General features: G+C 40.6%; 3 protein-coding genes across 3 annotated transcripts; all 3 read left to right on the top strand.

Annotated features, from left to right (window-relative positions):
• The first annotated feature begins 17,363 nt into the window (after nucleotides 1-17,363).
• pemt (phosphatidylethanolamine N-methyltransferase) lies at nucleotides 17,364-82,672 on the top strand. The gene is made up of 7 exons (XM_054599152.1): nucleotides 17,364-17,603; nucleotides 22,069-22,176; nucleotides 48,941-49,056; nucleotides 57,532-57,677; nucleotides 65,438-65,549; nucleotides 77,563-77,637; nucleotides 81,238-82,672. The coding sequence occupies exons 1-7, from the start codon at nucleotides 17,502-17,504 to the stop codon at nucleotides 81,290-81,292; spliced, it is 714 nt and encodes a 237-aa protein (XP_054455127.1). The 5' UTR covers nucleotides 17,364-17,501; the 3' UTR covers nucleotides 81,293-82,672.
• A 6,298-nt stretch (nucleotides 82,673-88,970) lies between these two features.
• LOC129091642 (dexamethasone-induced Ras-related protein 1-like) lies at nucleotides 88,971-90,152 on the top strand. The gene is made up of 2 exons (XM_054599331.1): nucleotides 88,971-89,341; nucleotides 89,582-90,152. Exons 1-2 carry the CDS (start codon nucleotides 89,071-89,073, stop codon nucleotides 90,109-90,111), a joined length of 801 nt encoding a protein of 266 aa, XP_054455306.1. The 5' UTR covers nucleotides 88,971-89,070; the 3' UTR covers nucleotides 90,112-90,152.
• Nucleotides 90,153-95,678: 5,526 nt separating this feature from the next.
• Nucleotides 95,679-97,197, top strand: LOC129091617 (dexamethasone-induced Ras-related protein 1-like). Its single transcript, XM_054599306.1, has 2 exons — nucleotides 95,679-96,049; nucleotides 96,281-97,197. Exons 1-2 carry the CDS (start codon nucleotides 95,779-95,781, stop codon nucleotides 96,808-96,810), a joined length of 801 nt encoding a protein of 266 aa, XP_054455281.1. The 5' UTR covers nucleotides 95,679-95,778; the 3' UTR covers nucleotides 96,811-97,197.
• Nucleotides 97,198-134,876: the final 37,679 nt, after the last annotated feature.

Raw genomic sequence — 134,876 nt, 5'->3', positions numbered from 1 at the left:
TCGTTTCCCATCAATCTGCTGCTACTATCACGAGGCAGTAATCAGCTGGATCGATCCACCGTGACCGGTCAACTCTCTGTTTACATACAGAGCTCAATGGCTTCTCGCCTCATTTGCCACTAATAGCGGGGGGACAGACGGGGTGAGGATGGAGGAGAGGGGACAGCTTATGGAGGGTAAGATGGAAAGAGGTTATGAGGGTGGGCCGGGGGGTAAGCAGGGAGTGAGAGAAGCGAAATTGTGTGATGAAATAGAAAAGGGCTTTAGAAATGAGAGGTAAGGTAGAGAAAAGAGATGATGAAGAAGGGTGTCAGTATGCTTCAAATGAATGGGTTCTTAAACAGGCCCTATTATGCTATTTTCCAGGTGCATATTTTTATCTCAAGTTATAGTAACAACATGTTTACATGCGTTAATGCTCATAATCCGCCTTGTTTTTCTCATCCTGACTGTCCTGCAGCACTTCATCTCACCGTCTCTGAAATGCTCCATTGTAGCGCTTGCTCCTCCCTCCAGAAAGCAAAGTCTGCTCTGATTGGTCAGCTTGCCCGCTCTGTTGTGATTGGTCAGCTAGCCTGCTCTGTTGTGATTGGTCAGCTAGCCCGTTCTGTTGTGACTGGTCACGTTGAAATATGGAATCCGGGTTGGGAGTGAGTCACTGCCCCAAGCGAGGGAGTTCAAGTATCTCGGGATCTTATTCACGAGTGAGGGTAAAATGGAGCGGGAGATGGACAGGCGGTTCAGTGCAGCGTCAGCAGTGATGCGGGCGTTGTACCGGACCGTTTTGGTGAAGAAGGAGCTGAGCCGTAAGGCAAAGCTCTCGATTTACCAGTCCATCTACGTTCCAACCCTCACCTATGGTCATGAGCTTTGGGTAGTGACCGAAAGAATGAGATTGCAAATACAAGCGGCCGAAATGAGCTTCCTTCGTAGGGTGGCTGGGCTCAGCCTTAGAGATAGGGTGAGGAGCTCAGACATCCGGAGGGAGCTCGGAGTAGAGCCGCTGCTCCTTCGCGTCGAAAGGGGCCAGCTGAGGTGGCTCGGGCATCTGATCAGGATGCCTCCTGGACGCCTCCCTTTAGAGGTTTTCCAGGCACGTCCAACTGGTAAGAGGCCCCGGGGTAGACCCAGAACACGCTGGAGAGATTATATATCTCGTCTGGCCTGGGAACGCCTCGGGGTTCCCCAGGAGGAGCTGGAAAGTGTTGCTGGGGAGAAAGACGTCTGGAGGACCCTCCTTAGCTTGCTGCCCCCGCGACCCGGCCCCGGATAAGCGGAAGGAAATGGATGGATGGATGGACGTTGAAATATGGTCTAAACGTGAACGTCTAATAGACGTCTACAAATAGACGTTGAATAAACTTTGACTTTTGCACCACTTTTAGACATAAATGTCTATTAAACGTCTTTTACTTGTTTAAGTTATTTAATATTATTATTATTATTATTTTTAATTATTTTTTTTTTCCGAACATAAGAACGTCTTGAACCTCAAAATGCTCACAGTAAAATATGTACCAATTAAATACGTAGTCATAATAACACATTAACAGTTAACATTGACAGGACAAATAAGACCATTTGACACGGGTAACAATTAATTTGTTTTTATTCATACAACTACAATGAAATTGAAAATACAAACAACAAAATCTCCCCATTTAAACTGTGTACAGCCCCACTAGCTTTCTGTCATGTATTTAGATGTGAAATGGTCTAAAACTCACATTATATCAATGAACTACAGCGACAGCCCATAGAGACAGTCGCCAACATTAACTTACACACATATTAATGTTTACTGTGGGTCCATGTAGCAGTACGCTACAAGCTAACATGCTAACGCTACAAGCTAGCAGCCTCGCCTGCATCGTGAGCAGCTTAAAATTATATCAATGATGCTAATTTGGCTTTGAATAACTGGAATCCAGTAGTTCAGTACTTACACAGTATGTGCAGCGTGAAGCCTCAGGTTTATCAGCCCGTTCCTGTCGTTGTGGCTCCGTGAGTCTCGACTCTGTGAGTCTCGACCGTTCCTCTTGTGCAGTGCAGTCGAAGTTCCAAACTCTATAGTCTAAGTACTTGTGCATGCGCGTTACAGCTGTAAGCAAACTTTCTTATTTAAGAGTAATGTATAAAAATGACCGGATCACGATGTCCTAGAAGCTTATTTTAGCAGCAAACAGTCGATAAAGTCCGATATTTCCGACTTTTTATATGAAACATTAAGTGCGTTGAAATCACGTCTACGTGTAGACCACATTTCAACGACCAGTTGAATACTTTACATAAATACGATAATATATATAATATGTTTATATCGTCTCTCTTACAGCCTTCCGTTACAACAGAACACATTATCAACCAAATGGTGTTTTGTGACATGTTGAAATTGTAACCGGGTTTTAGCTGGTTGAAAAGACGTCTATAGACGTTTAGACCCGATTTCAACCAGATTTAGACGTCTAAATCCCGTCTAGTGCTCACTGGGCGTGTTAAAACCAAAAGCGAAGCGAATTTTTCGCACGTTTAGTTTACATGACAAGTCAATGCATAGACGCAAGCTCGAGCCTGGCGGCGCGAATGAGGCCAAATTTGCCTATTTCAATGCGCGCGAAAAATTTGCGAGACACTGTGTTGCGAAAGCCAATCAGCGTTGAGATTCTCCTACTGTCATTCTGTCATGTAAGCAAAGTCTAGCACCAATCGATCCGAAATCATAAATGAGGATGTGTAAAGACCACATAAGGCGGACGGGAAGGGTCGTGGATGGGACCAAAAACATTATTCTTTCAGCCAGGGGACCTCTGTGGATTCACCATGTGAAACGAGAAGTAAACTTTTATCATTCGTAATGAAATTTGCATACTTCAATAACAGCACTTCCGTAGATATTTTTTAACCCAAGCAACGATCTTTTCCTGAGTTGTTTCCCGTGAATTTGGGCAGTTTTTTTTTTTAAAAGACCTATACATGTTACGTGTTACCTGCTTTTGTAGGAAAACGTACGACAAATGAGGAGCAACTTTTCATGAGATGTCATACAAACCTTTGTATGATAAGTTGAAAATTTATTTTCAATACTAAAACAAACAATGACCACTTAGACTAATTTATAATCATATTGTAATGCACTAAAACTGTGATTATAATGTATTACAAAAAATAAAAGTAAGTGCCTGACCATTATGAGTATTTATGAGTATTTCTAACTTTATTTAAACAATGGTATAACTTAAAAGCAGGTGATAACGCATTATAAGTATGTGATAAGTAATTATTGTCAGTAAGTTTGAAATGCATTATAAACATAAATGTCACAGACACACATTAAAAGTCATTTTTAGATTACTTTTAATATTTATATTAAAATTAATATTTATTTTTATATATAACTCTTCTAACTCACATACTTGGATATAACTTAATGCTGTTTAAATTTCTTAAGATGCAAATTAAAAAAGGCACTAGAGGAATGTACTACTGTTTGTGTTTTATTTTGTTTGCCATGTGTTTGTTGTGTTACGAATGGACTACAACTGCACTGTGTTGTGCATCCCTGTGTTATATAGTGACAATAAATGATCCTTGAATCTCTGATGAGGACAGTGTCACTGAATAATTAAAAAAAACATCTGCAATGCTGAAACAAACGTATTTCAGGAAAACCTATCGTGCCGTGTTCACACCAAAAGCGAAGCAAATTTTCCGTGCGCTCAGTTTACATGTAAAGTCAATGCACAGACGCGAATATGCGCGAGTAGACGCGAACTCGAGCCTTGCGTTGCGAATAAGGCGAAATTTGCCTCATTCACCGGAGTTGACGCAATTCAAAATTCGTGTGACGCTGTGTTGCGAAAGCCAATCAGCGTTGAGATTCTCCTCCTGTCATTCTGTCATCGATCCGACCTCCATTCACAAAACAAGCTTTTTAAAAGTGATTTCCTTGTCGTCTTGCAGAGAGAACTGAATGAACATGAATTCTGACTTTTTACAAACAACTATCATTGTGTTGTTATTTCGGCGTCCCTTTTTGTACATTTATTATAATTAAATCACAGTAAAATAGTTTATTTTCGGTCCATACAGCTGTAGTAAACCAGCCGACGGGTGGTTTACTACAGCTGTAGTAAACCACCTACAGCTGAGACGGCGTTTAGTTTCCCGGGATATCTGGGACTGCCACAACGAGTATAAATCAGATATAGTAGTTATTTCTTGCATGGTTGATGGCGGAAATAAATGGATGAGTTGACAACGGTTTCCATGGAGATAAGCCCCTCCCCCTCCCCAGCGCGAATGAAGCGAATAAACACAAATGAACCTGCGAGTAAACTGACGCGTTGCGAATATTCGCTTCGCTTTTGGTGTGAACACGGCATAAGAACAGGTCAGTCATTTCAAAATAAATGTAAGCATGTAAAGAACAGCAGTTGCCGTGGAGATCTGGACACAAGTCAGGAAGCTGTTTGGAGTTTTGAGTGCTTTGATGACTCTATGACATCATAGAATGTTATGACATCATAAAGACTTCAGCAGGTCATGTCAATATATACGAGGGAACTTTGAGTCTCCATTCAGTCCCAACCAACCTTTCGATTGAGACACACCTTTGTGACAGAGAAGGAATCTTCAACTGAAACAAACCATTTTGAGAGAAAATACATTTTTTAATTGAGATAAACCACCGATAGAGACAGAACTGTTCATCAGTGACGGACTGCATCGACACAAGTCAGAACTGATCATCAGTGACAGACTGAATCTACAGACCCTTGTCTACATAAGAATCTACCAGCTAAGAAAATGGAGCGAGGTAGGAACAACAGGAGGCCCCGGGGCCCCTGGAACACGCAAGACCAAGCCAGACAGCTGAAGTACACCATAGTTGCATGCCAAAATCTTCCTCAAGAGCATGCCCAAAACTGCCCAGAGACTAATCCAATGCAGGAGCTCCTCAGAGAACTGGAGGAGACCAGGCAGCAGGTGGCCCGTCAGAAGAGCCTGAAAGAAGGTTTCATCAACAAAGAGAAGGCCACGCGTGATGAACTGGAGAGGTTGAAGAGGGCTAGTGACCCAGACACGATGATCACCATGAGGATTGCCACTGAGGTTCGAAGCACCATCAAAACAAAAAAGAAGAAGGTGCTTCAAAATGACTACGAGGACCTTAAAGTGTCTCAAATAATCAGCCAGCAGAAGTTCTCAGCAGAGCTCCAGATTGAAAGAGATCAAAATGCAGCTTTCCAGCAAGAACTTCAGCAGCTGAAAGTTAAACATCAGACCGACCTGAGCAATCAAGATGAGCTCAAGGTTGAAAACAGAAAGTTGTCAGAGGACCTGGTGCAGCTGATGGCTGAGAAGGAAGCTCTGGTTCACCAGATGAAGGAGGAGATCCAGACCCAACAGAAAAACGCCTCTGATAAAGAGCAGACGTTTTTCAAAGACTTGGAGGACCTGAAAAATAAACAGGTCTCAAACAACCAAGAGCTGGTCACTAAGCTCCAGGCTGAGGAAGAAACCAGTCAGGGCCTCCGAACAGAACTCACCCAGCTAAAAGAACAGCACCAGGACAAGATCAGGGAGCAGGAGAAGGAGAAGGAGGCTCTTGAAAAGGAGGTGACGGAGCTGAAGGCTAAGCTCCAAAGTGCTGAAACCCTCAGCGGCTGCCAGGAGGAGAAGGTGAAGCAGCTTATCACCGAACTAGAGAGACAGATGGTCACAACAGACTCTCTCCAGGAACAAGTGGAGACAAATAAGCTCCTAGAGGAGAAAAACAGCACCCTGCTAGAAGAAGTGAGGGAGCTCAAAGTGGCTCACACAATCAGTCAAGAAACGTTCTCAGCAGAAATCCAGGCTGAGAAAGATAAAAGTGAAGCTCTCCAACAAGAACTTGAAGAGCTGAAACTTTCAAATATGATCAACCTGAGGTTTGAAACTGAGCTCCAGGCTGAAAGAGAGAAGAGCGACGGCCTTCAGAAACAGCTTGAGAAAGAGACACAGTCCAAGGCTGAAAAGGCCAAAGAGGACCTGGAGGCCATTAAGCAGCTGATGGCTGAGAAGAAAAGTCTGGATGAGGAGATCAGGACCCTGAAGGACAACGCTTCTGAGAAAGAGAAGACGTATTTCAAAGACTTGGAGGACCTGAAAGAAAAACAGGCCTCAACCAACCAGGAGCTGGTCGCTAAGCCCCAGGCCGAGGAGGAGGTCAGTCAGGACCTCCGAACTGAACATGACAAGTTCAAAGAGGAGATCCAAGACGAGACCAGGGAGCAGGAGAACGACATCCTCCCCGATCCACCAAATGTTGAGCAGCTGACAGACTCAGAGGGGAAGAATAAAAAGAAACTCTCAGTCTGGAAGAAATTCAAACATTGCATGTGTTTAAGTAAGAAAAAATAATCCTGTAATGTAATGTAATGTAATAAATTGTAATGTAATGTAATATAATGTAATGTAATATAATGTAATGTAATATAATATAATGTAATATAATGTAATGTAAAGTAATGTAATATAATGTAATGTAATACAATGTCATATAATGTAATCTATATTTGATATAATATACTATAAATTAATATTTGAAATAAGAAAATGAATAAAAATAAATAAAAAGTCAATAACCAAAATAAATCAAATGTTTGCCTATTTTGTTGTATTTCTTTCGTACAGTTGAGTTGGTGATAAAGCATTCCACTTGTGTTTGGTCTATACTGGACTTGTTTTTAAAGAATCTGCTATTTTATGTATTAATTCATTCTTATCAGCTAACAAGTTCCTCTACTTTTAAACAACAAAATGTTGATTAAAGATTGTTTATCACTGGTTTCAAAAATGAACTAAACATTACTCTTATACTCTGCCAGCTCATTTGGTTTTAGTTTCTTAGCTAAAGTTTGCAAAATATTTAGGTCATGGTACAAGAAAAAAGACAGGATCGATAAGCACACACAGCTGTGCACATAACTTATGCTACACGCCTAACCTGTTCTGTCTCAAATTTAGTGTTGGATCCACACTAAAAGTGAACTTCCGCACAAAAGACAAAAATGGCCTTAAAAACAAAATAACTTCTAGAACCATGTAAACATCTCCTAGTACTTTTATAAATCCCCAAACAACTTGGACACATGCGCATGTGGACCTCACATCCCATCCTCTACACTTCCACGTTCAACCACAAATGGTCGATGCAAAGCACCTCATCAATGTTTATGCATAAAGAAAATTCTAATGAGAAATGGTTCTTAACAGTGATATACAAAAAACTTCAAGAGGGACCCAGAAAAGGATTCTATCGGACAAGACTTAATTATCACACATCATCTGTCTGTTGCATCAAATAATGAGTTAAACAGTCGTTACAGCAACATGTTTCTCATCCTGGCTGGAGCAGTGTTTCTGAGGGGTAGGGTAACTTTTAGGTGGGACTTCAGGTTTTACACTCTACGGACCTTTTACATGTAAAAATAAATAAATATATAACACACTAAAGGAGAGGGAAAAAGTGGAAAACATAATAATAATAATAATAATAATAATAGGGCCACTAAGGGAAAAACGTTCTGCTGTTTAAGGCCATGTCCACACTACTTTGTTTCCATTTTAAAACGCATATCATTTTGCTACCGTTAAATTGAGCATCCAAACTATACTGGAATTTCAGGGCACTGAAAACGGAGAAGTTTGAAAACTCTACCGAGCACTGATAAGGTCGAAAATGCTGGGTTTACATCCTAGTATGGGCAGGCGGAAATGGATACGTTTGGAAATGATGACGTAGGCACCTGCCTTTGCTCCTTGATTGGATCTTAGGAGTCACTGCTTGCCCTTCCCTGTTTGTCACGCCTCTATCACGTGGCCCTTTTCCGAAAGAAAACAACAGCCTTCATTTCCGATCAACTACCAGGTTAAATCAACAGGGATAACCGATTAAGTGCGTTGTTTTGCAACTGTTGTGCAGATAAATTCTGCATTTTTTAATTCTACTACAGCTGACATGCGGAGGGAGCTGATATTGGAGTAATTAGCGAGTGGCACGTCCAGTGGCATTATCAGTCAAACGGTGTCATCAGCCCTCCAGAACGGACGTTTGAAGTCACAGTTAGCAGCTTTTAGGAAGCCGAGCAACACAAAAACGAAGGACTTTCCGTTTTTAATTAATGCTTATTTCGTGCTGCACATCTATTGTGAAGTCCTCAACAAAGGCATAAATGCTCTCCAGAGCGACTGGGACTTCAGCCACCGGCAGAGTTACGATTTTGAAAACATCAAACGAAACCGAGAGGAAACGGGTGAGAGAAGTTGACCAAATGTTATTGACTTATAATCTAGTAAACTTTGATTTGTAAGTGTTCATTTCGAAGTAAATTTGATCTGTAATTGAGATAGAGATAGAGCAATGCCTGCAGCGTTGTATTGTTACTTTTGTTAAAGTTTTAAAAATAAAACTTTAACAAAATTTATCTGTTTGAGTTTATAGAGGAAGATCTTAAGTATCAAGCACTACCTTTTATTATTATGGGGAGTATTATAATACTCTGTTGTATTTTCTGTAACTAAGCAACCAATCTGCATGCCCAGTGTACGTGAACAGTCATGTGATATGCGTTTTCAAAGGTTAACATGTGGACGGACATTATTTTTCGAAAACGGTGCTAAAAATCGTTTTTGTTTTTAACACTGTTTTAAAATGAAAAAGGTAGTAGTGTGGACATGTCCTTAGAGAGGGAAAAGATGTGAAGAATGGTACAAATGGGGATAATGACATAAACTTTCGGACAGTGTCTTCTTTATTGAGTTTTACTTGAATGGATGCACTTTGTGTGAAGATTTAAAGAGAGTGGTTGAAGGAGAAATTTAAACCTGGGCTATTTGCAGCGTCGAGTGGGTGTGATTCTTGGATGATTTTATAATTATCAATACTGCAATCTTCATTGGCCATGTAATAATTTGTGCTTAACTAGGGCTTGTTATGTGCCACAAAAGGATCTTTTAAAACTTGTTATAACTGTCACTTTGGGGAAGCAAAATAAACATATACATATAGTATTTTCACCTTGATTGATTTTGAAATGTATTTTTTCTTGCTGTTGTTATCATCATTTTAATAGTCCATTCATGTATTTGTTTATGCAAATGACTGTTTTGTTCTCTCGTTGATGTGTTTGCTTTCTGTTTACAGTTTTATGCGAAGAGGTACCATTCAAAATAGATAAAGAAATGCATTTAGCTGTCATTAAATTACTGTTTGTTTGCTTGCCAACAGGAAATAGGATGAGTTTGGAGCACATTCACCCCCTGTACTAAAACAACAACATCCGTTGCCACACAGAATACGCTTGAGATGTGTAACCCTGACGCCATGGATTACAATAAACTCCTGAATACGTACACACTATCAGTTCATCTTGTTTGTAAATATTACGTTAGCAAATATTACTGTAAGTTACAGTGACTAGTACGTAGGGATCAATGTGTCCTTTGCGTACGTTAATTGGCGTTAATGAGCTCTTTGTGTAAATTACAGCTGGAGGGAAGGACAACACAACGTAGCAAATCAGAGGACGGGTTGTACAGTACTAAATATAGATGACTTTTAGGATCGTCATCCGTGCTAATTCAGTTGACTTGACGACAGCGATACCAGTTTATAGTGACATAAACAAGAGGATGATCACCATGTTTCCTTTGATAACTTTGCTGTGCTTACCAATTTCCTGTCCTGCGTTATTTGACTCATCACCATTGAGATGTATTGCAGTGGTCTGACGCTGTACAATGAACTGCCCAACAGGGTCCAGCTCAACAATCCAAAGCTCATAATGGCACAGGGAAAAGAGACTAAAAATAGGATGCAGCTCACATCCATTTTTGTAAATGGTTGCAGATGGAAGGATGGATGGATGATTGGATGGGTTGATGAATGGATGGCTGAATGGATTATTGGGAACAGGGTAAATGGAGGGAGGGATGGATGGATAGGGAGCTGGAAAATTGATTTATGATGCTAAATTTAGCTCATGAATGGAAGGGCTGATTGCCTTTTTACAGCACAGAGGGGAAGCCTTGTCACATACATTTTTTGGGTAGGTCAAGCTGGTCCATGTCAAACCTCAGGCAGATCGAATCACCGCTAGTTTTATTTATTGGTATATAAGACTGAAGCCTCTGGAAACCAAAATCTGTGTTGTAAGAGATAGGAGGGACTATTACACCTATTAGGACTTTTGAACAGATGAGTTTATTTCAATCCACTGATGCGGTATAATGATGAAAGTCAAGTTGTTCTGGCATTGATGTGGTTGGTTTTTAAAGCAGTGTTAATTGACCTTTTTGACAGTTTGAAGGAAGTTCAACAAGCTGTGAACACAACATCGACATGTTATCACAGTTGTTGCACATCAAGCAGATATGGTCTACCTGTTCACCTGAGCAATGTCAGTCCAATATTTACTCTCCTTTTTAGCTCCACTTTGGTCTACACCAACTCCTCAGGGAAACATCTGTCTTTTGAGCTGCTAAATGATCTGCAGTGTTCACCAGCTAATCCCTTACTTTTTCTGTCTGCCATTTTGTGCTGAGCAGGTAGCATAAAGTTTGATTTTAAGAGTTGTTTTGCAACTGCCTTCAACTTAGTTGAATTAAAGGGGTGAGAGCAAATAAAAACGGTAAAGCCATCGAACCAAGACAATGAGCTTAAAGACACATTTTCACTTCGAAGTCTTGGAATACCGACACTTGGTAAGTAGTCCCACGCCTAAAACTATGACGCTCTAACTAGTCTAGTTGTTAGGATTACTTAGATAACAAAACAGCTTGGCTAGGTTTAGGATGCGATTGTGGTTTGGGTTAAAATAAGTATGTTCTTTACTCAAAATAACTATGCTTTTTACGTTACCCGTGCTAAGTACGTGTGATAGGTTACAAAACTATGGTAAAATAATTCAATGTTGACAATGTGGGACATGAACAATGTGCCCCAATTGTATTCATGTGTGATAATGTTAGTTCTCATAGTAACCATTTTATGCTTGGGAGTAATCTGGTATTTTTAAGGGATTTCTGTTAAAATGGTTCCATTTTCTACCAAATCTAGTCTCCTTGGGGACAGTTTCGTGTATCAACTTTAAACGTTTAAATAGGCTCCTAAACACAAAACAAGGTTTTATAACTTTTTATGATTTATGATTCAAAAAACTAACACAGTTATGATCTGCAAACCCAAATAAAAGGAATGAGTATGAATGTTTGTCTGCATGTGCACTGTATGACTGTTGTGAGTGTTACCATTCCCCTCTTTGTCTCTCACATGGGCGTTCACGAGAGCTCATGTGTGTTCCTTTAATAACAACAGGCCTATTTTTCATCTGTCTCTGATGATTCAATGCTTTCACAGGGACAGGGGGATTGTGGGAAAGCAAACGGTTGTTTTTTTCCCCCCTCTTACTGTAAACAGAAGAGGTAGCTGGAGGAAATGATGCCGCCGAGCTGCTCTTTTGATAGACAGTGTTTACCTGTGCTGAACACCATGTGCATGTGTGTGTGTGTGTGTGTGTGTGTATTGAGTGTGTCTATGCCACATGTGTTTATGTGTAATGTGGGCCTGTGTTTTCATTTTTTTTGCCTAATAAGAGTTTGGTCCCAAGTGAATCTAGGAGCTACTCAGTCATGAATTGACCTTTTTCCATCATGTCATGTCAAACACCATTTTTGATAACTGGCAGTCAGCGCTAGCCTCTGTGACAAACACATTATATTTCCTGTGAATGCTTCACAATAAAAGCCACAACCTGTTTTGCCAGTTGAATACGCTTAATGTGAAGCAGCTGCAGATGTTCAATTTTCATAACTGTAGCAGTAACTTCATAAAGCACAGATGTAAGAAAGTGAAATTTGAACACAAAGGCTGACATCAATGTAACCATTCTACCATTATATTTCCAACATACCTTTTTTATACTTGGTGGGAGACTAAAGATTTTCATTGCCAACGACTGCTTTTATGTAATGGTTTTGCATAAGATAAATATAGAACTTGAACACTGGATTACATGCATCCTTTCTTAGGAACTTCTACTCCATACGGAGGCAGTTTGAATCTCCCGTGGCGAAGGAACACTAAAAATGAAAACTTCCACATGAATAGATATTTACTGAATGTAATTATATTGAATGGTTATTGCAGTGGACAAAAAAATTGGCGGTTGTTTAAAAAGTTAAAAGTAACTTTTAAGGTGGTACATTTTGAGTAAGACCTTGCAGACTTCCAGGCGTTTAGAGCTCCTGCAACCGCTGTGCTTTGTTGTGTTTAATGTTTGGGTTAAGTGTTTCCTCCTCTTTCCTCTGCACATGTCCAAGACGAATCAGTTTGATGATAAACCTGCTGAAGTGGTGACAGGATTCGTGAACTTATGTACAACTTACCAGGCGGGTCCTACTGCTAACTCCACCTGCAATGCAGAATAAAGCTGAAATGAGTAACAGTCTGTTTACTCATGAAAGCACGTTGACAATGGCTTCAATGTGTTTCTAGTGCAGAGGAAGATTGTACATGAGAGATCAACAGTCTTTTATTTCCCCTCTGCATGTTTGGTCCTCCTTTTTTTCCCTTTTACAATAATATTCTGTACCAATAGCCTGTGCAATTACATTCTGTGAAAGTCCACAGCGTTTGTGTGTCTGTGTGCTTTGTGTGTATGAAAACACAACCCACACGGCTTCCTGTCTATTTCACGGAAAAGTAAACACAGTCAGCTGTGTGAATGTTTAACTGTACCCTGTGTGGAAACGGGTGCGTTTGTGTGTCCTGCAAACTGAGCAGACGCTGTATGGAACTGACAGGTCTTGCAAAACATTTGATTATACCGTATGTCTCTGTGTGTGTGTGTGTGTGTGTGTGTGTGTGTGTGTGTGTGTGTGTGTGTGTGTGTGTGTGTGTGTGTGTGTGTGTGTGTGCGCGCGCGTGTCTTTGTGCAGGCAACTAACAAATATAACATTAACCATTATTGCTTTAGGTCCTGCATGGACAAATATCCACATGGACACATAAAGGAGCGATACATCGCACACTATGGGATTGTATGGATCATCTGAGGTCGAATTTCTTCCTCTTAGGAACGTTGTTTTCCATCATGCCCACATAAATCAGCAATGAGGGAGCCTCTCTACAAGTCATACATGCAGCATGAAAAATTCAGTTGCAGGTGGTGAGAGGGAGGCTTGCCGTTACTGCTGCTGCGTGATCAACAATGACTTGCTTTGTTAACTGTCAGGCAACATACAGACTTATGCTGGCCTTTCTTTTATGTGTCTCTTTTCAACGTAACTCTCCTTGTTCTGCATATTCCATTCATGGCATCTAAATGCAGTCCAGGAAGGATTTCTGTCCAATTGGGATGTCACTGAAGGAGGATGTGAAATTACCCAAAACAGATACTTCAATGAAATCCATCCATGCAAGCACCATGGCATTTTTACACTAAGGTGTTTGTACAAATGAATCTTTATGCTAAGCTAACCAAGGCAGCTGCTGGCTGTTGCTACATATTTAACGTATATGAGAGCAATATTAGACAACGAGGAGGCGCACTACAGAGAGGAGGTAAAACATCTGGTTGAGTGGTGTACTGACAATAACCTGGTCCTTAACTGGCTGAGGGCTACCAAACGGAATTTCGTTGTATCACTACAATGACAATAAAAACCTCTTTATCTTTATCTTTATTTATTTTCACATCTATCGCCTGGAAAGAAAGCGATTACCTGTATTTCGGACTATTCCTATCTGAATATGAAATAATAGATGCCTATTTTGAATTTTCTATTGGCAATTGGTCAGTTGGAAACGAGTATTATACCAGAGGATGCCCCCCCCCCCTCACCCACTAGCCCTCTTCAGACCAACATCTCCACAGATGTGGACCAGGACAGCCCATCACTCCCCCCATCCCCCCCTACAACTGTTCACCCACGGCCAGGAGCTCACAGCTCCCTTCAAACCCCCTCACCACCCAGCCCCACCTTCACCACCATCCAGGTACAGCATCAGCTCTCCAGGCTTCAGATAAGCAAAGCCAGTGGACCTGATGACATCAGCCCTAGGTTGCTGAAAGTGTGTGCTGGACAGCTGGCAGCTCCTCTCAGGCACCTCTTCAATCTCTCCCTGAGGTTGAAGAAGGTGCCCACAATCTGGAAGACGTCCTGCATTGTCCCGGTGCCGAAGAAGAGTCGTCCCAGTGGTCTTAATGACTACAGACCTGTGGCCCTGACATCACATGTCATGAAGACCCTGGAGAGACTGGTTCTGCGGCACCTGAGGACCCAGCTTACAGCTTTCCTGGACCCACTACAGTTCGCCTATCTGCCACACATCGGGGTGGAGGACTCCATCATCTACCTGACACACAAGGCCCTCTCTCACCTGGAGAAGCTGGGAAGCACTGTGAGAGTCATGTTCTTTGACTTCTCCAGTGCTTTCAACACCATCCAGCCCTCCCTACTGAGAGAGAAGCTGCTGGAGATGAACCTGCACCCCGACACCACTTCCTGGATCACAGACTACCTCACAGGCCGGCCACAGTACGTCAGGGTGGATGGCTGTGTCTCTGAGTCTGTGATCAGCAACACCGGTGCACCCCAAGGAACTTTACTGGCACCGTTCCTCTTCACTCTCTACACCTCGGACTTCCACTTCAACTCTGGTTCCTGCCACCTCCAAAAGTTTTCCGATGACTCCTCCATTGTTGGATGTATCACCAGGGACAACGAGGAGGAGTACAGAGGACTGATTGAGAGCTTCATCACATGGTGCAGCAACAACCATCTGAAGCTCAACATCAGCAAGACCAAGGAGCTTGTGGTGGACTACCAGAGGAACAGAAGCCCCCCTGTCCCTGTTTTCATTCAGGGAGGGGAAGTGGAGAGGGTTGAGTCCTACAAGTACCTTGGGGTGCAGATAAACAATAAACTGGACTGGACACACAACACTGATGCCCTCTAAAGGAAAGGACAGAGCAGGCTGTTCTTCCTGAGGAGGCTGAGGTCCTTCAATGTGTGCAATAAACTGCTCAAGGCATTCTACCAGTCTGTGGTAGCCAGCGCCCTCTTCTTCGCTGTAGCGTGCTGGGGTGGTGGCATCAGGACTGGAGATGCCAACAAACTTAATAAGCTGGTGAGGAAAGCCAGCTCTGTGGTGGGTCTGGAGCTGGACAGTCTGGAGTCAGTGGGTGAGAGGAGGATGAAGGCCAAACTCGGAGCCATCCTGGACAATCCCTCTCACCCTCTCCATGAGGAACTGTGGCAGCTGGGCAGCTCTTTCAGCCATCGGCTGATTCTACCAAAGAGCAGGACGGAGCGCTTCAGACGCTCATTTGTGCCCACTGCCATCAGACTGTACAACAACAGCGGAGACCACAGTCTGTCATCATGCTGACCAGCCCCCCCCCATGTGGATATACTGTACATTTTTATTCCTGTTCTATCTTTATTTTGTTGTATAGTATGTGTATTTATTGTCTGTGTCTGTGTAGTTGTATAGTATGTGTATTTATTGTCTGTGTCTGTGTAGTTGTATAGTATGTGTATTTATTGTCTGTGTAGTTGTATAGTATGTGTATTTATTGTCTGTGTCTGTGTAGTTGTATAGTATGTGTATTTATTGTCTGTGTAGTTGTATAATATGTGTATTTATTGTCTGTGTCTGTGTAGTTGAGCTGCTGCAACACTTGAATTTCCCCCATGGGGATCAATAAAGGAATATAATAATAATAATGGAGGTCCTTCAGTGACATGATGTTGAGTTTTGCACAATGCAATTGCTTATAATGAATATTTTCCATTTTACCTTCTTGTATTCACCCAGAATGTGCCTAAACCAAATTTATACGAACATAATTTCAAGGACATATGAATTATACATGTGAATGAAAACAGTCAAAAGAGCCTGGGAGAAAATCCTCAGTGAATGCAAAGAACTTGAACATAATAATAGTTTTAGAAATACAAAACAGTCCTCTAAGCTCTCTACAAAATAATATACAGATTCTGAGTGGTTAGAAACGAACGGCGTAATACAAAGGATAAAAGTTGCCCTTCAGTTATCCCATTTGCATTAAATAGTTTTTTTCTTTTTCGATGTAAATTCCTTATGTTGTTTGTATCTGGGGAGGCAGGAGCTAAAGCAACAGGAGGAAGTGAGGAAGAAGAGCGGATGAAGGGGCAAGAAGAAAAGGAAGACGAGAGGAGAGGGTCTTAATTATCTTCTGTCGCTGGCTGGAACATTTCATTTAACATGATGGAGTTCTTGCCGCCGACAGCTCACAGGCTGATTAAAGGACAGTTTACTCAGTCAGGGAGCTGCAGGGCTTTAAGCGCTCCCTCTATGTCTCCCACCACATGGGGCATGGTTTACTTAACTGATCGACTCCAAACAAATTAAAATATAGGGAAGAGGAGAGGAAAAAAGCTGACAAGGTAAAGGAGAGATAGAGAAGAAGGGATAAAACTTGACCAGAAATATGGGAAGAGGACATGTAAACAGCAGGGGAAAAGAACAGGGGAGTAGCAAGTAGCAATAAAAAGAGAGCGTAATAATAACGGTAGAGCGTAAAAATTATGGTAGGCTGATGAGATGGTGGAAGGAAATAAATAGACATTGACTCAACACCAAGGAGAAATGACGCAGAATGAAGGAAAAACAGAGGAAATAAATGAAAAGAGGGAAGAAGGAAAAGGGAGATAAAAAAGAGATCAGAGAAAATAAGGGATGAGAATAAAAGAGAAAAGGAAAGAAGAAAAGAAAAGTGAAGAGAAAAGGAGGAAGTAGATAAGAAGAGAAAATAAAAGTGCAGGAGAGGAAGAGAGGAGGAAAGGAGGGAGAGAGAAGGTTAACTATGAGAGTAGATGCAAAGGCATGGAGAGGATATCTGTATATATATACATATATGTTATGTATTGTTATGTTTGATTCATATTTATTACCACTACATAACAGATGGAGTCTTAGTCTTTTATGCCAATAAAATGTGGTGATGTCTCATGAATATAATGCTGGAAGGGGGGTCTTCTCTTCACTCATCCTAGCTTTAAACAGCCTTAATATAGTCAGCCAGCAGATGTCTCTGTAAAGCAGCAGACTATTAATTCACTACAAAAGAAGAAAACGGATGCAGGATAAAACGAACCCTGCAGGTTTAGACGTGTAACAGCAGGTCCAAAGTTTAGGATTCAAGTTCATTTTTGGGCGAAAATATGGGCTAAAATGGGTGTAAGATACCAATAAATTGCTTTTTATCGAGAACAAGTGAAGTACGAACTTCATCTCCCAGGATGCATTGGGCGGGGTTAGAGGTTATCAGGGCTTGTGCGGTTCCCCCCCATTGAACTGCTCCCTTCTTTCTCCGAAAAATAAGGCCCTTGCACTCAAAGTTGTGCAATATTCGTTATCTTCCCCACACATAGATAAGGGCTGGGGGTCCGCCATTGTTCACCGTGTGTGTATGAGCGACACGGCCGCTGCTCGGGACGATAATCCAGCCGGAGAGAAACACTCTGAGCTGCTGGACTGCTGCGGAGGACTCAACAACGTCGATTATTCAAAGGTAAAACTAAAAACTGTTGAATGTGAAGCTCGTCTGCAGGTCTAACTTTCAAAATGATTCAGCGTAGCCGCTCAGACAAGCAGAGAAGGTCCCAGTTTGACAGACTGAACCAGTCTGCTTCATTGCTGAGCTAGTGACAGCCGGAAACAGGCGGTACAGTTGTTGTTTTTCAAAATAAAAGCATGTTGTTCTGCAAACCCAGAGTAAGATAATGGTTATTCCAAACAGAATATAAAAGCTATTGTTCTTGCAACAAATAATAACGTGTATTTTTATAACACGAATTATATTTTAACTCTTATTTTGATTGAAGTATAATTGGTTTGGTTAGGTTACCTGCATACAGATAAGTTGGGAAGAAAACAAGGTACCATCTGTGCTCTCCATTTTTTTAAACCATCTTGTGCATCTGTTATCATTTATTTTCATCAATTTTAACAATAAGTCTGGTAATGTCACGTTGACATTAACAAACCAGGCCTGCAGCATTTCACAATGAAATTAAGTGCATTCAAGGTCAGAGCAACCATTAAAGGCCACAGGTTAACCCTGACCTGTTGCCTGTTACCATTGAAAAAAAGATAAGACAAACTAATCTGTTTGTCAGTATCATATTGCTGATATATAAACCTAATTACCTGTAGGGTCTTTACTGCTTTTTTAACTGCTTTTAATTCTCATCTTCATTTAGAGGACTTGGTATCCCTTTTTAATCACACCTGCCAGAATGTCCTGGACTCTGTTGCCCCCATGAAAACCAAAAGGTCGAATACAGCACCCCAGCCATGGCTAAACGAGGTCACCAAAGACTTAAAAAGAAACTGCAGGAGTAAGGAACGAAAATGGAAAAAAACAGGCTTACATGTTTTTTATGAAATTTGGAAAGATGCGATGAAGTACTATCAAGTGGCAGTTAAAGAAGCAAGAACTTCCTTCTTCTCTAATTTAATTACAGCAAACCACTCAAATCCAAGACTTTTATTCAAAATAATTGACTCAATGGTCACCCCCTCCCCCTGTCATTTCACTGATGCCTCACAAGAGCTGTGTGAGCAGTTTTTAAGTTTCTTTGCAAACAGAGTACAGGACATTAGGCAACAAATTTGTCCCCCAGACCGTGTTTTACATGTTAGTCGGGATATTCTAAGTTATTTTAGCAGTTTTAATCCTGTATCGCTTTCCTCTTTAGCAGAAACCATATCCCATATGAAATCAACCACGTGCAGCCTTGATTTTATACCAACTAAATTTCTCAAAGAGGTTATTGACACAGTCGGGCCCAGTATTTTATTGATTATTAATAGCTCGTTAGCAACAGGAACTATTCCATCCAGTCTTAAACATGATGAGGTCCAACCACTTTTAAAGAAACCGAATCTTGATCCCTCGGTTCTTAACAATTTCAGGCCTATTTCTAAACTTCCGTTTTTATCAAAGGTTTTAGAGAAAGTTGTTTCAACCCAACTTCTGGCTTTTATGTGTCTTAATGATGTGTTTGAGAAGTTTCAGTCAGGTTTTAGAGCTTTACACAGTACAGAAACGGCCCTCCTCAAGGTGTCCAATGACCTCCTTTTAGCAGCTGACAGGGGGGAGAGCTCGATTTGAATCCTTTTGGACCTAAGTGCAGCCTTTGACACGGTAGACCATCCCATTTTAATCAACCGTCTTAAGAACTGGGTTGGCATCAAGGACTCTGCACTTAGTTGGTTTTATTCTTATCTCGCTGACAGAACCCACTCGGTCACCATAGGTAATTACTCATCTTCTACTTTTAACATTACCTGTGGTGTACTGCAAGGTTCTATTTTAGGTCCAATTTTATTTTCCATATACATGCTCCCCCTAGGTCAAATCATCAAACGTCATAATGTCTCTCTTCATTGCTACGCAGACGACACACAGATATACCTTCCACTGAAACCCGACGACCCAAGAAGCCTAGCTGCTATTATAGACTGTCTTAAGGATATCAACTGTTGGATGCCTCAAAACTTTCTTCAACTAAATAATTTGAAATCTGAGATCATTTTATTTAGTCCCCCAAACCCCATCACTCCTATTGTAAATGCACTTGGTCCTCTGTCTTTAAATATAAAATCCACGGCAAGGAACTTAGGAGTTCTATTTGATTCCGACTTCACTTTCAGACCCCACATCAGAAAAGTAGACCAGTCCTGTTTCCTCCAAATCAGAACCATCGCCAAAATAAAACCTATCCTCACTCCCCCAGACCTGGAAAAAATCATACATGCATTTGTCTTTTCAAGACTGGACTACTGTAACTCCCTCCTCTCTGGCATTAACCACAAGTCACTCTCTCGCCTCCAACTGGTTCAGAACTCCGCAGCCAGGCTTCTTACTGGTTGTAACAGACGACATCACATCACCCCAATCCTGGCTTCTCTTCACTGGCTCCCTGTTCGTTTGAGAATTGATTTTAAGATTTTGCTGATCACTTTTAAAGCACATCTGGGTCTGGCCCCGACATACATAGGAGAAATGTTGAACACGTATGAGCCAGCTCGCAGCCTTAGATCCTCAGGTGGGGCCCTTCTGGCTGTTCCAAAGTCAAGACTGAAAACCAAAGGCGACCGTGCTTTTGCCATAAGGGCCCCTCGGCTTTGGAATGACCTGCCGGAGGAGATAAGGCTTGCAGAATCAGTAATCTCTTTTAAATCACTTCTTAAAACACATTTTTACAGATTGGCTTTTATGTGATGTCGTCGTTTTATCGTTTCATTTTCATTTGGTCTTGGTATTTCATCTTATATTTGTTTACTATATTTTACCAATATCACTTGATTTTATTTATTTCATTATTTTATTTATTTTATTTTATTTTATTTATTTTATTTATTTTATTTATTTTTTTATTTTATTTATTTTATTTATTTTATTTTATTTTATTTTTTCACTTGTTATTTCATTTTGTTTCTTATGCACTGTTTTGCTGGCTTGTCTGTCGAAGCACTTTGTAAACCTTGTTTTTAAAAGGTGCTATATAAATAAAGTTATTATTATTATTTACAAGACCCCTAGAAATTTACAATACATATATTTTTCAAGTTGTTTTCAAAATGTTTTTTTTTTCTCATAATCTTCGCTTACGTAACAAAAACATTGTGAAAATGATTTTTTAAACGTTTTTTGACGATATTTTTTGATTCATGGATTGATTCAAAGGGATATCCTATGTTATTGAAATTGAAAAAAGTTTCAAGGCAACATCTATTAGATGTTAAAATGCTTACCCTACTAATCTACTGTAGTGTCTCCCCTAAAGTGAGCGAGCCAGCTAGTTGTTGCAGAGGCCCAGCAGAAGTATCTGATAATACTGTAAATCCATCTGTAGTGCTGACCTCCATAGTTCATTATATTATGAAAGTCTAAGTAAAGTGCCGGTGTTGTTTCAAGACCTACCCTCAGTACTACCCTCAGGACGAATGAACAGGCAACATTGTTAGCATGTTGTAAAAATACCTACCATGGCTTATTATGAAATAAGTTTTATATAGGGAGACAGGGCCAGTTTAAATGTGAAATTACATGAACTAATTGCAGCTGTATTGCCCTTGTGGCACTAACACTGTGATATGAAACACATAAAACACCTACTTTGTTGCTTTTTCATCACTTGCGTCAGCTGGCATCAACTGGAAAGCCACACAGAGCACTCCAGTGTGCGACAGAGAAGGAATATCAGTCTATGCTGCCCCGCTTCGTATCCGTCATTAGAATACATTTTTACGCCAATGTGCCATGCTTTATTTTTAAATAAAGCCCTGGGTTACCCGTCATCTGTTTTGCCAACCTTCATTAACAGTGACAATATTATATGAAAGGCTGCTGTGTGTGATTTTACTGTGATATTGGGGCCAAGAGCTAAAGAGACATTAATCGACAAAACTGAACCCAGCCATAACCTGTTCAAAGAGATACAGAAGTATCAGCTGCCGAACCAGCAGACTTCAGAACAGCTTCATTCATCTGGCTGTGAGACTCCTTAACTCATCCTCCAGCCTCCATATATGATAGTTTTTTTCCTGTTTGCTTTCCTATGTAGCAAATTGGGACTACAATCTAAATGTCGTTGTGCAACCCTGTCGTACAATGACAAATAAAAAACCTTGTTATCTTGAAAACTTGTAAACCTTATACAGCAGTACAGGAGCAGTTGTATTATGCAGTAATGGTCAGTGAAGACATTTAGGCAAGAACACACAAATTAGCACACAAATTAGAACAAATGTTATTTTAGTGCAAAACTGACTGACAGTGTATAGCACATGTCTTTTCAAAAATAACATAATAATAAAAAAAAAGCCTATTACAGGTCAACAAAAATGTATCTGCCCTAACTTTCTTTATATCCAACACCTTTTTACAACTAGCAATCTTTTGTCTCTCAATAAGAATATGTTTTATTTATGTGTTCATGTATGTTTCACATGTCTGTCCCTTTCAGATGGATTTGACTCTTATGGAAGGTCTCCTAAAACACACCAACTTTCATGACTCCAGCTTTTGTGTAGCTGTGGTCGCCATCATTTTCAACCCTTTCTTCTGGAATGTGGTAAGAGGCCTGGAAATCATGCTATTGTTTGCCGCTTGATTGGTTTCTGGAGAATGTTACAGCCAAACTCCTGATTGGATTTTGGTTCGACATAAACAAATTCCCTGATGGATAGTATGTCTTTACACTTTTTCTACCAAATTTTGGTGGTGGAAATAAAATTTTGATTAAAAAAATAGATTTTGGGCTGAGAAATCAGTAGGCTTAAGCATAACTGATCATTGATTCACAAAATATTTGCATTAACTCAAGAAATGTAACGAATCCCCGGCAGTGGTGCTTTTGGCCTAGCCAGATTCATTGGTGGGAATCTGTTGAGGGATATTGTCCTTTTTGCTGCAAAACTAACTCCTACACTTTCCCCTACACCTTACTGTATCGGTAAGATATAGGGGAAAGTGTGTACTTCAGCTTGAGTTATGTCCTCCTCCTGACATCCTACTCTATTTTGTGCATATATGGCACAAAAAAGTTCCATACATTTTTAAAAGATTATCATTCTTTTGCATTTTCTTATTAACAGACCTTTTGACTTAAATATATGATTATGTATGCAGGCGTGCGAATGGAAGTACAGCAGTGTGCATTAGCTTGTCAAGCTACGCAAGGGCATTACCCTACAAAGAGCATGAATGCAACTCAAACAAATTGACATTCCAGATGCTATTAGTGAGTAGGTGGATTACATAAGGATATACATGTTCACATTTGGTGGGGAATCCTAATGTAACATTACACCAGGAAGAATTTACGAGCATACAACGTTATCTGTGGTCATTTAAACAATGTCAACTACCATAACATAGCCTCAGAGGTTTTAGTTTATTAAGAGTTAAACATAAAACATAAACATTTCTCAGTGCTAGTCAACACATTTAATAGCTTTCAGCCAATGATACAGCTGGTCATGCTCCTGTAGAACTTGAGTCTGCTTTTGGAACATTGATTCTGATACACTTTGATGCTGGTAACAGTTTTAATTCAATGTTGAAAGCTTTCTAACTAGTCTGTATGACTGGGGCAGACAACACTTCCTTTGCCAACGTGCACATGCCTATTATTGATGACATCCGTAGTAAAAAGGGCCTTTTTGACAGAGAATAGTGTAGAAAAGGGGGCACAGAGTGAGGGTAAGACATGAAACAAAGGTCGTTGCTTGGACTAAGGCACTCCAACGCTGCTCATTTTGTACCTCCAGACAAAATCTTCCAGTAACTCGTTTAACGTTATGGAAGAAAGCAACTGGGAACTTTATTGTTACAATCTATAGCATTGAAATCTGTGTATCTGTCCTCAGATAGGCTGTCATTGACTCTTTGTCAGTCTCTGTCAAATCAAGACAAACTGTCCCGTCATTGTCCCTGAGCCTGATAAACCTGCCCCTTCTATCTGCCAGAGAGGGTGACTCTTCACAGACATATCAGATATTTTATTGTAAATGTTTAGGATCAGGATTAGGCAATCAAGACTGATTATAGTCATTATCTAATTGACCATGCATTACAAAATATTGTACCACAGTTATCAGGCCATAAATTATGTCGGTGTTGATAGCTTGAAGACTCTCCACAGAGAGCCTTTCCACAAAGACGTAAAGTTAAAAAGGATCTTGTTTATCATATCAGATATGCTTAGCATATCAAGTGCTTTGCAGACTTGAGTCATAACATTCAAGTCCCATCTTCGTCAGCCATGGGGGTTTACTAGTCATCCTAATACTTCAGTTATGCTTTGAGCTTTTACATAAAAACTGCAATTAACTTAAAGAAGTCATATTAGAAGAAAAATCCTCTCTACCTGTATTCCTAACCTCACATTCTTTACGTGGCACTTTCCTGTCATGCATGGTCAAAGTGCACCATTTATCATATTGCAGCTGCTCATGATTAAGATTGTATGATTTGAAAATGTTTAAGCACTAAGGCAACAAAGAAAGAAATAGTGAATAAAACAACAATTTTTGTATATTAGGTTAAATATGGGTTCAATAACAAATCCACAAATCCACAATCAGTCTTCTGTTACTTAGTTAAGATGTTGTTACAATGTTCTGTTGTGGTCCAGATCTGATCAAATTGCTAGTCCATAGGATAATTGACTAACATTGGAATAATGTACCTGCTGCTTTTGAAATTGGTTCTGCTGCTTCCAACAGGTGCACGTGTTTCATATCAGATTTGTCATTTCACTTACCGTTACTGGCGACCCATTTGACCATTGGCTCATCACACCTTTGCGGCCCGGCAGCCCATATGCTCGTCATACAGTAGCTCTCACTGTTACAAAAGAGAAACCAATTATTTCCATTGCGGCAAATGTCACTGAGGTATTCTTGGCCCCGCCACATGATCCCATATCACCCTTTCTTTCTGCATTACGCTAAAAGGCCTGTCTGTAAGTGCCTGTAATGGGGCCTTATTCAGGCAAACAGCATTAGGGCTGATGGAACTTGCAGGTGATAAAAATATATTTTCATCTCATATGTTCGAGCTACAATGTTAGGGATGGGGTTTCATTTCATTTTGTTGGACTACCATCTCCTAAAGGGCAAAGAAAGAAAAGATGTATTTTTGGCTAAAACTAACTATTGATCACGTTTCTGTTGCCCGTGATGGCTCAGACAAATATATTTAATAACGGAGCACACTTGTATCTTTGTCCCTGCACACCTGGTCCGAGGAATATTTTCATTTATGGCGATGTTATTTTCATGAACGAGGTGAAGCACTTTTCTCACCATCATTTGTTGCAGGTCTCACGGTCGCCTTGTTTCATCGCACAGTGTGCTGCAGGTGCTGTTCTGAAATATTACAACTTGAATAAAAAGATCACGTTGCCCCTGGCTGCTTTTTTTCATAATTTCTTCTGGTTTCATGGCAAATGTAAATCCCTGATTTACTCTCCTTTTAGCTCTGTTTGGTGTTCTGAAATCTTTGCCTCTTTCTGCTTGAAACTGGCATTAGCTACATTTTTGGTAATTTATTTAATATTTTACGTGATCTTTTACTCTCCTTTTAGCTCTGTTTGGTGTTCTGAAATCTTTGCCTCTTTCTGCTTGAAACTGGCATTACAAAATGTTATGTTGTCTTAGATCCTCATGTTTTACATTTTAATTTAATCGTTTTATTACCAACTAATGCTTCACTGTAATCTATATGACAATAAAGTAACTTTAAATTGGAATTTTGGTCACTTTAGGTATTTCAGAAACAAGCTGCTATTTAATAGTTACTTTTCCAAATCCACATGAACCACTCTTCACATCATCATGAATTAGGTCCACCTCACAGCATTTAAAAAAATAAATAAATAAATCACTTCCAATACGCCGGTTCCCATGTTACTACCGTTATTTCCTTCCACCAGGAGTGTGTTAACTACATGCCAAAATAATCAGAGCCCACAATCCCAGGAAACATATGACGGGCTGATGGCGGGCTATGTAGCATTTTAAAGGCTATTTAATATTAATAATATTAAGTTTAAGTGTGTATGTAAGTAAATGGAGTCTGGCAGGCTGTTGCATCTTTATATCTCACCTCTGTGAATGTGGTTGGTTTATTTTTAACATTGTAGACCAAACTATTGACCACTCAATCTAAAAAAAGTTGTAAGCTGCAGCCTAGTGCCTTTATTTTTCATCACTATTTAATGTATTTGAATAGGAATGACAATGTACCCTAGAAACTTCATGATGCTTGCTATTGAGTTGTGTCTCATGAGGATTGTGCTTTGATTTGACATTTTATAACTGCACACATTCAGACGTCTTCAAGGCAGCCTATATGGCTCTTATATGTCTACATCATTGGTTTGTGTCTGCCGCTTTATTTCCACCTACACTCCTTTCTCCCTCCCTGATCTACCCAGAACTCTGTGAGTGAGGAAGCTTGCTATTTTTACCTTCAACAGTAGCAGTGTGAGGTGTACACTGCCCCGGTAGTCGTGTATTTGAAATAAGAGAGGGTTGATATGACCGGGGGGACGCTGCGATCATCGTGACCACAAACTGGAGATGCTCTGCAGAACGAAACAACCCAGCAGTCTTACTCAGTGATTAACTTGTGGTATAACATGCACTCATCAGAGGAAGTATTTAATGTTAGGTAACATTGAGCAGTTCATTGTGTTCCAGGATGGTTTTAGTACACTCATCAGAAAAATCAAAATTTTGCTGGTGCCCAACTAGTGGGGATTAAGAAACTTACTTAAAGGCCTTTACACACTGGTGCAAGACCAATTAACAACAACGAAAATGCGAAACACTCGCCATATGTCTAGGTCTTTTATTGTGAAATATAAGAACAGAAGGGGTATATCTGGTTGTGCTGCCTTTAACAAGATTGAGAGGTGTAATAAAGTTTTCTGTCCAAGTTATTTTGTCATTTTTATGAATATCGGCGCAATTGAACCCGTTACGCACAACCCGAAAGATTTATGCCTGATTTACGTTGCGAACGCTCAAAAAAATCAACCTTGTTTGCTTTTTTGCAACTTATTATGCATTTTGCATATGCACCATAAGCATTGATTGAATTAATCACTGTTTTTATTTCAATTTTTCCCTGTTGTTATTATATTGCTTTTTTAGTGATGCTACTCATGGAAGCCCAACATTAGTGTCCTGGTTAGAAATCTCTACCACCTTAGTATCACTTGAGTGCTTTAAACGCATAGATCCTTGCAAAAGTATCCAACAACATTGGCCTTTATTCTTTTTTTTTCCATTACAACCTGGAATTAAATAGATTTTTATTTAGATTTTATATAATGGATCTACACAAAATACTCAAGATTGTTGAGGCGAACTAGGTCCTCTCTTGAAAGGATTGTTGTGGTGCTATATATTTTGTAGTAATGGAGCTCCGTTTGATCATGTGACACTTAGATTGCACACAGATAGGCTTCTGAAGATCGGTTGCACCAGATCTTATTTAGGGGCTACATATTAAAGGAGGTGAAAGCATATTACACTTAGCAGTTTTTTATTTTTAAGAACTTCTTCACTTTACCAATTTTGACTATTTTGTGTTGGTTACATAAAATCTACATAAAAATCCACCTTAATTCCACTGCCCCGGTAGTCGTGTATTTGAAATAAGAGAGGGTTGATATGAGGTTTTTCCTACAAAAAAATAGAAAAAACGCCAAGGCGGGTGAATATTTCCGCAAGGGACTGTATTCTGTCATATAACAGCGGAAGGGACACCACGGCTGCTCTATAACAACGGAGATATACTTTGCATCTGCAAAGTGTTCCTACTAGCACAACACAGACATAGCAAGGTCTGTGTCTATGTTTGTGTGTGTTTGTGTGTGTGTGTGTGTGTGTGTGTTTGTGTGTGTTTGTGTGTGTGTGTGTGTGTGTGTGTGTGTGTGTGTTGTGTGTGTGTTTGTGTAGGGGGTAAAGATCAGGACGTACCAGCCCCCAACTACCACTACCTAACCTTCTATCTTTTCACTAAAGACACTCACACATCGACGGACATGAGGCATGCTGGTTTGAACTATGCCGAAAATCCCAAAATGCTGCAATTTACCCGGAGACCTATAGAAATAAACGTCTTTATTATCACATGACTGATCATCTGATCAGTCATGTGATATTCTCTCTTCTTTAATGATTTGGCTTTGAGACTAGGGCCTTGCATTGACAAAAATCTGGCAATAAGATACATATTACAATAGAGGAGTTAAGATTAAATATATACAGTGGGTACGGAAAGTATTCAGACCCCTTTAAATTTTTCACTCTTTGTTTCATTGCAGCCATTTGCTAAAATCGAAAAAGTTCATTTTTTTTCGCATTAATGTACACTCAGCAACCCATCTTGACAGAAAAAAACAGAAATGTAGAAATTTTTGCAAATTTATTAAAAAAGAAAAACTGAAATATCACATGGTCATAAGTATTCATAAGAATATTTTACCCGCTGTATGTGTGGCCTATATGGTAACAAGTGTGATTCTTTTTAATAAGTCTTAGTCTTAACCCTTTGTTAAACGTCCTTTTTAGTTTTTATTATTATTTAGTCAACCTCTTTTTTTTCAGTTGGGCATTTTAGTCTTATCTTAGTCAAAGAAACCCGTAAATATTCTAGTATAGCTTTGGTCTATGAATACGGTGCAGATGCCCTTTTCCACAGGGAGAGCCTACCTGTCCGCCCTCAGCACAGCGCTCTCATTAGACTGACGCTAATTACATCTGTGCAGTGCGGCGATGCAGCGGGGGTCATCAGGTGTTGATAGTCTAACTTTCTCACATTAAGTGCGGCAGTGAACGCTGTCGTGAAGAGTGTCGTGTAGCAAGCTGATCTTTTGTCTTCTATGTGTCATATCTCTGACTGTCCAACTACTGTGTCTCAAACCTCTCTACACTCGACATTAAATATTCATATTAACATTGGAATCGTATTCCCTATACCCAGGGAAGGATAAGGAGGAATAAAATAAATAGGGGCCTTAGCCACTCAAAATCAGCCAGCACGAACCAGGCGGCAACCTCAGGTTCTGAAAAGTGAAGCCAATGGGGAAGTGTCTTAAACTTGATTTCTCTCTACTGACCAGCAGGGGGCGACTCCTCTGGTTGCAAAAATAAATCGGATTGTATTGAAGTCTATGAGAAAATGACCCTACTACCACCGTGATTTATTAACTCAGTAAACATTGTTAACATGAGTTTATGGTCTGAATCTCTAGTTTTAAGTCTTCTTCAATACAGCATGATGTTCATTTTGTAAATGATGGACCATTTAGAGTAGGTACACAACAAAGGGGTATGCTTTAAGGCATTTTCTACATCTCTACATCACTCCTCCGCAGTCCAAATATGGTCACTTCCGTTCACTGGTTGCAAAAAAAAACAAGATGCCAACAGCCAAAATTCATGGCGACTGTTAATATGCATAAATTGAGGCTTCAAAACCGCAGTCCAAAAAGCAATGGTTCATGTCACGACAACTACGTCCACTTCTATTAAACTATGGTGCAAACCCTAGCGCTGGTGTACTGATCCACCCATTGACTTAAAGAAAGGAAAATCCAGAGTAGTGTAGAATTGAACCCATGCCTACCACCATCCAAACTAGTGCGCACATGGCCTAATTCTCTTGTCTTGATGCATAAACCGCACCACTTCCTGTGTGCCAAAGAGATTCCCCACCACTGGCTCGTGCACAGCCACATGTGCTGGAGTGGGACGGTAGAGGCAGTCACATGTAGCGCTCCCTCTTCAGCTCGAACACATTGTCCAGGTTGAGAATACATACGAATGCTTCGTAGTGTGTTGGTGACAGTAGTCCTCAGTAATATTCCCGGTGCACCCCTGCAGTTCTCTCCTTTCACTGTGCCCTGCTGCTCTCACCAACAATGGTTTTGTCACAGTGAGGGTTAGTGAATCACATTGTAGTCATTTCTCTTTTTTTCCTGTATGCCCCCTTTTGCCACTCCCCAATGATCCTCAGGTCTTTCATCGCCTACGTATCTGGTATCCTTAGCGTCTTTCCCTCTTTCTGTTCCTGGTGAATGGGCTGTTCCTCAGCTTTTATCGTACTTGGGCACGTTACAAATCATTTGTACCAAATAAAGCCCTCAGAGTTACAATCTTTACATGTATAGTATGACTTTTTGTCTTTTTAAATCTTCATAGGAGGTATATATATATATATAGGAATAGATAGGTGCAGTCATATATGATTGCAATATCCTGATCTTGTGTGAAGCGTTATGCTAAACACGTTGCCTGAATGGATGCAATAAGTTTCAGATCCGTTAGAGATTTTAATGTTAATATGGTGTCATAATTAACTTTGTTGTCGACATGGCACACTGATTAACAAGAAAATTTAAAACGTCTTACAGGTGTAACAAAAATTACAGGACGGTCAGGGAGACCTTTTGAGCAGACCTTAACTCTTCACTTTTGAAAAGAGTCACCAGTATCATCAGTGAATGTGCTCTTGTGTGTCTGTGGCTCTTCAGACTGCACGTGTTCAGTGAGCGAAGGAGAGCAGCAGCACGTTCAGTCGACCAATAGTCAGACAGACAGAAACGTGAATGTGCATACTTTTTATTCACAGTTATTCAAATTGACTATTTAAGTTTTTTTTTTAAAAAATGAACAGAATGTACAAGAGTGAGAGTATAATCAGTTGTCTGGATCCTCTCTAATGCATTTCCAAAGTTCTACTTATTTTGTAAAAAAAAAAAAAAAAAACTGAAGAGAAAAAATAATTTTATGTTCCTAAAAGGGAGTTATCGAAAAAGTATTATTTTGGTGTCAGTGCTGTATTCCGATATCACACTGGCAGTAGTAAGAACACTTTACTTATCACCTTAAGTTGCAAGAAGCTGCTAGAGGAAGTTTTATGCTTTTTTTCCTTTTGACTTTCTTATGCTGACTTAGAAACCATTAACTTTCATACAATTGGCAGAACATATGTAGGTATTAATACAAGTACACAAAGTCCCCCTTCTAGTAACATCACTCTCTCACCAAGAATTGATTCAATCAATATTGTGAGTGTTGTTTTTAGCTGAGGGCATTTCCACTGTTGTTTGGGATGATTCCCCATTCTGATTACATTTTCTCTACTCCCTAGACAGCGACAGGTTTCCCCTCTCCGAGCCTCTGCAGATACCTTTAACTATTGCAAAGTCAAATCTGCTCGCAAATAAATGAGATTAAATCTGGTCTGGGGCTGCATGAGATAGATGTCACGCTGACACGGAGCTGCTGGGAGGGAGAGTGGTCAGTCTGTTCTTTTGAGTTTTATATCAGCGCTCTGACATCTCAGCTGGAATCATGTGGACGTTACGTAAGGCATTAAGATAGCAGAATGTGGGAAATCTCTGTGTACTTAGAGGAAAGCTGTGCAAGTGATATTCTGCTGAGCTTCAAAATAGCACATTAATGGCTTGAATAAATTGTCCCAACGCATTGCCACTTTCATATTCAAATAAACACAGCACTGATTTCACTTGCATGTTGTGCCACATTACCGCTAATGTACAAAGGCATTTAAATAAGACTGGTTATTATTCAAAGTGCATCTCCAAGAGGCAAAATGAAAATTGTACCAACATTTTATACCCACAACTAAATCATCAGAGCACTGCTTACACGTTCCTGCTAATTAACAAATCATTGCATGAAAATAAGACTTCTTCTTCACCTGATTTCAGTGCATTTTTGTTTTGCAAGTCTGCTCTCTGTTGTTTTTCACTGCATTTTAGACATAAGTACTGCACTCGATCGTGCTCATTTATTTGTAGGAGGCCAAAATCGTGATCACGGTTAGTGTTATTATAATTGATCAGTCCTAACAATGTACATTTCACGACCATTGGCCCCCTATTCAAAACAATGCAAGCATCATAAAAGGCACATTCGCGTACTGTCTTTATCGGCCCCGCCCCCGCATGCTATATGAATGTGTGCATGCACTCAGCAGATGGGTCGACTTCAGTGTTTGTTTCATTTTTATTTAAATTGATTGCATTGCAAAGACGGGACATCCTGATTAGTTCGGTAATTATCTTTATTTGCATTAACCATCATTGTCACATGTCTTGACAAAACTGTGATGTCAATGAATAAATGAAAATAAATAAATAAGGTCTAATAATAACAGAACATTCTGATCAGCTAGGAATAGGCATGGTTTTAAATATGTATAGCTACGTACAGACTGTGTGGGCTGAAAAGCATAACACTCTTAGTTATATTTTACAATTGGGTTGGCAAAATAAAAATATGCAATAATTAATATCAGTGTTTATGATGGAATAGAGGCATTAGAATATGCCAGAGCCCCCCCCTTGGTTGGCTACTCCATATCCTTGTGGAAAGCCCTGCACATTGTGATCACGTTGTCATTCGATACATTATTATAATATATTGGATATATTAACTTAAAAGTATTGGATAAATGTTGAAAAAGTTCAAAGTAATGCATGAATGGTTGAAAAGTGGTAGCTTCTGCCACGCCAAGCGGTAGCAGTGTGACCTAAACATTCACAGCTCCATTTTTAGAAGAAAAATAAAATATTGTGACAATATCCATATCAACAGCTAAGATTATAATCAAACATTTGCAGTTACAGAAATCAAGAGCAGCACTCCATGACAAGTGAGCAGATGAGACGCTGGCTTACATGCATACAAAAGTGTGCATACATAGCATCGGCAATGTAAGGCTCCCGTGTTGTGCTGGTCTTATCTGGGGGGCCTGAGCAGTCCGGACTCGGGACTTGGGCAGAGCAATTGTGTTTAAATGAGTCATCTGCGTTTGGACGAGCAGAGGAAGAGACTTAATTAAGTGAAGCAAAGAGAAAACGGAAAGGGATGGGTGTTTCATTTCAACAGGAGGGCCTCTAGAAATTAAAGAGGAGAGGATGAAACGGTAAGATGAAAAAAAACATGAAAAAAAAACTCAAGAGGTAACGGGGTATAAAAAAGGAACAACGGGGAACGTGATGTCAGTGTGACCTCCGGGGCTATCTCTGATTATTTATAATACTCTAAATGCTCAGAAAAAGAGAGAATAAAAGCAAACAGTGCAGGAGGAGGCAGAGGAACTGACAAAAAGGAGGAAAATAAACTGTGGGGATAAAGGAGCAGAAATGAATATTGAATCTAAACTAAAGAAATATAAGGATGGCAAAAAAATCTCAATCATAGCCGAATAGATACTAAAAAGTTTGGAGTAAAAGCAAAAAAGACAAGATGTAGAATGAATCAGTTGGCCTTCTACATCTCTGCAACATTTACCGAAAAACATTTACAACATTTACCGAAAAGCCATTATTTCCTGATATGTGACGTTAATGTCAATGACATTTCATTTTTACTTTTAGTTGAATAACTTTATTCTAATACAAAAGAAAAGTGACGCCTATTCTAAGATTCCTGATGTGAAAGTGCAGAAAATCACAGAGTGAATAACTATTGAAGGTATCTCGAGATACTAAGAGTTTAATTAATATATGCTTAGCAGTACTGTAAATTTGATCTATAATGGAACGCTACTTTACATGCTGCCAAAGTAGTTTCCATCAGGATGAAAATCAGCAATCAACACTCAGTCTGCGGTCTGACGCAGGAGTGTTGCGCACATGGCAGTCTTTGTCTTAGAAGGCAAACTTAGCAGTTATATTGAGGATAATTATTAGCAAGATGAGTCAGCTGAGTACTGTGCATTAAAGTGACAAAGCTGCTGCTGTGTGAGTGTGTGTGTGTGTGTGTGTGTGTTTGTGGGTGGGCGGTTAGACCTCAACTGACAACCTTTTTTTTGAAGGGTTTTGGTTTGGGGGTTTGGAAGTGACTTTGTCAGTGATTTATTTGGTGAAACAGAAAAGCATGAAAAGCTCTCTAGCATCACACAAACCCCTTTCCACTTTTATTGTACGCTTTTCAACCAGAAAAACATGACCTCACTCACCCATTACAGGACATTAAAGCAGGCCAGACACTGTAAAGATGAAGTATTGAGCCTTACCAGCCCTGCAGTCCTTCACATTTAGTATACTGACAGCCTTTCCTTCATTTTAGTGACTCTTTGCAGACATCTGACAGCGGCAGGTATCTGTTCCATCTGCAGCCTCTAACTTGAGTAACTGTCAAGGTAGAATTACGAGGTGGTTTTCGTGTTATTTTAAAAATCCTAATTTATTTGTGGATTAATACCAGGATCCCCGATATGCAGATAAAGTGAGCAACTATTTCATTCCCAGATTGTCTGCTACCCTTAGCTTCATACCACTTCATACCCCTTTACTTCCCCCTGCTGTCGCAGCTGGTAATAAAGCTAGTCTTCATCTTGTGAGTCTGTGTGTAAGTCATCATAGCAGAATGTGGTCCAGGTGATTCAAATTAAGGCAGAGTTCATAGAAGGTAGTGGTCAGAGAAAAGGGCACTGAAATAAACAGGGTAGGAATGGGGGAGGGGCATTGGTCTTCAACTTATCGCCTCTGACCCTATTTGTCACAGCTGGGCTGTTCATTCAACTTTATTGCACTCTTTATTGTGATGAAACATAAAACCCTGCACTATTAATTCATCTACTTGTATTTCAACTTCAAAAAGACACTTGCTGCACTTGGCGGTATATTTGAGATGCTATATTCATATTTGAATCCCTCTGCATGTCCCAGACAATAATATGTTGTCTCTGAGGCAAACTCTCCTGTCAGTGTGTCATGCCATGGAAAGCCCTGTGTTTAAATGGCCTCTTACCCACCTGTATAATGTATGGTGGGTGCATAAAATAGAGCCAACTCTTTAATCCATTTAATAGACTTTTGCTTCTGTTTTTTTTGTTTTGGAAACACACACTCAAAAAAACAACATAACAGTTGACCAAATAGCCTGTATTCCATTTTTCCCTCTGGCTCCAACTGTAATCAGATGATCCTGATTACTGTTTCTTTTTTCATTAACTGCAGAAACAACATCTCCCCCCCTCTCGCTGTGCCCTCACAAGCAGAGGTCAGCCTCAGTCGAACAAATAGATGCCACCCGGTGCATGCATTATCAACCGGCCTTCATGTGCCGATGAAGCCGATAGAACGAGCGGCATATTAAACGTCACCTGATCTTCCCCCTGCATATGGAGACAGTCTCAGTCATCAGGTCCGTGCTGCCCAGTGACCTACATCTACGGGAACAAGATACTCGTCAGCCCATGCTGTCCACGTCAGCTGCTGCAGCATCTGGTGGTCTCTTAGAGCTGAAGCTGTCTGTCTCCAAATACGTTTTAGATACAACATTTGTGATCGTCTGGCCGCTTGTGTTTATTGTCCCTTTTCTCTTATTTCTTGCAGTGCTGCTGGCTTCAATAATACTGATAAAACCAATGGCCCCCGGCTACAGTGCTCAAATAACAACCCACGTTGTAATAAACCGTCCTTGGATAAACCTTTTGTGGTTTCTGATGTCCTTTTAAAAAAGGTCAGCAATGTAAAGTGGTTTCTAGTACTGCAAATCCAACTGAGATTGTTTTTTCTCTTCTAATGATGTGTGTGCTAGATGTACACCGAGGCAATTGGTACTAAACAGCGGTCATATGAAAGTTGTTCACTTAACGTGGATAAGATTATGCAAAATGCACTTTGTCATGGCTTTTCACATACAAATGTGTCCCCAGAATGTCTAGAATCAAGTGGATCATATCAAATTCAGAACTATTATTCAGCAGCCGAAACTTTTATCACTTGTTAGGGTTGAAGATTCACACTGTATTGTTAAGTGGGGGCAGTCGGAGCTTAACTTTACGGTTGTGGCTCGAGAAGATGAGAGAAGAGGGACCGTGATTCACCAACAGATACGCTCTGAAAAAAGAAGCTATGACAGAGTCGCAACATGGCATCTCGTAGCAGTCTGACTTTTAATCAATTTAGAACAGCCAATCAGCGTCAATGTCTTCTGTTCCAGTCTCTGTTGTTGGAAATGTTACCTTCCAGTTCCAGCCCACAGCTGACAACTCTATAAGAAGTGCTTTGCTGAAAATATATAGTTTTTTTTTTACATTTTGTAAAAATAAAATAAATTCAATGAAATCTTAAGTAAAGAGGTAAAAATTAAACCCCAAAGTATGGTTTACAATTTGAAATACCTCATCATTTGCAAGTGCCTTCATCTTTTCAAGTGTTGATTTTAAGAAGAAATGAGCAGACTCAGCTCTTTTTAGGGACGGGGGCCTTAAAGAGAAAATGGAGCGCTTCATACAGAGGCGAAATACAGGGAAAATGAATGTTTTCTTTGAACATTAAGGAATGGACACATGTCCTTGTAGAAAATCCATAGTAAATGAATGAACCTGAAAATTAGCATAATATGTATCCTTAAATGCCGCTTGACCTTAAATGACTATGATACTGAAGATACCATAGAGATAACAGTAGCTGGTCTTTGTCTTTAATCAAATTATTTAGTGTACATATGTATTTGGTTCAGTCCCGTAAGAGACATTCATATAGATATTAATTTCTTCAGTGAGGAACGAAAGGATTCAGTTCATATCCTTCATCAAACATTTCATGTTTTTATTCATTGAAATCAATTACACTGATTGCAAGGGTGATGTGACCTCAAATGTACCCACTCGTTGTAGGCTGATGTTTTTGTGTGTGTAAGTCCCACCCGTAGGCATGGGAAACTATGTCAAGATTGTTTTTCTTCAGATTATTATATTAAATAATCAGTTTACGGTTAAACACTTTCTTGGATTTTAATAAGTTAAAATTGCATTACACAGATTTTGGCGGCTGATTGTTAAATTCAGCCTCAAGGTTTCAACAGTTCTTAAAGGAGAGGTACAACCCTTTCACCCTCTGGTTTTCCAGGAAGGTTGTCCAGCAGTCTTGACTAAATTCAGAGCCTCATCTGTTTAGTAGAGATGGGCCAAATGGATAAACTAAATCATCATTTATGGTCATTGATTCCCAGAATTGCCTATAATAACCTTACATACAAGATATTAGAGGTACAGCTACCATGGTTTTGCAAAATGGCGATCGGATCTATATCATCTGACAGTATACCATCACTGCCAACCCTAATTTTGTAACTGACTTTCCTGTGCATACTATTAGTTTATATAGCAGAAGATAAATATGGAGCATTCAGTGAGTTATCATATGTGGGTTAGTATCTGTTGATCCCTTCAGGTTCAAGGCTTTCATGTTTTTCAAAATCTAAAAATGCGTGTCCAACCACTGTGCTGGCCACAGGTTGCTAAATGGTCTGTATATCCTGAGCTTTTTTTTTTATAAAGGCAGCTGATCAGTGTTAAGAGGCCAACTCACAATGTGACACAAATGTTTCTGTACCTGAGGGCCAATGATTATAGTCACATAAGTGTGTCCAAAACAAACAAGCCACAGTCTGTGGATTTAAAGTGCATTTTCTGCATTCCCAACACTGATTTCCTTTTATGTATTTTTATTTGGTCCACTTCATTTGGATTTTGTGTATTAAACTTGCTACAAAGAGAACATTTGGGGCCATAATCTTGACATTAGCATGGATTGTTTTTTTGCGATTTTGCAGCCTGAAAGCATTTCAACTGAGTCATCGTTAGTGGCATGATCGGGGTGATATAATAGGTTAGACCTTCTGCTTCTGCCTGGAGGCAGAATGGACAGACAACAGAGATCATGATCTCATCAGGCATTAAATCACATGAAAGGGATGTTTTAAGGGCAGAACTGGTTGATGGTGCGCAATGCTGTTCTGTTTTGTCTGTCTGGTCGCTGTCAGTGTCTTCTTTTCCCCAGTTGAATAGGCCTGGTCTGCAGTCATACTGTCAGCTCTATGAAGCTCAGGCATAGTGATGCTTTGAGCTAAATGGTAACAACGCATGCTAACATGCTCCGGTGAAATGCTAAAATGCTGATGTTTAGCATGTACAATGTTTACCATGGTCACTATGGTGTTAGCATGCTAACATTTGCTTGGTCATAAACCAAACTATAAGACAAATTGAAACTGAAATTATCTGAAAATGGTGCTAATGGAAAAGTTATTTACACCAAAGTTATTTCAATGCCTACTGAGGGAGGAATTTCATATCAATCACCAAAATCATAAGGGTACATCCTTTGGGAACATGAATATAACTCATCCAAAAATGCAAAGCCTATCGTAAAACCTGCTGGTGGCACTAGGTCGAAAGTCAGAATACCAACAACTCAGGGGAGCAATAAAGTCAGAAACCTTAATTATTTGGGGACCATGAATGTCTATTACAAATTGTCATGGTAATCCATCCAATATTTGTTGAGTTTCAATCTGGACCAAAGAGGTGGACCAATGGACTGACAGACCACATTGCCATCCCTAGAGCCACACTGCTAATGTGGCAAAAAAATAATGTGTCCTGTACCCTGCATTTGATCCATGTTTATCTAAATTTATATTGTTTATTTGGAAGAGCATGTGCTCCCAGTATCTGCGGTTGACTAAATCTCCATAAATCCAAAGATATTTAAATATTCAATCAGTTTTTTTTCTGAATTGAAAAGGATCTAATCAGGGTTTCGCTGATGTGCATGTGGTCCGTCTATGTTCTTGTTCTCTTTCTCCTCGTTACTTCGGAACAGCACACATCCCTGCATTAATACTCTTGGCTGTGTGTGTTTGCTTTTGTGCCTGTGTGCAAGTTGTCCTCTATCCAATACAGCTGTACATTGATGCAATGGCTGGAGACTTTTACACTGGCGGGACAGAATGTTACTTAAACAGAAAGCAACCCTACGTACCTTTTACACACATTTATTACAGAGGTCGTACATTAGTTACTGTTGACCGTGAGGGTATTCTCGACGTGTGTATATGGCTGTGATGAGCAGGGGGCAGGGTTGATGAACATCTCACTTCTACTCCACTACATTTCAGAGTATAATACATTGTTCTTTTAACTTCACAATACTTATTTGACAATATTAGTTACTAGTTAGGATATTTTGCAATACAAAATCTAAATGACCTAATAAACAATAATGTATTACTAAGTAGTATACAGCCTAATAATTTAGTATATAAAGTAGTTCAAATTAGATCCACGTTTAACAGGTGTTGTTGCCAGTAGTGCTAACAGTAGCATGTCCATCACCTCAGCATAAAGCATGTTTGAAGACAGAGAGTGTGATTAAGGTTGTCGGATTGGAGGCTGTCAGTAGCGCCAGTGAAGTAGTGAAGCCAAAGGGTCATACATGGCTTGAATAGGCATTTGCCCGAAGCACTATATATGATAAGAAAAGCAAGGGGTGGAGCGACATTACGAAGTCAATAAGAATCCACCTATGCAAGGACATGGTCCCTCTACAGACAGTCGAGAAATACCAATGATTAAAACACTGGATTCGATGGATGTCTTGCCAGGGCAAAAATACTTCAGCCAAACTGCTATCCAAACACTATACCAACAACACCAACATTTATCATTTATTTTTTTTGAACGAAAGTTGTTGGCATGCACAATAAGAATTTCTAAAACTAAAACTTTTACATGCATTCTGATTTCTTCATATATTGTAGAATATTGTGGGGCCAAGCAAACGCTGCTCACCTGTTGAGAAGTGGAAAAGGTTTTTGGGTCATTGTGAAACTATGGCAGAACAAAATAGACTTTGGCAGGTTGCCACAGTCTAGGTAATTAATGGAACCAACTATGGTACTTTTAGCTTTATTGTCCTGTTTTTGTCGCTTTAGAAGTCCCTTGCTCTCAGATGTCTTCCTAATGTCCTGCACTCAAGCCCATTCAAGTGCCTGTATCTCAGATTTATTTAGGCTGATGAGTACGCAGTGGGAGCCTGTTACCTAAGCCTTGATTGAATTTGTCTTTGAGAGCTGCTAGTTTTGCCAAGCTGGCGCCACTCCCTGTATTCTCCTCCTCATCACTGCCTTCTGTTATTCCCATGGCTTCGCTTATAATTTGATAACAGCCTCAGCAGTCTGTCTGCAGAACACCCGAGTATTTGTAATGTACTCGCTCACCCAGAGGTTTATCAAACATCCAGATTGACAGGAGTTTGCTAGAGCAAAGAGTCTAGAGCATTGTGGCACAAATGGCCTGCTAATGGAGTTGGTGGAGAGGGATTGTATTGTTTCCCACGGGGTTATGAAATGTGTTCTTGGGTTTCAAATTAACCACACGTATCTCTTGAAATAAACCTCTTGAAAAAATACTTTTTGAGTTTACAGCAGCCTCTGCAGTGTCAAAATATTTTTAGATTAATGTTGGGGTGCCCCAATCTGTCTTTTTCCAAGCCCTATTTGTTACCTGGACTTTAGGTCTTGGCCTGTACTGAGTACCGATCTGATACCAGTGTTTAGTTAAGCTGTAGGCCTTACTGTGTGGAAATGATTGGGATCATTATTTTATGTGTAAGTCAACATCAGTCTGGACTTATTGTTAACATTACTTTCATAACTTTGTTAAACAAAATGGAACAAATAGATACATAGGTATACATTTACTAAATTTGTATTTATTATGAAACATTTTTTATTGTACACCAGCATCTTTGTTAAAAATGTGTGAAAAAAAAAGTGAACTGGAACTACAATTCAATTGTAAACCCTTTTAATGCAGCAACGTATAAGTCAAACTAAAACAGCAATTCGAATTCCCAAATTTAATAAACATAGATTTGAATTGAACACCCATTGACATAATACCCAACCCAGCTAATTAAGTCAGCTCTGATAGTGGTGCATCCATAAGTTAATTACAAAACAGTCATTTTTACTCAGGTTCAGCTGCATGGAAATATTTAATTATTTCTCTTTTTATTCTGTATTCACTCCCTCAGTAACTCCGTCGTCCTCAGTAAGGTTTACTTTGTGCTGTTCTCATAGATCTTGGGTGGGTGGGTGTGTGCGGAGGGGAGGGGGGGTTTGATTACACAATACTCAAATCACATGGACTCACACCTGAGCCGCCGCTTTTACTTGGAAAGTGTCATTGTCATGGCTCACAGTCTATGCAGGGTTAGGGTTAGGGTTAGGATAAGGGATGATAACCACAAAAAAATGGACTGGTCGGCTAATAACTTTTTCTGAATGTCCTAGAGACTTGGAAGTTGGATCTACCCCCCTAAGTCGGCCATTCCGGTTCCTCGACCTTTTACCACCTTGGGAAGGGGGTGAAAAGGGCAAAAAATGGCCCTAACCCTAAATGACTGGTGAGCTCTTTTTGAATATTTTTTTTTTTATGAAGGTCCTACAGTCTTGGAAGTAGTCTCTACACCCACCGATGAGACCATTGCGGATCGATTGGTACCCTTTTTGAGTCTCTAGGACCTTCCCTTGATATAGCTGCCATAGACTCCCTATGTTGTGTTTTTTTTCGTGAGACATTCGGTAATTAAGTCCGTTCTGAAATACAGTCTTGTAAGTGGTCTTTACACCCACTGATTCCGGATCAATTGGTACCATCCCCGAGTCTCTAGGACCTTCGGAAGTGGGTGCACGTTCGTATGTGTAATCCATGTATGCTAATATGTGTGATCAGGTGCTTGCGTGTGTATCTTTTGTTCCAAAGGTGCTAGAGACCTGTAAGTCGTCTCTAACACCACTAATTAGTGGTTTCATGGCCCTCTTCATTAAAAATCAAGGCAAGCCATAATCCATTTTTTAGTCTTTTATTAGTTTTATTGTTTTACAACTTAAACTTACTTCTAAAACATCTAAAGATAATACAATAAAGTGGATTCAGTGTAGCTTCCAGCTTCTAGCTGGGATATATCAATCAGAACTTAAAACAAAATGCAGCTAAAATAAAAGTCATCCAGCTCCTAGCTGGGGAACACTCAAACTTGCAATATTGTCTACTTCTTTGACATCTTCATCATCCTCGATCTCTTTACCTTGAAGGAGCTACGTGTCCTTGCTGGAATGGTGTTCTCCCTGCAGCTGCAAACATAGAGCTTGTAGGCCTTGTCCAGCTTCACCAGAGAGTCCAGGTTTATGAGCGATTCCTCCAACACTGTCCAGCGTTTGGAGCTGTTTGCAGGCAGGCACATGGCAGGAGACTGCACCATTGGCCTGATGCCATCTTGTTCCGCAGCAGCCTGCACATCCTCCTCAGGCTGGACGGTTTCTTCCTCTGGCTTGTCAGGTGCTGGTGGTTTGTGCCACTTTGGCCCAGGTGGGAGGCCATGGACGGGGATGCTCTCGTGGATCTTCCAGATCAGGACATTGTAGACTTTTGGCAGGTTGAACCTGGAAAGGATCTGGAGCTTCTGCAGCTGTGCCTGCGACATGGCATGGCTCATGTGTGTTTCTCAGATCCCTGAGGTGGTCGTAGTCCACAAAATCACCATTCATGATTAAGCCGACACAGCTGATAAATGTCACCACTTGCAAAAGTATGTCCCCACGAAGTGCTGTTGGCAGTCGAGAGAGGACCTTCTCCATCCATGGAATTCCATGGTCCCTGTATTTCTCCACGGTCCTGGAATAGGGAAGGGAACGCCTTTCGATTTCCATGCAGGTCTGCAGGGTCATGGCTGCCACTTTGGTAAGAGGAGAAGGTTGTTGGTCTCCTAGGTGGACCTGGACAAAGTCCTAACCATTCCACCACACCTTCCTTGTGCCCCTGATGTCCCTGAACTTTATAGCTGGGAAAAAATAAACCTTGTCCTCCACAAAGCCTTGCAGCAGACAAGACTCCACATCTTTTCCAGCTCTCTCCACCAGGATGCGAGCCCTTGCAAATGTGTTTGCCGCAGGAAAGCTGTCATGGGTAGCCAGATCTTTACAAAAGTCTTCCAGGGACAATGCACCGATGAGTCTACCTGGTGGTGAATCACCACAGAGATTTGAGAGGGGTAGCTCTGTGTTTCTTTTGTAAAGATCGCCTAGCAGCACTCTGATGAGAGCTGCACCAGTCACCGATGCTGCTGCATCAAGGACCTGACACAGAGGGAAAATGCGCATCTTCTGAAGCGCATTTTGTGTCCAATGATGGAGTGGGGGAGTTGTTTCCTCAGAAGTGGCATTTGAGTGAGGTGCTAGGCCCAGGAACCCCCTGTGATTGGTCAGGGTTAGAGTTAGGGGTTAGGGTTAGGGTTAGGAATAGGGATGAAAACCACGATGACTTATTTGAGGATGACTTATTTTTTAATAACTTTTTTTCTGAAGGTGGTAGAGACTTGTAAGCTGTGTCCGTGTACACTAATTCGGCCAAGCCCAATTGAATGGTGCCAACCCCGAGTCTCTAGGACCTTGGGAAGGGTTTGAAACCCAAACAATCATGAATAACTTTTTTTGTGAAGGTCCTACAGTCTTGTAAGTGGTCTGTACACCCACTAATGAGGCCATTTTTTTCGGATTGATTGGTACCATCTGCAGTTATATGTAATTGGTATAGCTGCCTTTGACTCCCTATGGTGAGATTTTTATTTTTTTTGAGGAGCCTTTCTTGAATAACATTTTTTCTGAATCTCCTAGAGCCTTGCATCCTACTATAGTAACTAGGGCACAGGCTTTCCAATGGTATCATCCCCAAGTCTCTAGGACCTCTGGAAGTGGTTGAGCGTTCTGTGTCAGCATCAGTGTGTTTTAATATACAGCGGGTAAAATAAGTATTGAACACTTCACCATTTTTCTCAGTAAACATATTTCTAAAGGTGCTATTGACATGAGATGTTCACCTGATGTCGGTAACAACACAAATAATCCATACATACAAAGAAAACCAAACAAATAAGTTCAGAAATTAAGTTATGTGTAATAAAATGGAATGACACAGGGAAAAAGTATTGAACACATGAAGAAAGGGAGGTGCAAAAAGGCATGGAAAGCCAAGACACCATCTGAAATCTATCAGTAATTAGAAAGCAATCCTGCCCCTTGTCAGTGCAAATTAATATCAGCTGGTTCAGTCCCAACTGATGGCCTATAAAAAGGTGTCTCATTACCAAGGTGTCACACAAGAAACATCTCATGATGGGTAAAAGCAAAGATCTCTCTCAAGACCTTCGCAACCTTATTGTTGCAAAACATACTGATGGCATTGGTTACAGAAGGATGTCTGAACTTCTGAATGTTCCAGTGAGCACTGTTGGGGCCATAATCCGGAAGTGGAAAGAACATCATTTCACCATAAACCGGCCACGACCAGGTGCTCCTCGCAAAATTTCTGACAGAGGTGTGAAAAGAATCATCAGAAGAGTTGTCCAAGAGCCAAGGACCACTTGTGGAGAGCTTCAGAAAGACCTGAAATTAGCAGGTACAATCGTTTCAAAGAAAACAATAAGTAATGCACTCAACCGCCGTGGCCTGTATGCACGCTCACCGTCAAAATGTACCGAGACATTCTTGATAAAAATCTGCTGCCATCTACCAGGATGATGAAGATGAAAAGAGGGTGGATCATTGTCAGCAAGACAATGATCCCAAACACACAGCCAAGGAAACTCTCAATTGGTTTCAGAGAAATAAAATAAAGCTGCTAGAATGGCCCAGCCAATCACCTGACTTGAATCCAATAGAGAATCTATGGAAATAACTAAAGATCAGAGTTCATAGAAGAGGCCCACGGAACCTTCAAGATTTGAAAACTGTTTGTGTGGAAGAATGGGCCAAAATCACACCTGAGCAATGCATGCGACTAGTTTCTCCATACAGGAGGCGTCTTGAAGCTGTCATTACCAACAAAGGCTTTTGTACGAAGTATTAAATAAATTTCAGTAAGCGTGTTCAATACTTTTTCCCTGTGTCATTCCATTTTATTACATATAACTTAATTTCTGAACTTATTTGTTTGGTTTTGTTTGTATGTATGGATTACTTGGGTTGTTACCGACATCTGGTGAACATTTCATGTCAATAGCACCTTTAGAAATATATTTACTGAGAAAATTGGTGACATGTTCAATACTTATTTTACCCGCTGTATATGATGAGGTGCTTGTCTAATAAATCACTCTCTTCCCCTCTCATATGAGAGGTGAGCTCATGGTAACTCTTTCTAAGCCCTTTCTTTATTATACTTTGACAAATATTATTTCCTCTTCAGTTGGAACCTAAGCAGCATTTGAATAGTAACATTATGTACCTCTTCTTCCTTTTGAAATTGCTGAATTCTTATGTCATCCAGCTGTGTCATGGGAATTCTGGATTGTCTGGATTATTGTGACTGTTATTAATCAATAATAGGAGACAGACAAACACTGTCTGTCTCTGTTTTACACTAGACAACCCGGCCTTTATGCTTTTAAAGAACATTATTGGTTAACTCGTCCACCCTATATAACTCTTAATGACTATCCACAAAAAACACATATGTATGTAGGACATAGCATACCTTTCTAACGAGTCCCGTACTTGGATACTTTGGACATGAGGAGATTTTGGGGGGTTTCTAATTTGGGCCTCTGATGGGTTCTGGTAAAGGTTGACTTGTAAAAGTAACAAAAACAACCAACTCATTAACTTCCCTTTCACATCTGCCAACGAGGCTACTAGAAAATGTGATTAGGTAACTTATACTACTTATACTTTATTAGATATTTGTAAAACCACATAGTTAAGTGAAATTACACTTAAAAGCTAAAGTAGTAAAGAGTACCAACCTCCAGAATGTGCAAGTCTTGTGCAGTAGCTGCAAAGTAGTATTATGTCTCACATTTAAAATGCTTCAACCGGGAATGCTAATTTGGAATATTTATTTCAACCAATAGCCTCGTTAATCGATCATTAACCGTCAACCAACAAGATTAGTGCCTTGTATGCAGGGGTGCTGTAGAGGAAGTGCTTAACAAGCAGCTGTAACAATGACCAACGCACTTACATGTTACTCCATCATTTACCGCCAGCTGCAGTGAATGTGCAAAACTGGCAATCAAGTCCCCAGTTCACCTGTATGGGTGGGTTAGCAGCCATGATGTTGTGTGCATTGACACAAACAGCCACTTTCCCAGTAAGTCTCCACAGCCTAAAAAACTGCGAGGTTGGCAGCTGTGTGCCTGCCTGGCATAATCTGTCAGGATTTCTTTCTAGCATTGTATAGTGAGCCTATTTTAACATTAGCGAGTGTACTGTCGGGAAATCGTCTGATGATGAGGCTGAAGTCGAACAGTAACTTTATGGCTGTTAATACATTGTGCATTCACACAATTTATAAAGTGAAGGGGGTTAACTCCGAAGTTAACCCCAACTCCGGCTCAGGCTGACATCAGGTGGGCTGACCTTTTTAGCTCTCATTTAAAAAAACATTTGAATATGTTTTTTAAATGTTTAACTAAAGCATTAATCAGTCAAAAATCTTCAATTAATGGTTTATTATAAAAATCCCCAGCTGCAATATAAAACTCAGAGATGATAAGATGCATTCATCATCCTATCATCTCTGAGTGCACAAATGTGTTACCTGCGAGGCTAATTCACTACCATCCCTCCATTGTTATTGTTAATGTTCTGTCTCTGTCTGGCTCGTTGTGTCCTAGTTTCCAACTGAGCAGACTGTCATGTAATGACACTGAAGATGTAGTTCTGTACCACTAAGTACCCTCAGGTTTATCTCTTCACCAAAGTTAAGCTTCATCAACAACTTCTTATCGCACTTGAGCATTTAACTCAACTTCCTGTCATTGCCACAGGCTTCTTAGTGACTTATAGTCAACATTGTATTGAACATATCTTAAAAAAAGGCAGCCTTTCACATAGAGTTCAAGAATCTGTGAGAAAGCCATATGAGTAGGCGTAGTTCCGCTGTGGCTAAAGCCTTCCTTTTTCAATACAAACACTTTCATTTTCTGTCTATACAGTTTGTTTCCTCTCACCTTTATTCATTTTCTTGAATCTAGCTTTCCTCCCATGAGCGTAGAAAAGGTGTTGCCATGGCAACTGTCCGTTTACAGTCCACCTACATAATTTGGGTCAGTCATTAATTTGAAGTTATGCCGGTGCACTGACAACTCTTTCAGTCAGTAAAGCCACAAACAGATGGGTTCGCCGTATGGATTCACTGGTCAAACACTTGTTAGGTTGCATAAACGATAGGAGATGAATAGTTTCTATTTTGAGTGTGAAGTGCAACATGGAGAGCTGTACGGTAAAAAACATCAATTAGCTGCTTCAGCAAGAGAATACAGCTGCATTGTTATCCCTGATGTACCAGCCGTCTAAGGGATATACATAAATACGAACAATATGAGCAGATCATTTCCTCTGAGGAGACATGAATAGTATCTGATTGTTTGCAGTAGTTTTATGTTCTTTTTGTCCCTGTCACACAACTGATACAATTTGCCACAATTACAATATTCAGCAAGGTAAGTCCTCAATAATTCCATAATTGCTATGCATTGCAGGATGAATGATGTAGAATATAGTTGTTATTTTTACTTAAGTTCCAGTTTCAATTTTCAGTTTGATGCCGAGGATTTGTTCATACTGAAGAGCTGAAGTTCAGGTCCGTCTCAGAAATGCATTCGAAATGCAAAGAGAGGTTATTCAATATATTTGTCTTTTTTTTTCATAGAAAAAACAACTATTTTCATTTTGACCTCCTCCAATTGCATGCACGTCATACATATTAAAGCCTCTTATCAACAACTTAAACTAGACATCTTAATGAATGCATTGGTACTAACCATTTAATTCAATAGAAAGGGGCTGAATAATGCAAAATTTTGGCAAAGGAAAACTGGCGTGGTGAATTTTGAAGAAGTCCCTCGGCCTCTCACCTCAAGATATGTGAATGAGATATGGTTCTCTTGGTTCCCAAAAGTCTCCCCTTTACTGACATGCCACATGTATGATAATCACTTGCATCCATTGTTTTGCATGTAGTAAAAATTTGTTATTTTTGCCTTTTGATAATTATTTCTGCATACTGGGTCCCGAAACAGTCTTGGAATTGCATAAATCTGGTTAGTCTCTTGTGGATCCAATGAATCCAAATTCTATTGTGTGTGATGATGTTTTTTAATTGCATCAGTATTTGCATTCACTAGAATAGACTCTGTCAGACAGCTTGTTAACTCCTGGATGGGTTCTGAGCTGTCTAGATAGAAATATCTTTGAATTTGGAAGCATCTAATAAAAACATTCTGTTCCTGTTTTACTCTCTGTGTTGCTGATCAATGCTAACACTAAAAGAAATACAGCAACGCTTAAAATGATAAAGATATGAATACACCATCCACTTCATCACAAACTGACTATTTCCTAAAAACTGAAGCGAAGGATGATATAGGTGAAAACAGGCTTCATGTTGATATTTCATGGAATGATGGAATAAATTGTTTCTTACATTTACAAACAGCAGGAGAGGAATGGAAATTAGTGCCTGAATCACCTACTCCTCCGCCCATGTGAGAAAGAAAAACATTTGAAAAGTTCACAACCACTTTGGGGCCAAGGTTTCAAATTAATAGGTAAAGCACTCAAATTATCAAAACATCCATCCGTAAGCAGTCACATAAGCAGTTAACAAAAATCTCTTTACTCATTGTGAAGGCCTTCAGTTTTTTAATCAGAAAGAGTGGAGGCAACAACAAAATATGGTCAACCTGGTATTAAAAACTTTTAAGGGATAGTGAAAAAAATGTTTTTCATATACCTCTATCTATCTATATCTATTATATATATATTATATATATATCATTCTTATGGTTCTACTGCCCTCAACATAACTGCATTGGTTGAATCTGACGACTCTTTTCAGCGTTGTTCCAAGTAGCTCAGAGCTAATGTAAATAGAGCATAGCGACGCAATTAGCAGTTAAAAAGACAGATATTTTCCCTAGGAGTTGGCAAAGACCAAAATAGAGCTAAAAGTAGAGTGAATATTGGAGTTACATTCATCAGGTTTAACAGAAACACAACTACAAATAAATACTAATAGTATAAGTATCTGCTGGATGTGTTACAAGGCAAACGTTTGCTTAAATACACATTTGCTCTAGCAAAATTACAAGGGTATAATTTGACAGTGTTTACAACTTGTTGCGGTTCCTCCAAGTGGCCAACATAAATTAGTCAATGCAGATTTATCTCTGAAGTAACTTCATCATCATTGCAAAAATTGCCACAAAGACAGCTAGTTTTACGTTGCAACCCAATAACAGTGTTTTTCATTTCAAACTAACAAACTTCTTTTTCAATGCAGTCTTTTTCCATTCATTGTTTTCTGGACGGTTTCCTTCTACATGTAAATTAGACTAACCCCCCAACAACTACTTGATGGGATGTTTTAGGGATTACACCATCATCTCATGATCTTTTATTTTTCTCTCTGTCATTTGTCAGGTGGCGAGATGGGAGCATCGTACACGGACTCTCTCCAGTCTCTTTGGGAGCCCATACCTGGCCTGCTACTGCATGGGCTTCGCCATCATTTTGCTCAACGTGTACCGCAGTCACTGGTGAGCCACACACTCTTCTGCTCATTCTGCTCATTCTGCTCAATTCATTCGTCATTTTTTATCCTCTTTATTTCCATCCAGATCAGCTCACTTTTCATCATTTAAAATCATCATTTTTGATCAACCTGCATAGCAGGACCAATGCAAAGTCTTTCGAGCGGCCCTTCACATTGGGGCGGTGACATGCACGAAAACTGTTGCTGCTGACAGACAGATGCAGATATTTCACTCACTGTTACTGCTGTTCTTAGTTTAAAAAATGAAATGATCTCGATCTCTCCTCCCTTCAGTAAACAGCTCAAGAAAGTGAGTGGCGGCCTCAGGTTTTAATCCTCTAGAATCACAGACTCCTTCCCAGCTCTGTCCCCCAGATCACCATGTCCCAGACGATGTCGAATGATAACAGCATGTTATATCCGCGTGGCACACCTGTACGTCTGCAAGCATGTAGATAAACGGCTGTGATTGGCCTATCTGATACCAGGAAATGTAAGTGGACTAGGTTTGTTAGAGGCCGTTCTAGCAAAGCTTTGTGTTTTGAAATCCCAAAACAATATCCAATTGTCAGGTATAGAGAGATTAGATTAATTATAACGCTTTCACTTTATTGTAAATAAATTAAGTGGAGATGACTAAAAACCTCCAGGTGTATTCAGATTGAAAGTAAAGCAGTTTTTAGTGCCACCCAAACCCGCTGACTCACATTATAAAATGCAGAATGAAGGCATGTCTTATATAACTCTTCTCAATAAGCCCCTTCTGTTTCTACCTTCTTGTTGATGTTAAACACTAAACCCAGCTAAGGAACTTTGACAAACCTGTGTGTTCGGTTTCTAGCGTGTAGGAGTCAGTCAGTCTCCCGGTTGCCCTTCTTCTTATACATCTTCCTGTTCTGCTTTTGGGTCCTCTTTTCTTCCTTCCTCCCATCCTAACCTGGGCCCACGGTTCTGGATGTGCCGGTGTCACCCCACGCCTGCCATCACAGAGCACCCAGTGGAAGTAACACACTCCCACAACTCCCACTGTGGATCAAAATAGTGACAGAGCACCCGCTATAAAACCACCCATAGACAGTATGCCAGCGCCATAAGACTTTCTTTCATGTTTTTTTTCCTCTCTCTGATATGTCTGTTGCCAGGCAACAACACTTTTGAAACAAGCTGCTTCGAAGGGATAAATTGTCTCACCAGTTTTCTCTTGTAAATGTAAATGAATGTTGATCAACACACACGCAACATGCATGAGAAACTGAAAATGACAGCCGTTCATAGCAATTCATTTACTCAGATATGCTCAGAACAGGTAACTCTTTGAAATCTATTGTATAGCATTTGAAATGCTTTTAGTTGCACGATTGCGATTTTAATTACAGAGAAAATTCCAATTATTGCTTGGAAAATGTACTTAGGAATAGAGAAAGTCAAAGAGAAGAGAAAGATGCAATAAAAAAACGTACCTCTGACAAGAATGTTGCATGACACCATCAATAAAGATGGGGATGCACTGAGCTTTGAGCAACTGCTCAATTCATTCGTAATTTTTTATCCTCTTTATTTCCATCCAGATCAGCTCACTTTTCATCATTTAAAATCATCATTTTTGATCAACCTGTATAGCAGGACCAATGCAAAGTCTTTCGAGCGGCCCTTCACATTGGGGCGGTGACATGCAGAAGGCGTGTGCTTGTAAAATCTGTTTTGTCAGAAACACATGCACGAAAACTGTTGCTGCTGACAGACAGATGCAGATATTTCACTCACTGTTACTGCTGTTCTTAGTTTAAAAAAATGAAATGATCTCGATCTCTCCTCCCTTCAGTAAACAGCTCAAGAAAGTGAGTGGCGGCCTCAGGTTTTAATCCTCTAGAATCACAGACTCCTTCCCAGCTCTGTCCCCCAGATCACCATGTCCCAGACGATGTCGAATGATAACAGTATGTTATATCCGCGTGGCACACCTGTACGTCTGCACGCATGTAGATAAACGGCTGTGATTGGCCTATCTGATACCAGGAAATGTAAGTGGACTAGGCACCATGTAAGTGGACTAGGCACCATGCCGGCATGGTGTAAATGGTTTTCCAAAGGACAGCGTGGCAAGGTAGAATCTATTGTTTACCTTCATAACCTGATGGATTGCACTAAGAGCAGTAAGAGCCTTTTATTCTGCCGCTCTTCATCCAACAGGTCACTGTAATATATTTTACCCTTACCTCCCATTGACATTCATTTTCCATAGACAGTGTTACTTGACCCATAGTCTTCTACAGATCGAGCATGAGGCTTTCTCAGTTAAATCATCGGTAGAAGAGATTAATAACTGTGTTTGACTGGTTCCTTTAAAGCCGAACGTGCAAGTCTGTGAAGATAAAAAATGTTAAGGTAGAAGCTGTGGGCAATGGTGGCATAAAGGTAAGAGAGTAGGGCCTCAGTACTGACAGAATACAATCAATCTTTGTTGTGCTTCCTGGCACCACCGATGACGTGCCCTTGAGCAAGGCCCCTCATCCCAAACTGCTCAAGTGCTGCTTAGTGGCCAGCAGATTGGAGATATTTCTCCATCTTTAAATACAGCAAAACTGTACTTTAAAAAAAAGTTACGCAAAAGACTGAGCTCTGCTATCAATTGGAACCACAGTGGATCACATCAGCAAGGTCGACTCGTGCTTGAAGTTGCATTGGAAACACTTGGTTCCTCAAATCAGCAAACCTACAGCGGTTCTCTGGAAAATGATGATTACCGTTTCCAATCCCAACTAACAGACAGACTGACTGACCAGAAGACTAATTACCTTACAGCTTCACTGTGTCGGTGCCTTATTGTCTACCTAATTGACTTATTTATACATTGACTGATTCACTTGGGTGCTCAATAGCCGACTGACAGTCCCTTCTTTTTATAGCTCCACTAGGCTGCTTGACAATCATGCAGGGGATACTGAGAGTGTATTATTATCTGCTTAGTACACAGCACTGATACTCCCCGCAGATTATGTTCAATATAAATGAAACCTTTCGGGTAAGCTCCAAGGGCTCTAACAAGCAATTTTTTTTATTAACTGTGTGTGTTTAATTGACTTTCTTGCTATTAATGAGATGGGAGAATTGGGATTAAAACATTTAAAGTAATTAATTTATGAAATGTAAAAATGTTACACGTCTACTCCCTCTGTGGTTAGGCCCAGGAACCTAAAAAGAGCTAAAAAAAATATTCCAAAACTCATTTGGGAATGTCTTCAGTGTTTGGAAACTACAAGCACTACAAGCATGCCAACTGCTTATGTGCTAGAGAGGCAAACTAGATGTAAATGTTATCAGTTTATATCTTATCTAGATGCAATATGGATACAAGATGTATATTAATGCAAGATGTAGTGGGGTTCTATGTATGTACTGTAATCCACCTCCAGGGTGTGGTCGTGCACAACATTTGAATTTTTCCAAACGCCCAACACGAGTAGCTAGCTAACTGCTCGATAAAAACGTGAAACTCAAATCTGAAAAAAGGACATTTGGACTTTTTGGTGTTTAAAAGAATGTATTCGTCTATCACTTCACTGCCAGTTCATCATACTTAGGTACACACAGGGGAAGAGAAGTAAATATGAAATATTCAAATCATCATTGGACCAACGTAATGTCATTACTTTATTCTGGTTGTTGATTGGAGGACATCCAACCTCGGAGCGTCAACTCACGTGTTTCAGCCAATTAACAGTTAAGCATGAAAAAAAATGAAATACATTAAATTGATCTAAGAGGACCAGTTTGGAGTCCATGAGGTTCAACTTTTTCAACCTGCCACCGTGGCTCAATGTGTAACCATGGCAACCACAACACCCACTGTGACAGACTGGAAATGGCATGTGGGCCTTTGAACTGCATTAGAACTAGACAGGACATTTCAGGCACCTATTTTTCTCTGAATACAATGAAAAGAAATTCACACATGCATTGTGGCAGAGGTGACAGTGTGGTTGTTGTTAACTGTTGCGCCCCATTTTTTCATCATTGATATAGAAAAAGGAATAAAGCATCACAGCTGCAAAGTTAATGTTTGCTACTCAAGTAGAAGTAGTGCTATGTAGCTTATTTCAGAGTTGAATTGGAGACAGAAGGACAAGAGGAGGAAATGAAGAGTAGGATGGAGCAGCCGTCGCTATGACACTTTCCATTTTTGGACCTGTCTTCCTCCTCCTCCTCCTCCTCATCCCGCCGCCTTTCTCTCTAATCAGACTTTACATTTGAGATCCCAAAAAGATCTTTAAATTCCCTATAATCTGATACCATCCCTGCACGCATATACAACACAGTCACAAATAATGAACAATAAAATCTATATTATATATAATATAATACCATACTATAAAACCATGCAGAAGTAAAATGACGAGAGAAAAAACGCTTCAATGGCCAGTTTCCTGGTTTCTGAAAGAAAGTTTATTTTTACTTCTAGAAGCTACAGAGAGTGTGCTACATCTGCAGGGATTCGATTGCGTCGTCATCGGAAACAATTTGTCCAAAGCCGACGGTCACACGGACTAGCCCCCTCCCCACATTTCCGTCCTACAGACCCCATTTCCCATCTCTTTTCCAATTCAAATCCCAGCAGTGTGCCCAGCCAGACCGCCTTACATAACAGAGCGCCCAGCGGTGGCTCTGTGCCAACTCACATCACACTTCCTGCTCCCTGTGACAAAAGGGAGATCACCATAGGAGTCACAGCACAGACCCAATAACCTAGTTTTCTCTTGTTAACCCCAAACCTTGTTTTGACGTGGGAGCAATCTTTGTCTGCAGAAATACAACAGTACAGGGTATGTTAATGCATACACAAACACATACAACTCCTTCCGCCCCTGCACCTGTGTTTTCCATTATTATTTGCAAATACTTTCAACTCTACAATTACTAAACTTTTTCAACTCTGTGATCTAGTTACATTTATAGACTGCAGGGCACAGCAGCCTTTACTAAATTTAGATTTATAAAATATAAAAATACAAGATGAAGCACATAGAGAAGTATGTAATAACCAGTGTAATTGGTTTTGAAGCTGCACTTTCTCAAAATTTGAAGGACTTACATTTACCAAACAGATGAAAGGAACAAAACATCAAACATCATTTTCAAAAACAGATTATATCCAAATATCAGCAGCCAAACAGCATTAGAGTCAGTAGGATGACGCTTTTTGATTTGAAGTCAGACACGGAGCAGACAACAGTCTTCTGCAAAGGTTCCCACTAGTCGGTCCCACTACAGGCATATTTGTAGTGCAGGCCATCTGTTCTCCTTTTCCACAGTCAGACCACAGTCACACCTTCTTGTGCCATCAGTCCCCTCCATGTTAAATGTCCATCCCGTTTTTTCAGACCCTCTTCGCGACTTTATTTCTAAAAGGCAATTAGTGTCAAATTTAACGATTTATGCAGACCATCAGTACAGTAAGTCTGGGGCAGGCTTTAAGACACTGCCCATCCTTGGAGTGGGAGTTAATATTATTTGATACACTCAAGGTCTGGAGAGAGTGCACCCATGGGTTTCTTACAATGTTCACGTCATTGAACCTCACTGTTATCATGAGCCAAAACTAAAAACTTCTGATAATAAGTTCCATGTTACAATTTATCGGGACGTCAAGATGTGAACATGGAGATGGCATTCATCACTATTATACAAAATGTAATACATTTGATATTATTTAAATATTGAACAAAATCAAAATCCCAGTTCAGTGTATTTAAAAGTTGGTAACATACACTATAGATGTAGGGACGTGGCAGCTGAGGCATCAGTAATGACGATGATGATTATGTATAAGTTATAAACAGTCAGTTATAGTCGCATTAACTTTGTCAAATTATCAAAGACCTGTATTCACATTTAGCCAAGACTTACCTTCTAGTGTTTATACAAGTTGAAAATCTCATTATCAATTGGGACAGCAGTTAGCCCTCATTCCAATGTGTTAGGGTAGTGTTTAAGAGCATAACCTTTAATGCAATATGTTTCCACTTCTTTCAACATACACAGCAGTGTTGAAACAAGGCTGAGATGTTTATTTGCTACCATCACATTTAAGTAGTGCATTTACTCACTTTGTAAATGTGCCAGAGTTTGAATCAATTGTTACGTCATAATGCCAATTCATTCTTTCTGTGAGCACTCCGAAAGTACCCTCTTTTATACACAGGCAACGCCAAAAACCTTTTACACCTTTTGCACCTTTTAAGGCCCTTTCAGAAACTCTTCATCCAAACATATTAAGAGAGCACAGTGCACACAATATGAAAATGCTTTTACTTGAAGACCACACTTATGCAGGCTACGCTTGAGTGTGACATCAGGGAAGGTTAAAAGCACTCTCGCTAACAAGGAACTCCCACACGCACAGTCGATGCATTAGAAGATATTGGGGGAGTCGGCAAGGGAAGAGAGGTATAAAAAATGAAACGCTTCAGACTTACTTTCTGTTAGTTATTTAGATGAAGTAGTGTACGTTGGCTCTGAGGTATACAATCAAACAAAGGTGGAAGCAATGAGTGAGTCAATGAATGAGTGGAATCCTCCTGGTGACCCTAAAGAACAAAATGAAAATGTGACTCTACCCTCTAATATACTTAAACAGTTTGTGAACAATCAATCTTCATCGATTAGTCCCCTGTGAATGTGTTTCCATGCAATGATGTCATTGTATTGAAAAGTCGGTTTATCCTGTGGTGATGGTGTTCAAGCCTTATGAAACCCCGAGAGAAGTTATGTCTTTGCACTCTGATGGCACGTGACTGACGATTTAAAAGTAAATTAGAAGTTGGATCTCACAAACTCCTGCGCTTCCAGTCCATATGCAAAGACACAGAGGTCAATTCTCATCTTGATTTCACTTGACTAATCTTTTTGACATCATATTCCTGTCAGGTGTTTTCTGTCTGGCTGGAGAACCATTATTTTTTTCCCTAACCAGTCAACAGATAATGAAGTTTCTGCCCGGCTCTGATTTATAGCCATGCTAGCAGTGTGGCTTTACAAAGGGTTAGTCCATCACTTATGTCTGGACCGACATCTCAGCAAACTATTCGATGTAGTTATCCAGTCATTTTGACATTGGTCATTTGAACATTCATGGTCCCCAGTAGATTAACCCTAATGAACCCCTGATTGTTCCTTTTTGTCTGGACAGCTATTTGATTGATGGCCATGAAATTGAATTCAGACACTCATTTTGTAGTAGCTTCCCTGATCCCTTGTTTTTTCCTCTAGTTCCATCATCAGGTCAAAATTTTTTTGTCCAAATCCTTTGGTTCATGACCAAATATTTGCAAAGTGTATGACCTATGTCATAGTGACCATGGAAAACATTAAAGGAGCAATATACGACATTTAGAGCTTTAATATTGCAGCTAACAACTATTTGTACTGTAAAGATATGGAGGCGCAATGGAGTCCTAAGCAGAGAATGAAGTCACTCTCCCTCTGTGTGTGTTGTAATCCAACCTTGTCCCACTTCTGGGGGTCGCTGGCTCCCCCAGTTTAACACTGTTAGCCATGTCAGTACTGGTGCTATTGTTTGCAATGATAGCGCTGTTACCTGCTAGCCGCCAGCTCAGCCATCTCCATGTTGAGAGCCATGCTCAGGTAATCCAGGTTCAGGCTCTGAATCATAGATAGGCTCTGAATGTCGTATAATGCCCCTTTAAACCTAATAAGAATCAGAATCAGAATCTGTTTATTGCCAAGTATGTTACACATACAAGGAATTTGTCTAGATAAACAAATAAGAGTATGTTAAAACACGTATATTATTAAAGTGTCAAGTGTATATTAATAAAGAAAAGATTTGCAGGGATGTATAACTGAGAGAGATTGTCCTGGGGATGTAAGTGTCTGAGTCAGCGGGGGTTCCAGGCTATATTAATGAAACCAACTGCGGATGGGATGAAGCTGTTTTTATGGCGTGAGGTCTTGGTACTGATGGACCGCAGCCTCCTGCCAGAGGGAATGGATTTGAAGAGTTTGTGTCCAGGGTGAGAGTTGTCGGCTACAATCTTCCTGGCCTGGAAGCTGTAGTTGTTATTACCGTGGCAGTTCTTTCACTTTCACTTTGTGAAGAAATAAAATCTGACTGAGCAGTTATGACAATTTACGATTGTCCAGTTTGTGATGTTAATGGAGACAGTATTTCAGTTGAGTGTTCAGTGACTTAATTTGTAGTGTATAGTGCGTTTGTCAATATCTTACAATGACAATAAAAATAAGTTTGCAGTGTTTTTACAGACCTGGGTTCGCAAGGTCTAAGAAGCTATTCTATTTGTTCTATTTATTTCCAGTGTCCCATGGTCTGTATTTCTTTCTTCATCATCTTTTATCTCTCTCACTCAATTCATACCACTTTTCACTACAAATCCAAACTAGAGTGTGAACAGTAATACACTGCATGAATAAAGGTATTATAATTAAAATTTTTGTTTTGCAGTGTGACAGTGGCGATGAAGGCCCAGGCCAGGTGGGACGTGATGGACAGGACAGATGTTTTCTACGCTGGTGTAGCTCTCATTGTGCTGGGCACTGTGCTGGTGGTTGGCAGCTTCCTGGCTCTGGGATTCACTGGAACCTTCCTTGGTTGGTATCAAATAATAACTGGTTTTACATGTCAAGGTATTTTTTAAGTCACTGGAAGTAGTATTCACTCTGTAAAAACAGTTGTTTAATGACATCTCAAGAGTAATCCCAGCCTTGTCTTTGAGACTACAAGTTTTGTGTGGTATTTGAGGTCTTGACTGATAATTGCACCATGGGAAGTGTAGGATCTAGTGTTGGAGCTTGACCCACACTTGGGACTTAAAGTCAATATATCTCGGCCTCTGCTGCTTAAATTTTTTGTTTTGTATACTTTTTATATGCAAGTCCCCAAAGCACTAAATATGTTGGAGTACCTTTCCAAAAAACATTTATCTCAATCAGCTTCTTACTCTAAGAGGGATGGGATCCTACATAAATACACTTTTCTTCGACCAAAGTTAGAACAGTTTTGGGTATTTTACTTCAGAAAATGTGTAGATGAATTGAATACATGCAGCCCAATATCACAAATCACAAATTTCCCTCAATAAACTTTACAATTTGTACAACATGCGACATCCTCTGTCCTTGGACCATCACATTTGTTGGGGTTTAGTCTTTAAAAAGAAACCATTCCACACAAAGTGAGGCAAGTACCTGTATTAACGAGGTGGTCTAGTAGCAATCTAACAGCACCAAGAATTACATTTATAAAACAACATAACTCAAAATGACCTTTTTTTTCAGGGTGATCTCATCATTAAATTACAGCAGACAATCAAAGCTGTATTCCAAACCGTCAACCAAAGCTTTGAAAAGGGATGAGATGACATTGGATAGGCCACCAGCCTAAACCAAAGCGTTAATTTGGTTTAGGCTGCCTACCTGCGCTCCACCAGCGCAGATGGGCAGCCTAAACCAAATTAACGCTTTGCGCGCCACCAGAATCCCTAAATACACAGTCGGGTGCAGATTCTAGAGATTATTTTGATAATATTTTAGTTCTGATAGTAGTTTAGCTAATATTGCCTACTGTCTTAGATTAAAAAAAATCCTTGATCAGCCTTTCAATCTTCCATATATTGATTACCAATCAACACACAAGACTACTTTTAGCCTTGTTATTGTCTGTATTACAACCCTTTATACAATTTAACTTTATTTAGTTGTATTACTATTTAATAAAGTTGCAATTAGGGATCGTGTGGGGATACAGGAGAAAATAAATATGCACACATGTGCTGTATCCTAACAAGGATATAAAAATATACTTACAATATGGGACTTCAGACATGTATGCACCAATTTATAAAGCCTGGCTCATCCCTATGCATGTAAACAAACACTGCCATGTCCTTGCATACAGGACATGCAGATATCTTCGCATCTGCCTTTGAGACATCATGTTTGTTTGTCTTGTCGCCATCCAGATATTGATTCAAATGAGCATGAGTATGACTATATCGCCAATATGACGGTTCGCCAAGCTCTTGTTTCTAGGTCAGTCATTTCAATGAATCATCTCCAAAATCCAGACAGTCTCTCAGCTCCTGTGCCATCTGTGTCCATCACTGTATGGAAATGGATGTGCCCACTTATGCACAACTATGTTGACAGAGGGGAGGCAGCAGGGGCAGCAGGAGGTTGTGAGTGTGAGTGTGAGTGTGAGTGTGAGAGTGAGAGTGAGTGTGTGTGTGTGTGTGTGTGTGTGTGTGTGTGTGTGTGTGTGTGTGTGTGTGTGTGTGTGTGTGTGTGTGTGTGTGAGAATAGAATAGGCGTCTACTTTGTATGCAGAATGAGTAAAGCAATCACAAGAGACCCTGCTGGTATGTTTCATCCTCCGACAATGTAGAGCAGCAATGTTAAAGTCTATCCAGCAAAGTTTTTCTTCAAGGACAACAGTGTGACTGAGGAGAAGCACCAGCCAATATCGGCCAATAGACAAGATTCCCAGGCATATGTGAAGAGGAGGAGAGGACATGTTGTTACTGCCTGCTGCTGTAAAAGGGATTCATAGAAAATGAGAATGTGGCCTCTTTGCATTATTCATACTGGGATTTTCTAAGTTAGTATGCCCAGACTCGTGGAATAAAATAACTGTATATCCACTTCATGCACACTAACATTTGCAAGCTTTGACTTATTACCAGGTCAGTTGGCCAGCTGTCTATATACCATAATATGTATTTGTACACGTGTAATATACATTTGCAGCAAATGTTTCCTTTAGGTGGCGTTGGTTGGCCTGTGTGGAACAGGTCTGACAATAGGTCTTTTTCCTTGAAGAAATGTTGACATGTCACAGAAGGAAAAGCACACATGTAAATAATAGAATTAATGAAGGCTGCATTCCTTTAAGCTGCTTAATTTTTAGAATTCACATAGCATAGTTATTTTGGGCTGCTATCAATTAAAAAATGAAGATAACAGTATCAATACCAGTATCCTCAAAGTGATAGCAACACCAATAGAGAACTTCATTCCGTACCTATCATATGAATGATGGGTATCATTCTGTTGCTGTAGGTGTTGCTGCTGCGGTGGTGGGTCCATCACACGTCACATTAATCTGAAGAACTCTTGCAGTGATGCGGAAAACCCTTCAAATTGTATTGGACAAGGGCACGAAAATGATCAATTGCAGGTATCCTTTGACGGGAAAGGTTTTAACACGACTGGGTTATTTTGGTCAATACCTTAACTGTACAGATTACTGATAACCTGTCTAGTGGTAATGCTTGCAAGAGGATATGCTTTTTCCAAAATGTTCCCAATATGGTGATCTAGGAATTACTTTACATATATATTTACTCGTTTTACTTTTGAACAAATTTTAAGTTACTCTGTATTAAGGTGTGTATATGTGTCTGCATATGTGAGTTTGATTTTTAAGGCCTCACCACGATCTACCTGCTCCGAGTTTCCTTTTCAATTCCTCTTACTGTGGGCACCGAAAAACATAAACACATAAACTAGAGGCTAAAGCCTGTGGGTGTGTGTTTGTAATTAGATTTTTCTTATTTACTCCATATTAAGCCCCTCACTGGGACCTGATGATTCAAACTGATGGCACAGGGGTAGAAACAAAGATCCAAGCACAATCAGATCACACAGACAGTGTTCACGTATTGGCCAGCAAACCCTCAAAAACACGCACTCTGCCCTCAAAAACAGAAGGATGTCAAATTTGCCTCCCTGAACATTCAGTCTCTCACGAACAAAACACTCCTTTTAAATGACTTTATATCTGATCATGACATTGACTTTTTATGTCTTAGTGAAACCTGGCACCGCAGTGGTGACTATCTCACCTTAAATGAGGTGGCTCCCGCAGGCTACAAATATATCGAAAAAGCACGCAGCTCTGGTCGTGGTGGGGGCTGGCAGTGTTCTATCGGGACACCTTCGGCCTGGCTGAAGTGCAGGTCCCTGACTCACCATCTTTTGAATGTCTAGCTGCCAGATGTCTCACTCCAGAACCTCTGCTAATTGTCTCTATTTATAGACCTCCCAGAGCTAACTCAACTTTTATATCAAATTTCTCAAATCTCCTCACAACCCTGTGCCCCACCTTTTCCCGGCTGGTAATACTTGGTGATTTTAATATTCATGTGGATGCCCCCAAGTGCCCACTGGCCGTTGACTTCCTCAACCTCCTTGATTGCCTCCCGCTTACCCAGCATGTGAAAGGACCAACCCATAATCACGGACATACCCTTGATCTTGCCATTACTGGTGATGTCTCAGTTACCAACACCCATGTCCTGGAGCTAGGCATCTCAGACCACCGTGCAGTACTACTGGACACTATGACTGCACCACCTGCCTCTAGCAGCAAGCGTTCCATCACCTTCCGTAAGATCAAGGACATTGATCATGCCCTGCTATCGTCCGCTCTCTCCTCTGCCCTGTCTGAGCCTGATGCTGCACTCTCGCTTGAAGAGCATGTGCTCCACTACAACAGCACCCTGCTTGATGGCCTTGACAGGTTTACCCCCGAAAAACGCGGCTGGTGTCCTTCCATCGCTCAGCCCCTGGTTCACTGACCAGCTCAGAGCCCTAAAATCGGAGGGTCGGAAAATTGAGCGCAGATTTAGGCGAACTGGCTTAACTGTCCACCAACTGTCCCTCAGAGAACACATGAGAGCATATTCCTCTGCTCTGAGAGCCACCAGGTCATCATACTACTCCAATCTCATTGACTCTGGCCATAGAAATCCCAGACACCTGTTCTCTACCATAAATCAGATGCTCAAGCCCTGTAGCTCCTCCACCACTACTCCCTCTTCTGATGACTGCAACCGCTTCATGGACTTCTTTAAAACAAAGGTCGAAAACATCAGGCACAACCTCACCCCCAACCAACCTGACCCTCCCCTTGATCATGCCCCCCATGATGACGTAGCCCTCGACCACTTTGCTGAGGTCACTCAAGCTGAGCTCTCCAGCATTGTTTTAAAAATGAACTCCTCCACCAGCTCTTTGGACCCCATCCCCACATCACTATTGAAAGCATGTCTCACAGCCATTGTCCCCAGTGCAACATACATAATAAACAGGTCCCTGTCTACTGGTAAAGTAGCCCCTCCCTCAAACTGGCAGCCATCAAACCTGTGCTTAAAAAGCACAATCTGGATCCTGAGGTCCTCTCCAACTACCGTCCCATCTCAAACCTGCCTTTCTTAGCGAAAGTCTTGGAAAAGGTTGTCACAATCCAGCTACATGACCATCTCCACTCCCACCAGCTCTATGAAACCTTCCAGTCCGGTTTCAGACCTTTCCACAGCACTGAAACTGCTCTGGTGAGGGTGGTAAATGACCTCCTAAGGGCAGCAGACTCAGGATCCCCCAGTTTGCTAATCTTGCTGGACTTAAGCGCTGCTTTCGACACGGTGGACCATAGCATCCTGTATCGGCGCCTCCAGGAGGTGGGAATCAAAGGCACTGCCCTGGACTTCTTTCATTCTTACCTCACAGGACGGCAGGAATATGTTGCCCTTGGCAAAGTCACCTCCAGCATCAGATGCGTTACCTCCGGTGTCCCCCAGGGGTCAGTCCTGGGGCCCCTGCTCTTCTTAATATACATGCTGCCCCTGGGAAAAATACTACGGAGCCATAACATCAAATTCCACTCGTATGCTGACGACACACAAATTTACCTGCAAACTAACCCTGACAAACACCTGGCACTATCCCGGGCTACCAAATGCCTGGATGACATCCAGCACTGGATGAGCAGCAACTCACTACAGCTAAATGGCAGCAAGTCAGAAGCCATTCTCATTGGCACCCCCCTTCAGACAAAAAAGGCCGGTCTCACCCACATCACCATCAATGGCCACCCCATTCCTCTTTCCTCACTGGTCACAAACCTGGGCGTCAAGCTGGACTCATCATTGTCCTTTGATGCGCACATCAAATCTGTCTGCCAAACATCATTCTACCACCTGAGAAACATCTCATGGCTAAGACCCTCACTACCCAAACGTGATGCAGAAAAATTGGTGCACGCATTTATCAGCTCTCGGATTGACTACTGTAACTCTCTGCTCGCAGGTCTACCAGCCAAAACCATCCAGAGGTTACAATATGTCCAGAACAGTGCCGCCCGGGTTCTCACCAGGACACGGAAATCCGAACACATACACCCCAGTCCTCCACTCCCTCCACTGGCTTCCCATAAAACAACGCATCACTTTCAAAGTACTTCTGCTAGTATTCAAGGCCATAAGCTGTACCGGTCCAACCTACCTCCTGGACCTCCTCACCCCTCAAACCACATCCAGGACACTAAGGTCAGGAAAATCCAACATCCTTGCGGTTCCCCGGACAAAGCTGGCTACCATGGGAGATCGTGCCTTCTCTTCACTGGGGCCACGCCTGTGGAATGAGCTCCCGGAGAAGATCAGGGCCTTAGACTCCCTCACCGCTTTTAAATCAAGTCTTAAAACTCACCTGTTCCTCTCTGCCTTCCCCTAGGGTCTTGATAATTTGGATTGCTTGTGTTTGGGTGGTTGTTCGGTTTTAATAGATATTCTTAGATTTCATTATGATTAAATTAATTAATTAATTAAATTTTTTATTTTATTTTTTGTTTTTAGTGTTTTATTATTATATTTGATTATTGTGATTGTTCTACCCTGTGCAGCACCTTGAGATTTCTTTGTATTTTAAAGTGTGCTATATAAATAAAATCCATTATTATTATTATTAATGTAAACTCTGATCACACACTACTGATCACAGACCCACTTCTCGAACCTCTAGGCTACCACTGTGCTTCACTACTCTTCAGCAAATCCAGGTGGCCCATTTTCACGACCACAATGAAACAACAGTGACGCAGGAACATTAGGAAAAATGTGTTATTCTTGGCTTCAAATTGATTGGTTTTCCAATAGTTGCTTGGAGGTAAAAAATGAGGTTAGGCTATTGTTCTGAGGGCCGGTTATGCTAGTTTTCTATTCAAAACCAAACCAATTTGTTTGTATAATCTCTTTTAACCTCCTCCACCTGTGGTTCTTCAATGAGAATTCAGTATGAAAATTGTTATACAACTTGGACATTAACAGCCTCCCTTTGTATTTGTGTGTTTGTGTACACACAATAGTTGGGAAATGTATTACTTAGCAAACAATAGGTTACAGAGGTTACAGTGAGTGGTGTCCTGCAGTTGTTCAGCTGCCCCCAATGTTATATTAGCTAAAGACCCCAACTGCACAAGAAACCACACATTTCTTTTCAATCCAATTATTGTTTACCACAAACCTCCAGAAAAGAAAAAGTTAGCCAGCTCTGGAGACGTTGTTATTAGCCGTTTTTTAATACATTGTGTGATTTGAACACTCCTTTGTTCACTCAGTGACTCTTTACCTTACCTCAACCTTTTCCACCTTCAGGCCCACTTCAGATTTGTTTCTGAGGACGAAATAACAGTTTGCCCATGTCTCGGACATTGTGTTTGGCTGTCATCCAGCAGCCCGTTAGACAGAGTTGAACAGCGCGCCTGCACGGCTCCGATGCAGATATCTGAATAGATTAAAATGAGAGCAAATCTGTTGTGTGAGACATGCACACTTCTGACTCACTTTCCAGTCAGCAGACTGCACAGCACACCACAAGTTGAGAGCAGGTCTCCTAGCAACACCTGCTCTCAAAGTGTTGATGAACCGCTGCCATGAGAAACTCGGAGCCTAAAACCTGTGTGCTCTTTCAAAAAAATTCACATAACATCTTCATCATTTATTTATTTATTTCATCCCACAAAAAGGGAAAAGAATTACATTTTCACATGGAAGTATTTTACGGCAAGTGCTGGTGAAGTAATCGTCACTCCAAAGTTTTCACATGATGTCATGTCCATGTGGTCATATTGTTGACATCAGTAGCAGCCAGGTGACGGAGGGGCAGCCAGACGGTGTAGCATTAACAAGGCTGTGTGGTGCCAAAGTCATGCTCCCTATCAGTGGATCCTCAGTCTGACTTCAGGGTCAGCTGCTTCGTCAGAAATGTGTCAAAAACAATTGTGGCATGACAAGTGGAACGAAATCTGGAGTTTAAAATGAGACAACCAGGTTGCAACTATAGCAACAGTGTACAACTGTCCGCCAGGTTTAACATTGATTCCCTGTCCATCTGTGTTGGTTGATCATTAAAAACCATTGCACCTCTAGAGATGTTTCCCGGTGCATGCTGGGATTTCCAACAGCCTAATGCGTAGTGACAGGTTTTTAGTCATGAAATGGTGTGTTTTTGTCAAATAGATCTCATCTCAACCTGTTACAGCATTAACCCACTGTGTGTCTGTTTTGATTTTCCAGGTGATTACTTTGGCATCCTGATGGATGAGAAGGTGACAGGCTTTCCCTTCAACATCACAGAGAACCCGATGTACTGGGGCAGCACTGCCAACTACCTCGGCCTGGCACTTATGTAAGTGTGTGTCTGTATGTGTGTGTGTGACTGGGAATGAGAAAAGATCACTTCCACGACTTTATCTGAAGTTAACAAGAGTGTGATTTGCAGAGTTTTTTTGTTGTAATTGTCATGAACCTTTACCCAAGGAGTTGTTATCACATCAAATTGAATTAAAGGGCGATGGCTTGTCGCTTGCTGATGTAAGTCACAAAGTGAGTTCATGCAGAATGGCATTGATAATGAGCTGCAACCTGCAAATAGAAAATGTTGTTTTTCTGCAAGTTGCAAATCCCTTCTCTCTTGAAATAAGGTGGTGAGGTTAAAACCTTTACATGTGTCTCTATGACAACCGTGTCCAAGTCTCTCGGAGCCCGACGCCGGTAGTTGCTAAGCGAGCGCTCCGGGGTTGTCGAGCGAGCTATTAGGCCCCCATTTTTCCTCGCAGAGTTACATGGACTCCGTGCCAAATTATGCCGCCGCTATTGTCCCTTTTGTTGTGGCCTTTTACCTCGATTTCTCTCTGCTCTGAAATTAAGGCCCTTTCAGCCGTGCATCCTCTGCACTGCAAGTGATCAAACCTTTTTCACTACTCCTCTTTTAGCTGTTTCTCTCGCTCACCTCCCCTTACCTCCACCCCACCCCCCACACCTATTGTTCAGTTGATATACAGCAGCAGCCTCTGCCTCAACCTTTACTGCTGTCTTCAGTCTCCCTCTCTTTGTCCCTGGTTTGTTGTTGTCCTCAGGATCCACAGTAACACAAAAAAGCAAGTGAGCTGACACAAACGTCCATCTGTGTCTATAATGCTTGATAATAACTCAGGTTTCTCTGGTGCCTGATGATGAAAAACATCCCATTTGGTAGTATTTGGAGTTTTAAATTAAATACATTGTGCATCCTCGAGGCATTAATAACATTTTGAATGCATTTCCAACTTAATGTGTTGGGTTCTTTGAATTTCAAATAAACATAGTCAAATCAAACTGCACTTACTCATTTGATCCTGAGCTTTCGACTGTATCACAGGGTCAGAAGATGGAACTGGATTAGTTGTCACGCAGGAATAATTTCATCCGTGTTGACATGAAACTGTTTTTATACTAACAATGGATCACTGTGTAAGGGGTTATTCGTAATCAGATAACCTCAGAGAGTTATCACCTGACTTGCCCACATCATAGTTCCGGAGAAAGTTTCCTGGAAAAGAAAGCACAGGGGTGAACCTTGTTATCCTTGGGGCAGCGTTGGGAGAGGAATCCCCCCGCCCCCACCCAAGAGGCGTCGACCTCGACGATAAACTGAAGCTTCGGGTCAGGCAAGGTGAGGATGGGTGCAGAAGAGAGCCGCTGCTAAAGAGACCGGAAGGCCTCCTCGGCCTGAGGACTCCATGAAAACCTGGTTCCTGGGGACGTGAGGGCATGGAGAGGGGCTGCAATAGAGCTATAGTTCCTGATGAAGCGTCTATAAAAATTTGCAAAGCCCAAGAACCTCTGGAGCTGCTTTCTGTCTGTGGGAACAGGCCAATCCGTGACTCCACTGACCTTAGCAGGGTCCATCTGGATGCTGCCGGGTGCCACAATGAATCCCAGGAAGGAAACTGACGCTGATGAAACTTGCATTTCTCAGCCTTCACAAAAAGCTGATTCTCCAGCAGCTGCTGAAGAACCCGTCGGACATGCTGCACATGCTCCTCCTCAGACTTGGAAAAAATCAAAATATCATCCAGGTATACAAAAACAAGCTTGTTTAACATGTCCCTCATAACATCATTGACCAGAGCCTGAAAAACTGCTGGAGCGTTGTTTAGACCAAATGGCATGACCAGATACTCATAGTGGCCGCTAGGAGTGTTAAAGGCCGTTTTCCATTCATCCCCCTCCCGTATGCGAACTAGATGGTACGCATTTCTCAAATCCAGTTTAGAGAAAATGGACGCCCCTTTTAACCGCTAAAAAGCAGAGGAAATGAGTGGAAGAGGGCACCTGTTCTTGACCATGACGTCATTCAGGCCTCTGTAGTCGATGCATGGACGCAGGGATTTGTCCTTCTTACCAACAAAAAAGAAACCAGAACCAGCGGGAGAGGAAGAGGGGCGAATAATACCAGCAGCCAGGGAGCTTTGAATGTATCCGTTCATGGCCTCCGTCTCAGGGGCAGACAATGAGTAGAGACGACCCTTAGGAAGGGAGGCCCCTGGGAGGAGTTCGATGGTGCAGTCATAGGGCCGATGGGGGATGTAGGGAGGTAGCATGGGATTTGTTGAAAACATCCCTTAAATCCAGGTAGACGGCTGGAACATCAGAGAGGTCAGGAAAATCTGAGGAAGAGTCAGAGTTCTTGGGACAGAGACTGGGGGAGGCAGACACAAGGCAGGATGAGAGACAGAATGCACTCCACCCCAAAATCAACCCAGTTGACCAGTCTATGTGTGGGTTGTGTTTCTTGAGCCAAGGCAGGCCCAGAATGAGTGGAACATCAGGTGAGTCAATGATCAAAAATGAGAGCATCTCAGTGTGGTTACCTGAGCTGGAGTGCGGTGGGTGACAAGGCAAAGCAGGCGGCCATCCAGGGCGTTGGCCTCCCGGGGAACAGGGAGTGGTTCCGGAATCAGCTGGAGCTGCTTAGCTAACCCCCGGTCCAAAAAGCTCTCATCAGCTCCAGAATCCACGAACACCGCCAGTTCCAGGGAAACCTCACGAGAGGACAGACGAGCGTGGGTTAAAGGTCTGGAGGGACAAGAGGAAGTGGAGGTTCGGCTCACCAATAACCCTCTCCTTATTGATGAGCCCGGTCTTTTAACGGACATGAAGACAAACAATGACCCAGCTTCCCGCAGTAAAGGCATCTCCCTTCCCTACGGCAGCGCTGACGTTCCTCAGAAGAGAGGGGGTGGGGCATGGGTTCCTCCTGACCACTGGGAGACACTGTGGCACTGTCCGCTGCCTTCACTGGACCAGAAGAAGGAGCAGAAGGACAAGATGGTGAAGACTGCCCCCATCGAGTTGGCGGCCTATCGGGGGAATCGGGCCTTTTCCATCCTCCTCTCATGGAGTCGATTGTCAGTCTTTATGGCTAGGGTGACCAGAGAATCGAAGTCGGAAGGCAGATCAAGTGGGGCCAGGTGATCCTTAATGTCCTCAGATAAACTGTGCAGGAACGTATCAGATAAAGAATTCTCACCCCACTCGCTCTCTGACGCCAGGGTGCGGAAGCGGATAGCATGATCGGCCACTCGACTGCTTCCCTGTCGCAGGTCCAACAGCCCTCGAGCCGCCTCTCTGCCTGGTGTACGGTGATCAAAAACCTTGCGGAGGGCCTTGCAAAACTCCTCACTGAGAGACAGCCCACTGATGCGGTAGCCCACTCTCGGGCCCTTACTGAAAGGTGGGTTATCATAAAAGCCACACGGGAGCGCTCGGAAGGGTAAGAGTGCGGCTGCAGTTCAAAAAGTCATTGAGCAGAGTGACAGGAAGGAGCGGCAAGTAGAGGAATCACCATCATACCTCTCGATACTGGGGAGACGGGGCTCAGAGTGAAAAACAGGTGGAGCCTCCCTGGGCTGAAGAGCAGGCTGAGCAGGTGGAGCAGGTGGAGCCGAAGTAGTGGGTTTCAGGAGGGTGAGCATCTGTTGCATCTGGGTGGAAAGGTCTAGAATCTGGTCTGTCATAGACGTCTGAAAGGTGTCCTGCCTGGCGTGCAATTGCTGCACGCCGCCCACAAGAGAGGACAGATGCTACTCATGATCGTGAATCTTCTTCCCTGTTCGCTCGGCACAGAGAGCCAAACGGGTAAGTCAACACGAGGTAATTAAGGCAGGAAAGCATGTGCACACTAAGGCGACGAAGACAATCTGGCAGAGGGTAAGTGGAAACACAAGCTGTGTCCCAATCCAGCGGCTGCAGCCTTCGGAGGACGCAGCCTTCGCGGTCTACGTCGGCCGGGTCCTTTGAATACCGTGAAGGCTGGACCGAGCGGTCCCCGAAATGAGACGGTCTGGTCCACAAATTATTTCCTGGTTGCGTCACCAGCTTTTCGCACCCCCACCCTTTTGCCGCTCCCGTCTCCTAGCAACCAGCTGCGGTTGTCATAAAAGAGTATAAAAAAGTTAAAATATTAAAATGGACGAGCTGCTGTAAATAGCGCCGCGGCTCTCGGTAGCGTCAGCTGATGAGTTAATAGTGTCACGTAAATTAACCGATCATTTTAACATAAGTGTGATCTGATCAGGTCCCTTGTTTTTAGTTTTAACACTTGTATCTGTAAATATTCACGTGAGTTGAAAACACAATAATTACATTTAAATGTGAATGGACTGTTGGTCCACTGGTCGCCATGTCATTAAAAAAAAAAAATCAACTTCACCGGCACGCAATGAATCTTGGGATATGTTGGGCCGTGAAGGATCCATCAGTTGTATCCTTCGAATCTGGGAAAAGTAGGCTGCATTTGTCGGCCGCATTAGAAGGAGTCGACGAAATGGGACAGCCCCGTCGCGGCCGCTGTGACGTAATCGGTCTACAAATGCACCCTCCAAAGGATGCAGCCACTGGATTGGGACACAGCTACAGGGTCTAAATAGGGCAAGCCTAATTACAAAGAAGGTACAGGTGTGTGGGGAAACCTAAAGGAAGTAAAACTAGAAACCATACACAACAATCGTGACAACAAAATAAAACAGGAAGTGAATACAAAAGAAAACAGACTGAACAGATTATCACATATTTTACATTAACAATGGCTCACATCACTTTGTGTATAAAAAGCTGTCTCTCTTGGTGATGAACCCACAGAGAATTATCACCAGTGGTGTTGAGCATTTTAGCACCTTTCAGCTAATTGTTTTGGTTTTGCAGAAGGCGGTAGCTCCCCTGAACCTTGCAACATTTTTGTTTAAATTTCTTGTCTTTACGTGTTTATTACTGGAGCACGCATGGCATACCTATGCCACACAGCCATACCAGTCGAAAGCGGACACCATCGAAAGCGGAGTTAACCCCCCAGGAGGAGAGTGGGGAGAATTGACATGGAAGCTAAGCTAACTCAGTTAGGACTTAAGGCTATTCCACTACACAGCCAACTCCTGGCTGATGCCTCAGGAAAATGAGATTGATGAAATAAGACTTAAGTCTAACCCAGCAACAGGAAGTAGCTGTCAGTTACTGACCCACCTGTGGGGCGCCAAATTGCAGACGGGCAAAGTTAGTAAATAGCTGGTGAACATAATGGAGCATTTAGCAGCGAAAGAGACAGATAATTTCCTCATGAGTTGATGGAGACCAAAAAAGAGCAAAAATATTGGACTTACTTACAACAGTTGGCCAAACAATGTTACACCAAATGACTACAATTGTTGCTCTGTGTCTACTGGATGTGTAAATAGGCGTCCATTTGCTAAAACATTCACCCTACTAACTTTATGAGGTCAAATTATGTCAGAGTTCTGGCCAAAAGATAAGTTCATTTAGCTTTAAGTAGTTGAGTAAATAAACTTAGTCCCTTAAAACTCACAAATATTAGAAAAAGGAAACAGTGTGATTTATGTTTGGCAGGTTTCCGTCATGCTGGTGTTTCCCTCAGTACTATTCTATATTCTGTCCACTTAATGACGGTGTTGTGTTTTTTCTGTTTTTCCTTCACATCCTATATTTATTCAGCACACCAAAGGGCAGAAGGGGCAGCAGTGATTTCTCTAAAGTACTGAGGGCGGGTTGGGATGAAATGACAAAAGGTTTGCATGCGTCCTGTGTACGTGTCTTGCTTATGAAGTCGATGTTTTCTTCAATCTCAATGAATGAGGTTAGATTTTCTCTTCTATTTTGCAAAACTGGGTCAGTGTGTGCAATCACCACATCGATTGTTCTGTATGTACGTACGTACGTATGTGTGTTTTGACTGCATGGCTTGCAGAGAGCATGTCAATTTCCATCTCTGTCTTGTTAAGAGGACCACAGACAATGGTTATCACAACTCTCGGCACTTAAGGCAAACCTTTCTGACATGTTTATGTGGAATAAAAGGAGAGTACGTTTTTTTTTTTGCACGCTATTAACCCAGTTTCAGTTAGGAAGCTCGGTCCCTAGCTCGGACTGAAATCCAGCCCTGTGAGTTTATAGCAATGTGCCTCGTAGTCAGTAGTGTTGGGATCTGGAGCTGGTTTGACTTTTTGCAAGAAAAAAAAATTACACTATTGATAATAATACAATTATTTATAGGATTATTAAAAATCTGAATAATAACGGGGCACCACAGCAGGATCACGGACCAGTTACCCATCTATGGATTAAGTCTCAAAATTGATGTTCAATTGAATTTTAAATTACGCAGCACAAGACTGTAATGGCGGCATTGCCGCGATTATTTAAACCAAAAATGCTTTGCGCTGGTTAGGGGGTACTTGGCTGAAATAATATTTCACAGGGGGTACATCACTGAAAAAAGGTTGAGAACCACTGACCTAGGGGCCTTGAACATCTTTTAATGAAAGTCCATCCAATAGTAATTACTAAAATGTCAACCTCATTGTTGTGCTAGAGGCAAAATCAGAGGATCACCTTAGTAAATAAGATTCTTCCAAGGGGAATAATTACTTTTTAAACAAAATGTCATGGTAATCCTCTTCAAACTTCATACCGGACCAAAGTGGTGGACCAACTAACCGACCCCCCTGCGTAGCTCCAGATTTGATTAGTTGAGTCCAAGACAAATACCTCTTTTAGGTTAATCCGTCTATGTCTCCGCACACCAGAGTTCTTCATTAGTACACTTATGTTTATCGGTTCTGGTCTGGATAGGGTCCCATACTATTGTAGGGGTTTTCAATATATTTCCAGAGTGGATCTTAAATGGACTTACTAGAATGATTTGAGATAAATTGAATATTTTGTATTTTGTTTATTTAAACTGCGATTTGTCAGCCATATCCCAAAGCCGTACTTACAACAATGGTAGTGACTAGTTGCTGAGAGCTGCAAAATAAAAATCTATTTCAGTGTGTAAATGTGTACCCAGATTTGTCAATGTGCAAAATAATCTGTAAATGTATTCCCTTATTTCTGAAGTGGGGAAGTAAACTCCTCAGTTGGCCGTGTTTTGCTACAGTCTTTCATTGGCATTATCAATGAATGTGTGTGAGCATCTGGATCAGTGTGTGTGGACCTTTATGCCCTGAATCTTCAGGCAAGCACTCCTCCCAGGTTTTGCACTATCCAACAACAACAAGCTCTTCTTATGTCATTCTTCAAGACAACCACAGAGATAAGCATATGACCTACATATTCCTGCAGACCACATAATGAAGGTTTCGCCTCCAGTGGGCATGCTAGTGTTTTACTTACTTCACTTACTATTATCCTATCTGATTGAGCAAATAAATATATATACAGTGGGTACGGAAAGTATTCAGACCCCTTTAAATTTTTCACCCTTTGTTTCATTGCAGCCATTTGCTAAAATCGAAAAAGTTCATTTTATTTCGCATTAATGTACACTCAGCAACCCATCTTGACAGAAAAAAACAGAAATGTAGAAATTTTTGCAAATTTATTAAAAAAGAAAAACTGAAATATCACATGGTCATAAGTATTCAGACCCTTTGCTGTGACACTCATATTTAACTCACATGCTGTCCATTTCTTCTGATCCTCCTTGAGATGGTTCTACTCCTTCATTGGAGTCCAGCTGTGTTTAATTAAACTGATTGGACTTGATTAGGAAAGGCACACACCTGTCTATATAAGACCTTACAGCTCACAGTGCATGTCAGAACAAATGAGGATCATGAGGTCGAAGGAACTGCCCAAGGAGCTTTCCGTACCCACTGTATATATATATATATATATATATATATATATATTTTTTTTATTTTTTTTATTTTTTTTTACCCTTCTGCTCAATGTCCTTTTCCAAAAACATAGTTTTCCATGCCAAGCCTGATTCATAGAGACAGCACATATGGAAAAACACATGGTGCATAGTCATGTGCATAGATTCAGACATGTGCGAATTAGATGAATGCACAGAATGGAAAATAACATCACTATTCTAATATTTGTATTAATTTATTCAGATGAATATTAACTTGCACCAAACCAACAGCTGTTCTCTCTCTACAGAAAATAACGTAACAAGTTATTTAATAGTGAAACTTTAAAAAAAAAATCTTAATCCACATTAGGAAGAGGAACACAAAGTGCTAACACACAAAACATTTTCTGTCATGAATTACTGTAAAGAAATTCCTTACCTTTTTTTTCCAGTAGTTGTCAAAATCAAGGGCAGATTGAATCAGGAAAATAATAGAGAAAACTTGCATTCAACTGTAGCGCAGGGGAGCGCTGTACTTCTCTGATGAATGGGACAAGCCAGTCAGCTGACGATCTGACCACTTTTGGGTTTGTCAAATGTAATTATGACACTTTGTTATATGGGTCAGTGTAACACACAGGGTCTACTGACTAACCATGCCGCAGTCCTATTTTCTGTGGCTCCTTTGATCTTCTAAAAGGTAAAATACAAAAGGAATTGTAAGAAGTAATCTTTGGAAACCGCAGGTAGTGTCAAACCTTTCATCACTTCACATTTCTTGGCCTGGTTTATGTTTATTCACCAGGGAGAAAACCTAAATATAGTCTTCCAACTATGAGCTTATGTCAGTGTGATTTTAAGTAGGACTAACGAAGAAGTCAAAATAATTGCCTCCCAGCTCATTAAAGGGTCTGTTCATTCAGATTACAAAAACAATAATAATATATTATTCTCCCCATCCTTAGTGGCGTCTTCCATGCAGGTTTTTGGCGTTCCAAAATAAATAGTTTTTGCGCCAATTTTATATACATATATATATATATATATATAAGAGATAAAATAAGATAATCCTTTATTAGTCCCGCAGCGGGGAAATTTACATATACATATATACAGAAAATATAAGTCCTAAGTATTTACTAAGTACTAAATATGTATAGATAAAAGTATATCAATACATATAAACACTACGGTGAGATCTGAACAAATTTCTTAGCCATGCTAGCAGCCTAATAATCATGGTTCCATTGCATTATCATGCTTCCCACACAGTGAATTGCAATGATTTTAGTCAACCTCTGACTTTTCCTTTAGATGACACCATTAGTTGGCATCATATATGGTTTTGAGGGAAATGTCTATTGGATGGATTACCATGTCATTATGCGTACATTCCCACAGGATGAATTAGGGCTGGGCAATATGTAGCAATATGTAGATTGGTTGCCCCGTCGCTCAGAGGTCCCTGCGGCCGATCCACCCGGTCACAGCTTTTTTCTGTCCTGGCCCCTCAGTGGTGGAATGAACTCCCCACTGACGTCAGGACAGCAGAGTCGCTGCCCATCTTTAGGCGCAGGCTGAAAACTCACCTCTTCAAGAAGTACTACCCTGAGCCTTCCTCGTAGCACTTATTGTATTCGTATTAGTTGTTGCACTCACTGTATTCGTATCAGTTCGCTGCACTTATTGAATTCGTATTCGTTTACTGCACTTATCCTATTCGTAGTAGTTTGTAGCACTTATTATATTCGTATTAGTCTGTTGCAATTATTGTTTTCGTAGTAATTTGCCTCTGCACTATACTTTTGCTCTGGTTTATGCTTTAAGATGCTTGTTTAAGAAAGGAGATGCACTTATGACTTCTGGTGACTAGTAGTTCTCTTGAATACCTATGTTGAATACACTTCCTGTAAGTCGCTTTGGATAAAAGCGTCTGCTAAATGACTGTAATGTAATGTAATGTAATGATTGAGGTTGATTTTGAGTGTTCTAAATCCTAGCTTGAGTGCATATTAAAGAACAACCTCCTACTAGGTTACCTCATCCGGGCAGACCTTAGTGATGTTCATGCAAGAGTTGCTTGCCTTACAATTAACCAACGCCTCCATTGAAACCCTGTTCAAACACATTTGTTTTTTATAAAAGACACATTTGTTAATTATTTGAGGCATTTTTCAGTGTGAATGCACTTGTGAGCTCTGTTAATATTTCTGTATTATGTGGTGGTGAGCTTGTTCCCATGCCTCTTACCAATCAGCTAGAACTTTATTAAAGGTACAGACACAACACACTAAACTAAGATGGCGAACATGGTAAACATTATACTTTCTTAACATTAGCACGCTATGTGTCATTGTGAGCATGTTAGCAGGATAAACAAAGTAAAGTGGTCGTGCACATCCAAGAACCGTTTTAAGACGGAACTGGACCAAAAGAGGACGGCAATGAAAATAAAATGTTTTTTATATATTTTATATATTTATGTCCTTTTTCTTAATAAACATGTAACCAAAGGTGGGACCAAGTCATTAGGCCTCATACTAGAACCACTTGTACAAACAGATTCCTTCTTAAGTGGCTTGTACGAGTGATTTAGGAGAACTTGCTGCATTCACAATTTATGTCCGTAATGTCAGTTCTTCACAGTCAAGTGGATCCAGGGAAATGAAGTGTCGACTTGCTGGGAGGGAATTACGTTAAAGTTAATTTATCAGGAAATTAAGGGAAATTAATTGCTTCCTGGCACACTTTTTCAAATAACCTACTTTTTTAATCTTTGGAATCGGGGAAAGTAGCAAGTCAAAGGCCCAAGTCCCAGTGAAGACAGGAGTCATTGGTGTTTATGTCCAAGTCAAGTTGAAAGCCTTTTTCTATTTTGTCAAGTCAAGTTAAAGTCATCAAATTTGTCCTGAGTCTGCACCACCGCATGTAACAGAACTGGGTGTTGTGTGTGGGTACGGTTCTACTGTACTATCATGTTAACAGTGCCCATGCATTTAAAGTTGGCATCTCTTGATATATTACTGTCTGACAAAATGATTAGCTCGAAATGTCACTGTGTATGTGCTAATAACCTTTTTTTTTATATTTTTTTGTTTGCATGCAGACATTTGAGGAAAGGGTGCATTAGCCAGACTCCAACATTTTCTGTTACATATGCAGCCGCCTTTCTTTAGAAATTAAACATACAATTTTTTCTTTAAATTATATTGCTGTTATTAAACCATAGGAAGAAACACAGTTTGAATAACTTTATTTGCCCATTATATATTTTTCTAACTTGCTGTAAAAAGTCCAGGAAATCACTGAATGGCACTGTACTTTCTCTCTCTGTGTGCGTTTGCTCCTCCATCACTGCCTGCTTATGTAGGTCAGGGTGGACAGTTGTATAAGCCCCATCAGCAAATCAAGTTCAGCAGGCAGTGACAGTGTGTCAGATTTTTTTGTTGATTAGGTTTCTATCTTTTTTCACCGTTAGGTCAAAGTTGGCAATGTAAGCTTCAGTAGGACGAGAAATTAAACCAGCGCACACATGGTGTTTATATTGAATATGTTTACAGATAATAGCGATAAAAGAGATCATAACCTTTTGTTTCTCACACCCCTAATTGAGAGTGCTATCAGTCCTGCACTCCCGGGTTTTCTTTGTTGTTAATTATGTCCACTGCATTACCACCAACACATTTGCTCGGAATAAAAGTCTGGCTTCATGATTTGTAATGTGTTTTTTCCACTTCTTGACAAAATGAATCTGTGTCACTGTGCCACATTCTGATCAGATGTATGTAGGTCAATGTGGTGTTGGTTGTGTTTATCTTTGTCCACAAGGATGAACTACATTGAGAACAACTCTGTTGAAAAAAAAATATCTTTCTTATCATTACTTATTTTCTTTATACAATCATGACTTTACCATTTTACATTTACTCTATTTATCATTGAATATATCCTCAGACAATATTTTTGGTTCTTTTCTTGAATATGGTTTATTTTGAAATTGTGGGGGATATGTTTTGGGTGGCCACTAACATAAAGATTTTTAAATAAATCTCAAGATCTGCCGTCTCTGTTCAGTCGCTCTCTTTATGTACTCATAATTATACACTTCACATCAGTCGAAGACAACTGATAAGTGGTTCAAATTTCCATTACATATTGTGTTGCTCACTCAATATATAACCTAACCCAGCCATCTTCCTCTTTTTTCTCTCCTTCTCCGTCTCAGTGGTGCCAGTCCTGTTGGTCTTGTCCTGACTGCCATCGTAGCCGTGGCTTACAAGTTGGCGATACAATTTGAGGGGTAAGTCTTCAAATGTATTTGGTCAATCACTTGGGTACACGTGAGAATGCACCCCAAAATGCGCTGAATACACCTTTAAATTGACCATTCAGGCCACTATCAGACACAATCGCGGATGTATATGACAACATGTTATGAGGTGAAGTGTGACTGACCATCTGTCAATTTAGATCATTTAGACTCTCAGCACAAGGGGGGGGGGGGGGTGTATTACTCATGTTGCGGGGACATAAATCTGTTTACACAGTCACGTTGTGGGGACTCGCCTTCCAAAATGAAAGTCCCCATAACAAAAAATCCTTCTTTTCGGGTGAAGACTTGGTTTAAGGTTAGGTTTAGGTTTAGGTTTAAATTTAGCTTAAGGTTTGGATTAGAGTTGGGAAGGATTAGAGTTGGGAAGTAGCAGTTATGTTAGGGTCAAGGTAAATTCCCATCAAAATGGATGTTAGTCAATGTAATGTCCTGTAAAGTGATGAAAACACGACTTTTGTGTGTGTGTAGGTGTTTATGTGTTCATGTGTTAACTGTGCCGATGTCTTTTGTATTACATGTGTGCGGAACCACTCACATAACATCATGACAGCTCATGACACAGATGCACACGGGTGTAAATGAACACACCATTCTTGCTCACGACCTATTATATTGAGGACCCTGAAGTAAGAACACAAACAAAATGTTAACCTTTGTAGCAGCAGCAGCAGAAAGACAAAGGATGAGAAATGGCGGATTTATTAGGTCACAACTGACTGACCTACTTTATAACACGTAAACACCAGCGCAGTCACACACACAAACACTCTCCACAAATAAACAATAAATAGCTATTTTGTGGTTTTTTCAATCAAATTACAAGTCATGTAACTGCATGTGAGGAGCCCTCTTTGTCCATTTCCTACCTCGTCGGGCCCATGAAGGTTATCTTGTTTGTGTCTAAGGATGAGCTCATTTGCCCAACAGGTTAAATGAAAAAGTCGGAAGCATGCATTCATGAAATTGTCACACATTTAAACCTGCTGTGAATTAGAGCGCAGATGTTCATGACGCTTTGGCAATTTGCGGCAGCGCCAATCCACATTCATGTCAATCAGCCGGAAACCTGTGAATTGAAGGTAGAGCAGGTGCCAGTTATTACTTTACACTGTGACTGGGAAAAGATTCATACTAAGCTATATTTTCCGTCTGCCTCTGGCATAGACTCTGAATGATCTCATTTAGTTAACATCTACAAGGGTAGCGAGGCAGCCAGTTGGATATTGCCACACGCAGTGACTGAAATGGGGTGAAAGCAGCAATGGCAACGATGCAGCAACCACACTGCGAATGGAAATAGATGTCTAGTGAGTTTTGGACAATGCCTCTCTGCTTTTTTTAGCTCATAATCCCCTGGGATGCAGAGTGAGATGCAGCGGTGAAAGCTGACACCGAATAATGGCTTTTTTCCCCTTCACATCATCTATTAGTAAACCTCTAAAATAAACTAGAAGGCTGGATCATGGTTGACTTTCTCTAGTGCCATTTGTGAGGATTGATTTACCCAAATAATTTCAATATTTTTCAACTTTTGGTCTGTGTTTTGCCATCAACAAGACAAAGTCTGTAAATGAGTCTCATCCTGCCTTTAATAATATTTGGGCTGTGATAAGAAACATCCAGACTCCCTAAGGTAACGGATCAGTATCTGACTTTCACTTGTGGATGTCCGGACAAAGTTTTATGATTCAACATTTATTTTAAATCCATTTCTGATCATGCATATTTTTCTAGCCTATTTAGGCCTGCTATAAATTAGTAAAGCAATTTAGGCGTGTTAAGAAAATGTACCCTACATCCAAGCTTTTCTTTGATGATTTCCTATGATAACGTCTATAGTGTCCTATCGTATTATTTTTTTATAATATCCACATCTGCTTACCACCATGAGTCTTTTAGGTTAGAGGTGTTTTTCCACTTTTTCACTGTTTGCTTAAATAAACGCAGAGTTAATAACATCTATCACACAATCTAAATGTTTAATGAAACTGCTGGCTACAGTTTATTATTTGTGGTTAATTCTTTTTCACTTTCAACAGTGTCGATAAGTGTTTAAATCCTGCGTAATTAGGCGATTCAGAAAGTTGTCGTTCAAACATCCAGCTTGAATTCTGATCCTGTGGATCAGCTCAGGATATTTATTTCATTTTTTGATTCAAGGTGATAACTAGCTGCATCTATACATGCACTTGAACAGTATCCTGGTTATGAGTCTTTTTAGTCTAAAATTACAAAAATCTGCAGTAAAATAATACATTTTAGTAGAATCGCTTAGATTGGTGGAACTGGAAGTTAGCAAGCTAACAAGCATACTAACTGCTAACTAGGGTTACTGACTGTCCTATTGGCTCGGACATCCAGTATATTAGTCGAAATTGGTTGGTTTCATACGGGGCCTCGATTGTCTCGTATTAACTGCTACTCTACACCGATCAGCAGCACTGTTCACAGTACTGGCAAGATACAACTACTTCTACAAGGAACCTAGGGGGGAGCTGGTACAAAAGTAACACTTTTAAGGTAAACGTATTATTTGTTGTGATCAACAACTCACCTCTGTCCATGCTAGGTGTTATTTGGCACAAATGTTGAAAGACTTCAATATAACGAGATATTAAACTTATGTTCCTCCTTCTCAATGTGAACCCTGTCAGTGGGGACAAAAGTAACACACAGGTGGGTCAGAAGTAGCACAATATTCACAGTATTCAACTTTATTGATATTTACAAACTTCATTTTCTCTCGTACTCACATTATGTTGTTGATGTAGAGGGACGAAATAAACATCTTTCATTTTTTCCTGACAAGGACACCTCAAGTTAAACATGTGACAGTTTACTCTGACATGGCGAATTTCAGGATGTGTTAAAGTACTCAATAATCCTTCAAAAAAATCCCATGAAATATTAAACATGACTTGTCATTCAAAAAAAAAGATATCACCTGAGCAAATTTACCTGATCCGAAACAGCTTTCTGGGTAAAACACAACGAGAGTATGATGTATCATCGTCATTGTTTTTGTGTTGGATGCTGTATATGCTTACGTAGTATCATATAAGACTCATATAGGCTCGGGGAATATCGCACGTTACTTATGCACCGCATTCATTTCATATTGCATTACTTTTGTATTGTTACTTTCGTACCGGCTCTCCCCTACACACTTCAATATCCTGCACACTGTCAATAGAGCACCAGAGAAATATGGGCCCTGTCACCTCAGCTCTAATCCCTTGCTTGTCCAAGTGCAATTTTTTCCCTCACCTATCTGGGATGTTATTTTACCAAATAATCTAAATTACACACAAAGAACAGAGCTGCTGTTTGGTACAGCTGTTTGTTTGATATATGGGGTTCAGTGGTGTAAAGACCGTTCATGTGCAACAGAGTGGACGAACATGTGGAGACACCAAGCATCATCCTGTCATTCACACACACACATATACGCTCAGGCTCCCTCGCGGTTCATCACACACACACACAAGCGATCCTGGCACGGACTGGTACGGCGTTCAAGCTGCTGATTTATTGCCCCATTATATGTTTGTTCTGCTGTATTTACAGACCATTCACCGAACTGATCTATCAGGAGAGGAGTCAGCGCCGCAAGCACGAATGACCCCTCCCGCCCCAGCTGCTTCCTGATCCTGGTATGACTGAGGATTCCCTTCCTGTCAGACAGACAAGAGGACAGACCTACTGACCAACAGCGTTGATCATTAATCCCCCTCCAGTGTGGATTTAAAGGCTGCATTCAAACTGCAGCTGCAAGTGATTTTATGCTCTTCTTAATAATGTGAATGCTACGTGGAGCCAAGTTTCTAATGTAATGTGGGACCACATGGTCATGGCATAATTGGGCTAAGGATGGCACGTTAAAGGAATAGTTTGATATTTTGAGAAACAATCTTTAGTTCTTTCTTGTTAAAGATTACATGAGAAGATTGATACCTCTTATGAGGTACGTATGGAGCTAGAACTAGGAAGTGATTAGCTTAGCTTAGCCGCGCAGCCACCATGAAGCTGGCAGGCAACTACCACAGATGCTACACCACTAGGCAGAATGCCGTTGTCCATTTAGAAATAGTTACAGTTTCCAGACTCTACCTCCTCCTTACTTGAACCTGTGGAATTCATCTTCTCATTTAATTATTTGCAAGAGAGCAAATAAGGGTATATCCCAAGATGTTAAATTATTCCTTTAAAGCTGTATGCAGAGTTAAAACACACTCATCACCACCACTACCAGCCTGCATCAGAAGAAGATCTGCAACAGAAAATAGCAGCCCATCCACCTTCACTGAGTGTTATACACAGAGTTCACTTTTCAAAGTCATGTCAGGTACTTTTAACGGACTCCATGCACAATACCAGCACCCTGCACCCCAGTAGACACCTGTCCGACAAGTCTACTGTCAAAAGGTCCCGTTAGGTTGTTGCCCTCTATGCTGTTAACATTCCTTGTATTATTTGTGCCCCTCTCCAGATGCAACACTTGGTCAACACAGACCTTCAGGCACTGCGCTATTCTTGAAAAGATATTAGGAAGATATGAGCAAAGTCAGTAAATACCGGAAAGCAGCTAGCACATTTCACAAAATGTTTATTAACTAGTTCAAAACCACCACATGTTCTCAATGAATTATTTTATAAAAAATCATACACACACTCACATGATGAGTATGTTAATTGGAAATACGACGGTTTAACAGTTTGTTAGTGAAGTGACATCATCCTTGATTAATTGGTGTGAGTGAAATCTTTCAAAGCAGAACAACCATATGAAAAAGAGTTGGAAAAACCAACACAAACCCAAGATAGCCTTCGACACTGCCGTTGTTTTTGTAACTGTTGTACAATGTGATAAATGAACCCTTTTAAATGTCAGATAAGCTGTACCATTAACGGCTTTATACTGTACCTATGCAAACCATTCCCAACTGAGCAACACACACTGCCTGGTGATGTGAGATATGTGTTATGTAATAAACGAGTGATGTCTCTATTTGTGTCTGACGACTACTAATTGATGCACTTAAGGCAGCACTTCGGCAGATGTACCCCTTACAGACAGATGTGGGGGCATCATTTATTATTATTTTCTCAGGGATATTAGGACAGTAGTATCTCTCTTCATGATTGCAACGAGTAGTGCTAATGCATCCCCTGTAATAAATGACACATTTGAGTGGTTTGTTATTAAAGCTCCGGGTGGTAATCTTCAAAAATATTTTTTTGATGTATTTTTTAAAACTTCTTTTTGCATCCCAACCGTATTCAATGTATCAAATGCTTTGACAAAAGATAAGAGACAAAGATCTGGTATCTCTGGCTGTTGTATGACTGTAATAAGGTGGTCCATACATTTAATTCGGCCCAAATGATCTGATTGGACGAGCTACCTGCCTGTCATCAGAGTGTTCCAGAAGCTCTTAGCTTGACAGCAATGGGTACTAACAATGGACATGTTTGTTGTTTATGTTCATCACGACTTTCTTGCTAGGTTTAGAGACTTTTGGAGCTAGTGCTGCTAGCTACTTTCATTGGAAAAGAGTTGACAACACTGGGCTGAGTTTTTCAGTTGAATCATTTTTGAAATCAAGCGTACTGTTGCTAGTTTCTCTTGATTACCAACAGTAGCTACTTAGTGGCTACTATTTTTCTATTTACATAAGTAGCCTGTGTTCTTAAATTTGAGTCATAATCCAAAGTAAATAGGTTTGATATTTTACCTTTTATTTCAGGTCTTAAGAACAGTCTCACTGAGCAGTTACAATGACTGTACAACAAATCGATATTTGCTCCTTCTCCCATTCACTTCAATTGAAGTCTTTGCAACGGACAAATGCAATGTTTTTCTTGTGTGAGTGCAATCTTCTCTCTTGTTCAATTTTGAAGGAAATAGAAACAGCGATAAACTGTAGACAAAACAATCTCGACACAAGGACCAATCTTTATCTACTCTGGAGCTTTCAGCACAATTTTTTCACTTTGTAGCAGTGTGTCATCACTCTTATACACTCTACAATGTATGATTGCTCTCTTCCATATTTCTTTATTCTCTATTTCTGGGCTGAGTGCAGGGCACTGTGTTTTTAAAAGAGCTTATGTGACTGCACTTTAAGAAAAATAACTTTATAAAATGAGAGAAAAATAGAGTGGACCTTACAGCAACAACTATTTTTTCTTTATAACAGACAGTGGCATTAAGAGGTCATTGCAAATACCATCAGCACAAAGGTTCTGAAGGCATTTTCTCCAGAGTGAAGAATATCAACAAAGAAATTCAAAATTGGGGCTGCTGTGGCGCAGTGGAGAGCAGGGTCGTTCTTCAGAGGATCGGCGGTTCGATACCCAGCTTTTCGATCCCCGGCTTTGCAGTCGATGTGTCCTTGGGCAAGACACTTAACCCCAAGTTGCTCCCGAAGGCTTGCCATCGGTGTGGACTGGATGTTGCATGAATGTTAGTTAGAGTCTGATGGTGGCACCTTGCATGGTAGCCTGTCATCAGTGTGTGAATGGGTGAATGATATGTAATATACTACTGATTGTAAGTCGCTTTGGATAAAAGCGTCTGCTAAATGACTGTAATGTAATGTAATTACAATGGATGTATAAGGGAAATGGCATAATATTTTACTCTACTTCCAAAGGTTTCCAAGATGGTCAAACACCTTTGCTGCATCTAATGATGCTATAGTACACAGTGTTTTGAGAGGCAGAAAGGAGGAGAGGAGATGCTTCAGCGTGATGATAATTTACACCAAAACATTAAAAATTACAGATAAAAGCACCTGTTAAAGTCGGAGTCTATCAATACTACGGTCCTTAAGAATTGAGTTCCAGTACATTCCTCTTCTAATTAACCAGTTATATTTAATTTCTTTAAACTTTACCAAAACAGAAGTGTAAAAACCACATCTAGCTGGACTACAGAGCTGCTGTATAATGTCTTAGACGGGACCAGCTGCCTGGAGATTCCAGGAAGTTACTGTCAGGCTAGCTGTTTTGTCCTGTGTCCAGTCTTTATGCTAAGCTAAGATATACATGAGACATATTGATCTTTTCATCTAACTCTTAACCAGAAAAGGATTTTTCCAAAATTATATATATATATTTTTGTTTTGTGAAGGTTAAAAAAGACATAAAACATCAGAATCAGAATCAGCTTTATTGGCCATGTACAGTACCAGTCAAAAGTTTGGACACACCTTCTCATTCAATGGTTTTTCTTTATTTTTATTTTTATTTTTTTCTACATTGTAGATTAATATTGAAGACATCCAAACTATGAAGGAACACATATGGAATTATGTGGTAAATAAACAAATGCTCAACAAACCAGAATATGTTTTATATTTTAGATTCTTCAAAGTAGTTGAATGAGAAGGTGTGTCCAAACTTTTGACTGGTACTGTATGCGTACGCATACAAGGTATTTCATTCCGTTTTTTCCGTTGTTCTCAACGTACATATGCAGAAATAGACAAATAAAACAGAAAACAAAGGACAACAAGTAGAATAAGGGAGGCATTAACATTTAATTACTATGAACACGTATAAATATAGATGTATATGAACAAAAACCCCAAAAAGAATTATAATGAAATGGAGGTAATATTGCAGAACAGAGGTAATAGTGCAAAATGTAGGTAATATTGCAGTATGACTAATTAAGTGTTTATCAGTACGAAAGCCTGTGGAAAGAAGCTGTTATGGTGTCTGGTTGTTATGGCGCACAGTGCTCTGTAGTGCCAACCAGAGGGGAGGAGTTGGAACTGGTTGTGTCCAGGGTGTGAAGGGTCTGCAGTGATGTCCTGACCTTTGAGATGTACACATCCTGTATGGAGGGCAGCCTGGCACCAATGATTTTCTTTGCAAACCAGTCCGTTGTAGTCTGTTCCTGTCCTGCTTGGAGGCTCTGAGCAGAGCAGCCTCGTCCACTGACTCTGTGACGCACACTCTGTAGTTTGTTATCCTGATTCGAAGCAGACAAAACAAAACACTTATTGATTACCCCAGAGTGTAAAGGATCAGGGGGCAGTCACACTTACTAGGAGAGCTTTCTTCGGTGGGAACCGAAGGGGAAAGCCTTTATCTGAAGGCAGCATGGCTTGGCTTGTTTAGTGATCAAAGGTTCCTCAAAGCAGGACAAACAAAAAGTTTAGTTTGTACCTATGTTGAGGTTGTGTGGTCAAACTTTAAGATATCTGCTGTCTTTGTTATGACAGTTTTATTATGACTGTTTTTTGGCGCCTTTTCCAGAACGCCACCAAAGGCTCCAAGAAGGCCGAGTACTCCGAATTGCTAATTTGTGCATAGGGACAAACAACAGTAGAGACTTTTCCTCAGCGACTCGCAGTCGCATAGAGGCAACCCTCTGGTTCCTCGGTTCCAACTACATCTAATGGTATCGTTCCACCTCCTGCACCAGCTGTGTCATTCCATGTTCCTAGAGCTAGTCTGCAATGCCAGGGGGTCAGCACTCTTTCTGAACACATTTTCAGATAATCATGAAAATAAATGAATACACCTTTAATGCATTTCTAATATGTAAATATGAAGAGTTGGTCCATCCAGATAAACAGTTGGTGGGCCTAGCTGTCCGGTCAGGTGTCATTAAAGTATTGCAGAAGAAGAGGGGGACATTTTCCACTATTGTGATTATTTTCCCATTTACAGCAGCGATGTGCACTGTTTTCCAAACAATTGATGATCAAATGTCTAAAAACTATACATAATTTGGGAAAAACAAAACAGCAAAGGGAAAACAAATCCAACTGTCTTACTTCTGAAAACCATAAAACAATAAATGTAGAGTAAGACTAATTCTCATTCCTGCCATCTAAAAAAGTAATATGCTTAGCTGTTACATTTTTAAGTTCCATTATATATGGGTTAAAAGGCATTAGTAACATTTAAATCTATCTTTGTTATACTCTGCTGTAGTATCAAGTCTGCTACATTTGAATCCATATCATAATAACATGGGCTGCTCAAACTGCAAATCAAGGATCCCACACAAAACCAAGTAAATGTAGTCATCAGTACCCTTTTTTTTTTTTCTTTAGTGATAGCATAGTTGTAGTAGCAATGATCAACACCAATGACAATGCCGAATAGTCAAAGAGACTTGGGGAAAATTACACAAAGTTGAAGGTATAAAACCTAAAAGATTCAGGGCTTTTGAGAAAACATTCACGGCTGGACCCTTGAATGCACTTATCATGAGCCGCATTGTACAAAAGCGTCAAACTGTATTAAAGTTTTCATATGGGGCTACAGAGTACGTTGTTTTTCCCACCTGGCTGAATAAATCTGCATATTAAAGCAGCAAACACTCACAAAAACATAAAACGGATGTTCTGGTGCCTTCTTTTGAACCCCTCACCTTCACTTTGCACAAACTTCATTCAGTTTATAAAGCGCTACTGAACCACCTCCATATACATATCTTTTTCACTTTCATTTTTTTATTATAATGACTGTCAATTCTTTCCTTAAAGATAAATGTTTACTTTTTGCCAACTGGGATAAAATAAATCTCTTGAAAGCAGTCCAGTGAACAAAGAGATGGAAACTGCTTATATTCTGACCCATACACACAAAGCTACTCCACCTTGTGTGAGTGCAATCTTCTCTCTTGTTCAACTTTGAAGGAAATAGAAACAGCGATACACTGTAGACAAAACAATCTTGACCAACCTCTATCTGCTCTGGAGCTTTCAAGAACATTTATTTCATTAGTGTCTACAATGTACGATTGCTCTCCTCCATATTTATTTATTAGTATTTCTGGGCTGAGTGCGGGGCAATGTGGTTGAAGAGAGCTTATGTGACTGCACTTAAAGAAAAAGAGCTTTATAAAATGAGAGAAAAAATAGAGTGGACCTTACAGCAACAACTCTACTGTTTTCATGACAGACAGTGGCATTAAGAGGTCACTGCAGAGCATGAACCTCTTTGTACAAAAGTGTCAAACTGCATTAGAGTTCTCACATTTTCATATGGTGCTACCAAGATAGTAAGTTGTTCTCCACACCTGACTGAATAAATCTGCATATTAAAGCAGCAAACACTCAGTTAATGAACGCTACTGAACCACCTCCATACAACCATCTTTTTCATTTTCCTTTTTTATTATAATGACTGTCAATTATTTAATTAAAGATACATGTTTTATGCTATTTCCCAGCTGTGATAGAAAAAAAAAAAAAAAGATATATCTCTTGAAGGCAGTCCAGTGAACAAAGAGATGGAAACCGCTTATATTCTGACCCATACACACAAAGCTACTCCACCATGAGTCTTTTTCCTCAGGTAAGTCGGGCCCTTTTCATGTGAAATTATACCCAGAATGCCCCCTTTTGGTCACTTTGGCAACTGCAGTAACTCAAGCCTCAGCCACTCCACTGAAAACTGCAGCAGCCTCCTTCCTTCTGCCTGGTGACACGAAGCTGCAGCATTTACTGAGGATGTGAATAAAGTCATGAATTCATGTGACTTTGTATCCAATAGCAGTGGAAACATAACTGAAGCCTAATCTTGTGCAGATATGTGCTCACTGTATTGATCTGCAAGACTGAGGATGAACTGAAAACTGTGTTCAGTGCTGCTTGTTGTAACATTACATTACATTACATTAACATTTAAAATGACTTACAATCAGTAGTATATTACATATCATTCACCCATTCACACACTGATTAAAAGTGACCATCAGACTCTAACTAACATTCATGCAACATCCAGTCCACACCGATGGCAATTTAGGGGTTAAGTGTCTTCGTTCTGACCCTCTGATTGGAGAAACTGACAAAATGACATAAATAATACCCACACATTTAAAAGGACTGTCTAGCAACATATTTGATCGTTCTGGAAGAACTCACATCCGCTCACCAAGTTTAGTGTTTTTAGTAAATGTCCAAGGGTCAACCAGATGTTCAACAATGTGCCAAACCGGGTTAAATGCTGCCGGAAGATGCGTAAATGATTGACTTTGTAAAGTTCCATGTAAGTTATTGCTTTGTTTTCACACACTGTGCTACTTGCCCTGATGTTACAGAATCCAATGTTTTTGGATGGTCTGCTTGTCTCTGCGTTCCCAGCCCTCCCTTCTTGTCTTAGAAATAAATAAGAAACTGACGCACCAGTCAGAGATTGGTCCGCTTTTCCCAGCGCTCAATGAGGCCCCGAGTTCCTCCTCACTGAGCTGTGACGTGGGGAAGGAGGAGGAGGAGCACTCCGGCTTAAATACACGGCTCCAGTCCGGATTTCAGACAGAAACACCGCAGCAGAGCGACACAGATCTCCACTGATCAACACAAGCTGCTCATCCGTCTTTTACGCACACTGTTGTCCAGGGAGAAGCAGTCCTCGCTCCAAGATTGAATCATGATTAAGAAAATGTCTCCCTCCGAGAGCGATTATGACATCCCAGCAAAGAACTGCTACAGGATGGTCATTCTGGGATCCACCAAAGTTGGGAAGACGGCCATCGTTTCTCGTTTCCTGAACGGGAGGTTCGACGAGCAGTACACGCCGACCATCGATGACTTTCACAGGAAACTGTACAGCATCAAGGGAGAAGTCTACCAGCTAGACATACTGGATACATCAGGGAACCACCCTTTCCCCGCCATGAGGAGACTATCCATACTGACAGGTACTTATCCACATTTGTTGCTTTATGTTTTTGCAAGAAGAATAGTCGTAGAGAATTAGAAAGAAATGCAAAAGAGCAATTAAAAATGCTGCAAACGTGATATCACTGCGCGTCTTTAGCGCATGGAAGCAGGGCGCACAGAGTACTGTATAGTTAGAAAACACACATGTTGCATCTCGAAGACTTTGCATGATTCTAAAGCAGGCCAAGTTAACCAAAGCTTCCTTCTCTCCCCCCCAGGTGACGTGTTCATCCTCGTCTTCAGCCTGGACAACCGCGACTCCTTCCAGGAGGTGCAGCGGCTCAAGCGGCAGATCTTCGAAACCAAGTCGTGCCTGAAGAACAAGATCAAAGAGAACATCGACGTGCCTCTGGTCATCTGCGGGAACAAGGGAGACCGAGAGTTCTACCGGGAGGTGCAGCAGGAGGAGATCGATCAGCTGGTGGCCGGGGATGAGAAGTGCGCATACTTCGAGATCTCCGCCAAGCGCAACGAGAACGTGGATAAGATGTTCCAGACTCTGTTCACCTTGGCCAAGCTACCTCACGAGATGAGCCCCGACCTTCACCGCAAGGTCTCCGTCCAGTACTGCGACATGCTGCACAGAAAGTCTCTGAAAAACAAGAAGATGAAGGACATTGGGGAAGCCTTCGGGATGGTCAACCCGTGCGCACGGAGACCCAGCGTGCACAGCGACCTCATGTACATTAAAGAGAAGGCCATAGGAGGCGGCCAGGTCAAAGAAAAAGAGAGATGTGTGATCAGTTAAGAGGAACAGAGAGGCACAAACTCAACGTTAATCTTTGAAAGTAGAAGGAGCCCGGTGCGTCAGATTGAGACGCGATCTGTGCGGCCGGCTGCGCTCAAACTGACCCGGGAGGTCTGGAGACGCCGGGGCCGCAGTGCGCTCCGGCTCAGCGCCGTCTGCAAGGACACTTGACTGGACACGCGAGTCCTCTTGAACTGCCAAAAAAAAGACATTTGAGATTGATTGATTGCTTGTTCTGTCAATCAGAGCCCAGCGCCTGGCGTGGCTTCATACCTTGTGAGACTCGCACATCGATGCGTAAAACGTGTTGAGTTAACGTCATGCCTTCTCCGGAGGCCAGAGGGGAGAGAAAAGAGACTCTTTGCTCCGGAGGCGCAATGTTTGGGGGAAGAATGTTGTTTACATCTTATTATATGTTTTATAATGGCTAAGTACACTTGAATGTTTCGTTGCAATCTAAAGTGTTTTTATGTGAATGTATATTTATTGGTTAAGTCAATTTCTTGCAAAGAAGTCAAACAAAATCTTGACGTATTAAAGAAATGAACTAAAACATATTTTTCCATTGTTTCTCATTCCTTCTCTCTTGTCTTCGTGTTATACTGTTGACCTTTTTCACACGCAGCCCACAAACCACATGCAGTGAACACACGCATAGACACTGCTACCATGTTTTAACCCCTTAGGCACCCTGCATCGTGCACCTTTGCAGAACCAGCATCAGTGGCCCAAATACTGGACATCTGTCAGCATGTGTGTAATGTTGCTGTAAAACTGGTGCAAATATCTAAAATCTCCATCTATAATGCAGAATATACCAAGATCAGAAAAGATCGGTGCAGATCAGTATTTGCAACTGCATACAAACAGAAGAGAAGTTCATCAAATTCAGAAAATACACAGCAAAGAGAAACCGGCCCAATTGTTCTGAGAAAGCAGGCCTTTCGTAGCTGTTTGAACAGGATCCAATGTTTGAAGTCAAAACATTAAACCATGATAATGGTATCAGGGATCTGTTTCGAACCACTGTGACTCTAAGTTTAGTAGAACAACCCACATTTTAAGCCTCTATGAATTCACATGAATGAAATGGACCTGTCCATCTAAATGACTGAAGAAGTTCCCTTCAGCACCAAAGATAAATATACATTCTGACCTGAATTGTGTGAATATATATATGCACAAACGTTTAAAATAATAAGTAAAAACATGACATGTAGGATTCAATTCAATTCAATTCAGTTTATTTTGTATAGCCCAGAATCACAAATTACAAATTTGCCTCAGAGGGCTTTACAATCTGTGCACATGCGACATCCTCTGTCCTTCCCTCACATCGGCACAGGAAAAACTCCCCTAAAAAAACCCTTTAACAGGGAGAAAAAAGGAAGAAACCTATGGGAGAACGACAGAGGAGGGATCCTTCTCCCAGGATGGACAGAATGCAATAGATGTCATGTGTACAGAATGAGCAGCATAACAGTTCTTGGATACAACACATTCAATGTATATGACATAAATTATTCATATAATAAGACTACTTATAATAACAGCAGCAATTATTACAGTAGAATTATAGCCATGAAAATAGGGATAGTAATGTGACTAATAATAATAATCGAAGTAGCAGTGGGTGTCAGTCGGCTCACAGCAGGAGGCACGACTACGGTCCAGGTACCACAACAATTCATGGAAACCTGCAGAACGAGAAAGCAAAAGGGCTTCAGGGTGGAAGTAAAGCTAAAATGCTTAATGGTACAGGTAATAGTAATAGTAATGTGACTAGTAATAATAATAATGGTGGTAGCAGTCGGTGTCAGCAGGGCCGTAGCAGGATGCACATCCATGGTCCAGGTACAGCCACGATTTATAGAAGCCTGCGAAGCGAGAAAGCACAAAGACTCCAGGGTAGAAGCAAGTCAATAAGCGTAATAGTACAGGCAATAATAATAGTAATGTGACTAATAATGATAGTGGTAGTAGTAGTGGGTGTCAGCAGGGCCTCAGTAGGTGGCACGATGACAGTCCAAATATAACCCCGATTCCTGGGAACCTGCGAGGCGAGAAAGCACAAGAACTCCGGGGAAGAAGCAAAATCAGTAATGTGCATAAATAGGAGATTAATACATAAAGAAGGAGGGAGAGAAGAAGGATGATTGGCAGACTATGCCTATTTAACCCTTAGACCCATATTTGTCTGTTTTAGGGGGGAGAGGGGATCTTTAGTGGGAGATAGCAGGTCAGCAGTAGATGAAACACAGAAGTGATGTACATCATCTGAAAGCTGCAAACAAGAATATTCATTTGAGGTGCAACTCAGCACTGTGTCAAGGTGATTTAGTCATAGATCAGAAAAAAGGATTATTTTAATTAAAAAATTGTGAAAGTGTTAAACGGTTTAGAACATTATGATGGAAGTAGATGATGGCCATCCCAGTGCTCTATTATGTGTCATATGCTTTGCAGCAATTTTTGGGTTTGATACCATTTGTTATATAGATCTGTTGATACATTAAAAGTATCATTTTTACCACTTGTCAATTAAAAAGATTATCAAAAATCCATCCGAAATTCCACAAAACCTTGAGGTACACCATATAAAAAGTAATTCTATAATTTTGGTAACTTTTGAAATCTTGTAAAGTTTAATCAGGCTGGGATTATCCTAGAGGTCAAAACAGGACATTTTAAAAAGAGACATGTGAAATTTGGCTGCTATCTGGGACCAACATCGTCACACATGAAGAATATTGAGCTCTCTCATCAGTCCCAGCTTTCTATTCATATCAGATTAATGCAATTATAAGACTACTTAGGGTCCAGAGTATGGAGACATATTCAAACACACCATTTTTAACAATATAGGCAAAAATAATACATTTATACTGCATGCAAAAGATGGCATGTTTTTTTGCCCCAAACTATTTAGAGTTATTATTGCGTGGGTATGCCTGTAAAGGGATACTCATTGTAACCAAAATAACCAATTTTCATTCACATATCTTGAGGTTAAAGGTCAAGGAACCTCTGGGAGGTGTTTGCCTCCTAAATTTAGCTATTTAGCAGCACATTTGAGTGGTTTGGGATAAAGCATTGGTTGGTAATCTTCTTAGTAAAATATTAATGTTGATATATTGGTTGAAATACTTCCCAACCCAAATCAATAATTCAAATGCTTTGACAAAAAAAATTACAAAAATCTGGTATCTCTGCCTGTTGCAGGACTCTAATTAGGCGGTCAAATAATTTAATTCGGCCCAAATGATCTGATTGGACGAGCTACCTGCCTGTCATCAGAGTGTTCCAGAAGCTCTTAGCTTGACAGCAATGGGTACTAACAATGGACATGTTTGTTGTTTATGTTCATCACGACTTTCTTGCTAGGTTTAGAGACTTTTGGAGCTAGTGCTGCTCGCTACTTTCATTGGAAAAGAGTTGACAACACTGGGCTGAGTTTTTCAGTTGAATCATTTTTGAAATCAAGCGTACTGTTGCTAGTTTCTCTTGATTACCAACAGTAGCTACTTAGTGGCTACTATTTTTCTATTTATATAGGTAGCCTGTGTTCTTAAATTTGAGTCATAATCCAAAGTAAATGGGTTTGATATTTTTCCTTTTATTTCAGGTCTCTGGTATTGTTCCACTGTGTTTAAGAACAGTCTCACTGAGCAGTTACAATGACTGTACAACAAATCGATATTTGCTCCTTCTCCCATACACTTCAATTGAAGTCTTTGCAACGGACAAATGCAATGTTTTTCTTGTGTGAGTGCAATCTTCCCTCTTGTTCAACTTTGAAGGAAATAGAAACAGCGATACACTGTAGACAAAACAATCTTGACCAACCTTTATCTGCTCTCAAGAACATTTATTTCATTAGTGTCTACAATGTACGATTGCTCTCCTCCATATTTATTTATTAGTATTTCTGGGCTGAGTGCGGGGCAATGTGGTTGAAGAGAGCTTATGTGACTGCACTTAAAGAAAAAGAGCTTTATAAAATGAGAGAAAAAATAGAGTGGACCTTACAGCAACAACTATACTGTTTTCATGACAGACAGTGGCATTAAGAGGTCACTGCAGAGCATGAACCTCTTTGTACAAAAGTGTCAAACTGCATTAGAGTTCTCACATTTTCATATGGTGCTACCAAGATAGTAAGTTGTTCTCCACACCTGACTGAATAAATCTGCATATTAAAGCAGCAAACACTCAGTTAATGAACGCTACTGAACCACCTCCATACAACCATCTTTTTCATTTTCCTTTTTTATTATAATGACTGTCAATTATTTAATTAAAGATACATGTTTTATGCTATTTCCCAGCTGTGATAAAAAAAAAAAGATATATCTCTTGAAGGCAGTCCAGTGAACAAAGAGATGGAAACTGCTTATATTCTGACCCATACACACAAAGCTACTCCACCATGAGTCTTTTTCCTCAGGTAAGTCGTGCCCTTTTCATGTGAAATTATACCCAGAATGCCCCCTTTTGGTCACTTTTACAACTGCAGTAACTCAAGCCTCAGCCACTCCACTGAAAACTGCAGCAGCCTCCTTCCTTCTGCCTGGTGACACGAAGCTGCAGCATTTACTGAGGATGTGAATAAAGTCATGAATTCATGTGACTTTGTATCCAATAGCAGTGGAAACATAACTGAAGCCTAATCTTGAAGTGCAGATATGTGCTCACTGTATTGATCTGCAAGACTGAGGATGAACTGAAAACTGTGTTCAGTGCTGCTTGTTGTAACATTACATTACATTACATTACATTACATTACAGTCATTTAGCAGACGCTTTTATCCAAAGCGACTTACAGTCAGTAGTATATTACATATCATTCACCCATTCACACACTGATGACAGGCTACCATGCAAGGTGCCACCATCAGACTCTAACTAACATTCATTCACATCCAGTCCACACCGATGGCAAGCCTTCAGGAGCAACTAGGGGTTAAGTCCAGTCCACACTGATGGCAAGCCTTCAGGAGCAACTTGGGGTTAATGCCCAAGGACACATCGACTGCCAAAGCCGGGTATCGAACCACCGACCCTCTGATTGGAGAACTACCTTGACAAAATGACATAAATAATACCCACACATTTAAAAGGACTGTCTAGCAACATATTTGATCGTTCTGGAAGAACTCACATCCGCTCACGAAGTTTAGTGTTTTTAGTAAATGTCCAAGGGTCAACCAGATGTCCAATAATGTGCCAAACCGGGTTAAATGCCGGAAGATGAGTAAATGATTGACTTTGTAAAGTTCCATGTAAGTTATTGCTTTGTTTTCACACACTGTGCTACTTGCCCTGATGTTACAGAATCCAATGTTTTTGGATGGTCTGCTTGTCTCTGCGTTCCCAGCCCTCCCTCCCTTCTTGTCTTAGAAATAAATCAGAAACTGACGCACCAGTCAGAGATTGGTCCGCTTTTCCCAGCGCTCAATGAGGCCCCGAGTTCCTCCTCACTGAGCTGTGACGTGGGGAAGGAGGAGGAGGAGCACTCCGGCTTAAATACACGGCTCCAGTCCGGATTTCAGACAGAAACACCGCAGCAGAGCGACACAGATCTCCACTGACCAACACAAGCTGCTCATCCGTCTTTTACGCACACTGTTGTCCAGGGAGAAGCAGTCCTCGCTCCAAGATTGAATCATGATTAAGAAAATGTCTCCCTCCGAGAGCGATTATGACATCCCAGCAAAGAACTGCTACAGGATGGTCATTCTGGGATCCACCAAAGTTGGGAAGACGGCCATCGTTTCTCGTTTCCTGAACGGGAGGTTCGACGAGCAGTACACGCCGACCATCGATGACTTTCACAGGAAACTGTACAGCATCAAGGGAGAAGTCTACCAGCTGGACATACTGGATACATCAGGGAACCACCCTTTCCCCGCCATGAGGAGACTATCCATACTGACAGGTACTTATCCACATGTGTTGCTTTGTGTTTTTGCAAGAAGAATAGTCGTAGAGAAGTAGAAAGAAATGCAAAAGAGCAATTAAAAATGCTGCAAACGTGATATCACTGCGCGTCTTTAGCGCACAGATACTGTATAGTTAGAAAACACACATGTTGCATCTCCAAGACTTTGCATGATTGTAAAGCAGGACAAGTTAACCAAAGCTTCCTTCTCTTCTCTCTCCTCCCCAGGTGACGTGTTCATCCTCGTCTTCAGCCTGGACAACCGCGACTCCTTCCAGGAGGTGCAGCGGCTCAAGCGGCAGATCTTCGAAACCAAGTCGTGCCTGAAGAACAAGATCAAGGAGAACATCGACGTGCCTCTGGTCATCTGCGGGAACAAGGGAGACCGAGAGTTTTACCGGGAGGTGCAGCAGGAGGAGATCGACCAGCTGGTGGCCGGGGATGAGAAGTGCGCATACTTCGAGATCTCCGCCAAGCGCAACGAGAACGTGGATAAGATGTTCCAGACTCTGTTCACCTTGGCCAAGCTACCTCACGAGATGAGCCCCGACCTCCACCGCAAGGTCTCCGTCCAGTACTGCGACATGCTGCACAGAAAGTCTCTGAAAAACAAGAAGATGAAGGACATTGGGGAAGCGTTTGGGATGGTCAACCCGTGCGCACGGAGACCCAGCGTGCACAGCGACCTCATGTACATTAAAGAGAAGGCCATAGGAGGCGGCCAGGTCAAAGAGAAAGAGAGATGTGTGATCAGTTAAGAGGAACAGAGAGGCACAAACTCAACGTTAATCTTTGAAAGTAGAAGGAGCCCCGGTGCGTCAGATTGAGACGCGATCTGTGCGGCCGGCTGGAGACGCCGGGGCCGCAGTGCACTCCGGCTCAGAGCCGTCTGCGAGGACACTTGACTGGACACGAGAGTCCTCTTGAACTGCCCCAAAAAAAGAAAGAAAGACATGTGAGATCGATTGCTTGTTCTGTCAATCAGAGCCCAGCGCCTGGCGTGGCTTCATACCTTGTGAGACTCGCACATCGATGCGTAAAACGTGTTGAGTTAACGTCATGCCTTCTCCGGAGGCCAGAGGGGAGAGAAAAGAGACTCAATGTTTGGGGGAAGAGTGTTGTTTACATCTTATTATATGTTTTATAATGGCTAAGTACACTTGAATGTTTTCGTTGCAATCTAAAGTGTTTTTTATGTGAATGTATATTTATTGGTTAAGTCAATTTCTTGCAAAGAAGTCAAACTAAATCTTGACGTATTAAAGAAATGAACTAAAACATATTTTTCCATTGTTTCTCATTCCTTCTCTCTTGTCTTCGTGTTATACTGTTGACCTTTTTCACACGCAGCCCACAAACCACATGCAGTGAACACACGCATAGACACTGCTACCATGTTTGAACCCCTTAGGCACCCTGCATCGTGCACCTTTGCAGAACCAGCATCAGTGGCCCAAATACTGGACATCTGTCAGCATGTGTGTAATGTTGTTGTAAAACTGGTGCAAATATATCAAATATGCAGCTATCTTGCAGAATCAAAGAAAATCTAAAAAGCTTAAAAAATTCACATACATCTTTTGGTTAGACCGGCTCGCATTAGTATGCGAATAAAAACAGAAGAGGCGTTAATCAAATTTAGAAAAATACAGCACAGTGAAACTGGCACAATTGTTCTGAGAAAGCAGGCCTTTTGTGGAATGTTTTAAAAAGATTCAATGTTTGAAATCATAACATTAAACCATGATAATGGTATCAGGGATCTGTTTGAAGCTTTGTGACTCCACGTTTAGTAGAACAACCCACATTTTAAGCCTCTATGAATTCACATGAATGAAGTGGACCTGTCCATCTAAATGACTGAAGAAGTTCACTTGGGCACAAAACATTACTATAAATTCTGAATATGTGTTAAAAACAATATGCACACACATTTAAAAGAAAATGTAAAAACATGTGTTAACATGTAGCATGATTGGCAGATTATGCCTATTTAACCCTTAGACCTTTGTTTGTCTGTTTTAGGGGGGAGAGGGGATCTTTAGTGGGAGATAGCAGATCAACAGTAGATAACACATAGAAGTGGTGTACGAGGTACAGCTCAGTACTGTGTGTCAAGGGGTTCTAGTCCTAAATCAATAATAAAAATAATTCTTTAATTTAAACAAATTGTGAATGTCTAAAAGGCTTAGGACATTATGATGGAGATATATGATGGCCATCCCCACTCTCTAATATGTCTTATAAAGTCTTGCAGCAATTTGGGGGTTTGATACCATCTGTCATACAGATTTGTTGCTAAACCTAACGTATTTTTTACCACTTGACAATTAAACATTTATCAAAAATCTCTCCAAAATACCACATAACCTTGAGTTAAACCTTATAAAAAAAAGCATGCTATACTTTGGTACCTTTTGAATCTTTTAACTTTTGACATTTGGAGATTTCTGCAAGAATTTCATTTTTCACTAAGTGGATGACAAGCGCTTCTGTTCTTGAAACTGCTCCGAACCCACAAAATTGTCATTATACCAAGGAAAGCGATACATCCTCTGAATGCTCTAGGTCTCTATTTTGTGGTTGTAAAGTTTCATAAGGCTGTGATAATCCTAGAGGTCATTTTATACAGTGACATTTCAAACTATGTGAAATTTGGCTACTATCCGGACCAACGTCATCACACATGAATAATATTGAGCTCTCTCTTCAGTCCCAGCTTTCCAGTCGTACCTGATATATGCAATCGGACGAGGGACCCGAGTATGCAGAAATATTCAAACACGTCATTTCAAACAATATAGGCAAAAATAACACATTTATGCCCCAAACTATATAGGGTTATTATTGCGTGGGCATGTCTGTAAAGGGCAGACTCTTTGTTACCAATATAACCAACTTTCATGCACATATCTTGAGGTTAAAGGTCAAGGAACCCCTGTAAAAACGGCCATGCCACTTTTTCCTTGCCAAAATTTTGCTTTGTAGCGGCATTTGGTCCCCCTTCCAGAAAAGAGAGGGGGGCTAAACTGTCCCTACCAATGGATGCCTTAGGTCTTCTAGTTTCTTAATAAGCCCTACAGCCTCTTAATGGCCGCCATGTCTCCACCAAAATTACAAATTCTATCCAAAGCATTTTAAGAACAGTCAAAACAAAGACACGCTGGAGAAACCTCACAGTTTGTGCTCGTCACAGTTTTAATTCTACGTGATTTGCACCCTCAAAGAGGAACTAGAAACACTGCGTCCAGTTCTTTCTGTCGCTCTCACTCTCTTTCTCTTTGACGTGCTGGCTCCTCACTATCAGCAATGATCCTGTATACTGTCAATTCGCACACACGCACAGAACATCCTGCATTATCTTGCTTATGTGTGAGAGAGAAAGTGTGTGAGGAGTCAGGGACACACAGCAGCCTACTGTAACACTGCCCTCCTGCTAATGAGTAACACCGTGTGCTCTACTCCTTGATGCATTCATTATAGAAATACATAATTATGGCGCTTATTATCATGGATTGTTGTCTCTGTTAGCTGAGAAGCAACATTTGTTTATCTTCTCAAGAAACTTGAGCGTGTTGAAGATCTCATTTTAGGGGCACTCAAAATACAAAACATGTGTTTAATAAGAACAGAACGTACTTGGTTTACACACAGCAGGCCATTGTGAACCAGTCAGAGCATGCATTTTTTATTAACATCATCATAATACCAAAAGCGTCAACATTTGTACAGGCGTCACACGCAGGGGATAGAGGAAAGCCAGTGTCACCGTGTGAATAAGTACAGGGTGTACCGAATAGTGCAGCAGCAGAAGAATGAGAGGATTAGGACGGTCGCAGAGTAGGAATCCTTCTTCGGAATATCTCAGCAAATATCGTTATCTGAAAAGTATCAATTGTAATATCCAAAACTCAGATTAAAGAGTTTGCACTACATAATGCATACATGACAGGAAGTGAAAAATAAAGATTGTGTTCTGCTCTGATGTTATTGTTTAACATTGCGGACACCATAAAAACCTGTGACATGAGCACAATTTAAATTTTTCATCACGTGCAGGTTAGATGGTCAGATCTAACCAAACATACTGTATTATTCAGCATTACTGTAGTTTGATTTATAACTGTCACGTTATTATATAGTTTTAGGTAAAAGTCAGATGGCTATGCATACTCCAGCAGCCTCTACTGCCCCAAGTGTACCAAATCCATACTACATACTACTTCTAAGCAGTTTCTGAGGGTAAAGTGTTCCCACTTCAAAAGCAATAAAATTAAGTTAACTCAAGAAAAGTTAGCACGTACAGTTTATTAAATTATTCTAGATTTTTGAGTGTGATTTTGTTGTCCCACAATGCAATGCACAAAAGAAAGCAGGAGCAACTCACATTTGAAAAACATTTAAACGAATAACAGATGATAGTGAAATACATCAAATATAAAAACATCTTGTTTTATCTTTGTGAAGACTGTCTTGATTAAGGGGGATACCAAGTGATGTCACTTGAGTCAGTGCTGAATACTACAAGTTTGAAAATTATAAATATCTTAGAGTGTGGAGTTAGAAAGAAGTGAGTTTAACAGACCTATGCATGACATAATTTACATTGCATTGTAGGTAATGTATGTGCCCAGGTTTAGACAGGCAAGAACTACGATTCGGCAGAGTGGTGTTGTCCCAAATCAAACGCCGCTGTTGGAACACAGTGGAAATGACGATTGCTGCTGTTAGCTTGCTAGCTTGCAGTGTTTGTGGTGTTTGTGGTGTTTGTGTATAAACTGCCAAATTAAGCCACTAAACAATACTGATGGCTTCTATCTGAAAACACTATAGTAGCACTTAAAGGTACGAGATTGGGAGGATTTTTATTGCCTCTCAATGGCTAACATCATTGTGACAGCTGGGCCAGGGAATCGAAGCTAACGCTGCTAGCAGGGCTAATAGTGCAAACAACCTCCCCTTATGTTACGTAGGCAAGTTGTCGAACACTGAGGGGGAGAAGTGTCCAGTGTTCCACACCTTTTTGACCATTATGAGTACACCATGCAGATATTTATAGTGTACTGCCTTTTGCCATACTTATGCGGTCAAAATTAGTACAGAAAGATGCAAATGAAGATACAGCAGATATCTCTGGTTCTGCGACATCGATCTTAAGCTTTATTAAAAATGTGACCGTCATGTCTCACAGTGTTATACCTAGGAGTGCATCTTAAATTGGTGTAGTACTCTTGCAATTGTTGCATCTCTCAAAAATTTTAAAAATATTGCTTCAACTACAACGCCCCTTGTTCAGTGAGATTCAGGCCCTTCCATCAGGCCCATGTTTTTGGGCCCCCAGTTGTGAAAGTAATAGAGTCAGGAATTCCTTCATCACATAGGCCATCACTGCAGCAGATGCTGTGTGTTGTGTTATTGCTTTCTGTATTGTGTATTCTACCACTGGTATTAGGTGTGTTTGAATGTGATAAAGACCTACAGATTAGAGCTGGAATAACATATGGTCACCAAACCCAATGTACCAGTATTAATGATAAAGTTTTAACTTGTACTGCAACTAACACCTGAGTGATATCAAGCCCAGTCTGTACACGCACTCAGTCCTGAGATCCTAATCAGACAACAAGTGGAAACACCTGTGGACTATGTGTATGCAGGGTCTGTGAACATTCCATGATTTTATAAAAACATTAAAATTAGTTAATTTAGCAAAGTGATCCAAGGAAAATTGCACCATACAAATACCAATTTCAAAAAAATTAAGTTTGCTGCTATCATAAAGTCATCATTAATAGCTCCAAGGTTCCGTTGAATGAAATGCCAACGATAAGCCTGACATACGTCATTAAAGACACGCAGGGTGAGAGAATGGAATTGTAATTGCTGTATTGGGGACTAATCACACAGTGAAGGTACGTAGGATCCCGCTTATGCAACATGATGTCGTAACTGACCCTGAGTGCATTACAGCAAGGTTGGGGACATCAGGAAGTTGGCCAGGGCAGCCTAATGCAAGCAGTGGTGTTGTCACAGTTATTCTGGGAGCAATAGAAGCAGAGACAAGATGCCACGCATGCAGCCTGGCAGTCTCAGGAAAGTAGTATCTGAGAGCTATCAGCAAGGCTCTGTGCATCCCAGGAGTGGTTTTGTGATTACTTTACCCGTAGGTGTTCTCCCTTTCCGGCAACCAATGTGGTGGACTTCCTGCATTTCTAAGTCAACGGGTCCTGTGGTTTCCTCTGATCAGTCATTTGTATTTCATCATTTGACCTGCTTTTTCATTTGGTCTGGATATGAAGTGGTGTCACTTAATGCACCATTCATAGCACTCAGCATTGTCCGTCATGCTGACAGCTGCATCTCTTGTCTCTCCTGTAGGGAGACCCTAGTCAGTAATGCACTGCCATCAACGTTTAAACGCTCAATTTACCAGAATAAAGTATATAATCCTTTAATTAAAACCTGCAATAACAGTTACTTCTCCCACTTTAGGCCTGTGGAATAAGCGTTAAAAACAAATAACAAATCAATAACTTCTGTGTAACATTTGCCTATTTAAACATCCAGCAGACATGAAGTAGTTTCTGGCTACCTGGCAAATGTAAATCCAATATTCACTACAAGTTGTTTTTTTGAGCAAATTGTGTAACACAGGTGGATTGAAAATGTGACCTATTTTTGTGGATGAATAACTTCCATTTCTTTTTCTCTTAAAACAAGAAAACTTTACATTGCATTTTTTCAGCAGCTTGACAAAATCTAACATTCATATGTTTTTGTTTTGATATAATAAAGAGCACAAATCACCGATAAAACTGGATTACAATAGGGTCTGATTTCTGCTGTGATGATAATAGAAAAAAAAATATGCATGCGTCATTGTTGAATATCAGTGCAAAGTGACTTTACCAAGCAATTTAAACAGCAGCTAAAATATGTCCAACAAAACATTGGACATATTTTAGTGATTAAACCCCAGAATGTCTCTCAGTGCTGTATCTCACTGCAGTGGATAATTTAACAGAAAATAAACATAGAACAAAATCACATTATTTACTTTATTTCAAAGTAGCCTTCACTAAATTTGAACTTCAACCTTTTAAAAAGGGTCTGATTTCAGTCACAACAATAGTGATATCGCTGTCCAGCATTTTCCTCTGAGATGGGAACCATGGTCCCATGTATTCCTTGGCAACCTCCTCAAATTAAATCCTCTCATAACAGATGGATTAACTGGAAAAATATACAACTCCAATATGTCACTGAGCCGTTATTAAATAAAAAGTAATCCAGAATGTTTGGTAACTTTTGAGCCCTCTGCGTTATGAGTGATCTTACGTAACAAAGAGCTAAGAATGTTCTCCCCTAAAGTCTGGGCTGACATGAATGGTTCATCTTGTCCTTCTGATATGTGCAGATTTTGTAGCAGAGGAAGGAGAGACCTTTTTTATTTTTCAGACACTTATTGCACAACGCAGGGCCGATTGTTGTTACAGCAGACTGTCCCCGGTTACACAAAATGATTTACTGATACAGGGATGATGAGTAGCCCAGTCTCCAGCAGCATCAGTCTTAATCCGTAATGTATTTATGTTTCAGCAGAGCACCACAGCCGACTCAGACATGGACATGCTGAGATCAAATTGATAGGACACACAGGCCTGGATAGTTACAACATACTGCACACACACTTGCCAGTTTATTAGGTCCACCTAATGCAGCTAAAACTCATTTTAAAGGACATTTCATGCTCATTTTTCAGGTTCATGCTGGTACTTTGGGTTTAAACTAGAACATGTTTGGATGCTTTAATGTATGAAAAACACTTAATTTTTCTTATACTGTTTTATTAAATAAATCTGTATTCACCCCAAAAAGCCCAGTCTTATCTGATTGGTCAGAGTTTTCCGGTCTTCACAGCATCACTGAAGCCAGGGACTCACTTTGTGCGGGTTCTAGATGGAGTTAAGCGGTACTTGACTGTGTAGTTGTGACATCACAACCTTACGGAAATTCTGACGGCTCGTTTAAAAGCACAGTTTCTGATTACAGACTTCTTTAATTTCTAGATGGATAGACCGTCTGAAACTTTAACAGTATTTACAAAGCATCACTTCATAGTTTACGTACGATGCCAACGTTCAGCCCCAATGCATAAAGTGGTGAGCCCATTATGCAGTGAGGCTAAAATTAAGGATATGGATGTCAGGGTCATATCTTTGCCCAACGTTATCCAAGTGTTTGAGTTACCTAACCTTAACCAAGCCCTAACAATAGTTAATTTGCCATGACCACAGTCTTTCCTCAACATTAACCATAAAGTACAGCAGTTGCCATCTACAGATGCTGTAGAAAGTGAGAATTTGAAAAAACGTGGTTGTTAGACAGACAGTTTCAACTGTTCAGTCATACCATATTTTCATACATGATTTAGTCTTGCTGAGTAAACAAGTCATTGTAGTAGGGCTGTAGTAGTGTGATTAGTCAATCAACAAAACAAATATCAGTTAAGTTATTTTTTAAGACAAAATGCCCAGTCAACTTGAGCTTTGGGAAATTGTGATGGGCATCACTTACAATTGTCTGACATTATGTAAACTGAAGTGCATAATCAAGAATATAATTGGTGAATTAATTGATAGTGAAAACAATTGTCATTTGCGGCAGATTGTAGCTGCAAAAGCAATAGGTCTAAATACTGACTTGTTTCAGGTCAGCCACGCCCCTCTCTCAGTGCCTAATCACCCACACCTGGATCATGTTCAGCAATCAGTGGAGCTGTTTATCTACTCCCAGAGGAGAAGTGTTACTGCCCTCCTGGTTGTGCTGTCTGTGCTTAGTTAAAACTCAGTTTTTTTCTTTTCTAGCACCTTGACACAGCTCTGTTAATCCTTAATCTTTTATCTTGGTGACTGTGTGTCTAGTTAGAGAGATTAGTGTTGTCTTTTTGTTAGAGTGGGTTCTTTTTTTTGTTACTCTGGCCTCGGAGACCCTGACGCCGTATGTACCTCTGTTTCTGTAATATTAGTTGTTTTCTCTGTTAATCATCTCTACATAAATAAATGTCAACCATTGTTACACTTAAAAGTTTTTCATCAGCCTTTTCTTACTGTGCTGGTCCCATGTATTTTGCAAAGGTCTGGTAAATGTTTTTTATGTTAAACAAAGTTGAGGTTGTAACAATTATTAAATTGATTTTTAATACAAGGAGATCCATCGAGGCTAGGCAAGTAATTTGATATCCTGTCAGAGACTAATCCATGTAATTGACAGGTTTAACTCATAAGATTTTTGATTATATATGTCCATATCTGCAAATGCTTTTCTTCTCTTTCATGATTAAGAGTATTATGTGCAAACAGTTTGGTGACTTTTCATCAATCTTTTCATACTTGATATGTCAGAAATGATAATCAAACACAAATTAAACCTTGCACCTCCAAAGCAGTGAGTCTTGCCAGAGGTTTGTATTAACTCTGGTTAAATTTCAAACCGGAAGAATGCCCTGCAGGAGTCAATGCCAGACCGTTGTGTAATATACTGTAGCTTATACCGTGAGCTTTTATTGTGGGTTGATTCGTGCATGCCACATGGCTACTGATTGGTCTGTTGTATCCAAGCACAGCCACCCACATCCTCCTCTGTACACAACAGCTCATGACCAAGTTGACTCTAGTTAACATGTAACTGAGCCACAGGAAGTCAGCTATAGTTATTAGCTATAGTGTTTTTGCACATAAATGACACAATTCATGTAAATGTTGAGTTTGAGGTATCACACCTTTCTACCTCCTTCAGAAGAAGCTAGCAATTTTTTTGCCTTTTATTCAGAATGAAAATCCTCCGAATAGCCAGAAAACGCAATTTTCTTACTGTGCTGAAAGGAAAGTCTTCATATCAGTGCTGCAAGGCATTGATGTCATTCACCTGAAAGAAATGGAAAAACCACAAGGAAATAAACATTACTGCCACATTGACTCAGACACCAGGAACAACTACTGTTGCAAGAACTTGATAATATCCATCATCTCTTTATCACAAGTTGAGGATAACATCTTGTTTTTACAAACTGATGAAGCAAATTTCCTGAGATAATCAGTTAATTGTGTCACTCTCTCCAGAAAATGACCTTTTTGTTTTCTGAAGATAACTAACCAGCTACCAAGAAAAAGATAGCTAGACAATTTAATTGTGAACTCAAGATAACGGGATAAACCCCCGAAAAAATACTGAAACCACAGACGTTTTTTAATCATGTCCTATTATTTAGGACAACATTTTTTAAACTGAGACTGCAGGAAATTTCAGGCTAAAAGGAAAAGCAGAAGTACATTTTGAGCTTGAACTCTGAAAGATGCCATTTTTTTCCTTTTATTTTTTTTATCTCCCTCACTCACACAGAGACAAGCCTTAACAGAAGCAGTGGAACAAAAAACACACACACACGAAAATACATGTGAAAATCTCTCACCAATCTAATTGTAGTGCATCCACTGTGCGCCCACATGACTGCTGCGTGTTTAGTCCGTCTCAGACTCGAGACAATGTCTGGCACCTTAATCTAACATTTTGCCGCTGCTGAGCACGTTGGCTGCTTGGATTCATGCACATTGCTGGTGAGCAAAAAATGTTTGCTTTTCTGCTCTTTTAGTAGCAGTCAATGAGATAGCAGATCCTTGCTCTTGTTGTTGCCGATAGCTGAAATCTTGCTTTGATTCAGATGATGGTGCTGCAGGTGACCAAAGTTCCTATTTAGGTCGGAGCTAATCCACCATAGAATGTGCTGATGGCACCACATTAACGGAGAGGTGCCAAAACACTGCTCTTATTATGTCCTATGTGATTCTCTGTCGTTCAGAGTCTACAGGCTGTATATGCTAAAATGTTATATTAACTTAAAGTCAAGATGAAATGAGAAGTGCCTTTCTAACCCTTTAAAATTGCATCCCCGGTCCTATTATATGCAAAAAAAGTCATATTTTTGTTTTAAAATGGAACAAATATTTTCTTCTTGTGAAATAGAATATAAAGCTAACATAAGCTAATATCAACCAATTTCAAACAATAGTATCATGACATCCATACATCAATCAATCTTCTTTTAGCAAAAAGGGAAGTGTGTGTGGAGCACAGTCCTGTGTAGCTCTGTATCGCACAACATTCTAAGCTTTTTAGAGGTCCAAATCAAATGTGAAGGACTTGATTTTAATTCCCTCTTGTAACTGTGCACCACTTAAATAATCTGTTTCACTGGGGAATGCTTCACAGCACAGAAGCGAAATAAGCTCTAAGATCAGTTTCACTGTGCCTTTAAAGGGTCAGTAATTTTGGGATGCTGTTTCCCCAGTGTGCACTGCACAAAGCATTCTAAACTGTTTCCAATGTGTGTAATATAATAAAACTGGCCTTCAAATTATTTGAAGGCCAGTTTTGCCAAAACACCTGAAGTGGACCTTTTAGAATTCTGCTCCTTTTTACAAAATGCACAACATAAACCCAGCATGGATTGCCATTATACCACAGCACTCTGTTCTGATTACACATATCAGAGCATAAGTGGAGAACGGCAAGTGTACTTCACTTCTTTTCCTGGGGAAAACAAAAAAAGCAGCCGGGATAGAAAAACATGCAGTTGAAGAGTTCATTTTTAAATGTTTTCCGAAACGAAAAAATAATTTGACACTGAGAATATATAACCAGAGCTGCATCACTCCAAATGATTCTATCCATGCACGTGTCATCATTCTGGCGAGGAAGGACTACATGTTTTCATCGTCCATTGACTCAATTCATCATCAACATCATCATTTTGTCTTTGAGATGGAGGACAGTTATATCAAACTTGAGGATCTACAAAAACACTGGGCATTAACAGAGCGCAGAGAGACACAGCAACATGCGGGACAGTCGGCACAAGGCAATTAAGTCCTTCAAACCCCTGACTCATCGCCCACTCGCGGTACATCAAATCAATCCGTCACCTGGTGGGTTTGCAAGGCCGCAAGACGCCTGTTATATTGTTTGAGAAATGTTGTGCGTCAGTGGATCAGCCTCCACACACACTCCGAAACTCGCATCAGAAGAACCTTAGATGAAAGCACCTTATGTCATCTGTAATTGAATCTTCACTCCTGCGTCTTGTCTGCTCCAATCTAAGGCCTTTGTAGGAGCAGATTATCCTCACACGCAGGACACACACAAATCATCTGTTTCTCATAAAGAGCTCAACATTCACACAAGCCCCGTTTGTCTCATCCCTGCTGCTCTGCTGCTGAGTGGAGACATTGTGCGAGGATGAGTAGATAAGAAAGTTCTGGAGAGAAAATCTGTCTGATAGCTACCCGAGTGTGAGACAGTTCATACACCTGCAAGTCAAGCCGTTAGCATGGTCTCCTGCTCACAAATACATCAGTCATGCTCTCAAGTTAAATAACTCTTAACTTCATTTTTGTGCATGAATTGAGTTAGATAGCAGCTAAAGCTACATTTTAGCTAAAGCTACATGTTAGCTACTTAGCTACTCTGATCACCTAGGGAGAGGTGCAGTGATAGCAGCAGGCTATTAGTTGTGTTTTGGTATTGAGGTGCTTAAAAATGCTTTCACTTGAATATTGTTACATCACTACAGTATAAATATATATATATACATGTTTAATTTGACGTGAGTGTACATTCTTGACCATGGTATTAGAAGTTTGACAAAATAATCTGACCTCAAGGTCCTCTTACTATTTTAGCTTTTTCCAGAGCTTTCATGTTCAAATTCAGCATTAACGTTTTTTCCTTGACCTGGGATGTTAAGATTATTTTGTCAAATACTCTATGTTAAAATATTACATTATTGTTTATTTTTTGTGCATTATTCACTTCATTTACTTTTCCCGATGGGGAAATTCATTGATTAAAGTTAACCTTTGCAGATTTGGGTGGTATGCGAAAATAAAAATTTCATCCGGCTGGATGACACATAGGGTAGCAATTGTTTATTAGTCCATACAACCAACAAAACACACAAAGTCATTGCATTATTCAGGTGGATCATTAGCGCTAGCAATGACAAGAGCGGCGTATACAAAATAATACACTACATATAAACTACAAATACTCAATTATTGTACCTCAGTATGATTCTGAGGTACTTTTATTCCAATTTTAGGCTACTTTATACAGTACTACTAATACATAAAAAAATGTTTTACTCCACAATATAGTTTTGTGTTTTTATTCCAAATTAAGGTTTTATATATAAAACAAATGATCATCTCTTAAAATATAATGCCGTGTTAGAGAATAAAATACCAAACATATTAAGTAATGCATCTGCTGTGATGAACCAAAAGTATATTAAATATAATTTGACAATCTGAAAGGGACCATTCAGGATATTGAGTACTTTTACTTGTAAGTGTATATTGCTGATATTTTTTACTTATTTTACATGTAATGGAGTACTTTTACAGTGTTGTTACCTCTTTAATTTAAGAACATATTTATTTACTAAATATTAAACATGCATTAGAACTGTAAAATATATACTTTTGAGTGTGAATTATTTAGAAAATGCCTGTGTTGGCTTACTTGGCAAATGCCTAATATATTATAAAGTATGTCATTTAGATAGAATATAAATCAAAACAAATATTTACACTGAAATGACAGAACCATGTGCCTTTTTATGGCACCTCTGTTTGCTTAGGTCTGTGTGGTATCCAGTTATTCACGTTCCAGTGTAGTTGTCGATGACTAAATGACCGTTTGTGATTAATCAGTAACTTTTAATTTGGTATTCCTCCCTCAGTAAATATCCGTAGGGATGATGGTTTTACAGGCAGAGACAGGACATCCTTCAACTCACGTGCTAATGTTTACATCTGTAAAGAAAAGTGAAACCCTTCTATGACTTTGTATATGTCAGAGTATAAAACAACTTCATAAGCTGTTATCTATGATTTTATAAAAACATTAATGTAACAGGGAAAGAGTGAACAAAATCATTATTGTAAGCAGCTGTAAAACTTTACTGTAGGTCAATCTGCAAAATTGTACCTCTCTTCCTCCTCCACCCTCCATCTGTCAAATTTTTGTCTTCCTTCCGACTAAACTTCACGTCGCCTTTTCAGCATCTGCTCTTTGACTGCTCACGGTGAGCATAACTATGTGACGTTGGCGTTTAAATTACTTTTAAGGATACTTTGCTAGTCATTTAAAGCTGCGTTCTCATTCCCACCTCGTCACAAACAGACACTGTGGTCGCAGTTTTAAATACGTGGTTTACGTTGTTAATTCAAACAACTTTACTTGGTTAGGTTTAGGCAACAAACATACTTGGTTAGGTTAAGGAAAATATCATAGTTTGGGTTAAAATAATAAGCCTTTATTAGTCCCACAACGGGGAAATTACAATTCTCTGCATTTGACCCATCCCAGAGGAGCAGTGGGCTGCTAAGAGGCGCCCGGGGAGCAACTTGGGGTTAGGTGTCTTGCTCAAGGACTCCTCGGCATGTTGCCTGTAGAGGGGTTCAAACCACCAACCTTGTGGTTGTGGGAAGAGCGCTCTACCTCATGTGCCACAGCAGCCCAGCAAATAAGGTTGTTTAAGCGTAAATACATTGTCATACTTAAGGTTATTTAAGCGTAAATACATTGTTGTTTAAGCGTAAATACATTGTCATACAGTCCATCATGAGCTTTGGGTTCCAACCCTCACCTATCCCTTTAGAGGTTTCCCAGGCACGTCCAACTGGTAGGAGAGGCCCCAGGGGTAGACCCAGAACACGCTGGAGAGATTATATATCTCGTCTGGCCTGGGAACGCCTCGGGGTTCCCCAGGAGGAGCTGGAAAGTGTTGCTGGGGAGATCCTCCTTAGCTTGCTGCCCCCGCGACCCGGCCCCGGATAAGCGGAAGGAGATGGATGGATGGATGGACATTGTCATACAAAAGTTAAGTAGATAATGTAAATAAACCAACAAAAAGCAAAGAATGCATCGCAATAATACACAAAATTACTTCAGAAATTGGCATATTATTCACGCAAATTTCAGAATTTTCAAACAGGCAAAATATTCTCTTTAGGCATATTAAGATCATGCTACATTTGTAATCTGTGATTTTTTTTCTAATTATCCATCAGTGCCTTGCTTCAGTGTGTAGCCAGATCATACTTATAGAAACCTCTTGTTCATTTAGTTGGGAAAAATGAATCAAAATAAAGATAAAATCTGATAGTTAGTATACTCTGTGTTTTTGTAAGGTTCGGGTTGAAAGCCACGTCTACTTCATGTCTCCTTCTCCAGCCCCCTGTGTACTATTCCCCTGCAGGAGAGGAGGGTGTAATTATTCCATAATTTTGTTTCTGACTGGTAATTGCGTATATACACTCACCGGCCACTTTATTAGGCACATCTGTTCAATTGCTTGTTAACACAAATAGCTAATCAGCCAATCACATGGCAGCAACTCAATGCATTTAGGCATCTAGACATGGTGAAGACGACTTGCTGAAGTTCAAACCGAGCATCAGAATGGGGAAGAAAGGGGATTTAAGTGACTTTGAACGTGGCATGCTTGTTGGTGCCAGACGGGCTGGTCTGAGTATTTCAAAAACTGCTGATCTACTGGGATTTTCACCCACAACCATCTCTAAGGTTTACAGAGAATGGTCCGAAAAAGAGAAAATATCCAGTGAGCGGCAGTTGTGTGGACGAAAATGCCTTGTTGATGTCAGAGGTCAGAGGAGAATGGGCAGAGTGGTTCGAGATGATAGAAATGCAACAGTAACTCAAATAACCACTCGTTACAACCAAGGTATGCAGAATACCATCTCTGAACGCACAACACGTCGAACCTTGAAGCAGATGGGCTACAGCAGCAGAAGACCATACCGGGTGCCACTCCTGTCAGCTAAGAACAGGAAACTGAGGCTACAATTCGCACAGGCTCACCAAAATTGGACAATAGAAGATTGGAAAAACGTTGCCTGGTCTGATGAGTCTCGATTTCAGCTGCGACATTCAGATGGTAGGGTCAGAATTTGGCGTAAACAACATGAAAGCATGGATCCATCCTGCCTTGTATCAACGGTTCAGGCTGGTGGTGGTGGTGGAATGGTGTGGGGGATATTTTCTTGGCATACTTTGGGCCCCTTAGTACCAATTGAGCATCGTTTAAACGCCATGGCCTACCTGAGTATTGTTGCTGACCCTGTCCATCCCTTTATGACCACAGTGTACCCATCTTCTGATGGCTACTTCCAGCAGGATAATGCACCATGTCACAAAGCTCACATCATCTCAAACTGGTTTCTTGAACATGACAATGAGTTCACTGTACTCCAATGGCCTCCACAGTCACCAGATCTCAATCAAATAGAGCACCTTTGGGATGTGGTGGAAAGGGAGATTTGCGTCATGGATGTGCAGCCGACAAATCTGCAGCAACTGCGTGATGCCATCATGTCAATATGGACCAAAATCTCTGAGGAATGTTTCCAACACCTTGTTGAATCTATGCTACGAAGAATTAAGGCAGTTCTGAAGGCAAAAGGGGGGGGTCCAACCCATAAAGTGGTACTAGCAAGGTGTACCTCATAAAGTGGCCGGTGAGTGTATATTGATCTTAGCGGACTGACACTTACAAAGTAGTTCTTGAAAACTAAATGCTGCTGACTTAAAGTTTCGGTACTCTAAGCTAACTCCTGTTTTGCAGTTTTATCTAGCTCTAATACTTGTTTTATTGTTTATGACTTGTTTGTGTTCCACACCGTATATTACTAGCTAACACGCTAATGTGAAACAACAGCTGACAAGTGCACCAAGAGTTCATCCAAACTGAATGGGCCCAGATGGGCCTCAGATTTGACCTTTGCAATGAGATCATAAGCCTCAAATCTGTGTGCAACTACTGCCTCTCACATGACCTTTCAGCTGATGCAAGGCACCAGAAACCAGTGAAATAATCCTGCCTGCTCGATATTAAAAGGCGGTGGAGTTCAAGGACCTCACATATTCTTACAAAAGTAGATTTTGTTGTTTAATACAAATTTAATGTAAAATAAGTGATGCTATACACCTTGTTTCTGTGATCTTATGCCTTGTCAAAACGCTGCCGTTACATTTATATTTTCACAATTAGATCTGCATGTAAGGACAACACAGAACACAGAGACAAGAGGAAACAGCATGCCATCAGGGTTCCAGTATGAACTTCTATCTGCAGTTCGTAACTTTGAGCAAATCTGATTTAGAAGTTATTTAATTGAACTGCCCCCAGGTCCGGACAGTAGTAAATGAGACAGATTATATGTGGGGGAATAAAGCATGTCCCTCTGTGTCCTCCTAATGGAAGAACAACCAACCAGAGCCAAGGAACCTCTAAGCAGTTGTCATCACTGCTCACGAAGCTCACAAACTCCGATCAAACAGCCAAACTTGGCAGCGCCGATCAAATATGAATCAAGATTCTGTACTGCATTGCCTGTTTCTCCCTTAAAATGCATTCAGAAACATATGTTTGGGTACTGTTTAGCTGTAAAAAGAGAGAGGTTTTGACCAAGCTGCCATGTTAAAACACTATGTTTCGCTATGCAGCTTTGAAAGCAACTCAAAATCACCAGGCTGGAATTTTGCATATTCTAATCCAAAGTCATTAACATTGTAATGCAAAACACGTTAAAATATGCTTCTACACAGTTGAGTGTGCGAGAGAAAAGGAACAGAGCGTTCCGTGTGATAATGACAAAATGTGCCAACATCTCACATCAAACAATTCGATCACAGCACTATTCAGTTTGACAGGCACGTCCCTCTGTGTGCACCGCAATCTCGTCGACCCCTTCATCTTTATTCGAGAGCAGAACAAACACACATCAATAGTAAGGGCCTAATCGCTCGGCATGGAGCAAGAGAATCTGCGTCACAAGAGATGAGGAGCTCTCCTGTTTGGCGACTCCTGAATGAGACGGGCAATAGAGAAACCTAAGAACACTGGATGCTGTGAGGTAAAATTGCTGGAAATAAGCAAATGTGCAGTGACTCATTGAGTAAGTGATTCAAGTCATTTGATTGCAAACGGTGTCTTTATCCAACTGAATCCTCATCTCGCCATCTTACTCAGCCCGCTCTCATCAATTGGCAAATAAATGACAAAACTCAGAAGTCATTTTGCTTGCAATCAGAGCGACTTACTTGCTTTTGGAATGTCATCTGGAAGCAATGTCGTGTCTGTACTGACGGCAATGTAAACGCATGTGTGTTAATATGCCTGAGGTGTGGTTATGTTGTTGTTTTTGCATTAAAAGCGCTTGGAAAGAGTTTTCCTGTGAAATTTTTGTTCCGTATGAATTTTACTTAATTTATGCCCTCCTTTTAAGATCAACCAGGATGTTATTCCTAAATCTTATGATAATGCATATCATAATAATATAATCATACAGTGCTATAGGCAGATTATAACGTATCATAAGTATGTCTGTAATGCATTATAGACACAGGCGTAATACCAGGTTTTACTTACTGCCTTGCTATTCCACTGATCTTACTTCGTAGTACACCACCAAGACTTTTTGTTTACATGACCTTTAAGAAATAAGTTACCAGGTTACCTAAGTTAATGTTCCCATTCAGCTTTACTCATTGATCGGCCAGGCAGAGCATTATGTGATGGCTTCCACCATGCTATGTTATTATCAAAACAGAGTTACGTCAGACAAGACACAGATGCTTACATATCTGTGTCTGAGTCATAAACTGCATTATTTGTGTGGATTACAATTCAAGTTGACCACCTGTGTGTCTCTTGAAATACAGAGAAATAACATAGGCACAGTATTACAGCAGTGTTTTGTATTAGATTGTGTATTGCAATTATTATCAATTTGACTTAATGCCATTGGCAGACTTGTTCTGGATTTTAAAGGTCAACACTCACATCAATATTTAAGGGTTAAACTTGATGATAATAACAAATATGCTGCATTTGAATGATAAAATTCACCTGCAGTGCCTACGAACAAAACTGAAAATATATTGAAGTTAAGATAAGATAAGATAAGATAAGATAAAATAAGATAATCCTTTATTAGTCCCGCAGCGGGGAAATTTACAGGATTTACAGCAGCAGAGAGTATAGTGCAAACAAGGGACATTGTAAAAAACAAGATCAAAACAAGTATTATAAATTATAAATAAGTAATACAACAGTAAAGAATATTAAATAAGTAAACAAAGTAAAAAATCCACAATAATTTAAATATTATATATACAGACAGAATAATTACTTTATTGCACAGATTATTTATATTTCATTATTTATTGTTGTGTGGTCTGCTGGGAGCAGAGTTGGTTGTTCAGCCTGACAGCAGCAGGAAGGAAGGACCTGCGGTACCTCTCCTTCACACATCGGGGGTGGAGCAGCCGGTGGCTGAAGGAGCTGCACAGAGCTGCCAGGGTGTCCTGCATGGGGTGGGAGGTGTTGTCCATCAGGGATGACAGCTTAGCCATCATCCTCCTGTCTCCCACAACTTCCACCGTATCCAGTGGACACCCCAGCACACAGCTGGCCTTCTTAACCAGTCTGTTCAGTCTCTTCCTGTCGGCTGTCGAGATGCTGCTGCCCCAGCAGACCACTCCATAGAAGACAGCTGATGCCACGACAGAGTCGATGAAGGTCCTCAGTAGTGCTCACTGCACTCCAAAAGACCTCAGTCTCCTCAGCAGATATAGTATGCTCTGACCCTTTTTGTAAAGTGCATATGTGTGATTAGTCCAGTCCAGTTTATTGTTCAAGCGAACACCCAGGTACTTATAAGATCTTACAATCTCAATGTCCATTCCCTGGATGTTCATTGGTACTGGAGGAGAGTGTTTACCCCGGCGGAAGTCCACCACCAGCTCTTTGGTTTTACCAGAGTTGATCTGGAGGTGGTTCCGCCGGCACCATCCTATAAAGTCCTGGTTCAGTTCCCTGTATTCCCTGTCATCACCGGCGGAAATGAGGCCGCCGATTGCAGAGTCGTCAGATAACTTTAGCAGGTGGCAGTTTGCAGAGTTGTATTTGAAGTCCGCGTAGTATGTGGTGAAGAGGAATGGAGATAGAACGGTTCCTTGTGGGGCCCCCATGCTGCAGGACACCAGGTCGGACTCACACTCCCGTATCCGCACATACTGTGGACGGTTGGTGAGGTAGTCCAAGATCCATGCAGTGAGGTGGTGGTCCTTCCCGGTCTGCTCCAGCTTGTCCCTCAGAAGCAATGGCTGGATGGTGTTGAAGGCACTGGAGAAATTGAAAAACATGACTCTCACAGTGCTTCCAGCCATTTCCAGGTGAGAAAGCCATCTTTGTAGCAGGTAGATGACAGTGTCATCGGCTCCTCCGATCGGCTCCTCCAGTCACACCTGTCCTGCCGATGGTGCCAGTTAGGTCTGTCAAATACAGAGCCATCTTAGAGCAACATGTTTCACGCCATGTTGACAGTTTTAACACATGGAAATCAGCAGTGAGCAGCTACACACTAGCTGGTGGCTCCGTCAAGTTCTGCAGGGGCCGCTTAGATTTAACAGCTACTGAAGCCAAGTTCACACGACGAGATGTCGTGTAAAATGTGCGAGATCTACTGTTATGGCTATGTTGTGTGTTTGCAGGGAAAAACCACATGATTTTCTGCTCTTTTCTTCGTATTGTTCCCTTAAAGGGCCGCCCATGTATGTGACATGCGTCATTTGTTGTGTGTGTAGCGTGTGCATTGTATAAGAGCAAACTAAGTGGACAGCATACCGTAAGACCGTGTTTGCTCATCAGTGACAAGGCAGGCTGGGGAAAAGTTACTGTATTCATGTGTGTTTACGTGCATCACATTACTGGGGCTCTTATAACATCGTACCTCCCCAGAGACGGCAGCAGAATGTACTGTGTCATACTGTGGGACCACCTCAAACTGGGGTGGTAAAATGTTTCTATGCTTGATTTTATTTTCTCAATATCAGTCATCAGAGTATGTGCATAGTGAAGACCTGTTGGCACTTTATAAGATCTATGGACTGTGGATTTGAGAGTATGAAAGTTATAGGAGAAGGAGTGTGGCCGAACAGGGGTATAGTCTTATTGTTTTGGGATCTCAATACATATTTAAATCTTGTTAAATCTTTTTTTGGGGAGATTTACTGAACCAAAAATGTCATCTCGTCATTGTACAAACGTGTATAAACGTTACATGTATAAACGTTACAGTGTTTAAACGTTACAGTGTTTAAACTCCTTGTGGCGATTTTGACGTTTCGAAGCTGCATTCTCAATCAAATTTATGGTTCAGACAAAAATTGTTGGGTTTATTAAAATATCATGGTTTGGTTAAAATAAGTATGTAAGCAAGTGCATAAGTAAGTGCAATTTCTACTATAGCCCCCATCCCGGACCCAATAATTTCCATACCTGACTGTTCCATGTGTTCTTGTGCATGATTTTATGTGAATGCATTAGTGAAAAGTACATTGAGGATTTGAAGGTCACAGTGTTTATCTGTGTAACCCAGCTCAACCAGGCACAGCATGCTCTCTCACAGCATTCTCTCTCTCCACTGTGACCTTCCCACAGTGTTCAACTTCCCCCAGCTGTACTACTCACACTGACACACACACACACACACACACACACACACACACACACACACACACACACACACACACACACACACACACACACACACACACACACATTTAAGCTTTTTTTTTTTTTTTTTGTGTGCTGTAACACATATGGCAATAATGAATTATATCACCACTTACATCACATTACACACACACACACACACACACACACACACACACACACACACACACACACACACACACACACACACACACACACACACACACACACACACACACACACATTATTTGTATTCACAGCCATGTTTAACTCATGAACAGAGATGAGAGGTAATGAGTCTCCTTTTAACCTCCCAGCTCATACAGTCGGAGACAGCAGGGTCTGTTGGGACATTAATTTCCGTTTGCATTGAAAAAAAAATCCAGTCTGGATGCAGACTGTGATCAAACCATTCACGCATTTACAGCTTTGGATGTTTCTTTCAGTATGAACGGCTGGCATTTTTCCTCTGTGTGCTTTGCAGCAGGTGAGTGGGTGCAGAGGTGGCAACAAAAGCTAACACGATAGGTGTTATTGCACAGACTGGGTTCTGCTGTGAGAGAAAGGTTTCTAGGATCATATTCCTGCCCATAAGGAAACTGATTGGATAGACCATTGGCCTGCATCCGCGTAAAAGCAAAAGGAGGCAGAAGAGCAGTCATTGCAACAAAGAGAAACTGAGAAACTCTACTGGAATCATTGGACCGGATCAAGGACTGTCTTGCAGTCTATTAAAAAATGTGCCAAGAGAGAGGCCATCTAAAGTGAGCTGATCAGCAAAGATAAGAAAATGCATAAAAAAACCGCGAGAAAAAAAACAAAGAAACAGAGAGTTGAGCGATTAGATGTGAAAAAAAGGTGAGTTGAGTATGCAGCAAATACAACATGTGATAAACACTACATGTGATTTGGTAGGAAGCTGCAGAAATGTGGAAGTAAGTAGAGTCAGGAAAGTTTATATCAGGCTAATCTACACTGCCTATAAAAAGTCATCCCCTTTGGACTTTTTCATATTTTCCCCTTTTTTTTCCAACACGGAATCACACGGATTACAGATACTGACAGACATGTGTTGTCTCTTTGACATGAAAGACTCTCTTGTGTTTGAGATAAGCACAAATAAAAGAGCTATTGAGTAAGTGTTGTCCCCTCCTTAGGTCAAGCAGTTACAGCCTGGAGTCTGTGTGGATAAGTTTCTGACACAAACGAATCACAGATATATGACCCCATACAAAACTGACTCCTTGAACATGTCATCAGTTCAAAATCATCTCCTAATTTTCTGAGCATCCCAAAATCAGGAGAAGTCATGAAGTATCAAGCTGATAAAACAATGTTAAATATGTTTATTATCGGGTAGATCTCTGGAACCCCAAACAGAACATACGGGTGAACGTCAAAAGTAACTTGCCACAGCTTGGTTACACAAAGATAACCTTCATTTGGTCGATTTACAACATAAACATTCAACAGGCAGCATCATGGAAGTTTTGTGAGGCCTGTTCTCATTCCCCCTCGGTGTCTGCTACCAGTTATCAATGCATGAGACTCGCCAGGCTTTCAAATAACTACAATGCAAACCCTTCAGCTCCATTATTAGATGTTCAGAGAAAACGCTCCGTGAGTGTGATGACGTAGCATAAAACACCAAAAACACGGAGGTGGACAGGCAAAACAAGCACAGGACTTTCAACCAGTAGAACCTTGTTCAAAGCCCAGAGTGCTGTTGAATTACTTTGAAGTCACATGATATGACGTCACTGATATCCTTACTGATGTGTTGTTTTATGTTTTACTTGCTTATTTTAAGCCCAACCATGATGTTTTTTTGTGGTAGTGTTGCCTTAACCTAAGTGAGTGTTTCTGTTTGAATTCACAGCGTTAACCGTGTGTTTACTGCGACCGTAAGCATTATGGTTTGGCACGCTGGAGTCGTCAGCTTGGTCTAGTCGTTTAGAATGTATACTCTGGTTACTTTTTGTTCATTGGTAAAAAGGTCAATTTATATTTAATATACTGGTTCAGTGTACAGCAGACCCCTATATTTCTAAATCCATCATATATAAGAATTACCTTGATAACAGATTCAGCACCCAGGCCTACGTCAGCCTTCATCTGGAAGACCCAGACCAATTTCACAATTTCTGTAGGAGCACCCTCTTCACAAACCATCTCATCCACCATATGATCAGGGCCTAAATGACAGAATTGTTAATGTAAATGAAATACAATGCTCAGTCAAGTTGTTGATGATTGATTAATATTTTAATAAGTCTGAAACTGGACAGTCTGCGACCCAATCAAGGTCCTTCTTTCACACAATTTTTCACCAGATTTTTAATATTCAGCATACTGTAAATTTCCACACTTACAGGTGAATGAGAAGAAACAGAATGATGAGCCCCGCACATCTTTATCACACAGACTGGGTGTGATTTGCATCTGATGTCACTACAATGGCCTCCCTCCCACCGCATCTGTTTGATGTTTGAACCCGCACAGAGATTGTTGGCGATGTCATGAGCATGATTCTCACAAGCACCATACAAGTATTAACATTGTGTGCATATAAAATGATCAACTTTTCAAAATATATATTCCAGTTTTAATTGAGAAAATGAAAAACCCTTTAATGTCAGGTCATAGCTCCAACAGATATTTTTACAGGAAAATGTCCACGTTCCACTGAAAGATGCATTCAAACCATGACATTTCCCCATAAACCAATGGCACTTCTGCACATTCCAATATGTGCGTAAGACTGTCAAATTGATTAAATGACTTCATTAGTGACTTTTGCAGCTTTATGGTGCTGACACTCACTATGATTATAGCCTCCAGGCTAAATTCTTCATTTATTAGTCTCTATTAGTCAGTAGTGGTTTAGCAGCACAGGGGCGGAAATTATGTAAACACGCTGATATTAAACTGTCCCCAGCAGCTACAGAACAGTTAGTACATCACAACGTCCTCAAAAGACTTTGTCGGCTCGTGATCTGGCCATTTTAGTGAAAATCCCCTGATCTACAATCGTCACTGACGACAGTGTCCCATCCTCCTCTGATATGATCCTACTTGCAAAGCTTTCCAATGTCAACAGCTGACAGGAAATAAACTTGGTGACGAGCCTTTTCCTCTGTACATTCTGATTCATCTCCCATGACTGCAGTAGAAAAGTTAAGTTCCTCTGCAGCTTCTGTCACCATTCCTGAGTGATCGCCTTTCAATGTATGTGCAAAACAGAAGCTATCAAAAAAGATAAATATGAAGCGACGGAGTAGGCACTAAACTTAGCTTAACATAAAGACTGGATAAAATGCTATGACTTGTTTGTTCAATCTGTACAAAGAAAGGATGTGTAAAAACAAAAAGCTGAGGTTTCACAGGAAGTTACATACTTTAACTATCTGTTAACAGATCCATTTTTACGTAAAAATGCCAATACTTTAATATGCTCCTTTAGCGGTAAATGTTCTGTTCAAAGTTACTGTGAGGAACTTTTACCTGGTTATGAAACAGTCTCAATTTAATAGTTTATGACCTACATAAGTAAAAGAGACCATCAGAGAGAAGATTGGTTATTTCTATATAGTTATGCTTAATGCTTTTCATCGGTGGCACCGGGTCGGATTCCGTGCAAAATCAGATGACATCATGCGGGTTCACCACAAACTCTTTCAGCTCAGACACTAGCGGGGCCTCCAGCACCGACCAGCCCGCCTCAGACAGATCCAGATCCAACTTTGTTGCCGCCTTCGACCTGCAGTCGAAAGCTCCCAACAGAGGAAGAGAGCTCAGTGCCTGGTAGCAACGGAGCTGCTGCATTCATTCCTTAACCTTTTCTATTAACTTATCCAGTCACCTACAAGAAATGGGAAAACATCTTCAGAAAACAACACTTGAGAAAAGCGGTGAGGTGAGTGATTGAGATATCAGACTCAATAACAATACACTTTGCTCAACTCAGCAATCAACTTGACTTAAGCCCCCGTTGTCTTTGTTTTTCTTGAGCAGAGAGGGATTGTTCAGCAGCACGAGCTTCACAGTTGGACATCACACTGTGACAGAGCGACTCTCATACTGCATCCACTGGCTGCAGAGCAGTTTTATAATGTGTCTGCTGGTTAGACATTGGACAATAGAGGACCTGTTATTGATGATGTTGAGCCGTCATTAAAGGACCACAGAAAAATGTGTTGATGCACGCTGATTGAGGAAAAAGGAAAATCACATTCATCTTATTTTTGTACTTTGGATGGAATTAACCTCAGTTTATCAGAGACAAAGACGCTTTTCTTTAAGGCGTAATTACAGAAATCATAGATAAGGTCACATGTGAAATACCATGGTAGTTAACTTTAGGTTTTATATAATTTTGTCTGTGCTGATCTGATATATTTTAGAAATGTCGTTTTGCAACCGGCTGAGAATAATCACAAGGCAGCTATTGGGCTATTTACAAAATGTATCAATAGTTAGTAGCTGAAAGGTTTCTGCCCTTTCTGGCAGAACGATTCAGGAGTGGTCATGATAGTAACAATAGTAATACTAAAAAGAGCAACCATGTATGAAAAGGAAGTAGGTTGTGGTAAAAAAAATGTGTCAAATTCATAACTTTTACCCAGAAGATTGGGGTTTGAGATCCCGGTTTTGGGGTTTGAAAATAAGCAGGAATAAAGCAGCATCAATCTGATATTTTAACAATTTATTGGCAGCATAATAACCTGTAAAGTATAGCAATAAAAAATATGTCAGCTTACAAAGTTAGCGTGGTGAAAAAAATAAGTAAACACTCCCGTATTTACACATTATGAATATATAGAGCAATAATAATAAGTTATTATGAATAAGGAGTGGTTCTGCTGGTCACCTAATGACATTACATTACATTACATTACAGTCATTTAGCAGACGCTTTTATCCAAAGCGACTTACAGGAAGTATGTTAAGAGCTCTCCTTTTAGATCTTTTTTGGTCTCCATCAACTCCTTAGGGAAAAGTGCTCCACCAGCTATAGTTACTTACTTTCTCCGGCTGCCGTTTGGTTCTGGGCATGTAGTGTACACTGTATTTATTTATTCATTATTAATTTAAAATTAATGAGAGGGGAGGTACAGAAAATAAAAAAAAATGAGGGCAGTCAGACCAAAACAATGAGCTAAAAGGCTTTGGCAAATTTGGGTGACTCAATATAAAAAATAATTAAAATAAATATTAATCGAACATTGCATTTCGGTGGAGAGAGAAAACAAACATATGTCAAAACCTAAGCAAATAAAACCAAAGCCTGCATGGCTATATATAGCAATTTTGGTAAGGGAAGTAATTTGTATATTTGTAATTTAGCAAATATTTTCACAGCTGTAAGTGTATCCCTCTCCACTCTAATGGCCAATATAAAAGCCGAAGAGCAACACCAACGGGAGACAGCATTTCCTGAAATATGAAACACTCGTGGGAGAACAGCAAAAAGTCAACTGTTTGAGTGCATCCGTCTGTGCACATGTCTCAACAGTCATTACGTGGGAGTAAATGGACTGACGCGCCTAACCTCAGAACACGAGTGTGGGTCGAGAGCGCATGATTGGTTGAAGCCCAAGTTCCCCCGTGAATCACTTAAAGGCCTCTCATCTGGACAACCCAGTACGCCCGGGAGGACTCAGGAGGTCTGAAGATGGAGTGAACATGTAGTCTTATACAGTATAGCATGTACAGTCATATGAAAATATGATGCTACACAGTAAGGCCTCAGAAGACAGCAGTGAGTTGAGGTAATTCACTGTTGCTCCCTCTGGAAGGGCCATGGACTAACACAAATCTTGCATACCTGATTGACCAACCTGCACACCACGGTTTACATATATATTTTGTCTACCACAGTATTATATTTAAGATCCACCTTTTGTAACTTAAGGCCCACTTCTGATTGTTTAGAAAAAATTTAGAGGGCCACCTTCCCAAATAAATGAAGAGAACAAGCAATAAGAAAGAAAGAGGAAAATAAACTGGGCTGTAATAATGTGTCATATTAAGGTCATATTTACAACATATCAATGTTGCATTAGTGTTAAGGGCTGAAACGGTTTGTGTGTTCATGCTGAACTGTCAGGGTCCGGTGCATGCAGAACAGATTACAGTAGATTGATGCAAGTCATGTAGAACCAAAGTTCTCAAGTGGAAGTTCCCTGTAATCTAGTAGCTGTACGCCGTTAGCAACATATGCTGTGGTTAGCTCAACCACGGCTTGTGAGGCAGTCCCACTAGGGAGAGCACAAATAAAGCGCCAGAGTTGGAAGGCCGCCTGCAGGTTACTGGTCAGCTTTAACAGCAACTGAGAGAAAAAACCAGCCAGATTACAGGAGCTTGTGTCATTCGTCAAAGAAGGCAAAATGCTACTTCAGTCCCCGGTAAAAGGATTGTGTCTCCCTTTGACACTAGTAACGTGAAAAGAGGTGTATTCTTATGCATTTGTTTGTTTTTTGCTTTGTACCGAAACATGAATCCCAAACCTGTCCACAATGCAAACCAAGACCTCGTGTACCGTTACAACCCTGGTGGACGCAAATACTCTGAGGCACTGCATCACACATGTGACATATTTAACGCTATCTTTTTATAGATTAGTCACGCCGAATGATGAAGGCTTGAATGTGGTGTCAGCAGCAAATTGATTGTCAAATTAGCTCTCTGTTGAGTAACTTCCTGAAACAGTGCTCATAGACGTATTAGTTTGGTTTGGATTTCATTGGGGTGCGTGTATTTCAAAACAATCAGTATTTAATCATCACCTATTATTAAATTCAGTATGTAATTCATTCAGTGTATGTCGTGGCTTTAGGGCTCCCTTAGATTTCCCACCGCCTGTTGACGACACACAGCGTCAATCTGTGTCTAAAAACAACAAAACACCAGGGGAATGGAGGATATGACACGTGAGGATTAACATACTTATGCTGAATAGTGGCACACACACACATACACACACACACACACACACACACACACACACACACACACACACACACACACACACACACACACACACACACACACACACACACACACATAAGCATGCATTTGTGAGAGACAACTTGGCATAAATGTGAAGGCATCACACTGTGAGCCTTCCTCTGTGTAGCAAGCATCAATCTGTTGGGCAAAGACGTCAATGTGTGAAGTTTCCTGGCATCGAAACTGCTGATGGAATAGCCGATGATCATCACTCTTTCTGCCTCGTGCGCACTCATCAACACACGCAATGTAAATATGACATATATAAAGAAACAAGAGAGTGTGTGGGATAAAACCAAGAGAGTGTGTGGGATAAAACCATAGACTGTATATAAGAAGTGGATGTCGTAATGTCACGCATTGGTTTTTGGACTGCCTTTTTGCTTTTAAGGTTGTCGCCATCTTGGATAACGGACGTGGCCAATTATGGCTTTTTGCTACCAGAAAACGGAAGTGACAATATTTGGATTGCGTAGGACTGACGTAGAGATGCCGTATATGGTTCTGGTACAGCCTATCAACCGCAAGGTAGCTCCGCCCTAAAGCATACCCATCTTTATTGTCTCTTTTACTCTAAATGGCACCATCATTTACTAAATGAACATCATGCTGTATTGAAGCAGACTTGAAACTAGATATTGAGACCATAATTTCATGTTTACAATGTTTACTGAGGAGAAGAGAGAAGTCATTTTCTCATAGACTTCTATACAACCAGACTTCTTTTCGCAACAATAGGAGTCGTCCCCTGCTGGCTGGTAGAAAGAATGCAAGTTTTAAGACGCCTATGCATTGGCTTCACTTTTTAAACCCGAGTTTGCTGCCTGGTTATAATGGGTTACCTACACACGCTAACTACGCTTAAGATATTCCCCACTTTCAATGATTCCACAGTGTATGTTGGACCACTACAGCAGCAGACAACACAAACCTTTGGCGCCAACAAATACACCAAGCTGCTATTTTGGCTTCACACCACCCCTCCTGAGGTTTTAACTCCACAGGACATCCCTGTGAAATCAACTCATATTATCACACCAAATATGATTCATCTTCCTAGTAAGGTGGAATTTTTTTGTCATCTTCTCTCTTTGGTTTTTAATTAGTTCCATTCCTAATTTAAGCACGTTTTTCCTCACTTAAGAGCGGTGATGATTCAGGATTTGAGGTGGCAGCTCTGGCTTTCACGCACACACACATACTGCTCTGATAAACCCACTGTACTCTACCTACCCAGCACACAAATAACTAATAAACAAAGGCAAGGATTAATATTGAATTAATGCTGATCTTGGATGTGTAATTAGGCCACTGTTTGCCAGCACATTGACTTTAACAACTTTTTAATTATATCACGGTCACGCTAATATTTTCCTATTTCCTGCTCCTCATCACGACCAGGAGACTGACCACAATTTTTTTCCAGTGTTCTATTTTTAAAAGCTCATATCTTTCCAATTGCATTTGAAAGAGACACACATGGAGGAACAATTTAGCGTTTGGGTGGGTTGATTTGTGTTTCATTGTGCTGGTTGCTGGTGAGCATATGTTTGGTGATTATGTGTCAGGTTTAATAAGGTTAACAACATATTGCCACACAGAGGACCATCACATACTAAAACCTAATTAACAAAAGGATGGGATGAAATGTGTGTCTGTTTATGTGTGTGTGTGTTGTGTGTGTGTGTGTGTGTGTGTGTGTGTGTGTGTGTGTGTGTGTGTGTGTGTGTGTGTGTGTGTGTGTGTGTGTGTGTGTGTGTGTGTGACGTGAGCCACCTAATGTGAAAATTTTCCAGCGCCGGTATTGTGCCCGTAAATGAAGCAGCTCCATAAAGAGATGGTACCTCAACAGCTATATCTCTTCCTGGGTGATGCGGCTTCCCACCGCTGTGGAAATTTACCCACTTTTCCTTTCCATTTCCAACTAGAACACACACACACACACACACACACACACACACACACACACACACACACACACACACACACACACACACACACACACACACTCTACCAATACTGACCAAACACACACAACCCTAGCTGATATGCAGACGGAATGCTTTTTGTTTTGCTTCTTCTATTAAAACAGAAGAACAGTTTAACTCAATCTTTCTCGCTTACCCACAATCTACTTTCCCCGCTGTCCTCATTCTCCCCATCACTACAGAAATAGCCAAAGCTTTACTTGGAAGTGAATTACATTTCTAGGAAACTTCAGCAGAGCAGGACTTATAAGCAAATAGCGATTATGTGATGTTGGTGCGTGGCAGTGGGCAGCGTTCCTTCCTTCAGAAAAGAGAGAGAAAAAGACATGAAATGAAGTGATTCAGATTCAATTCAGCACTTAATCAACAGCTTGTTCCGCTCAGATATTACTGCCTTATTTCATTGTATTACTCTGAAAAGAAAATGAAGGCCTGACATGTGTTAATGGGTTCTTAACAGCAGCTTTTCACAGAAATACTGCAAACTCTTTGCCTCCTTTATGAACCAGAACAGAGTGGACCAGACCAGGTGGAGACATATATTGTTATTTAACCTTTGTTTCATTTGAAGAAAAATCCACCTTCTGATACCTCATCTAAATCTGCTTTATTGAGTGGTTGCCACCTGAGAAACAACATTTTGTGGACCAGAAACTGGTATTTCACTATATGTCCCCTGAACATTGATGCCAAATGACAGCTCTAGAAAAAGAAAACAGCCAGATAACAGGAGCTTGTGCTATTTGTCATAAAAATGAAAGCTGCTATATCAATTCTTTCATCTTTAGAATGGATCAAATGACTATGTGTATGTGAAAGGGGTTGTTACCACTCAACTCTGCAGTTCATCCCAGCTCTCCCAAAATTTTTAGCGTCTTGCAGCGCCGTTTCCAGGCGCAAGAAGTTGTTTCCGCCAAAGTAAAAGGCCAAATGTGTGCAACAGTGGAGCATTGAGCAGCTAAAGAGACAGATATTTCACTAAGTAGTAGGTGGCAAGACAGAGCTAAAAGGAGACTGAATGTTGGGCTTATATTCTTCAGGTTGCCTGAAACACGACTCCAAATCCATTCTATTGTTACTCCATATGTGCTGGATATGGATCTGACAAGTTTGCCATATAAACTTAGAAGGTGATAATATGTCACTGCCCAAGTGAGCCCTCGGAGTGACACCAGTGTGAGAGGCTTGCACAGGAGCCAACACGCGTAGTTATCATACTCAAGTGTTAAGTTTGAGAATTGAAAAATATATAGGCTGTTAAGAATAGATATTTAGTGCATTCTGATTCTCATGCAAAGCTTCTTAATACTGCCCCAGCCAAATTCCGTAACCCCTCTAGACTCCTAGGGAAAAGAAAAACTGAGCTGCCTTTTATATTTCCGCAGGCTACACAAAACAGGATGCCTACATATAACGCACATTATGGAGTGAGCCTATACACAAGCTGTCTTCCTGATGACAGTTTAAACATTCAATCCTTAAATCGTACCCTCTCCCTGTTAGACAGTCACCCTACAGGTAAAAAAAATAAATACACCTTTGCACAGGTGTGACAAAACGAAATATAGAATGATTTAGAACAGAAATAACCAGAAAATAATTTAGATAATTTTACTAATAAAGCAGGGCTCAGTCAAATAAAACGGTAAAAAAAAGTATATTTTCTAGATACAGTGGACTGAGAGTGAGACATGAGGGCAACAACACTAGATACCATAAAACCGGCTTATCAGTGTTACTGTAGTCGAGTGCGTGTGTGTTTTTCTCTGTAATTACTTGCAGTGTTTGACTTCCACCCATAACACTAGCTCAGCAAAACACAGCGTCCTGTTCCCTCAGCCACACAGACGGATGGATAGATGACTGATGCAGACAGACAGATGCCAATTCACCAGCCCAACAGACTGTCAGAGTGAAGCCTGTGGATGAATCACTCACCTTGGCACTGGTATAAACATGATACCTACTGACTCAAATATCACATACCAGCATGCACATATATATCTCATGCACGAACACAAGAGGACCCATGTGCACATACATGCAGAGTCATGTCCTCGTCACTTAATCCTGCATTGAAAAAGTGAATTTTTTGTCCACTTGGGGCAGCAGAAACAAGCTGTAAAGGCCACACTTTCTCAAGAGAAATATCAGTCTTTATGGATGCTAAATGCTCCTTCGTTTACATACGCTTATCTCCACCTGTGTCTGTCTACCATGTGGTGCAGAGCGAAAAAACATTCCCTTCCAGGGGCAAAGCAACATTCTCTTTTTCAACTTTGGTGAACTTTGACAGGCAATGTCACTGCTTAAACCACTAGCAAAGATGTGTGTGTGGCTGACCCCACTTGGCACCGCCCACATTCAGCATCACTCCGCCTGCATTAGTCGATCAAATTATGAATCAAGATTCTGATTTCTGCATTGCCTTTTTCTCGCATCAAATGTTACAGTGATATTTGAGTGAACTATTTAGCTGTAAATAGAGAAAGAAACATTCGAGCCAACACCGCCCACTGGCTGGAGGAATATCGCCTCGCAGGCGATGGTCACTCCGCCTGCATTTGGACATGTGCCCTAAAGGCCAAGGCGGGTGCGGCAGATTCCGGTGTTATTTCTCTGTAGGTTCATCACTACGCCTTTCACATTGTCTTTGTTATTCCAAAAATATAGCTGTTTTAAAGAGGCAACTACTGTCATCATCAGAAATATGACACAGTTTATTAAATCTACCCGCACTACTGCTGCAGATTCTTTTGAGTCATTTTAATAAACAAAAGTATGAATTACCATGAGGGAACTTTGCTATTCTTGACATCCTCTAAAAAACCACATGGCAGGCTCTAAAACCAGCATTTTATTATTGTTGTGATGTGCAGATGTTCCCGTCTGGAACAGTTTTTCCAGCACACTTCCTTTCTCTGTTGTAACATAATTAGACAAACGGAAGGAGAGCAATCCAAACATACAGAGAGGATAACAGAGTGTGAGATACAGGGGGGAGGTAGTCAAGGGCCTCTGACGAAAGGAACAAAAACAACTCAGCAAACAGGAGACGCTCCACCTGACTCGTTCTTTCTGTTTTATGTGCTTGATTGCGCTTTTGTGTTCTTCCGTGTGTTTTTTTCCAGTCATCAAGTTGTACTGTTCTACCCCATGGGATGTACTTTCTATCAAAATAAATCATTGGCACAAATGGACACATTGGTATATGTTCCACAGAACACAACCATGGAAGCGTCCATTGAATATGTCAGTCCCTAATTATTAACCTTCGAAGTCTAATCTAAACATTACGCTGACTCCATGGCCCCCTCCGTCCTAGCGAGGACATCTTGTACATTATTTCTCCACTGTACAGACAATAAAATGTCCTCTGCAGGCATTTTCCTTAGTATGTTCATTGCAAGTGCACCGCCCTCTGATTAGAGATCCCTAGGCCTTTATGTTAGTAAGAAATTCTTGCTCAGTCCCAGTATTATTGCTCTGTTGGGATTTCCTCCTGACGCAGGATGCAATGCATTCCACAGAAGACTGTGCTTTTTTATTCCAAGGCTGCCTACAGATCTTGGATGATGGGAAATCTAAAGTGCAACTCCAAATTACATAAATTACAAAAACACATTCACACAAACGTGTGTTTGGGAATGTGTTTACGTTTTCGTCTGTCCCCAAGAAGCCAGAGATTCAATTAGTCTTGCTGTTTACTCATTTGATTCACTTGAATTTTGTATATTTAATCTCCATTTTAAGTCAAAAACATATATAATTTCAATAAAAAGAGCTGCTTAAGAATTACATTGGTCTGGTTGCAGGTTTTCTGGAGGTGCATGATGCTCTTAATTATAATCAGTGGCCTTTCAACGCAGAATAAGAGTGAAACCAAATTTAAGAATGTTTGATATTTGCAAAAAATATTTAAGCTCTGTAACTAATAAGAACTGAAGTCAGTCAAGTATCGACATAAACAACAGCAGCCAGGGCTATAGCAACACACAGAATTTCTGCAACTCCCAAAGACATAAAGATCAACAGGAGTTTCTAATGGAACTGGGCTCCACGTTATTTTGCCTCCAGGTAAAATGACACATCGGCTAAAGAAGAAATATGTCTGTAGGTGAGTCTAACTGTAGGGGCAGAGAGCGGGAGAGCTTTTATTATACTGAGCTGTTGTTATGGGTGGATGTGAGTCACCATGTGGGTGTCTGTCTGACGACCTTTTAATTTATATACAAATACAAAGAGTCATGCGATCATACACAGTAGATGGCATTTTATTTTAGCCTTATGCTCATTGATTTTACAATTTGTGTGAGATAATGTCATTTATGGCATGCCTGTTATTATAAGATAAGATAAGATAGGATAATCCTTTATTAGAAATTTGCAGGCTTACAGCAGCATAGGGTATAGTGCACACAAGAGACATAGTAAAGAAAGTAAAGAAAATAAAAAATGAAAATAAAAAAAACAAGTATTATAAATAAGCAATAAAAAACAGTAGAAAATCAACAATAACTGAAATATTATATTTACAGACAGAAAAAACTATTTTAACTATTATTGCACAGTGTAATGTGTAATGTATTGCACAGGTTTTTATTGTCATGTTATTATTGTCATGTGTCATGTGGTCTGCTGGGAGCAGAGCTGGTTGTGCAACCTGACAGCAGCAGGAAGGAAGGACCTGCACAGAGCTGCCAGGGCGTCCTGCATGGGGTGGGAGGTGTTGTTCATCAGGGATAACAGCTTAGCCATCATCCTCCTGTCTCCCACCACCTCCACCGTATCCAGTGGACACCCCAGCACACAGCTGGCCTTCCTGACAAGCTTGTTGAGTCTCTTCTTGTCGGCTGCTGAGATGATTCTCCATTCTTTATGATGATAGCTTATTGATTATAGCTCCATTCTAAAGTACTGTACCACTTGGAAAAGGTTCAATACAAAAACATAAGCCTGGACCAACTGTATTGTTATGGACCATGAAGTAACATACGAGGCATGGTTTATTTCTGGTGTGGTGACGGCATAGGAGGCAAACACTTGTTTTTTAATGACACAGATTTTTCAAACATTAACCTGTCAGAGTCTAGAAAAAGTACTTTAGAGAGCTAAAAAAAATGTCTTGTCCAAACATGGGTTTACTGGCTGTTTGTGTTTTGTGCCATGCTACTGTACCTTGTTGAAATTAAATAGGCCAGCAACACTCCCTAAAGAAATCGATTCCACCCCCTTACAAAAACACCTCCTCTATGCTGACTCACATGGTACACATCATCGGAACCGGTTTCCAACCTCAATTCCAATGTCTGCAGAGGACATATAGAAATCTGACTGAATTTACAGCCCACCCAAAACATGAAAACTAATGCAAAGTTCTGGCATTTGAACACAATTTCCTATGTAGGCTTTATATACCACCTTCAGAACCACTAGACGTTGCACCAGAAGACCATTATCTAGGGCCAAAAGACCCCCTCCCTGAACATACAACCAGATAAAGTTACCCTATGTGAACAATTTCAAGTGATGAGGTAAGTACACCACACATTCAAGAGGCTGTACATCTTGGCTATTATTTTGTCAGTTGGAATAATGATTTTTACAGTATGGAGTTATTTCAGTAACATTAGTAACATCTTCAGCTTAGTGAGAAGCTAGTTCTTCCATCTTCAGAGTGACCTAAATCCATGTTACGTAATTATTAGCTTACTGTCGTGCTGAAGCTAGATACCTAAAACATTACGTAAAATATGCTTTAGTAGCTAAAGTTTTCGCTTCATAGAGCGCACTCCATGTCCATACTTGCACTGAATATAGCCATTAGACTTACAGCACTCATCATACATCATTTGCTCAGAGTCTGAGCCAAACAGACAGAGCTGAGAGAACTTGGCCCAAAAACTAAATCCTGGTGGCCTTCCAAACAGATCCCACTACAATTTTGATCCAATATTGTTTCGTAAACATTAGTCTTGGCAAGTGCAAAAAGTGGATTATTTACAGCAATTAAAATGTCCCAGTAATGACAGGAATCACAAGTTGCATCAAACACACTGTTTCTACAGAGTAGAGCCTTTGCTAGTAAGATATTGTTTTTTAAAAATCTTTACTACAATACCAACAACACATTACACTCATTACAAATGCATGCTGGGTAGGGCCCCAGGCTCCTCACAACCATGCTAATGGAGGAAGGAAATGCTGGCAAGGTTTAATTCCATTCATCAACACAACTCTAAAATGACACCCAACTGAGCAGCACAACAGCACTCAGGTACATGCTGAGCAGTTCAATTAAAAGTTGACTGTTGACACTGTGGGGAATGATTGCAAATAATACCATCTACTGTACACGACTGACACGTACGTAGAATCAGAGGGTTATACTGTGGTTCATGTAAGGACGATATCTTTGACACGTTTAAATGGTGCAAAAATCCAAAAGGGATTAATTAAAGATTAATTTTAGCTTTAGGAATTCTTTATTACATCTCTCATTTCAGTACTGTGGTTACGCATTCTTCTCCCGTAAACACAGTAGCTGATGCAAAGATTATTATTATTAGCACCACGAACATGAGACATTTATTGACAAAACAAAAAGGACAAATAGGCTGACATGCAACTAAGACACCTGCAGTGCAATGATTTAACTGGCTTGTTGCCATCACGTACAGTGCCCTCCAGAATCATTGGCACCCTTAGTGAATATGAGCAAAACAGGCTGTGAAAAAATGTCTTTGCTGTTTATCCTCTTGGTCTTTCACTCAAAGTATTCAGAAAAATCTTACCTTTTCATTGAAGTAAAATTATTGAAAGAAAAAAAGAATGTTGACATTAAATAAATATTTTTCTCCAAAACATGTGTGTCACAATTATTGGCACCCCTAGAAAATCTCATGATTACAATCTAACTGAAGTATAATTCCAGTCATATTTTACATTTTTAAATTCACCTGTTTGATTAGGAACTCTTAAGTGGTCAACCATGACTTCCTGTTTCACTGGGGTATAAATATGAGGTGACACAGGCCAAATTCCCTTAGTCATTCATCACTATGGGAAAGACCCGAGAACACAGTGACGAAAAGTTGTTGAGCTGCACAAATCAGAAAATGGATATAAGAAAATCTCTAAACAGTTGAAAATACCCATTTCCACTATCAGGGCATAATTAAGAAGTTTAAAGCGACAGGAGATGTTAAGAATCAGCCTGGAAGAGGACGTGTGTGTACATTGACCCCACGCACCGTGAGGAGGATGGTTCAACTGGCAAAAAAATCTCTGAGGATCACAGCTGGAGAATTGCAGAGGTTAGTTGAGTCTTGGGGTCAGAAAGTCTCCAAAACTAGCATCAGACGCCACCTACATCACCACAAGTTGTTTGGGAGGGTTGCCAGAAAAAAGCCTCTGCTGTCAATCAACAACAAACTAAAGCGCCTACAGTTTGCCAAACGTTACTGGGACTTTCAATGGGACCGGGTTATATGGTCAGATGAGACCAAAATAGAGCTTTTTGGCAACAAACATCAAAGGTGGGTTTGGCGTAGACAGAAAGATAGCCATACAGAAAAGTACCTCATACCCACTGTGAAGTATGATGTGGTATCTTTGATGTTGTGGGGCTGTTTTTCTTCCAAAGGCCCTGGACATCTTGTTCGGATACATGGTATCATCCACTTTGTCAAATACCAGCAGATATTAAATGAAAACCTATCAGCCTCTGCCAGGAAGCTTTAAATGGGCCGTGGTTGGACATACCAGCAGGACAATGATCCGAAGCACACCTCAAAATCTACACAAAAATGGTTCACCGACCACAGAATAAAGGTTTTGCCATGGCCATCACAGTCCCCCGACCTAAACCCCATAGAAAAACTGTGGGATGAGCTGAAGAGGAGAGTCCACAAGCGTCGACCTCGGAATCTGAAGGATCTGGAGAGATTCTGCATGGAGGACTGGTCTCAGATCCAGTGCCATGTGTTCACCAACCTCATCACGCATTATAGGAGAAGACTCAGAACTGTTATCTTGGCAAAGGGAGGCTGCACAAAATATTAAATGAAGGGGTGCCAATAATTGTGGCACATATATTTTTGAGAAAAATATTTGTTTCATGATAAGAATTTAATGTTTCTTTCAATTATGTTTCTTCAGTTAAAGGTTACATTTTTGTGAATAT

The sequence above is a fragment of the Anoplopoma fimbria genome, chromosome 5 (genome assembly GCF_027596085.1).
Source record: "Anoplopoma fimbria isolate UVic2021 breed Golden Eagle Sablefish chromosome 5, Afim_UVic_2022, whole genome shotgun sequence".
NCBI lineage: Eukaryota > Metazoa > Chordata > Actinopteri > Perciformes > Anoplopomatidae > Anoplopoma > Anoplopoma fimbria.
This window is presented reverse-complemented; position numbering and strand designations above follow the sequence as displayed.

Bases quoted from the DNA above. Each gene is read 5' to 3' on its own strand.
- pemt (XM_054599152.1), top strand. From the start codon at position 17,502: ATGAGCGACACGGCCGCTGCTCGGGACGATAATCCAGCCGGAGAGAAA. The intron at 17,604-22,068 runs GTAAAACTAAAA...TGTCCCTTTCAG, and splicing joins ACAACGTCGATTATTCAAAG to ATGGATTTGACTCTTATGGA. The intron at 22,177-48,940 runs GTAAGAGGCCTG...GTCATTTGTCAG, and splicing joins ACCCTTTCTTCTGGAATGTG to GTGGCGAGATGGGAGCATCG.
- LOC129091642 (XM_054599331.1), top strand. From the start codon at position 89,071: ATGATTAAGAAAATGTCTCCCTCCGAGAGCGATTATGACATCCCAGCA. The intron at 89,342-89,581 runs GTACTTATCCAC...TCTCCCCCCCAG, and splicing joins GAGACTATCCATACTGACAG to GTGACGTGTTCATCCTCGTC.
- LOC129091617 (XM_054599306.1), top strand. From the start codon at position 95,779: ATGATTAAGAAAATGTCTCCCTCCGAGAGCGATTATGACATCCCAGCA. The intron at 96,050-96,280 runs GTACTTATCCAC...TCTCCTCCCCAG, and splicing joins GAGACTATCCATACTGACAG to GTGACGTGTTCATCCTCGTC.